This window comes from Lampris incognitus, chromosome 2 (assembly GCF_029633865.1).
Source record: "Lampris incognitus isolate fLamInc1 chromosome 2, fLamInc1.hap2, whole genome shotgun sequence".
NCBI lineage: Eukaryota > Metazoa > Chordata > Actinopteri > Lampriformes > Lampridae > Lampris > Lampris incognitus.
The window spans coordinates 87,889,531-88,010,270 of record NC_079212.1 but is presented as its reverse complement, the minus strand read 5'-3'; the positions used below and the strand labels follow the sequence as shown (position 1 = coordinate 88,010,270).

At 47.2% G+C, this 120,740-nt stretch overlaps 5 protein-coding genes across 7 annotated transcripts; 2 read left to right on the top strand and 3 right to left on the bottom strand.

Moving 5' to 3' along the window:
- Nucleotides 1-7,082: 7,082 nt before the first annotated feature.
- Nucleotides 7,083-72,377, bottom strand: LOC130133775 (receptor tyrosine-protein kinase erbB-3-like). 2 transcript variants are annotated; one of them, XM_056302101.1, is made up of 17 exons: nt 72,154-72,377; nt 71,926-72,026; nt 55,437-55,594; nt 42,851-43,037; nt 28,489-28,614; nt 28,230-28,295; nt 28,011-28,129; nt 27,764-27,905; nt 21,985-22,098; nt 19,920-20,037; nt 19,677-19,750; nt 17,509-17,599; nt 17,340-17,357; nt 10,709-10,929; nt 8,772-8,904; nt 8,582-8,675; nt 7,083-7,602 (listed from the first exon to the last, which is right to left on the bottom strand). In XM_056302101.1, exons 2-17 carry the CDS (start codon nt 72,011-72,013, stop codon nt 7,570-7,572), a joined length of 1,782 nt encoding a protein of 593 aa, XP_056158076.1. In that variant the 5' UTR covers nt 72,014-72,026; nt 72,154-72,377; the 3' UTR covers nt 7,083-7,569. The 2 variants fall into 2 exon arrangements, with proteins under 2 accessions (XP_056158076.1, XP_056158077.1); XM_056302102.1 differs by lacking the exon at nt 17,340-17,357.
- Nucleotides 72,378-89,454: 17,077 nt separating this feature from the next.
- Nucleotides 89,455-94,414, bottom strand: arf3b (ADP-ribosylation factor 3b). Of its 2 annotated transcripts, XM_056302071.1 has the most exons (4): nt 94,267-94,414; nt 91,997-92,107; nt 91,752-91,876; nt 89,455-89,879 (listed from the first exon to the last, which is right to left on the bottom strand). In XM_056302071.1, exons 1-4 carry the CDS (start codon nt 94,412-94,414, stop codon nt 89,718-89,720), a joined length of 546 nt encoding a protein of 181 aa, XP_056158046.1. In that variant the 3' UTR covers nt 89,455-89,717. The 2 variants fall into 2 exon arrangements, with proteins under 2 accessions (XP_056158046.1, XP_056158050.1); XM_056302075.1 differs by lacking the exon at nt 91,997-92,107.
- A 13,714-nt stretch (nt 94,415-108,128) lies between these two features.
- Nucleotides 108,129-110,575, top strand: fkbp11 (FKBP prolyl isomerase 11). Its single transcript, XM_056274632.1, has 6 exons — nt 108,129-108,482; nt 108,624-108,686; nt 109,305-109,392; nt 109,537-109,570; nt 110,155-110,225; nt 110,328-110,575. Exons 1-6 carry the CDS (start codon nt 108,384-108,386, stop codon nt 110,534-110,536), a joined length of 564 nt encoding a protein of 187 aa, XP_056130607.1. The 5' UTR covers nt 108,129-108,383; the 3' UTR covers nt 110,537-110,575.
- Nucleotides 110,576-110,611: 36 nt separating this feature from the next.
- Nucleotides 110,612-116,587, bottom strand: ccdc65 (coiled-coil domain containing 65). Its single transcript, XM_056273448.1, has 9 exons — nt 116,215-116,587; nt 115,099-115,304; nt 114,582-114,749; nt 114,228-114,397; nt 113,989-114,127; nt 113,531-113,728; nt 111,407-111,619; nt 111,154-111,309; nt 110,612-111,053 (listed from the first exon to the last, which is right to left on the bottom strand). The coding sequence occupies exons 2-9, from the start codon at nt 115,243-115,245 to the stop codon at nt 110,760-110,762; spliced, it is 1,485 nt and encodes a 494-aa protein (XP_056129423.1). The 5' UTR covers nt 115,246-115,304; nt 116,215-116,587; the 3' UTR covers nt 110,612-110,759.
- A 142-nt stretch (nt 116,588-116,729) lies between these two features.
- On the top strand, nt 116,730-117,971 carry LOC130107055 (40S ribosomal protein S26). Its single transcript, XM_056273450.1, has 4 exons — nt 116,730-116,852; nt 117,296-117,473; nt 117,593-117,723; nt 117,879-117,971. Exons 1-4 carry the CDS (start codon nt 116,850-116,852, stop codon nt 117,912-117,914), a joined length of 348 nt encoding a protein of 115 aa, XP_056129425.1. The 5' UTR covers nt 116,730-116,849; the 3' UTR covers nt 117,915-117,971.
- The last annotated feature ends 2,769 nt before the right edge of the window (nt 117,972-120,740 follow it).

The following is a 120,740-nucleotide window of genomic DNA, read 5'->3' as shown; positions in this document are numbered from 1 at the left end:
CAATGCATACGGTAGGTGTCGTTTCTGCAGGAAATGCACTGCAAACAAACTAAATATAGACGCCACCACCAAGGCGGTCATTATGACCGTTTTTGGATTTTCAAGGTTTAATAACTTTGTGGGGGGGATACATACCTGCCGCTCCCTGAATTCTCCTAAAATTGCATATATTTGCATTAAAAATTAGTTTTAGATCAATCGCACTAAAATATTATTAGAACTACCTAAAACGACCATAGACCGTCTCGTAATTTGTGCGTCATCGTGCGCGTCATGTCAGTATTGATGACGCGTGTTGGTCGCGTCATTTCCTTCGTGAAGTTCGTTGCTCTGTCCTAGGAACACACTAGCGCCCTCCAGTGGAGAGAAATAGTCTAAACTTGATGTGTGATTATGTCCAGCATGTCTGGTTGCAGACGCCGTTGCAGACGCACCATGACTACCACCGAGGCGCTGCAGCGTCTACAGGCGCTGGACAGCGGCCATTTTAGATTGTTTGAAAAATATTATTAAAGTTGTTAAAATGTTAATTTTGGTGTCAGTTAGTTTCATAACAGACATACTAACATATGTAATGCATTAATTTCTCAACTGGGTATTTATCTTGACAGAATATAGAGTTTAAAAACCGCGGCGGTCAAAATGACCGCCCATGGTCGTTCTAGTAGGTTTTAGTTCCGGTCGTTCTTTGGGACTGTTTTGATATTTACTTTCAGCTTTTTTTTTTAAAATGTCACGTGTTATAGGCCTTGTTACGTTTGTCAGATTAGCAATATGTGTTTTCTGTTTTGTAATATTTTCACTTTTTCAATTTTGCTATTCAAGTTCCACCATGTCTCTCTGAAGTTTAAATTGTTTAAAAATAGTATTATGGTTGTTAAAATGTTAACTTTAGTGTCGGTCGTTTCTTAACAGACAGACTAACATATGTAATGCATTAATATCTCAACTGGGTATTTATCTCGAAGGAATATAGAGTTTAAAAACCGGCCGTCATTTTGACCGCCCATGGTCGTTTTAGGTAGGCTTGAAATCCCGGTCGTTCTAGTGTTAAGTACAGCATTACATGCTGACATGAGTCCTTACAGCAATAACAACAAAAGTATCGTTTCAAAAGTACACATACAAAGCAAAATCCCTATCAAGAAATACTTTGATCTGACCAAGAGTTGTGTTTGACCCTTTCCTTACAGTGATCTCAGTCAGAAAGTCATATTCCCTGGCTCCGTCTAAGCCCAGTTAATGGAAAAAATGTTAAGTCTGTGCGCACAAACAGTCCAACAAAGAGTTGAAACTGCAAATATTGTGGGAGAAGATCATCGATATGATCTTCTCCCACAATATCTTCAGGAGTCATGAGGTCTTCCACAAGACCTCATGACTCCTGAAGATGGGCTTCTGCAGATGAGACCTCAGGGCTCCCCTCCGTTATGGTGTGAAGACATCCAAAGAGCATCAGTGTGGAAACCTGAGGGCAGGATTCATAAACTCATTTGTAGTCATGATTTTCAAATGATCATGCCTCATAAAATGTCCCTTTTATTGTTTTAATTTCTCAAGATAAACAGGCCATGGGTTCATTTTGTTTTCTATGACATTGATGAGCGGGTATTGAAAAGTCTCCTCCCTGTTTGCTTTGTGCCTCACACGTGTTACAGTCAGATGCTGTTCATGTTGATCCAGGGATGTGAGGCTGTTCCACCACTGGACTCATTTGAAGTAAGTGGAGAAAAGGAGAAAAGTACCAGGCTTGTGTCTAAAATGTGTTGTGCTGAAGATGTCACGCATGCTCGGTAATAAGCAAATAAACATGTCACACTAAATGTGGAGAACGAGAGAGTTGGAGCAAGACAGAGAGGAAGAGAACGAGAACGAGGAGGGACAAAGCTGGTTTTCTTGAACCTAAACTGTCTTTCTGTTTCTTGTCCCCATGATGGGTTGTCATTTGAGCTTTCTGCAAACACCGTCTGTCTGTGAGAGTGGGTGAGCCAGCCAACTGTTCTCTGGAAACTGGCTCTACCTGCAGCCCCAGTCTCTCTCTCTCTCTCTCTCTCTCTCTCTCTCTCTCTCTCTCTCTGGCTCTCTCTTGCATTCTCTCTCTGGCTCTCTCCGTCTGTCTCTCTTGATTTGATTTGAGGAGATCACAAAATCTTTCAGCTTAAAGGGAAAACATGTCGGTTGTTGATGACGGAGTATATCTTGGTCTGTTGTTCAGTCAGAACCATTTAAACCCTACGGGCTGGATTCCAGAGAAACATGGTTAATATTTCACCACTGCTGGTTCGACCAGGAAGTAATAGTCAAAATATTTCTTCACTGTTGTCTTCACAGTGAAATCACCTGCTGCACAGACTATTTGAAAGGAAACATGAACGTGTATCTGACTTCAGATAATACTCCCTTAAGTGCATCACTGCATTTGTCTAACATACAGAACATGCATTGTGTTAGACTGCCAGCATTTTGTCCATGAAAACAATCTTACCTTTTATTACATCCCATGTTTGGATTCTGTATCAAATGTCTCTTTAAAACTGAAATTTGACCTCCACTCTGAAAAATAATAAAAGCCCAAGACCAGGTGGATTTACTAATGAGTTTTACAAAACCTTTAAAGACATGTTATCTCCCTTGTTATTAAAAGGGTACCATCATGCATTTGAGTTTAAAGTTATGGCCCCCTCCTGGAGAGAAGCAAACCAAGTGGTAATACATAACGAGGGTTAAGACCCTACCGAATGCCAATCCTATAGGCCAACGTCACCATTGAATGGAGACTTACACATTTTAGCAGCAATTTTGGCTAGACGGGTCAGTAAAATTATCGCTCAAATTATCCATCCTGATCAGACTGGTTTCATTACTGGAAGACACTATGGAGATAATATCAGAAGATTACTTAGCATAATGTCCCATCGAAAGGATGAGAAAAAAGAAGTGATAATCATATCATTAGAAGCCCAAAAGGCCTTTGATCGTGTGTCATGGTAATACTTATTTCAAACACTAAAACGGTTTAAATTCGGCGCTAATTTCATAAACTGGATACGAACACTTTACTCAGGTCCACAGGCTGCTGTCAACGTTAATGGGTATAGATCAGAGAGATTTATATAAGAACGCAGATGTAGACAGGGCTGCTCCCTTTCACCCCTCCCGTTTGCCATTAGCACTGAACCGTTAGCACAGCTCATTAGAGACGATAACAACATAAAAGGAATTGAAATAAATAAAGAAGAGCATAAATCATCCCTTTATGTCCCTTTATGCAGACGATGTGCTACTATATTTAACAGAACCAACAACAACAATACCACACCTAAGGAAACTTATTTCACCATATGGATATTACTCAGGATACAAAATCACTGTGGGAAAAACAGAAGTAGCGGCAGAACACCACAACGTATAAAACTCCAGAGTGGGTTTAAAGGTAAAACATGGTATTAAGTATCTCGGTATATGCATCCCAATTCTGTACAAAACCTTTATGATGCCAATTACAAGAAAATAACTCGATGTGTTAGTAATGATTTAGACAGATGGTCTGTACTCCCTCGGGCCCTACTTGTCGGTATTGAAAGCATACGTATGAATGTTTTGCCCGGGCTGCTTTATTTATTTCAGATGTTACCTATTGAAGTCCCGCAATCTACTTTTGATAATCTGGATAAATTGATTTCTCAGTTCATATGGCAAAGAAAGCGTCCAAGAATTAGGCTTAAAACATTACGGCTATCTAAGCCAGATGGGGGCCTTAAACTTCCTAACTTAAGATATTGCTTTTGGGCTGCACGGATGGAGCCCTTGCTAATGTGGATGCAGGATAGTACATATACATGCTGCATGGCTTAAAAGCGTGTGTTCAGAGCCTCTGCACGTTCTACCATTTTTTGGATGCCCCTATAAAAGAAACGGGACAAAGAACTGCAATTACGTTACACATATGGGGGGGAAATTACAATCAGCATATGGACTACCCAAAACCATCTTGCCACTAACAAGCATTGGATATATGAAGACCGTTATGCCTAACAATTTAGATACAGGGTTTAAAAAATGGCCAGAACATGGCTTCATTAAACTGCATCAGATATTGAACAAGGGCAATCTTAAGACATTTGAACAGATAAAAAAAATGAATTCAATCTCCCTACAGCAGACTTCTTCAGATATCTGCAATGAAGACGCTTCCTTACTACACACAAAGAATGGGGGGAAACTCCTACAGGGGATGGAGGGAGGAGAATAATCTGCGAACTATATCAAAATCAGAATTAAACATCGGTAAACACGGGATACCTGGGAGGAGATATGCACAGACACAAACCTAGTGACCAATTCAAACACATGGAGGGAATTTAAATGGAAAGTCGTCGCTAGATATGTTCGAAGGCCGGAGACGGTGTCAAGGGTGGGCCCAACACACACCGGTTCATGTTGGAGAAACTGCGGAGCACAAACTGGAAACCATACTCACATATTGTGGTTACGCCCTAAGTTACATGTCTTGTGGAGAGAGGTGTCTGATGCTCTTAAAGAAGTGTTCCAGCAGAATATCCCACAAGATCCTATGGTGCCGCTACTGGCACTAATACCTGATGGTCTAGAGCAGTGTTTCTCAACCCAGTCCTCAAGGACCCCCCTATCCTGCAGATTTTCATTGTAACCCTGCATAGGTAGCCCTGCTTGTACTTATTCAACCAGTCATCTCATAGCACTTAATTATGCAAGGTGTGCAAACTCAGACATTCATTGCTGATTGGTTGAATAACTACAAACAGGTACCTATTCAGGATTGCAAAGAAAATCTGCAGGATAGGGGTTCCTTGAGGACTGGGTTGAGAAACACTGGTCTAGAGGGGAGGTCTAAGAAATAACTCCTAGGAATACTACTTACAGCAGACCTGAAGTGTATTACCATTAAATGGATGAAACCAGGACCCCCACCCTCCCAACACCATATAACTTATGGATACAAAACGTGTGGGACGTCAACCATATGGAGCAAATAACATATTTATATTTTTATTATACATATTTATTCTTTGTTCTTGTTGTGTTGAATGAAGCATCTTTGTGTGGTTTACTAGATAGACGTCACGGTCACTGGTGGGAGAGGACTGAGTTTGCATTTAAATCACACAGTTCACTGTTGAAATGCTACAATAGAAAAAGGGGGTAGGACTAGAAAAGTTTGTATTTTTAACTTGTGCCTACTCCTTTTCCAACCGCCGAGATTTAAAACAAATGTTTGATGATATTGCTTGCTTGTTTTTATGTTTTCTCTCTTTTGTTTTTTTTATTATACTTTTTTTTTTAAATTTAACGTTTGAAATAAACAAAAACAAAACAAACAATGAATGCTCCAAAAATGTATATTCACTGGGCGGTGGGGCCCTGTCATGGCTCCACTAATACAGGGAGGTTTATTCTCTTTTCTTTTTTATTCTCTTCTCTCACTGTCCACTTTCTTCTCTTGTTTCTCTGGTTTATAACATATCCCTTGTTTATGTGGCTATTACTTTATTATTATTATTATTATTAATAATGATGATAATAAGCTTTATTTGTACACCACCTTTCATACATAAAATGCAGCTCAAAGTGCTTTACATTAAAACAAGGGAAACAATAAAACTCAACCACAATACTGATAAAAATAAGTTAAAAGTAATAAAACACAGACCTAGGCAAAAAACACGTGGCCAGAAATAAAGCCACAGTACCAGATGAAAAATAAAAGAAATATAAAGTGGAATTAATTAAAAGCAAGAGCATAAAAATGGGTCTTGAGCTGATTCTTAAAACTATCTGTGGACACTGCTTCTCTTATGTGTTGTGTTGGGGGGGGGGGGGGTCTATTCCAAGCGGTCGGTGCATCAAAACAAAACACTTTTCTAGATCATTCTGGGGACAGTGAGCAGTCCAGCACCAGAGGACCTGAGAGACCGGCTCGGGGACATCATCAGATAAGCGGTCAGACAGGTATGAGGGTGCAAGTTAAAGAACTCCTCCTCGGTGTTACAGGAAGCCAGTGTAAAGACGCTAATACTGGGGTCATGTGGTCTCTCATCCTGGTTTTTGGTACGGCCCTTGCTCCAGCGTTCTGTACTAGTTGCAGCCTATCGATGCTTGTTGTGGGTGAACCCATACGAGGAGCGCTGCAGTGGTCTAGACGCGAAGAGAGAAGCGCATGCGTCACCTTCTTGGTGTCTTCCGGGGAGAGGCAGGGCCTGACTCTAGCAACATTCTTCAGGGGAACTTTACTTCGGAGCGGATCTTTTTCGTCGTTTGTCTACTTAATATTTAAAAGTCAGTGCGAAGAAGGTATAGATACAGCTGGAAAAGCGTCGACGTATGAGAACATATTGTAATACTGTTTAAAACTAAATAAAAATTAAGTTAAAAATAAAACTGGAATTCTCATTAAAAAACCAACTAGTCATCAGTGAGGAAAGCTGGCAGTGTGTTGTTTTGCTCCTGACTAAGTCACTTCCAGGAAGTACTCCTCCGTAGGGTGTCTGGGCTCAGCCTTAGAGATAGGGTGAGGAGCTCTGACATCCGGAGGGAGCTCGGAGCAGAGCCGCTGCTCCTTCGCGTCGAAAGGAGCCAGTTGAGGTGGTTCGAGCATCTGATTAGGATGCCTCCTGGGCACCTTTCCTTTGGAGGTTTACCGGGCACGGCCAACTGGGAGGAGAGCCCGGGGTAGACCCAGAACTCGCTGGAGGGACTACATGTCCAATCTGGCCTAGGAATGCCTTGGGATCCCCCAGGAGGAGCTGGAGGGAGTTGCTGGGAGAGGGATGTCTGGAGTGCCCTACTTAGCTTGCTGCCACCGCGACCCGACCCCGGAGAAGCAGCTGATGATGAGACGAGATGAGATGAAGAACTCATTTCAAACACAGTGCATGTTCAGCTGGTGTAGCACAACACCCACACCTATACATACTGGCTGCAACAGAGTGACCTCTTCAGGTGGCAGCTTGCTACAACAAGAAGGACTGTGAATGTCGGGTTAAACTGACTCCAGGAACTGTATTCACACAAAACCAGTAAGCCAGATGATACAGAAAGTCAGGTTTATTTTAATACGACAGGATTGTCTCTCGTTATATCACATACAGGCGTGCCCACGCATCCAGCATTGAAACGTGGCCTCCACCACGTTACACCTACTTGTAACAATATGGCATGGATCATTAAGAAGTATATATACTTTACCCATTGATTATAACTGCTTCACAGACACGGCCGACGTCAAAGTGTTTAACCCCAAAACACAGAACAAGCTTACAAACAAATATCCAGGAAACTACGAGGGGAGTTAAGAGTAAATGTATGAACAAGTCCTTCGCACATCCATGCAGGACTGGTTTTGGCATCGTATGCAAAACCGTAAAGGAGATCTACTGTGTGTAGTACATATAGTCTGTATGGTTTGTAGTACATGTTGTAGTACACAGTACGTGTGGTCAATTTAAGACAGTAAAGAAATATGTTGAGAGTAAATATTTTACAAAATGGGGTCTTCCGTGTTCCTTTGTGAAGCAGGAGGTGGTAGGCTTCTCAGGACGCTCGAACCGCACACTCGTCTGCTCCCTGTAGAGAAAGAAATGCAGTGTTATGTGGCTTATTTTGGTTTGTCCTTTGCTTGTGGAGTCACATACAGGCCTCTACTGCCTCGGGATTGAACTCCCCGGAGCTTTCTGTGTCGTTTCTCTCGTACTGTTTCCCAATTGTCCTAATGAACAACAGCTAAACGTGAATCAACTCAACACCCCTTGTAAAGAATCCTCTCCAGCATAGTGCCACGACATGAGAGCAGCTGACTTCCAGCTCCTAACATTAGTGTCACAGAGCCAGGTTGTGTGCAGATGTTTCTAGAATTTGACATGTTTTGTGCTTCATTCTTCTTGGCAGAACAAGCACTAAATGTGGTGAACAGAGTAAGACATCTGGGTCTCATCATTAGCAATCATCTATGTGATGATGATGACGATGATGACGTGCAGCGCCAATGTCATAAACTGTATGCATAAGCCAACATGCTGGCACGCAAATGTCATACGTGTACAGATGATGGTAAAACTGCTCTTTTGAGGGGGCCTACTGTACTCCACTCTATACTGCCCACTTGTGGTGAGACTATGGCAAAGCAACAATGAAAAAGCTGCTGCAGGCAGCATATAATGATGCATTCAGAATCTTGCTCAAGCTTCCAAGATGGACAAGTGCAAGTCCTATGTTTGTGACTAGTAATGTTCCCACTTTTAACGCTGTGTTGAGGAATTTTATGCACAAATTTGTGTGCCGATTAACTGATTCCAAGAATGTAATTATAATGCTCTTAACTGAGCCTACACAAAGTGACACATGGTACTGCTCTTGTTTCTGGAAACACTGGAACAAATGTCTGTATAGGTTTTAATCATTGTGGACTTGTGAACTGCTGTTAGCTGTATTTTGTGTTCTTGTCCTGTGTTGTATTTTTCTTTTTAATAAGGACCTACCTATGTGTCTGAATAAAGTAAGATCTGATTGACTGTGTCAGCCAGCCAAAGGCTGGAGAGGAGCATACCGGGCCAGTACAGGTTGGCTTCCCCTCCTGAACCTCACACTCCGCATGGCAGGGCATACACTCGCTTCTCACAGTAGCAAACTCACGTCTTTCCCTGCACACACAAAAAGAGAACAACATGTTTACCGTGAAACACAGCGAGACAGCAAACATACTCCACCTCGACCATCGTGACTTTGTGAAAACTGACCCCGTGAGGAACTTGCACTGTGGGACACAGGTTCCTCCCCTACTGTAATTCTTGCAGGACAGACATTGGTTTGGCCCAGGACCCCAACATCCATCAGAGGAGCACTGGGGGTCACATACATGGCCCCCTGCAACTGCAATACACACATTACAAAGTTAACACCAACATAAGAGGAGCCAGTAAATGTCTTGATGCATGCTCAGTAATCCAGGTAAGAATCAGTCCATCTGGACACAGCACTCATCAACAGCTACGTTTCATCACTCATCTAAGTGACCTATTCAGTCTAAAGGCCGTGACACACCAGGCCGATGGTCGGCCAGTGTCGGGCTGTTGGTGAGCCTCTGTGGCCCTAGTTTTTGTGGAGTGTCCCGCACTGTTGCCACTAGCCGGACCTGTCGGCAGCTTTTCAGCCGATTCAGCATGTTGAATTGGCGGCGGAGCCCGTCAGTGAGTGCACGAGAAGAGAAACGGAAGTTACGAAAGCAAGTAAACAATGAAGAGGCCACACACATAGTAGGCTCTTCTCATTTTTTTGTCTTCATCTCACCGGAACATTTCAAGAATTTTTCCTCTCACGCAGTTGCAGAACATACATGTTAGCTGGCCGTAGTCTTTGCCGTGTGTTCAAGTGCTACTTTTTGGCCCAGACAGGTGATGTGAGGCGACACGACAGTCATCCTTCGTCGCCGCTAGTTCTCTGATGTCGGTTTGGTGTGTCTGGGCCCTAAACTGACTGCAGGTATCCCCACCCTTATAAACAATAGTTGCATAATGACCGTAACCAACGATCAGTTTCATATGCAAATATAGGCGTGACCATTAACTAGAGTTTCAATGGTCATGTGTACTATTCACAGAGGATTTGGAAATGTTTGCATTCACAGCAGTGTAAGATGGTGACATTTTAATGCTGTGACTTGTACATCAGGGAAACTAAAGAGATGCTGGCCAAGAGGATGGCACAACACAGGAGAGCTAATACATCAGACCAGGACTCTACAGTCTACACCAACGTTTCCTAACCCAGTCCTCAAGGACCCCCTATCCTGCAGATTTTCATAGTAACCCTGCATAGATAGCCCTGCTTGTACTTACTCAACCGTTCATCTCAGAGCACTTAATTATGCAAGGTGTGCAACATCTGACATAATTCATTGCTGATTGGTTGAATAACTACAAACAGGTACCTATTCAGGGTTGCAAAGAAAATCTGCGGGACAGGGGTTCCTTGAGGACTGGGTTGGGAAACACTGCCCTACACCATCTACAGGCCAGTGGCCACTCTTTCATGGATGAGGATGTGCACATCCTTGATAGGGAGGAAGGCTGGTTTGAAGAGGGGACGACCATCCCTGAACTGAGGGGGGCAGTCTAAGAGTACATCTGTCACCATCTTACAATGCTGTGATTGCAACTATTCCCCAATCCTCTGTGAATGTACACATGGCCGTTGTAACTCTAGTTAATGGTCACAACAATTTGCATATGAAACTGATCATTGGTTTCGGTCATTATGCCACTGTATTGTTTATAAGGGTGGAGATACCTGCAGTCAGTTGAGACTGAAGAGGTCACTTATGCCCCTTTTCCACTAAATGGTACCGACTCAACTCAACCTGATTTTTTTAATTTTCCATACTGGAAAATACAGGCATTTTGGTAACTGTTACCACTTTTCTGGTACCACCTTTGTCCAGGTTCCAAAAAAACTGGAGCGGATACCAAAATCAATACAGACAAGCTACACTGAGGGGGTATGGTAACAGAAAACGACACTCTGCGAGTTGAGCTGGTACCATGTAGTGGGAAAGGGGCGATATATGAGTGCTGAAACGGTTCTGTCAATAAACGTTGTGTCCAGATAAACTGACTCAACTTTCTTTGAGAAACCAGTTAAGGATGCCAGTCTAAACACCCCTCGGTCTGTCTCTCACCACATCGGTTCAGTGAACGGTTGTCCTTGACGTCGATGTGCTTCTGACGCCGCTGGGGGCGGGAGCCGCTGCTGCCCAAGAGTCGTGTCCAGTCGACGGTGTTATGGTAGCACAGCATCTTGTTCCCCGTGATGTAGACGCCGCCGTCATTGATCCTCCGCAGCGAGCTAAGTCCCAGAGAGGTCAGAGAGGGAATCTTCATCACCAGAAGAGAGTAGCCCCTAAAAGTGGTCAGAATGAGGGAGTTTAATCAGTAAGGAAATGCCCGTGATGAATCAGTGTCCATAGTTACGATTTTGCTCAAAGTACAACAGACCAACCCAATTACAGGCATAAATACCTCTTCAATTATCAATCAATTTTCATAAATAAATGCAAGAGCATCACCTCCTCATGAACCTCTAAACAATAACATTTCATAACGTTCGTATGAAGTTGTTGTACCTCCCCACCCTGTCTGCTTGTTGTCCTGTACTCGTTTCCCTCACAGGCAGTTTGCGGGCAGAGCTGCGAGGCTCATGAGACTGATGAGGTGGCAACGCTGGCTTTTGCCCGTATAAAACCTTCAGAGAAGGCTCGCTTTCCCTTCCTCCACAGGCTCCACACTTTGTTTGTTTTCTAGGCTTGGTTTGTTATTTTGTATCTTTTCCAACACCCTAATACGATATTCAGCGTACAGCCACACAAACGCACACTACTGATTTCCCACATGACCACACTTCATGATTGTTATGTACATTATTTATAACTACAGTAAAAGCTTTAACTGGCGTTTGGATCTTGCTTGGCCTCACCTTCTTGTCGCCTACTTGAACCATTTGTGAAACATTGTACTTAAGATGAGGAATTTTCAATTCCTCATCTTAAGATTTAAAAGAAAAAAGGCTGACGTGCAGAACTGTATCAACTACAGAGCTATAAAGTTGATCAGCCACAGCATGAAGGTGTGGGAAAGAGCAATAGAAGCTAGGTTAAGAGGAGAGGTGACGATTAGTGAGCAGCAGTATGGTTTTATGCCATGAAAGAGCACCACAGATGTGAAGGTTGCTTTGAGAATGTTGATGGAGAAGTATAGAGGTCAGAAGGAGTTGCATTGTGTCTTTGTACAAACCCCAATTCCAATGAAGTTGGGACGTTGTGTAAAACGTAAATAAAAACAGAATACAATGATTTGCAAATCCTTTTCCACCTACACTACCGTTCAAAAGTTTGGGATCACCCAAACAATTTTGTGTTTTCCATGAAAAGTCACACTTATTCACCACCATATGTTGTGAAATGAATAGAAAATAGAGTCAAGACATTGACAAGGTTAGAAATAATGATTTGTATTTGAAATAAGATTTTTTTTACATCAAACTTTGCTTTCGTCAAAGAATCCTCCATTTGCAGCAATTACAGCATTGCAGACCTTTGGCATTCTAGCTGTTAATTTGTTGAGGTAATCTGGAGAAATTGCACCCCACGCTTCCAGAAGCAGCTCCCACAAGTTGGATTGGTTGGATGGGCACTTCTTTGAGCAGATTGAGTTTCTGGAGCATCACATTTGTGGGGTCAATTAAACGCTCAAAATGGCCAGAAAAAGAGAACTTTCATCTGAAACTCGACAGTCTATTCTTGTTCTTAGAAATGAAGGCTATTCCATGCGAGAAATTGCTAAGAAATTGAAAATTTCCTACACCGGTGTGTACTACTCCCTTCAGAGGACAGCACAAACAGGCTCTAACCAGAGTAGAAAAAGAAGTGGGAGGCCGCGTTGCACAACTGAGCAAGAAGAAAAGTACATTAGAGTCTCTAGTTTGAGAAACAGACGCCTCACAGGTCCCCAACTGGCATCTTCATTAAATAGTACCTGTTAGAGCCTGTTTGTGCTGTCCTCTGAAGGGAGTAGTACACACCGGTGTAGGAAATCTTCAATTTCTTAGCAATTTCTCGCATGGAATAGCCTTCATTTCTAAGAACAAGAATAGACTGTCGAGTTTCAGATGAAAGTTCTCTTTTTCTGGCCATTTTGAGCGTTTAATTGACCCCACAAATGTGATGCTCCAGAAACTCAATCTGCTCAAAGAAGTGCCCATCCAACCAATCCAACTTGTGGGAGCTGCTTCTGGAAGCGTGGGGTGCAATTTCTCCAGATTACCTCAACAAATTAACAGCTAGAATGCCAAAGGTCTGCAATGCTGTAATTGCTGCAAATGGAGGATTCTTTGACGAAAGCAAAGTTTGATGTAAAAAAAATCTTATTTCAAATACAAATCATTATTTCTAACCTTGTCAATGTCTTGACTCTATTTTCTATTCATTTCACAACATATGGTGGTGAATAAGTGTGACTTTTCATGGAAAACACGAAATTGTTTGGGTGATCCCAAACTTTTGAACGGTAGTGTATATTCAATTGAATACACTACAAAAACAAGATATTTAATGTTCAAACTGATAAACTTTATTATTTTTTTGCAAATATTCACTCATTTTGAATTTGATGCCTGCAACATGTTCCAAAAAAGCTGGGACAAGGTTATGTTCACCACTGTGTCACACCACCTTTCCTTTTAACAACACTCAATAAGCGTTTGGGAACTGAGGACACTAATTGTTGAAGCTTTGTAGGTGGAATTCTTTCCCATTCTTGCTTGATGTACGGCTTCAGTTGCTCAACACTCCGGGGTCTCCGTTGTCGTATTTTGTGCTTCATAATGCGCCACACATTTTCAATGGGAGACAGGTCTGGGCTGCAGGCAGGCCAGTCTAGTACCAGCACTCTTTTACTACGAAGCCCCGCTGGTGTAACACGTGCAGAATGTGGCTTGGCATTGTCTTGCTGAAATAAGCAGGGACATCCCTGAAAAAGACATCGCTTGGATGACAGCATATGTTGCTCCAAAACCTGTATGTACCTTTCAGCATTAATGGTGCCTTCACAGATGTGCAAGTTACCCATGATGCCATGGGCACTAACACACCCCCATACCATCACAGATGCTGGCTTTTGGACTTTGCGCTGATAACAATCTGGATGGTCCTTTTCCTCTTTAGCCCGGAGGACACGACGTCCATGATTTCCAAAAACAATTTGAAATGTGGACTCGTCAGACCACAGCACACTTGTCCACTTTGCGTCAGTCCATCTCAGATGAGGTCGGGCCAGAGAAGCCGGCGGCGTTTCTGGGTGGTGTTGATATATGGCTTTGGCTTTGCATGGGAGAGTTTTAACTTGCACTTGCAGATGTAGCGACGAACTGTGTTAACTGACGATGGTTTTCCCAAGTGTTCCTGAGCCCATGTGGTAATATCCTTTACACAATGATGTCGGTTTTTAATGCAGTGCCACCTGAGGGGTCGAAGGTCATGGGCATTTAATGTTGGTTTTCAGTCTTGCCGCTTACGTGCAGAGATTTCTCCGGATTCTCTGAATCTATTGATGATATTATGGACTGTAGATGAGGAAATCCCTAAATTCCTTGCGAGAAACGTTGTTCTTAAACTGTTGGACTGTTTGCTCACGCAGTTGTTCACAAAGTGGGGAACCTCACCCCATCCTTGCTTGTGAACGACTGAGCCTTTCGGGGATGCTCCTTTTATATCCAATCATGACACTCACCTGTTTCCAGTTAACCTGTTCACCTGTGGAATGTTCCAAACAGGTGTTTTTTGAGCATTCCTCAACTTTCCCAGTCTTTTGTTGCCCCTGTCCCAGCTTCTTTTGAACATGGTGCAGGCATCAAATTCAAAATGAGTGAATATTTGCAAAAAAACAATAAAGTGTATCAGTTTGAACATTAAATATCTTGTGTTTGTAGTATATTGACTTGAATATAGGTCGAAAAGGATTTGCAAATCATTGTATTCTGTTTTTATTCACGTTTTACACAACGTCCCAACTTCATTGGAATTGGGGTTTCTAGATTTAGAGAAAGCATATGACAGGGTGCCGAGAGAGGAGGTGTGGTATTGTATGAGGAAGTCGGGAGTTGCAGAGAAGTATGTAGGAGTGGTGCAGGATATGTATGAGGGAAGTCTGACAGTGGTGAGATGTGCAGTAGGAGTGACAGATGAGTTCAAGGTGAAGGTGGGATTACATCAAGGATCGGCTCTGAGCCCTTTCTTGTTTGCAATGGTGATGGACAGGTTGACGGACGAGATCAGGCAGGAGTCTCTGTGGACTATGATGTTCGCGGATGACATCGTGATCTGTAGCGAGAGTAGGATGCAGGTTGAGGAGAGCCTGGAGAGGTGGAGGTATGCACTGGAGAGAAGAGGATTGAAAGTCAGTAGGAGCAAGATGGAATACCTATGCATGAATGAGAGGGAGGACAGTGGAATGGTGAGGATGCAAGGAGTGGAGGTGACGAAGGCAAATGAGTTTAAATACTTGGGGGTCTCATCTCATCTTCAGCCGCTTCTCCGGGGTCGGGTCACGATGGCAGCAAGCTAAGTAGGGCACTCCAGACGTCCCTCTCCCCAGCAACGCCCTCCAGCTCCTCCTGTGGGATCCCAAGGTGTTCCCAGGCCAGATTGGACATGTAGTCCCTCCAGCGCATTCTGGGTCTACCCCGGGATCTCCTTCCAGTTGGCCGTGCCCGGTAAACCTCCAAAGGAAGGTGCCCAGGAAGCATCCTAATCAGATGCCCAAACCATCTCAACTGGCTCTGTTCGATGCGAAGGCGCATCGGCTCTACTCCAAGTTCCCTCCGGATGTCCGAGCTCCTCACCCTATCTCTAAGGCTGAGCCCAGACACCCTGCGGAGGAAACTAATTTCAACCACTTGTATCCGCGATCTCACCCTTTCGGTCACTACCAAAGCTCATGCCCATAGGTGAGGATTGGAATGAAGATTGAATGGTAAATTGAGAGCTTTGCCTTCTGGCTCAGCTCCTTCTTTGCCACAACGATCCGGTACAACGTCCGCAATACTGTGGATGCTGCACCAATCCGCCTGTCAATCTCCCGCTCCATCCTACCCTCACTCGTGAACAAGACCCTGAGATACTTAAATTCCTTCACTTGAGGCAACAACTCATCCCCAACCCGGAGGGAGCAAGCCACCATTTTCCGGTAGAGAACCATGGCCTCAGACTTGGAGGTGCTGACTCTCATCTCAGCCATTTCACACTCAGCTGCAAACCGCCCCAGTTCACGCTGGAGGTTGCATTCTGATGAAGCCAACAAAACCACATAATATGCAAAGAGCAGAGGTGCAATTCTGAGGTTCCCAAAACGGACACACTCCTCACCTTGGCTTCACCTTGAGATTCTGTCCATGAATATCATAAACAGAATCGGAGACAAAGGACAACCTTGGCGGAGTCCGACACCCACTGAAAGCGTGTTTGACTTTGTGCCGAGAATGCGGACACAGCTCTCACTTTGGTTATACAAGGACCGGATGGCTTGTAGCAACTGCCTCGGTACCCTATACTCCCGCAGTATCTCCCACAGAGTGCCCTGGGGTACACAGTTGTAAGCCTTCTCCAAGTCCACAAAACACATGTAGACTGGCTGGTCAAACTCCCATGCCCCCCTCAGCACTTCCGCAAGGGTAAAGAGTTGGGCCGTTGTTCCACGGCCAGGACGGAATCTGCATTGTTCCTCCTGGAGCCGAGGTTTGACAATTGGTTGGAGCCTCCTTTCGTGCACCCTAGAGTACTTTCCCAGGGAGGCTGAGCAATGTGATGCCCCGATAACTGGAGCACACCCTCCGGTCCCCTTTTATGAATATGGGAACCACCACTCCAGTCTGCTACTCCACAGGTACTGTCCCCAACCTCCACGCAACACTGAAGTGGGTCAGTGGGGGTCAACTGTCCAAAGTGCTTGGGGGTCAACTGTCCAAAGTAACGGGGTGTGCAGAAGAGAGGTGAAGAAGAGAGTGCAGGCAGGGTGGAGTGGGTGGAGAAGAGTGTCAGGAGCAATTTGTGACAGAAGGGTACCAGCAAGAGTTAAAGGGAAGGTTTACAAGATGGTTGTGAGACCAGCTATGTTATATGGTTTGGAGACAGTGGCACTGACGAAAAGACAGGAGGTGGAGCTGGAGGTGGCAGAGTTGAAGATGATAAGATTTTCATTGGGAGTGACAAAGAAGGACAGGATTAGGAGCGAGTACATTAGAGGGACAGCGCAGGTTGGACGGTTTGGAGACAGCAAGAGAGGTGAGATTGAGATGGTTTGGACATGTGTGGAGGAGAGATACTGGGTATATTGGGAGAAGGATGCTGAATATGGAACTGCAAGGGAACAGGAAAAGAGGAAGGCCAAAGAGGAGGTTTATGTGTGTGGTGAGGGAGGACATGCAGGTGGCTGGTGTGACAGAGGAAGATGCAGAGGACAGGAAGAGATGGAAATGGATGATCTGCTGCAGCGACCCCTAACGGGAGGAGCCGAAAGTAGTAGTAGTAGTACTTAAGGTGAGGAATTGTGTTAGATGTGTGCTCTGCATTATATAAAGTCAGTCAATTTTATTTGTATAGCCCAATGTCACAAATTACAAATTTGCCTCAAGGAGCTTTACAGCAACACAACATCTTGTCTTGAGACCCTCGCATCGGATAAGGAACAACTAAAGCAGAAATGTGAAACGTTGCTGCACAGAGAGAAGCAAAGACAGGTAAATTAAATGTTTTACTCTACCTTTTAGAGCTCATGCTTCTGAATAGGGTAAAAATGAAAAGAAAAAATGAGGGCATTTGACAAAGGCATGAGGGGGATGATGAGATGTAAAACAGTAAGAACAATGACAAATAGACATGCACTGGAAAAAGAAACGAGAACAAGCAAAAACATTGAAAAAGGTAGTCACCTGTAAGGTGTTCTGCCCTGAATTATCTGGAGGTTGGAGAAGACCGACAGATCAGGCATGTCTGAAGGCCACGACTGGATACTGAGAATATCTGCAACCACATTCATCATATTTCAACTACAGTAACCATGTATAAGAAATGTGGCTAAGCGACTTATAGCTTTCTTGTTCAACAACAAACTTTTTGAGCTATTTCGATCTGCATTTAACTCTGGTCATTCTACTATAATTGCATTTATGAAAGTGGTAAATGAGCTGCTGGCAAGGGATTCAGATTCCAAATCTATCGGTCTTTCGGTCGTGATGTCACACGCCGCCATCTTTCAAGTAATGTTAATCATTGTTGTTAGCTGATAGCACAGATTTTTCTTACTAACTCTATTAGTACGTCAACTATTTTTTCAAATTAACGTTACGATCACAGATTTTCTCTGGTGAGATTTTAAGTTATATGTGTGTGTATATATATATATATATTTTAAGGTAAATTTTAGGTTAGATTGGATATATAGCTATATACTAGATTAGATACTGCACGCAGGCGAGATGGTTGGGTGTTCCTGTTGTGTGAAGAATTGCCACAGCAAATCCCACGATCACTCCGGTAAAAAACCAGAGAATGGGTTGTTTTTTTTCTTTCCCTTCTTGGAAGAGAAACGAAGGAAAAAACACAGAGGACTTAACCAAGAGGCGCAGGATGGCCTACGTTGCAGCAGTGAGACGCAAATAAATCATGTTCTTTAAACATCTCAGTGAGGTAAGGGTAAAGGTAAATGTAACGCTAATATATGGCTAAGTCAATGGCTAAAGTGCTAGCTAATTTGTAAACAATGCCTCTGATCCTTGGTAGATGGCGCCTGGCATCACGTTGCCCTTGGAAACAGCCCAAGTCCAAAAGACTGATTGTTACTCGATCTTTGTGGAGCCTTTGACACCACTCTTCATGGCATACTCTTAGGCTCAATTCTGGGTCCTTCTTTGTATATCTCACCTATCTCTCTTCCTCAGCTATGGAATCAATGTCCACTGCTATGCAGATGACACTTATTTGTACGTACCTGTAAAGTAAGACATTACACCCACTTTAGAAGCAAGCAGTTAAACACTAGATGTCATCTAACTTTTTTTTTTTTCAATTTTCCCCCTTTTCTCTCCCCAATTGTACTTGGCCAATTACCCCATCCTCTGAGCCATCCCAGTCGCTGCTCCACCCCCTCTGCCGATCCGGGGAGGGCTGCAGACTACCACATGCCTTCTCAGATACATGTGGAGCTGCCAGCCGCTTCTTTTCACCTGACAGTGAGGAGTTTCACTAGGGGGACGTACCGCATGGGAGGATCACGCTATTCTCCCCAGTTCCCCCTCCCCCCCAAACAGGCGCCCCGACCGACCATAGGAGGCGCTAGTACAGTCACCAGGACATATACCCACATCCGACATCACACCCACGGACACGGCCAATTGTGTCTGTAGGGACGCCCGACCAAGCTGGAGGTAACACGGGGATTCGAACTGGCAATCCCCGTGTTGGTAGGCAATGGACTAGACCCCTATGCTACCTGGACGCCTCTCTAACGTCTTACTTCTTGACTGAGGAAAAAAAAAACCTAGATCGCCAGGGGAACGTAGCGCGTGGGAGGATCATGCTGTTCCCCTCCCTTCCGAACAGGCGCCCCGACTGACCAGAGGAGGCGCTAGTGCAGCGACCACAACACATACCCACATCTGGCTTCCCACCCGCAGAAACGGCCAATTGTGTCTGTTGGGTCGCCCAACCACGCCGGAGGTAACACTGGGATTCGAACCAGCGATCCCCGTGTTGGCAGGTAACGGAACAGACCACCATGCCACCCGGACGCCTCATGCTCTCCGATCCTAAAGTGAGGGCAGGCCTCCTCTGAGATAAAAGAAGTCAGCAGGTTGCAGAGGTTTTTCTCCGGAATAGTCTCCCTGCTGACATCACACAGACTGGTTCTGTAAACTCACCTTTCCTCAAGCAGCTGTCACTGATTATCTAATTGGCCTCATTTGATCCTTATTCTATCCTGACAAGTTCAAGTGAATGCTGCACAATGCATTATGTCTTTCATTCTGGAGGATGATATAGAACAAACCAAAAGTTTAAGAGACAACACACAGTTTCTAAATTCCCACAGACAAACACACACCTGTAATCTCCCGCACGGTTTTGAAGACTTGTAGTTTCTCCGGGTCCAGGGCCGGGATGTTTGTGTAAGCGTCACTTTGCACAGAAAAATAATGAAAGTAAGTATTAGTGGAAGAAGAACATTGAAAACACAGATGAACTGTGAGACACAAAAAAGCAAAGAAAAAAAACCCCCATAAACTTTGTTCGAGGAAAACCACTGGAGTAGTGGATTGTAGTCTTGACTCATCGCGGTCTTGCTCACCCTTTGATCCCGGTCACCAGGAAGTGAAGGCTGCCCTGGATCTTTGTGCAGTTGATAAAACTGTCGATGTTCAGGGCATCTACAGTCTGTCTGTCGGGAGATCCTGTTCCATGGCAAGCTGGGAGGAGGAGGAGGAGAAGAAGAAGACGAGAGAGAGGCTGAGGTACAGGAGAAGAACAATGAAGATGGGTGAAGCAGTTTCAATTTATGGTGAGTTGGGGGCAGCAGTGCCCCTGGCCAAATGGTAGCAAAGTCGCCCCCCCCCCCAATTTCTAGCATGTCAAGAAAATCATTGCAGAGGACAATCTAATTCAACTTCAGAGCCAGTGAGAGCCAACAAGGTACGGTGTCCTCCACCTCCATCTCCATTCCCCACTGGTGTACTTTCCTAGACATGTCAGGAGACCAGTTGTCAGGAATCAGGAACACTTTATTTATGTCATTTCCCCCAGCCCACAGCAGTGCAACACAAAGACAAAAACACATCCAAAACCTACAAGAATACACATATCTAAACTAACACACATTCCCAAACTAAACAAAAAAATCACTGTCCAAGGAAACGAACGCCAGTCAGGATGACTGTCGGAATCGCCGGTCTGCATGGGCTAGCAACTAGCATAGCCCGCTCCGCTTCCATGTCCTGTTAGACCGCCCTCAGCCATCAAACGAAGACAGACGCAGACGTGGAAAAAGACACTGCATTGACGGTACTGGGTGAGGCTGCCGCAAATGTGAATTCGCACCGCCATCTTCCCACACCAGCACTGGGTGAGGCCGCTGCAAAAACAAATTCGCGCAGCCCTCTTCCCACACCCGAAGCAGAAATGTTGGTCAAGCGATGAAGCAATTTTACCATTTCATGTATTATACAAGTTCATATATACTATTTTATAAGTTTCTATGACAACTGCTATTAAAACTATTTACTATTACTAGTTATTATTTCAATATTCACAGTTTTAATCTACAGTTTACAACTGTTCATTGATTACTACACGGCAAATCCTAAAAGTTAAGCTTACTTAAAAAAGAAAAGATTAGGAAACTGATTACACTTGGGAAAGGTAAGTAAATGAACTTAGTTGTGTCAAGTTCATTTCACATAAAATCATTTCACATAACTTGACACAAATAATTTTATTTACTTACTTTTCTCAAGTGTCACTGGTTTCCTACATTTTATTAAGTAAACTTAACTTTTAGAATTTACAATGTACTCAAAGTTATTCTCTTTTGAAAATATTTATTAAATTCTTCTTTGATAGTTACAGCTCATACACAAATTAAGTAAAATAAGGAAAAAAAGACGAGTTTTTTTTTCTGGGTGCTGGCTGATACCCCACGGGGGGGCGTGGTGCCCTTCACACAGCATGTATTCTGTGTGTAGAAAGCGGTGGGGCTGGTTGGGGGACTATCAGGTTATATCCTGGGGGTATATCATCATTGCATGAATAAATAGATCAACATTAACTGAAATGGTAATGGGAGAGCAGAAGAAGAGAGTACAGGCAGGGTGGAGTGGGTGGAGAAGAGTGTCAGGAGTGATTTGTGACAGAAGAGTACCAGCAAGAGTTGAAGGGAAGGTTTACAAGATGGCAGTGAGACCAGCTATGTTATATGGTTTGGAGACAGTGGCACTGATGGAAGACAGGAGGTGGAGCTAGAGGGGGCAGAGGTGAAGATGATAAGATTTTCATTAGGAGTGATGAAGGACAGGATTAGGAATGAGTATATTAGAGGGACAGCTCAGGTTGGACGGTTTGGAGACAAAGCAAGAGAGACAAAATTGAGATGGTTTGGACATGTGTGGAGGAGAGACGCTGGGTATATGGGGGGAAGGATCCTGAATATGGAGCTGTCAGGGAAGAGGAGAAGAGAAAGGCCAAAGAGGAGGTTCATGGATGTGGTGAGGGAGGACATGCAGGTGGCTGGTGTGACAGAGGAAGATGCAGAGGACAGGAAGAGATGGAAACGGATGATCCGTTGTGGTGCCCCCTAACGGCAGCAGCCGAAAGTAATAGTAGTAGTAACTAAAATGGTAAGTGAACTCTGTATCAAGTACCTTTTGGACACAGGCCTCCACACGGCTCACATCTTTTCACTCCTTTTTTCTCCACTTCCATCTTATCAGCGGGGCAGGTGCTCACACATGAGTTGCCATCCACAAAAAAGTTTGCTGTGAAACGTTGACAGAGCAGAAGAAATGGAAAAAAAAGAGACGAGACATAGTGCTATGTAAAGGTATAGCTCTGAATGGATTAAGTTATTACTAAATTATAATTTGATAATAAACTTAATTGGACTGGCACTTTTAAAAACCCTTCAACAAACTGCTTTAACTGTCAGACGGACAGACACTATACTCAAAGACACAATAAAATAAGTAAGATGAGGTGCATCAAGAAACAACTTTAAACAGCAAAACCCCAAAAGACAAAGTAGGTTTGAAAGCAAGTGTATAAAGAATGAATTTTAAGAGGTGAGATACACCCATCAGCCAAAACATGAAAACCCCCTGCATAATGTTGTTTAGGTCCCCCCCCCCCCCCTCGTGCCGCCAAAATGGCACTGACCCGCTGAGGCATGGACTCTACAAGACCCTTGGAGGTGTCCTGCGGCATCAGTCACCAAAACATGAGCAGCATATCCTTTTGAGCCATGTAAATTGGGAGGTGGGGCCGCCATGGATCGGACTTTTCGGCACGGCACATCCCACAGCTGATTGATCGGATTGAGATCTGGAGAATCTGGAGGCCAAGGCGACACCTTGAACACTTCATCATGTTCCTCAAACCATCCCCCAACAATGCGTACAGTGTGGCGGGGCGCCACACTGCTGAAAGAGGCCACTGCCTGGTCTGCAACGATGTTGAGGTAGGTTGCACGTGTCAGGTTGACGTCCACATGAATGACCGGACCCGGGGTTTCCCAGCAGAACATTGCCCAGAGCATCACACTCATTCCACCAGCTTGCCTTCTTCTTACAATGCATCCTGGTGCCATCACTTACCCAGGTGAACGACACACACGCACCTGGCCAGCCACATGATGCTAAAGAAAAGGGGATTCATCAGACCAGGCTACCTTCTTCTATTGCTCCATGGTCCAGTTCTGATGCTCATGTGCCCATTGTAGGCGTGCAGCCCCATACGCAGCAAACTGCAATGCACTATGTGTTGTGACACCTGTCTATCATAGCCAGCATCTACTTCTACAGCAATTTGACCTACAGTAGCTCTTCTGTGGGATGTAACAATATGATCACTGTTATTCACTTCACCAGTCAGTGGTTTTAATGTTTGGGCTGATCGGTGTAAGCTTGGCTTTAAGTCACAAAACTCCTCCTACAGTTAATCTCAACGACATCCTCATCTATTAAGTTAAAGAATGATAATTATATGGAAAAATATAGAATGCCTTGACATATGAATGCTGTGTTGTTAAAACACAAACATTGATATATAGGCTTCACAGCAACGCTACGTGAGGTGGGACTGTGTAAAGGTGGGTTTGTGTGTAATTGATGACACCAGTCAAGTTTTCTATTTAGTTCCAACTAATGATGAACATATGAACAAAACCACTGATTCCTGAAAAGATTAAAAAAACAAAAGCAAAAACAAAGATGCTTTCCATCTTGACACAATGCTTACTGAAAAATGCAAAAAACATCACAACTCCCTCCATTATGCAACTAATTAACCTATCTATACAATAGAGTCCATTCCCCAAGTCATGGAAACCAGTGAATCGGTGACTGTTACTCCTGTTTGCAAATCTGCCCACCGTTCTGAAGCCAGTAATTATAGACTATACATTGGCCAACTGAAAACACATCCCATCGCTAGCAATTTTTCTTTACATCGTATGCAATTTAGCTTCAGAGCAAGTCACTTCACCTTACGTAAATCAAGGCACTTGATTTACGTAAGGTGAAGTGAAGGTGAGGTGTAAGGTGAAGTGAAGGTGAAGTGAAGGCACTTGATACAGTCAACCACAATGCTCTCATTTCAAAACTGTCCAAGTTTGACTTCTCCTCTGAAGCACTGTCATGGATGGCCTCGGTCCCATCAAACAGGGTACTGATTGTTAAATAAAATAAATTAATTTCTAGTGGTTTGCAGTGCACAATGGGTGTGCCACAAGGATCAGTCTTGGGCCTATTATATTTTTATACATATAAATGATCTTCCACATCAGTGTCAAGGAGTGGATATACAGATGTACACTGATGACAGTATTTTGTATGGATATGCTAAAATAGCAGAGCAAGTTGCGACAATGCTTACTTTGGCCTTGACTGAAGTCACACAGTGGCTTGAGCAATTGTATCTTAGCCTGAACATAAGCAAAATTTTTGGGATGCTTGGGGTTTTGTTTTTATTAAACCTCAAAACAACCACTTTACACTGACATTTAAATTCAGGGAGAAAAGATTGACATGGTCTCTGAATATGAATATATCTGCATCACCTTGAATGCCAACCTCAGTTCTAACAAACAAAGAATGACAACAGTCAATTTTAGGCAAATTAGAAACTTACTTCCAAGTTATTCATGCATGCTGATTCTCTACTGTTTGTCTTGCGCCACAATGTTGGGTCAAGCTGGAGAGACGGCCATTAAACCCGAGCATTCCCCACATAAAAATGTATTAAAAATTCTGGATAATGCCCATTCAATATGATTATTGTGATATACTCCAAAAACGCAATCTTCTGAGTTTTGGGAACTTCAGATTCTGTCTTGAACATGCTCAATAATCCAGGTAAGAAAATCAAAGAAGGTTGAATCAGTTCATCTGGACACGTTTATTGACAGATACGTTTCATCACTCAACTGACATCTTCAGTCTACACTGACTGCAGGTATCCCCATCCCTTATTGTACTGTTTGTGGTGGGGGGAAGGGTGGGAATACGCAGTCAGTTTAGACTGAAGATGTCACTTAGTTGAGTGATGAAACCTATCTGTCAATAAATGTATCCAGATGAACTGATCAACCTTCTTTGAACTTCAGATTCTATTCATATTTCTCGTTTTCAAAATTTAACACAATTTAGCCCCTCCTCCACGACGTGAATTTATCATTCTACAAGCACAAAGCAGCAATAAATCCTCTTGAACTTCTTCCAGAGGCAGTCCTCTTTCTCTAGTAAGGCCAATAAACAATGGAGCACGCTTCCTATTGATATTAAGAGTTATAGTTCCTATAGCAGTTTTAAATTTAAATTAAAATCTGGCCTACAGCTAACCAAATATGAAAACACTGTTTCGAAGAATGTTCTTAAGTTAGCCAACCGGTTGAAATGCATGCACTTTTCATTGGGTTCTAAATTTTGCAACTTTGCACACTTCACCGTTGAATGTTTATATATAACATATAGACAAGATCCACCAATTGAAGAAAGAGCTTCGGACTCTGGCAAGGCAGTTCAAGGTAGCAACCGAGGAGGAGAAACCACCACTATCTGAGCTCTGTTACATTGTCAGGAAGATACTCATGACCCTGCTTAAAGAATGGCACATGAGACGGAGGACAAAGAGCGCCAGCAAGCGTACTGGTGTTTATAGCCAATCCATTTGGATTCACAACGTAGCTGTTAGGGCAGAAGCGCAACGGTCATCTTGTCCGCTCTAAAGAAGAGGTAGACCACTTCCTGCACAACACTCTGAGTGACCCTGATAGACAGCACGAGCTAGGACCTCTCAGAGCTCTTTTGTACATACCATTGCCCACGGTTGAGTTCAACACCAGAGAACCCACCTGGAAGGAAGTCCAGGGGGTGGTTTACTGCAGCCAGGGCCAGCTTTGGCTGGGACCCAGTAGAGCACCCTCTAGGGTATACAAGCGCTGCCCAGAGCTCCTCAGTATCCTCTGGAAGATTCTGGAATGATTTGTTCCAGGGTAGTGGTGGACCAGTGGAGGCAGGCAGAGGGAATTTGGATACCAAAGCAAGAACTCAAACAATCTGAAGCAGTTCAAATCCATCTCGCTCCTCAGTGTGGAGGGGAAGATTTTGTTCAGTGTCCTATCCAGAAGGATGACAGAATTCCTCTGTAAGAATGCTTACATTGATACTTGGGTACAGAAAGGTGGCATTCCTGGAGTTCCAGGGTGTCTAGAACAGACTGGAGTTGTCACCCAGTTGATCAGGGAGGCACACAAATGGAAAGGTGACCTAGTTGTGCTTCGGCTTGACCTTGCCAATGCATACGGCTCAATAACCCACAAGCTGACCAAGACTACTCTGGACTGACACTATGTACCCAGTAAGATCAAAGACCTCATCCTGAACTACTACAGGAACTTCAGGTTCAGAGTCACTTCTGGGAACACAACATCTGACTGGCAACAGCTTGAAAAGGGGATTATAACTGGGTGTACCATCTCAATTAACGCTTCACCCTTGCCATGAATCACAGGATTCAGGAACAATTTATTGTCATTTCTTTCATGTACTTTCGTACACAAAAGAAATAACAAAACAAAACAAAAAACAAAACAGTTAACAACACATCCACTCAGTGCAACACTGTCCAAAAATTTCACCATCCAGAGAACGAACGCCAGCCAGGATGACCGTCAGAACTGCCGGTCTGCATGAGCTAGCAGTTAGCCTAGCCTGCCCTCAGTGTTTCCCCCTCAGGCACACCTCCAGGCAGGGCTGTGGTCCCTGGGCCCATCTGATGCGGCAGACCAGGCTCCCCCAGCCGATCCAACGCCCAGCTCTCCCAGCCAGACACCTTCGACACACCTCCCCACACTCCACACGACAACACTAAAACATAGTCAACGCTAGGTGAGGCTGCTGCCAGACTGCCCTCAGTGTTTCCTCTCAGACAGGGCCGTGGACTAGCAGTTAGCTTCCTACCAATGGCTAGAAATGTCTGGACTGAAGGACAGCAGAGGCTCTGATCATAGCAGCACAAGAACAGGCACTCAGGACCAGATCAGTTTGGCAGGGGTCTACCACACCAGACAAGACCCAAGATGCAGGCTGTGCAAAAATGGCTCTGAGACAATCCAGCACTTAGCATCAGGGTGTAAAATGATAGCTGGGAAAGCGTATACTGAAAGGCATAACAAAGTCCTAGGATAGTGTACAGGAATATCTGTACTGAATATAGACTGGAAGTCCCCAAGTCCAAATGGGAGACAGTGCCAAAAGTGGTTGAGAATGGAAGAACAAAGATCCTGTGGGACTTCAAGTTCCAAACTGACAAGCAGGTGCTGGCAAACCAACCAGACATTGTGGTGGTCGACAAGGAACAGAAGACAGTAGTGATTGATGAACAGTAGTGATTGATGTAGCAATCCTGAGCGACGGCAACATCAGGAAAAAAGAGCATGAGAAGAAGAGAAATACCAAGGGCTGAGGGAAGAACTAGATCGGATGTGGAAGGTGAAATCCACAGTAGTCCCAGTGGTAATAGGAGCACTAGGGCTGTGACCCCAAACTGGGAGAGTGGCTCCAGCAGATCCCAGGAACATCTGAGGTCTCTGTCCAGAAGAGTGCAGTCCTAGGAACAGCTAAGATACCACGCAGAACCCTCCTAGGCCTCTGGTAGAGGACCTGAACTTGAGGAAGAAACACACCACCCGAAAAAGGGTAAGAGGGAAATATATACTTTAGTGATATATGTATTATATTTTTGCATACTGTTTTATACTATATTTGTGAAAATCATGTATGTATTTTTACGAGTACCCGGTCAAGGATCTGCAGATGAAAATGATAAACAACACATGAAATGGAAACATTTATGTTTAATATTGTTCATGGTCCCTTACAAATAAACAAAATAAATAAATAGAAAGCTGCTTGTACAGGGACTCACTGGGGCACTGGGCCACACAGATGGATCCATACTGGTATTTGGCACTAGGGTTGGGTTCCAGTTTGAATGTGTGCTTGTTGTCGATCAGAGTCTGTGGACACTGGGACACACATGAGCCTGAGTTGTTGAAGTTGCTGCAAACCTGCGCAGAGTCACACCCATTCCATAAACCAAACAGCTCATAGTCAAAGACTTTTCTTCAAACTGTGCATCGTGCTTATGTTCATGACTTCAGCTGTAAACTCACAAAGCAGTCTGTGTCTAGTGGTCCATTGCAGCCTCCTGCACACTCTTTATGACAACACTCACTGGGGCTTTGTCCAAAACAGCGGCCATTACACTGGGCGGCACACACACTCTTGGTCACTGAGAGAGACAGAGAGAGAGAGACGGGGGGGGTCAATACTGTGTTGACTGACTGATCCGAGTTTTGTTCATTCGGAGGAGAGATGTTTATTGGACTTACAGATCTGACATGCGTCATCCCCAGGACCCCAACATGGAACATCACCACATTTTTCATCACAGGACTCTGAGATCATTAAAAAAAAAGAAAAAAAAAGATAATTATCAAATGCATTATCAAATACATTTAAATATTTAATGAAATAAATGAACAAACCAAAGCAAATTTGTGTGTACATGCAATCATAGCCAGTTGGTGGATACAGATTTTATTCAGAGGCTCATTCCTGTGAAGCCTCTTCTCATCCTTTCTTACTCACTTTGAGGCCCATTGTTGTTGATGATGATCTCAGATGTTTGGTCCTTCATTATGTCCAACCAGTTGACCTGAGGAGCAAAGCTCAGGAACTTATTTTGTATAATCTGGACCCCTCCCTCCAATATCTCTGTAAATGGCACAAACACAGCACACCGACACTTAGGGAGGTTAATAGTAATTACCAAGACAAGCCACAACAGGCCTGTGTGTCACAATATGAAACTGTCATGTTGTGTTTACTATATGCGTATATAACGCAATAGTTGTGGAGCTCAGGTTACACTGACAGTTACAAATGGTGCACACGAGACATCCTGGGTTCTTCTCATTCTGACGTCTTAACACAACAGACGTGACGGGAAGGTGTGGCTGAAGTACTAACAGTTAACAAATGCAAAATCCAACCCCCATCCCACCACTCCTGTTCAGTCCAACCCAACACCCGTTTACATACATATTCCATCTGCTTGCATTACAGTCTATGCAGTCTAAAATGTATTTTTCTTCTCCCACTGGCAGTTCTTAAGTTTGACTGTCGCTAAAATCAGGGACAATTAATTTGTCATTTCATCTTATGTGCTATGAACACAAAAGAAACAAAATCCCACAGCCCACGGCAATGCAACACAAAGGACACAAACATCCAAAAACGACACCACCAGAAACATCCAAAAACAAACCAAAACACACTCACACACACACACACACACACACACACACACACACACACACACACACACACACACACACACAGCCAACACAGTCCACCCAGTGCAACACTGTCCAAAAACTCCACCGTCCAGAGAACCAACGCCAGCCAGGATGACTGTCGGAACTTCCGGTCTGCATGGGCTAGCAGTTAGCCTAGCCTGCCCTCAGTGTTTCCCCCTCAGGCAAAGCTCCAGGCAGGGCCGAGGTCCCTGGGCCCATCTGATGCGGCAAACCAGGCTCCCCCAGCCGACCCAACGCCAGCGCTCCAGCCAGACACCCTCAACACCCCCCCCCCCCGCCGCACTCCATACGACGACACAAACTCAGACGCAGACAAACACACCGCACAGTCCACGCTAGGCGAGGCCGCCACCAGACCGCCTCGGTGTTTCCTCTCGGGCAGGGCCGTGGGCTAGCAGTTAGCTTAGCCTACCCCGCTTCCGCGTCCTGTCAGACCGCCCTCGGTGTTCCTCTTCGGGCCCACAGGACGCAGCAGACCGAGCTCTCTTAGGGCCTGGATATGCTCCAGAGCGGACGCGTACGTGGAGTAGTACTTCCGTTTGTACTACTTACTGGAGTCCGCTTGGAGTACGCGTTTCGCACATGCGCGGAAGATCGGCGTTACGTATTTCCGGGCAAAATGGCGACGCACATGCAGGAAGTAGAAGAGCTGCTTTGTTTGTTGTATTTCGCACAATTGCACCCAATTCCCCCTCGGGGATGAATGGAGTATTCTGATTCTGAATTGGAGGAAAAAAAAAGAAAAGAAAAAAGCGGAAAGCAAGAAAATGGTCGCTAAATCACAACAGGACCAAGGAAGGGGAGTTCAGCACGCGTGTGCAGGGCATGCGCTTCTTCCCTTGCTTGCCTTCACGAATCTGTCTCTCAAATACTTCCATTTCTGTCGGTACACACCTCCTTTCCCCAAAGTCTTGGCAATTTTCTTCCATGAATTTGCGCCCATCTGGTTATCTTTTTAGTGTTTTATTGGCGAATTATAAAGATGAGGGTAACGACGGACCTCTTCACACAACCTCTCGGCGTCCATTTTTGTTCACCAGCGCATGCGCAGTTGCGCCCTTGTCAGCGCGGACCGGCGTTATTATGAAAGACACTTTCCTGGGCCACTGCCATTTGGAAGCAGCAAGGACTAGTATGTTCCAGCTATGTCCTGTTTTCATCAGCGATGCAGAGGGGGAGGGTCTTCGATCATCCGGTAGATGGGCATGAAGCAGCTCCTCTGCCTGTGCCAATGCAGTCTAAGTATTGCAGATTACGTCATTATTTTGTGCACCCTCACAGAGGAGAGTCGCTGGAACTCATTCACCCATTTCCCTGTCAGATAGCTCAAATCTGACAAAACAGACGTGTTCCTTGCCCCCCAAAAACCTCACATGTTTCATTTCATGTTCACACCTTTCAATAACAGCGCAATAAAGCTCTACGCAGCCCCACATAATTGCACTTTGTGATTAAATACAAAATTGTATTCCCCCCCCCCCCCCGCCAATCTCCCAGGTGGGCAAGAATAATGTTCTAACGTTTGGATTTTGAAATACATTATCTGCTCAATATTTTAAGGAACTAAAAACGAAATGTTTGTTCACTGATAAGATATGATATGATCTTGGTGAATGGAAAAAAGAAAACCCTGTCAGGTTATTTGTTCCCCAAGGGTGTGCTGAATTGTGCAAGTGTTATGCAGTATTTTGAAAAAGAACTCTACACTCATTCACCTTTCACCTATCTAAAGCTTTAAAGATGGGCATGGGCAACTTTTAAATGGCATAGCTCTTTAAAGATGGACATGTAAAAACAGCTTTGGTTTAAATGAAAAAAGACAGTATGGATGGGCATGCATCATATGGTAGGCTGTGTAGTTCCAAATCAACATTGCATGGTAACAAGCACCACACAAGTGCCACATATATCACCATAAGCATGGTGTAATTGGTAAATTAATATCCACGATTAAAAGGGGTGATTGTGAACTAATTAGCTGGATCTTTAGACACTCATTGATTTGGCCATAAAACTCAATAATCACCTTCATGACAGACACAGGGAATTCCACTCTGAGCAGCACTTCCTTTGAGCCTAAAGCTGCTACACTTGAGCCATCACCAGAGCGGTGCTGATACCCAAGTCAACCCGAATGTTTACTAGAGCCTCTGAGGTGCTCTCCTGCTCCTTCTAAGGAGCCTATGCGAGTAGGGGGAATACTTTCTCAGATGGAATGTTAAAGCAGAATACAGAATTCCTGCATCAACTCTGCTAAATCTGGCCATTACAGAAACCCCTGTCCTTTGCTGCTGGGAAAAGCCAGGGAGCCAAGAAGTCCTGACAGGCCATCCCCCTGTACTCCCAGCCTGTTTCCCATGTTATGTTGCCTTTTTTATGTAGATTTTATTACAGATTTTTCATGACAAACAAACACACAAGAAAGACGGTATGACACTAAAATGAAGTGGCTATTGCACAGACAAGACAAACCAGTGAAAGGAGAGAGGGGGACGCTACTGTTGCCACAGATCACAATGTCCAGGGTTTGCCAGTGGCATCCACATACAATGAAACTGTGGCAGTGGACTTGCACGAACTAGAGCCAGGGGTATGGTATCTTCACATAATTGACCACTTGACACGTTTTAGCGTGGGTAGCATTGTAACAGCAACAACAAAACCCAGCCACTGAGGATGCTAACCCAGCCACTGAGGATGCACAAGCCAGTGCATCCTTAGTGCCGGTCCCAAGCCCAGACAAATGGGGAGGGTTGCGTCAGGAAGGGCATCCGGCGTAAAATCTTTGCCAAATCAAATATGCGGATCATAAATAAGACTTACATACCGGATTGGTCGAGGCCCGGGTTACCAACGACCGCCACCGGTACTGTTAACCAGCAGGGTGTCGGTGGAGACTATGCTACTGTTGGGCGAAGGAGAAGGAGAGGGGGTAAGCATGTCCAGAGGCAGCTAGAGAGGAGGAAGGGTAGGCATGTGGAGGTGAGAGTTGGAACTTTGAATGTTGGCACTATGACTGGTAAAGGGAGAGAGCTGGCTGACATGATGGAAAGAAGAAAGGTAGGCATACTGTGTGTGCAAGAGACCAGGTGGAAGGGGAGTAAGGCCAGGAACATCAGAGGAGGGTTCAAACTCTTCTACCATGGTGCAAATGGGAGGAGTAATGGGGTAGGGGTAATTCTGAAGGAAGAGTATGTCAAGAGCGTGCTAGAGGTGAAGAGAGTGTCAGACAGAGTGATGAGTATGAAGCTGGAAATTGAAGGTTTATTGCTGAATGTTATCAGCGCATATGCCCCGCAAGTTGGGTGTGAGATGGATGAAAAAGAAGAATTCTGGAGTGAGTTGGACGACATGGTGGAGAGGGTACCCAAGGAGGAGAGAGTGGTGATTGGAGCGGACTTCAATGGACATGTTGGTGAAGGGAACAGAGGTGATGAGGGGGTGATGGGAAGGTATGGAGTCAAGAAGAGAAATGTGGAAGGACAGATGGTGGTGGATTTTGCGAAAAGGATGGAAATGGCTGTGGTTAATACATATTTCAAGAAGAGGGAGGAACACAGGGTGACGTACAAGAGTGGAGGAAAGTGCACACAGGTGGACTATATCTTATGTAGAAGGCGCCATCTAAAAGGGATTGGAGACTGCAAGGTGGTGACAGGGGAGAACGTACCTAGGCAGCATCGGATGGTGGTCTGTAGGATGACTTTGGAGACCAAGAAGAGGAAGCGAGTGAAGACACAGCCGAAGATCAAATGGTGGAAGTTGAAGAAGGAAGACTGTTGTGTGGAGTTCAGGCAGGAGTTAAGACAAGCACTGGGTGGTAGTGAAGAGTTGCCAGATGGCTGGAAAACCACTGCAGAAATAGTGAGGGAGACAGCTAGGAAGGTACTTGGTGTGTCATCAGGACAGAGGAAGGAAGACAAGGAGACTTGGTGGTGGAATGAGGAAGTACAGCAAATTATACAGAGGAAAAGGTTGGCAAAGAAGAAGTGGGATAGTAAGAGAGATGAAGAAAGTAGACAGGAGTACAAGGAGATGCAGCGTAAAGCAAAGAGAGAGGTGGCAAAGGCAAAGGAAAAGGCATATGGTGAGTTGTATGACAGATTAGACACTAAGGAAGGAGAAAAGGACTTGTACCGATTGGCTAGACAGAGGGACCAAGCTGCAAAGGATGTGCAGCAAGTTAGGGCGATCAAGGATAGAGATGGAAATGTGCTGACAAGCGAGGAGAGTGTGTTAAGAAGGTGGAAGGAATACTTTGAGGGGCTGATGAATGAAGAAAATGAGAGAGAGAGAAGGTTGGATGATGTAGGGATAGTGAATCAGGAAGTTCAGCGGATTAGCAAGGAGGAAGTGAGGGCAGCTATGAAGAGGATGAAGATTGGAAAGGCAGTTGGTCCTGATGACATACCTGTGGAGGCATGGAGATGTTTAGGAGAGATGGCAGTGGAGTTTTTAACTAGATTGTTTAACACAATCCTGGAAAGTGAGAGGATGCCTGAGGAGTGGAGAAGAAGCATACTGGTACCGATTTTCAAGAACAAGGGCGATGTGCAGAACTGTAACAACTACAGAGGTATAAAGTTGATCAGCCACAGCATGAAGATTTGGGAAAGAGTAATAGAAGCTAGGTTAAGAGGAGAGGTGACGATCAGCGAGCAGCAGTATGGTTTCATGCCACGAAAGAGCACCACAGATGCGATGTTTGCTTTGAGAATGTTGATTGAGAAGTATAGAGAAGGCCAGAAAGAGTTGCATTGTGTCTTTGTAGATTTAGAGAAAGCTTATGACAGGGTGCCGAGAGAGGAGGTGTGGTATTGTATGAGGAAGTCGGGAGTTGCAGAGAAGTATGTAGGAGTGGTGCAGGATACGTATGAGGGCAGTGTGACAGGGGTGAGGTGTGCGGTTGGAATGACAGATGGGTTCAAGGTGGAGGTGGGATTACATCAAGGATCGGCTCTTAGCCCTTTCTTGTTTGCAATGGTGATGGACAGGTTGACGGACAAGATCAGGCAGGAGTCTCCATGGACGATGATGTTCGCGGATGACATTGTGATCTGTAGTGAGAGTAGGGTGCAGGTTGAGGAGAGCCTGGAGAGGTGGAGGTATGCACTGGAGAGAAGAGGAATGAAAGTCAGTAGGAGCAAGACGGAATACCTATGCGTGAATGAGAGAGAGGACAGTGGAATGGTCAGGATGCAAGGAGTGGAGGTGACAAAGGCATTTGAGTTTAAATACTTGGGGTCAAGTACGCCAATGCTATTTATACCCTATATTTGTTGGTCAACTGTCCAAAGTAACGGGGAGTGCAGTAGAGAGGTGAAAAAGAGAGTGCAGGCAGGTTGGAGTGGGTGGAGAAGTGTGTCAGGAGTGATTTGCGACAGAAGGGTATCAGCAAGAGTTAAAGGGAAAGTTTACAAGATGGTTGTGAGACCAGCTATGTTATATGGTTTGGAGACAGTGGCACTGACGAAAAGACAGGAGGCGGAGCTGGAGGTGGCAGAGTTGAAGATGCTAAGATTTTCACTGGGAGTAACGAAGAAGGACAGGATTAGGAACGATTATATTAGAGGGACCGCTCAGGTTGGACGGTTTGGAGACAAAGCAAGAGAGGCAAGATTGAGATGGCTTGGACATGTGTGGAGGAGAGATGCTGAGTATATTGGGAGAAGGAAGCTGAATATGGAGCTGCCAGGGAAGAGGAGAAGAGGAAGGCCAAAGAGGAGGTTTATGGATGTGGTGAGGGAAGACATGCAGGTGGCTGGTGTGACAGAGGAAGACGCAGAAGACAGGAAGAAATGGAAACGGATGATCCGCTGTGGCGACCCCTAACGGGAGCAGCCGAAAGTAGTAGTAGTAGCATTGTAACAACAAAGAAACCCAGTGAGATGGTAAAGCATTTCATCCATTCCTGGATAAGTGTTCATTGTCCTCCACAAAGACTGTTTAGCGACAATGGAGTGAGTTCAATAATGAGGAGATGAGAGACATGGCAGAGAACTTTAACATCGAAGTAAAAACCACAGCTGTCTACAGTCCATGGAGCAATGGCCTTTTAGAAAGACACAATAGGACCCTCACTGAGATCTTGTTAAAGGCAAAGAAAGACATAGGATGTGACTGGAAGACAGCTCTGGATTGGGCTCTATTGGCAAAGAACTCCATGCACAATTTGCACAGGTACAGTCCATACCAGTTGGTGTTGGTACCTTCCCTCGGTACCAGCAGACAAGCTCTTGAGGGTACTACTAGGCAAATCAACAACACTGCACTGCTCGGGAAGTTGAAGCTCTGATGCTTTCAGTTTGGGCTGCTACCCCGACTCATGTGGCCAATAACCATGTACGAAGTCTCACTATCTCATGCCAATCGCTTGGAGAGGCTAGTGAACTCGCAGGTGATGAAGTGGCTTGGACTGCCAAAGTGCCTCAGCAGTGTTGGACTCTACGGCAATGGAGCCCTCACACTGCCAATTTGCAGCCTGGTTGAGGAATTCAAATGTGCAAAAGTGAGGCTGGACATGTCCCTCACAGAATCCCGAGACCTGGTAGTGAGAGGAGTTGCTCCAACCCTAGCAACAGGGAAGAAATAGACCCCGGCTGCAGCTGTACTGGAGGCGAAATCTGCCCTCCGCCACCGAGACGTAGTAGGCCATGTTCAACAAGGCAGAGGCGGCCTTGGCCTGGGAATAAAAACACCTACGTGGCAAAAGGCGACTACTACTGAACGGCGAACTATGGTGGTTGAGGAGGTCCGCCGACAGGAAGAAGCAGCCAGATGTGCTAAAGCCGTAGCACAAGCCAAACAGGGGCGCTGGATGAGGTGGGAGGGTGTTGAAAAGAGGAGACTCACATGTAGTGAGCTCTGGAGCATGGAATCAAACAGGCTGAGTTTCATCATCAAGGCCACATATGATGTTCTGCCCTTTCCCATAAATCTAAATCTCTGCTTTGGAGAGAATCCATTTTGCTCCCTGTGTACAGCCCCAGCAACCCTCAAGCACATCTTGGTTGGCTGCAAGACCAGCCTCACCCAAGGCAGATACACCTGGTGACACAATCAGGTGCTCAGGTGCTTGGCAGCTGAACTCGATTGCAAGAGGGTTTCCATCAATGCCCAACCCCTCAACAACCAGGAAGGGCCCCGGCGGTTTCCAGCTTTCGTTCGGGAGGGGGATAAACTGAAGGCCTATCCTTCACTTCCCAACTTAGGCTCACTTAACTCAGCCAGGGATTGGGAAATGCGAGTGGACTTAGGCCAGAAGCTCATCTTCCCGACAGGGATCGCAACAACCACCTTGCGACCAGACCTCGTCCTCTGGTCCAATTCTAACCAGCTCGCTTACATCATTGAGCTGACAGTCCCCTGGGAGGATGCAGTCGATGAAGCGTACGACCGTAAGAAGCCGCGGTACGCCAACCTAGCAGCCAAAGCAGAGGACAGAGGCTGGAAGGTGAAGGTGCGCCCTGTGGAGGTGGGTTGTAGGGGCTTTGTTGCCAGCTCCACAGCAAAACTCCTGAGGGAACTAGGAGTCAGGGGGGAGGCCCACAGGAGAGTGATCAAAGAGCTAGCCAACACTGCTGAGAGGATGAGCCACTGGATCTGGATCAAAAGGAGAGACGCCGTCTGGGCTGCCAGGGTGAACAGCTAACCACAGCTCACACACACCCAGGACCGATCAACCTGTGGTGGGCCTGCCTCAGCGGAGGGTGTCTTGTGATAAAAGGCCGAAACACCCTGTGATGCTGAGGTACACAACTGATGATGTGTCCTGGTGGTGGCAATGTCACCTTGGCAGACATCTCCAGTTTAATCTCCACTGAATCTGTTGCAGTGCAAACACTATGGATTTTAACAACCAGTCCTTTTTTTTAATCTATGAGTATATGGGTAGATCAACACATTTCATCATTACATGCAGCAAGGAAAGCTTTCACAGAAGCAGAATGCTCTGACAGGATTCGAAGAGCATCATTAAACTAGAACGACCAAGGCCGTCATTTTGACGGTTTTGGATTTTCAAGATTTAATAACTTTGTGGGGGGGGGGGGATACAGACTTGCCACTCTGTGAATGCACCTAAAATCGAATATATATTTGCATTAAAATGAGTTTTAGATCAACTGCACACAAAAAGTTATGATGAGATCTACCTAAAACGACCATGAGCGGTCAAAATGCGCGTCATGTCAGTATTGATGATGTGTGTTGGTCGCGTCATTTCCTTCGTGAAGTTCGTTGCTCTGTCCTCGAAACACACTAGCGCCCTCCAGTGCAGAGAAATAGTCTAAACTTGATGTGTGATTATGTCCAACATGTCTGGTTACAGACGCCGTTACAGACGCACCATGACTACCACCGAGGCGCTACAGTTTTGACAGGCGTTGGACAGCCGCCATTTCAAATTGTCTAAAAATAGTATTAAAGTTGTTAAAATTATAATTTTGGTGTACGTCGTTTTTTAACAGACATAATAGCATATGCAATGCATTAATATGTCAACTGGGTATTTATCGAGACAGGATATAGAGTTTAAAAACTGGCCGTCATTTTGACCGCCCATGGTCGTTCTAATAGTTTTTAAGTTCCGGTCGTTGTTTGGGTGTTTCAATATTTATTTTCAGTTTTCTCTCTCTTTTTTTTTTTACATTTCACATTTTATAGGCCTTGTTACGTTTGTTAGATTAGCAATGTGTGTTTTCCGTTTTGTTTTTCAGGTAATATTTTCACTTTTTCAATCTTGCTATTCAAGTTTGACCATGGACGGCACGGTGGCGCAGTGGTTAGTTTGCATGTTCTCCCCGTGTCTGTGTGGGTTTCCTCCGGGGGCTCCAGTTTCCTCCCACAGTCCAAAGACTTGTATGACAGGTGACTCAGCCATACTGAATTGTCCCTAGGTATGAATGTGATGTGGGTGTGTGTGTGTGTGTGTGATGGCCTGGCGGCCTGTCCAGGGTGTCTCCCCACCTACTGCCCAATGACTGTTGGGATAGGCTCCAGCATCGCTGCGACCCTGAGAACAGGATAAGCGGTTTGGAAAATGGATGGATGGAAGTTCGACCATGTCTCTCTGAAGTTTGAATTGTTTAAAAATAGTATTAAAGTTGTTAAAATGTTAACTTTGGTGTCAGTCGTTTCCTAACAGACATACTAACATATGTAATACATTAATATCTAATTTATAGAGTTTAAAAACCGGCCGACATTTTGACGGCCCATGGTCGTTTTAGGTAGGAGTGAAATGCCGGTCAGACGAGTGAAAGTTGTCGTTAATTTCAAAGCTAACATTGGTTAATACGCAAACATCATGGTCCACGGAGACTCCTGCATGATCTCATCCGTCAACCTGTCCATCACCATTGCAAACAAGAAAGGGCTCAGAGCCGATCCGTGATGTAATCCCACCTCCACCTTGAACCCATCGGTCAGTCCAGCCGCACACCTCACCACTGTCACCTGTCACACTGCCCTTTGTAGTAGAAAAATAGAGAACCACTTGTTCCTATTTAGACGTCATGTACTGTTTTGCCTACAACTTATGTTTTGCCTATAACTGACCCTTCCAAAGACGTCAGCGCGTCCTTATATCTCTGCAGATAGGTAAGGGCGAAACTGGCTCATATTGGTTAGGGCGGCTTAGACAACACGTACCCTTGTATCTCTATAAAAACATTGCACTCCTGTTCGGGGCTCTCTCTCCCTTCTTCCTACCAGTCTGGGGTGAGCCCGTTTGCAAAGGCTTAACTAAACGTACTCAGAAAGACAAGACTGACTCAGGATTTTATTTTCCTTTTATTGCAAAGTTTGCCACCACACCTCATACATATCCTGCACCACTCCTACATACTTCTCTGCAACTCCCGACTTCCTCATACAATACCACACCTCCTCTCTCGGCACCCTGTCATATGCTTTCTCTAAATCCACAAAGACGCAATATAACTCCTTCTGGCCTTCTCTACACTTCTCCATCAACATTCTCAAAGCAAACATCGCATCTGTAGTGCTCTCTCGTGGCATGAGACCATACTGCTGCTCGCTAATCGTCACCTCTCCTCTTAACCTAGCTTCTATTACTCTTTCCTATACCTTCATGCTGTGGCTGATCAACTTTATACCTCTGTCGTCACCTTCTGTTCCACTGCCCAAAAATAGCATCCAGCTTTGCAGGGAGGAATAAATAGTTGTTACAAATAGACCCCAGTAGGGAGAAATTTGAAATTTAAAATGCTGACAGAACTGTGTCCAAATTTTAAGCCTGGGTGTGACAATGGGGCTAGAGGTATATTGGGAGGGGGATGATGGCAAGGGGGCACAAACCGAGAGCTCGAAGGGAAGATGAACAGAAGTTAGCCTCCATACGGCACCAGTCCATGTCTGGATAATGTAGCCAAAATAATTTTTTTTTGGATGTTTGCTGCCCAATAAAGTTTTGAAGAGTTAAGCCCCCCTTTGACCTAGTATTTCTCTGAAGCAGAAATTGTGTGGAATGCGGCTCCTCCATATAAAGGTTGAGATCAAGCTGTCAATTGAGAGGAAAAAAGATTTGGGCAGAAAAAGAGGCAAACACCTAAAAAGATTAAAAAACAAAGTCTGTGTAAAACATTAATTTTCACACATTAAACTCTGCTAGTTAAAGATAAAGGAATAACCTTCCATCTCTGAAGGTCCGATCTAACTTTTTCCACTAGCGTTGTAAAATTTTCTTTAGGTAGAGATTTAAAGGAACGAGTGATTTTTATAACCAGGTATTTAAAACTAGTTTTAAAAAAATGAAAAAGAAATTCATCTTGGTTGATTATTAATGCAGCGTTGTTAACTGGAAAACACTCACTCTTTCTAAGATTTAATTTATATCCTTAGAATGCACCAAAGTTTTTCAATACACCTAATATTGCTGGTACACAGGCAACAGGGTCAGTGACATAATAATAGGTCATCTGCATCTAAGGACAAACGATGTTCAATACCCCAACGACAAATGCCCTTAATCGATGGGGATGCTTTCAGAGCTATGGAGACGGGTTCAATGGCTATAGCAAATGAAAGAGGCGATATGGGGCAGCCCTGACTAGCTCCCCATGAGAGGGGGAAGTATGGAGAACGTAGATTATTGGTACAGATGCAAGCCTGTGGAGAGGAGTGGAGAAGGCGGACCATTGAGGTGTTTTTGTTCATATCTTTATCCACCGAGATTAATTCTATTGTGATTTAAAGTTACAATAACAAAAGTTGCAAAATCCCCATCAGTCAAATTTTGCCCTTTTTCAGTACCAATTCCAAACCCAACCCTACGTAATAGGCTACACTAGCATAGGATAGTCTCTCATCTCATCTCATCATCAGCCACTTCTCCGGGGTCGGGTCGCGGTGGCAGCAAGCTAAGTAGGGCACTCCAGACGTCCCTCTCCCCAGCAATGCCCTCCAGCTACTCCTGGGGGATCCCAAGGCGTTCCCAGGCCAGATTGGACATGTAGTCCCTCCAGCGAGTTCTGGGTGTACCCCGGGGTCTCCTCCCAGTTGGTCCACCTGGACCAGTTTGCGATGCTGGAAATCGGCACGCCCCGGTCCCTGCCTTTGCCTGCTGCCCGGTCTGCATTGCACCCTACCCCAATGCTCATCTTCCTGGCTTAATACGCCAGGTGGCCAAACTTTAAATAACAGCATACAGCTCACCAGAGGAAATATAAAACACTTACATAGGATCAGTCCAGATCAAATGAATAGCCAGTTACAGAGCTTATTGATTGGCGCTCAGCCTGTTTGATCAGTTCAGGTCGATTCTATGTTCCTCGAGTAGAATTCCTCAGCTTTTGCTGGAGTGTCAAAACTGATTGTTTTGCCCTCAAATACCACACGGAGAACAGCTGGATGTTGCATAGTGAACTTGACGCCTTTCTTATAAAGGGACGCCTTCACGCTATTGAACGCAGCCCGCGTCTTCGTCGGGTTAGCACTTAAATAGTTAAAGAAAAATATGTTCTTGCCCTGGTAGAGCACCTGACCCTTCTCTCCCACCCAGCGCGTTGCTCGAATCTACATAATTCGTTTAACCAATTCAACCAATTAAACAATCAATTACAGGTTGACAAGTTTTAACCACTGCAACTAATTAGACCAGCGGTGTCCAACCCTGCTCCTGGAGTTAAAACCGGCAGGAGGGTAGCTCTCCAGGAGCAGGGTTGGACACCACTGAATTAGACCATTCCTGAAATTATTAATGATATTTGAACTAAAGAGCTTGACTTGACAAAGTTCTTGTTCAGTCAACAAGCAGGAAATAAACTAAACTTTCTTCCTTGTTTGTGACACCTTGAAATGCTGATTTGCTTGCCCATAATTAAAATTCGACAATCGGGGTTGATTCTGTCAAAATGAGGAGTGGTATTGGAATTACCCATCAACACTTGTAAAATTTGATAAATGACAGAAAATTCCCAGTTAACGTAAAACATAGTTTTTGACTCGTTTCTGCATTGCTTCTGACTCCTGCATCCAGGTGGATCTGGGAGAGGTCAAAGCTGATGCCAACTGACCTCAACCCATGTTGTAAAGCAGGTCCAACAATTCCTGGGGTTTTCCAACTTCAGGCAAATTGAGGTTCCAGAAAAGGAGGCTGCTCCAGCGTCCATCCTGCCACATCACTTCATGGGGAACTGAGAGAGGGTATGAGAGCTCTGTAGGATGAGTCAGACTCGGGAATTGGTCCCAGAGTGAAGTTCTTCATTCCTCAGGCTGTCCATTCCAGAGTGTTCCAGTGTGGACACTTTCCACATGATGGGACACCCTGGAGTTTTCTGCATGCTCATGTTACTCTGTTGAAGATTCTCATAGCTCTCCATAGAGAACAACATCCAAGGCTTTCATTCTGCCTGCTCCGTATGTCAGCTACCTACCGATCTATTACATCCTCTGCCCATTGCCTTATATCCGTGGTCTCACTTGGACATGGATGTCGTCATGGATCTTCCAAAATCCAAGAGCAACATTTTTATCATGTTGGTGGTTGGTGTCTCTTCCCGGGGACATTGTCTTGGACTATTGCCCCCACTTCACCTTGCAGTTTTGGTAGGCATTCTGCAACTTCCTGGGGGCTTTAGCAAACTTGTCTTTGCGTTTCCACCATCAGTCTAACAGCCAGACTTAACTGATCTACCAGGAATTGGAGACCATGCTCCATTGCCTGGTTTCACTCAATCCTGCAACCTGGACTGATCACCTAGTTTGGGCTGAATATATAGACAACATGTTAACCTTCTCCACAGATTTGTCTCCCTTTCAGTGCCAGGTGGGGTATCAACTACTGTTGTTCTTGGACCACAAGGTGGAGGTAGGGTCCCAGTGGCAGAAAACTTCATCAGATGCTGCCACAAGACATGGAGCTTGGTCGTGAGGAATCTGCACCATACCCACATCATCAGGGATTCTGGGCTTAACCAGCGATGTCCTGTTCTTGCTGGATACCTTGATCTTTGCCTGTCTTTTGACCTTGACTTCAATAAAGCCAGTTAAACCGTACTTTTGCCTCATTTTACTTTCTGCACTTAGGTACACCACTTGACTATGTAACCTCCTTTATGACAGTCATGAATAATCATGTTTGAACATTTGTGTGTGTTGTGTGTAAGTACCTGTAAGGCATGGTAGACCTAGCTCCTGTAGTCCATGCCGCCCATTCTTCTGATAATTGAGGAGTACAGCCAAGGCAAAGCGGCCATCATACAATGTTGTACCTCTGATAACACGCAGGTGGTCCAGTGGCAGACGGCTGAACTGGTTGATGGCAATCAGGATGTAGCCTGTCACCTCTCTGATAGACTGTAACAATAAGATAATTCATGAAATTCAGAAAGGAAGAAAACACAAAAAGTTATAAAGTACAGGAACCATAAACACACAGGTGTTCAGAATACATTGTAAATCTAAACATTAATGAGTTGAATTTGTTTTACCCATTGGTTGTCAATATCACAATCTGGGAATAAACGGTGTTGTGATTGTGGTGTTTATTCGCGTGTTTGCATTGCAATGTGTAGTTGAGGGTTTTTTGCATGGGAGTGCAAGGGAGCTCAATGTGTACACAATACAGTGACATCACTGACTTGAAACGGTGATAAGAAGCTCGGTATAGTTCTCTGCGTGCCACAAAGAAGTCTGTAGACTCAAATGGGAGGTTTCTTCTGGCAGTTTTGTGCTATGAAATTTGTTGGCAGATATTTTCTGACCGATCTCTTGCTATTCCTGCAGTGACCAGCTATTGGTAATGTTGTTGTCTGTCTGACTAATCAGCTTGGTGAGCTACACTGGTTCTATCCAAGTTTTGTGAGCTTTGCCCTGATTGTTCAGTCATCATCTTTTATATGCTGCATGAGTCTCTGTCTCTGAGTGTCACAGACAGACAGACAGACAGACAGACAGACAGATAGATAGATAGATAGATAGATAGATAGATAGATAGATAGATAGATAGATAGATAGATAGATAGATGATAGATAGATAGATAGATAGATAGATAGATAGATAGATAGATAGATAGATAGATAGATAGATAGATAGATAGATAGATAGATAGATAGATAGATAGATAGATAGATAGATAGATAGATAGATAGATAGATAGATAGATAGATAGATAGATAGATAGATAGATAGATAGATAGATAGATAGATAGATAGATAGATAGGTATACTTTAGTGATGCTGAGGGAAATTAAAACGTCATTGCAGCTCACATAATCCAAAAACACCCAACATAAAAAATAAACACAATAGCAAGAACATATAAAGCAAAAACTATAGAGAATATACAAAATATAATGAACTAAACTAAGATTAAGTACTTGGTGCTTATAAGAAAATATAGAATACAGAGATGTATATTTAAATATAGAATCAGGTTGGATTACGAGCATTGGTAGAAAGATAAAATCTAGCAGATGTACATTAAGAAAAAGATGCAGCAGCGTGTTGACATGTTCAGTTATTACACAACGAACAGTTATTCACAGTTATTGTATATTACACATAATAGACCCCTTTACAGCCTACGTCATCAAAAGTATGCGCGCGCATTTAGGCAACGGAAGTGAAACGCTACCCCCAAGTCTCCCACTCATTCACAGATTCAGACGAGGAAGAGGAGATTACAAAGTTTATTCAGAAGTAGAACCAGCATCAAAATGTGTGTTTGGCTGTACAAATCGCTACTCTACCAACAGCGGACTGAAATTTTACCCAATCCCGACGGGATCACAGCCATTTCAGAGCCAGCGGAGGTGCCTGTGGCTGAATGCCAGCAAACGTATTGATGAAAACTGGACTGAGGACACGATGCAAAATGCTGGCGTTTGCAGTGGCCATTTTATATCAGGTAAGTTATCTATCTACTCTGTGGTTTCACTGGAATGCCTGGTTTAGATGCAGACTAATAGCTAAAGTAACCGATAAGCAGCGTTAGCTGATATTATTTGGCTAATGTGGTGTGTCTGGCTATTTACAGGTGAGGCGTCACTGGACTCACAGAATCCTGATTTTGGGCCCTCTGTGTTTAAGTACACAAAACAAAGTCAGAACCCCGAGGCAAAGGTGGAAAGGTAAGAATAATTAGGCCTAACACTTCCTAATCATTTTAGAATGACTTTTTCCCTCTTTCATTTCATGCTATTCAGTGCACTTTGGAGCTTGCAGCTGCTGGCTTTGAGAAAATGGGTCTGTATATTTACCGTCTTAAGGTTAAAGTGAAGATAGGGATGTCTAAGATAGGATTTTTCTCCAGTTGGCATTAAGCAAATCATAACCTAATATCTAATCGTAACCAAACAGTTAAGATAGGATCTGCAAGTTAGGAATTTCCTGTAATATGGCCTCTGATCAGTATTTCTGTTCATTAATTTAGCTTTTTTATGTTAAGGTACCATAGGAAAAGGAGACGAGATGAAAGGGTTTACACTCCACCCAATCAGCCTGCTCCTTCTGAAACTCCAGGACTAGTCAGCAGCATGGATCACTGTCCTGGTGAGGATATATTTTTGTTCTGCAATCAACCAATTTGTTGTGAGCTTGTGCCGGCATATCCCAACTGTTGGCTTTTCTATTAAAGCTAAAGAGGACATCCCAGTCCCAAGGACAGAATATGATGATCTGACCCTGAGGTACCCTAAGCTTCAGAAGGACTATGTCAACCTGCAGCAGGAGTGTGAAAAACTACTGGCTGAAAACGAAAAGCTTAAAGAGGAGCTGCAAAACTCTACGTTTTCCTACGCCACTATTAAGTTCAACATGGGACAACTGATTTTTTTCACAGGACTTACCTCCATTACCTTTGACTGGCTGTGTGCAAAAATAACAGACAGTGTACAAAGAATTAGCCAAACTCTTTCTCTACAGGATCATCTGTTGGTTGTGCTAATGAAATTAAGGCTGGGCCTAACTAATACTGATTTAGCCTATAGATTTAAGGTATCAAAAACCACCTTATCAAATATTTGTCGGAGCTGGATACCTGCTATGGCCATAGTCCTCAAGCCGGTCATTAAATGGCCAAGTAAGGGAGCTATACTAAAGAACATACCTAAAATCTTCAAGCGAAACTTTAAGAGATGCCGGTGCATAATAGATTGCACAGAGGTTTTCATTGCTAGACCCAGTAATCTGACTGCCAGGGCCCAGACATGGTCAAATTATAAACACACCAACACCATTAAATATTTGATTGGCATCACTCCAGCTGGAGCAATTTCATTTCTGTCTCCCGGTTGGGGTGGGCGGGTTTCTGACAAGCAGATAACAAAGGAATCAGAGTTTTTGGAACTTCTGGAACATAACGATGAGATTCTGGCAGATAGGGGATTTCTAATCCAAGATGAACTTGCAGTTTATGGTGCCACCCTTCGTACACCTCATTTCACAAAAGGAAAAAAGCAACTGTCTGCACAGGAGGTGGACTCATCGAGACAACTGTCTCGTGTAAGGATACATGTGGAAGGAGTAATTGGACGATGGAAGAACTTTAAGATTTTGCAAACAGTAATTCCAGTGTCACAGATTAACATTCTCGATGATGTTGTGATAGTGTGTGGTGCTCTCAAAAACCTCTGCAAAAGTGTTGTTCCCAAAAAATCTAAAAAATGAGTGAATTCTATCATTCATATGTTGCCATTTCACAAACAGCACTGTGACTTGTCAGAACATGTAACATTGTTTTTGTTTTCCTCTCAAAATAATTTAGAACTGCAACTATTAATTGAGAGCTGTTATTAAATATACATTTTGACAAGACCTTGAGCTGAGTCATTTATAAGAAAAACTGTGCAAATTGTGAGTTTCTCCTTCATTGTTCAGTCATCATCTTCTGTATTTGAATGAGCCTCTGTCTCGGAGTATCTTGTGCGCTACAGTTTCAGCAAAAGAACTTCGACCTCCAAACTCTGTCGTGTCTATATTTTAATCTCTGCGCGTGTGTCTCCACCTCTACCCCGTGTCAATTTTCTGTGCATCCATATCCTTGTCCAAAATACTTACAAACTCTTTTCACTACATGGCCAAAAGTATGTGGTCACCCAAACATCACACCCATAAGTGCTTGTTGAACAGCTCATCCCAAACCCATGGGCGTTAATATGGAGTTGGTTTCCCCCTTGCTGCTATAACAGCCTCCACTCTTCTGGAGGACTTGCCACTAGATTTTGGAACATCGATTTTTGGATCATAGGTTTCGCTCCCATTCAGCCACCAGAGCATTAGTTAGGATGGGCACTGATGTTGGGGAGAAGGCCTGGCTTACAGTCGATGTTCCAATTCCTCCCAAAGCTGTTAGATGGGGTGTAGGTCAGGGCTCTGGGCAGGCTACTTAGGTTTTCCCTCACCAAACTCAGCAAATCATGTCTTTATTGACCTTGCTTTGTGCACAAGCACATTGTCGTGCTGAAACAGGAAAGGGCCTCCCCAAAACAATCTTAATGCTGTAGCATTACGATTAAAAAAAAAAGAAGCAAGTTTTCACACCCCTCACCCTCTCCAGCCACAATACACAACCAACTGCACTCCCTGCCAGCCCGTCTCTCCTCCCTACCGAACCCCCACTCGCACTCAGGATCTGTGTTGACGACATGCGCCAGCTCTTCCAGAGACAGAAGACTGGGAAGGCACCGGGCCCGGATGGCATGTCACCCTCCTGTCTTAAAGTCTGTGCTGACCAGCTGGCCCCCATTTTCACACTGATCTTCAACAGATCAATGGAGCTGTGTGTAGTCCCCTCCTGCTTCAAGAGCTCCACTATTATCCTGGTCTCCAAGAAACCCCACATCACAGGATTAAATGACTACAGGCCCATTGCCCTAATGTCTGTAGCCATGAAATCCTTTGAGAGACTGATGTTGGCCCACCTGAAGGAAATCACAGGCCCCCTGCTCGACCCCCTGCAGTTTGCCCACCGAGCAAACAGGTCAGTGGAGGATGTAGTCAACATGGGATTGCACTACATCATCCAACTCCTCGACTCCCCAGGGACACACAGGGGTTCTGTTTATGGATTTCAGTTCAGTGTTCAACACCATCGTCCCAGATATCCTCCACTCCAAACTCACCAGGCTCACTGTACCAGCCCCAATCTGCCAGTGGATTAAACTCTTTCTGCGGGCTGTCATTCAAATGATCGCCTAACACTGTCAAATAATCACACAGTTTTGTAGATACTGTACTGTACATTGTACGTATACTGGTACACTCTCTCATATCCATCTACCTCAGGCATGTATGTAAGTAACCTGCTAACGTCTACTTCAGCATCTCTGATATAGTATTCTCTGCACCATTGCACTATAACATCTTATTTCGTCTGTATAAGTCAGTCCTTGTGTATGTATCTGAAGATTGTCGTGTTGCAGTGTTGTTATTCTATGTTAAGTACACTGAGAGAGACATGAAACCGGAGTCAAATTCCATGTATGTGCAAACCTGCATGGCCAATAAACATGACTATGATTTCCCTTCACTGGAACAATAGGGCCTAGCCCAAATCATGCAAAACAACTCCAGGACATTATTCCTCCACTACCAAACTATACAGTTTGCACTTTACAGTCGGCACTATGCAACTATACATTGGGGCAACTATCCTGGCATCAGCCAAACCAAGACTCGTCCGTCAGACTGCCAGATAGTGATGCATGATTCACGCCAGAGAACACGTTTCCACTCCGAGTCCAATGGCGCTGTGCTTTACACCACTCCAGCTGACGCTTGGCATTGCGCATGGTGATCCTAGGCTTGTATGTGGCTGCTTGGCCACGGAAACCCATTTCATGAAGCTCCTGGTGAACAGTTCTTGTGCTGCCGTTGCTTCCAGAGGCAGTTTGGAACTCAGTAGGGAGTGCTGAACTGAGGACAAGTGATTTTTACGTGCGACACACTTCAGCACATGGTGATCCCATTCTGTGAGCTTTTGTGTACTACCACTTCATGTCTGAGCTGCTTTTGCTCCTAGACTTTTGCACTCCCCAATTACAGACTTTGAGTTGACCAGATCAGCTCTAGCAGGGCATAAATTTGATCAACTGACTTGTTGGAAAGGTGGCATCCTATGACAACACCACGGTGAAAGTCACTGAACTCTCAGTGCATCCCATTCTACAGCCAATGTTTGTCTATGGAGATTGTTGGTTACGTATCGTAACCCCAGATTCTATGAGTATAGATATAGCTCTCTAAGAGCTGTCGCTATTGGGCTTATCCCCTGAAGATTTTCTTTCACACCCTTGTACTCTATATGGGCCTCTCTCAGGTCTCCATTCATGCTATATCACACCTGCGTGACCTCAGCTCTGCTCCCAATAAGCCAGCTTTTTCTTCAGCTGATGTTGGTGGAGGCAGTGGGGCCTGAAGCTTAGAGGGCTGTGCCTATACTCATAGAATTAGGGGTTATGATACATAACCAACGTTCTCTTTCGTAGAGAATTCGCCCTCTAAGAGCTGTCGCTGTTGGGATAAGGGTGAAGCTGGATGCGGTCAATACCCCACTGGACCATCAGTCCACATGCACTAACACACCAGTACGCAAGCACCGTAAGCACAAAGTGCACAACACGCATAAAATAATATCAGCTGTGCTATGGCCCTCTCCTGCTCCTAACCCTGTCTGAATGGTCAGGGTGAAAGAATTACAATCCCCTCACATAACACACCTGCTGCAGTGAGTGAGCAGGGACGATAATTACGCATTGTAAAAAGTCCCGAATGCGAGCAGACCGTGAATTCATCCATCCATTATCCGAACCACTTATCCTGCTCTCAGGGTCGCGGGGACGCTGAAGCCTATCCCAACAGTCATTGGGCGGTAGGCGGGGAGACACCCTGGACAGGCCGCCAGTCCATCACAGGGCCAGAGCAGGAATGAGGGGGCAAAATAACTCCCTGAGCCCCAGTGGTGTGTGTAGAGGAATATATCACATGGGGCACGGGTGCGCACAGCAAGCACACGTACACACAAACTCACAAACAATGAACTTGTGTCACGAGGGCAGGCACGGCGGTTGTTACACACTGTGGTGGGCCAAAGAACCCATACAAATAAGTTAGCAGAGAGCCTAAGCACATAACAGCCTGTGGCGCATGTATCGCCTCTCTAGAGTGATGACAGTGTGCGTAACGTGCTCAGAGCTGACAGTGTGTCATTGGTCACCAAGCACGTTCAGCACTGAACGAGTTGGAGAACACTCAGACGTATCGTGCAGATAGAACTGAATAAAAGGACATGGCGAAGCCTATGATTCCGCTGTGCATATGTCTTCCACCGCCATTCTTCTGAGGGGAGCTGTGGAGGAGGACAAAGCTGTCATAGAGTGGCCACGAATACCAGGCAGGGGGGTCCTCCCCCACAGAGACATATGCCTGTGTGATAGCTTCACACAGCCAGTGAGCCAAACACTGATTTGTCAGCGGCTTTCCCTGAGAATGCTCTCTGTAATGCACAAACAGCTGCTGTGTCTGTCTGAGGCCTACTGTGCATGCCACATAATGGGACAATGCACACCACACAGAGGCGATGTGATGTTTCTTCCCTCTCCTTTCTGTGAGAAGGAGGGGTAAAAAACCTTCCACGGAAACAACTCTTGATCTAAAACAGCTGGTTATGACTTTGGGCATGAACGCAGGATTTGGCCTCGGAATGACTGAACCCATGTCATCTCTCACAGCCAAGGCTAAACCACACACCACCACCACTGTGTGGGATTCAGCCTCCACTTGTTTTGAGAGGGGCCGCCACGTGACATCAGAGCCGCGGTTCAGTTCTCTTTGCCCGGTACATAAACCACCCTGATGGAGCACAGATTCATGTGAGACCACAGCAGGAGGCTTCTGGCCATTTCTAGCAGTCGAGCTGAGCAAACACCGCCCTGGTGGCTGTCTTGTTGTCTGTCCTCACAACCACATGTTTGTCTTTCAACTGTGGGGCAAAATGTTTCAGCACTTTCAACACTGTGGACAGCTCCAGACAGTTTATGTGGAGAGATGGAGGCTCTGGCCACTTTCCTCCCACAACGTGAGACTGACACATTCCTCCCCATCTGAAGAGAGATGCATCAGTGTACACAGGGGTGTAGCACAAAATTCTGGGCCCTATACATAAGCAGTCTCTGTGGGCCCCTTTCCTCTTTTGTCTCTCACGCATCACTTTTTTTTAGTTCTAGCATACTGTATATTATGTGTTTCATGTTAAGCTAGGTAATATTCATAGATATAATTTCCTATGAAACTTTAGCTATGATGCTGATAAACGTAGGATGCAGCGTGTGTTACAGTACTAGCTAGCTAGCTAACTCCTACTGTGTTCAGGTAGAAGGAGTTAAGAGTTAGCTAGCTAGCTGCTACCTAGCTGTGGTAGTAGGAGTTAGCTAGCCCACCTTTCTTTTAAAAGCTCCTAGCTCACCTTTCTTTTGGAAGAAATTATTCAACAGTTGTTTTCCCTCATTTTGTCTTCTCTCCCTTTCCTTTGTGTCTTTTCTTTTCTGGAACCCAAATTTTGCTTTCTTTGGGAAAGACACGACTCTGTGCTTGTGCTTGTATCAGCAGTCACTCGCAACAGGACTAGATGAGCTGCATTGACAGATGCTCGTGAGGGGCGGACTAAACCATTTTGCACCTTTTGTAAGGGGTGAGAGGGGCCTCAGAGAGGGGTGAGAGGGGCCTCAGAGAGTCTCCACTATTTCCTTTGAGTCCCTCAACCGATGGCCAATTTTAACTGAAGTCATGACACTAATTAGTTAGGAATAAAAATGTGCAAACCAAAACAAATTCTTGATTCCAGGCTTCCCGAGCGCACCCCCCCCCCTTCTGGGCCCTGGTGTAGGTCCTTCCCCTTTTTCCCTCCACTACGACGCCACTGAGTGTACACCAATATGTATTAAGTAGCTCTCTTAAGGGGAATCCCTGCTGACAAAACAAAAGGGATTTCCCAATATATCAGGTCTACCTGCAGGGAGGGAGGGGCAGTCACCACGCATCTCCTGTGACGCATCGGGTCGATGTGGAGATGGCCAAACCATCTCTGGACTTTCCTCATGTAAAGAAGACGCAGAGGAACCACTACATGACTGACTGACATCATATCCAGCAGGTGCATCACAGACAGCGCCGTCGCCACTTTTGCGAGGCACGACACGTGACAGGAGAGAGCTGAGCGCTTCCAGCCTGGCTGGGGACAGTTTCACTTTCATTTTGGATGAATCCAGATCCACCCCCAGGTAAATTATTGACTGGAAAAGGAAGGGGAGAGCTCTTTTGCCAGTTTATGGCAAAACCCAGCAATGACGGGTGTTTTACAAGCTCCACTGTGTGAAGCGCAGCACTCTCTCTGGAGGAAGCCATCACAATCAGACCGTCCAGATAGAATAAAACCCTGATTCCTCTCCTGCATAACGGCTCCGAGGCTGTTTCCACGCATTTGGAGAAGGTACGTGGTGCCAGAGAATAACCGAAAAGTAAACGACTGTACTGAAACTGCACTCCTTTAAAAGAGAAGCACAGGCATTTAGGGGAGTCCAGGTAGCATAGCAGTCTCTTCTGTTGCCTAACCAACACGGGGATCTCGGTTCGAATCCCCGTGTTGCCACTGGCTTGGTCGGGCGTCCCTACAGACACAATCGGCCGTGTCTGCAGGTGGGAAGCCGGATGTGGGTGTGTGTCCCGGTCGCTGCATTAGCGCCTCCTCTGTTCGGTCGGGGCTCCTGTTCGAGCGGGAGGGGGAACTGGGAGGAATAGCGTGATCCTCCCACAACATCCTCAATGTTACCAAGATACATCATAGGGCAGGTATTTGGGATTTCATATCCCAAAATATTCTTGATACCTACGTTTACATTCTCCCAATATAACCCTGTCTTTGTGCCATTTCTAGAAACTATGCGAGTGGTCAGCCTCCATGCTCACACACAGCCTCCGACACTGCACTGTTGTTGTGCAGCAAGTTGCCTGCTTTTTATTTTAGGTGTTATGAAAAAGCGAGTTAAATTATTCCAACAGAATTCCCTCCATATTTGTGAGTTTGTAGATTACATTGTGTCTCTCTTTATTTTGTCTTGCTTGTCACCTTGCGGACCTAAAATGGCCCCAACAGCTGAACCAGAACAGAAACAGCAAAAAATATGAGGGCGTCCCCTGGTAGCTATTCCAATTAGTTCACCTTATACCAGCAGAAACAACGAAAATATGAGCTCGCCTTCTGGTGGCTACTCTAAAAAGTTCACCTTACACCAGCAGAAACAGCGAAAAATATGAGCGCGCCCTCTGGTGGCTACTCTAATTTTTTCCCCTTACACCGGCAGAAACAGTGAAAAATATGAAAGAGCCCTCTGGTGGCTACTCCAAATCGTTATGGAGCCAGCTGCCAGGTCAGGCAGGGTGTATGTCATGTCTGACCCTGTCTGGAGAAGGCCGCGGCTCAGACAGTATTCAATGAATCAGTCCCTGAATGACAGAGGCATCTTGTTTAGCAGCCGGTCGATGTGGGATCCACATCTCAACTCGTACCCGTTTGGCCCTTCAAGTGTCCCAAGCATGCCCACCAGAGACTGGGTGGAATTTCCTGTGCCTGGGGAGGATGGGCACATGAAAATAAGCATCCTTTAGGTTGATGGATGTGAACCAATTGCCGAGGCGCACACACTCCAGCACATATTTTATGGTGAGCATGTGAAGTGGTCTCTTTCTTCATTATTTATTTGTTGAAGAGGGACAGATTGAGAATTGGTCTCATTCTGCCCGTTTTCTTAGGCACTATGAAGTAGCGGGAGGAATAGCCCTCATTTTCCTCGCGTGGTGGGACTCTGGAAATAGCTCCTTTTCCCAGGAGCTCCAACAAATCTGTCATCGGAGCAGCTGTCTGATGACATGACCGTCTCCAGCACCCTGTTGTATATAAACTTAGCACAAAAAGTAAAGAAATGTGTGTTTGGTAGATTATTTCTTTGTTGTAACAATGCTTCTTGGCAATAAATCTTATGTCAGGCAGCTGGTTGTCAGCACCTGGGGTACCAGAAGCTCAAAACAAGAGTCAATAGCAGCAGCAAAATAAGCTGTTTGGCATTGGTAGAGAAGATTTGGCAAATTTTTCATGGGCCCAACCCACATACTCAGCTCTGCCGCTCATCCCACAAATGCATGTTCCTTACAAATGTGGCCCCATTTAAAAGGGAAATAAAGAGGCTTTCCAACGGTATAAGATTTATTGCCAAGAAGCATTGTTACAACAAAAAAATACTCTACCAAACACACATTTCCTTACTTTTTGTACTAAGTATATATATATATATATATATATATATATATATATATATATATATATATATATATATATATATATATATATATATATATATACATATACACAACATCTCCCCCCATCCATCCCTGTCTGGCATGGGACCTGCAAGGCCTCCGACCGCAAATCCCTACAGGGGGTAGTGAAGACTGCTGGACAGATCATAGGACCCGCTCTGCCACCCATCCAGGCCATCTATGATGCACGGTGCACCCGGAAGGCTCTCAGCATCATGAAGGACCCCACCCACCCTTCCCACATCCACTTCACCCTCCTACCCTCTGGCAGGAGGTACCGGAGCATCCTTGCTGCCTCCACCAGACTATGCAACAGCTTCATTCCTCAGGCTGTGAGGTTCCTCAACAACCTGAACACTGAGACCTTCCACAAGATGACTTTTTGACCTTCTCACTCACTGTCCGTGTCAGGTGTGCTTCTGATGTTTAGGTCTGTGAAGTAGTTCTTGTTTTTAATGCACTTTTTGTTTTAGATATTTATTGTGTGTTATTTGTTTTTATGTGGCACTGAGGTCCATATGAAACGCAATTTCGTTCCCTTGTATGTATGAGACATGCAAATGAGGCAATGACAATAAAAGCAGTCTAAGTCTAAACACACGTTCCCTGCATCTCGCCATTGCTGCCACTGCTTGCGCGAAGGCTCAACGGGTGCATCTTTTTTTTTTGGAAGTCATATCTTCTTTCGTCACTGTGGACTGCATCAGAAACTGAAGAAAAAGAGGGAGCAGAGCTCAGGTCATGCAGGTGTTGAATGCGAACCCGAGAGAGGCCCGTGCAGAGCACGAGGGTGCTAAAGAAAATCTTCATGACTGCGCATTCACACCCCGGATAGCATCCGGATGTGGGCCACTTCAGGCAATGATGCAGCACTGATGGCCTTCTTCTGGCCCTCACAAAATGGATGTGACCCTGAAGTGGCCCGTGTGGTAAATGGTGAATATGGCCCAAATATCACAAAAAAAATATGGGACACCTTTGGCAAATATGTGGCACATGCGGCATTGCTATGGCTTGGTTCTGGCCCAGATCTGGCAAACAGGAGCGGACCGCCCAAGTGCCATCATTCCACACGGTATGTGGGCCGGATGAAAGTGTCGGTGTGGGACGGGTCCGGGCCACAGCAATTTTGTTATCCGGGACAGGGATACATCCAATAGCGACAGCTCTTACAGGGCAAAGCCTATACAAATGCATGGTTGTATGCTTGATTTTATGCACTTGTTAGCAATGGATTTGGCTGAAATAGCCGAACCCACTAATTAGAAGGGGTGTCCGCGTTTTTTTGGCCAAACAGAATACATGTGTTGTTTCAGACAAATTAACTACTGGTATTTACGTTGAATTCCAGTCTATTACCACAGTATTTCCTATGTTGTCCTTACCTTTAGGAATGAGAAGTCTCTCCAGTGCTCCATCATGGTGATCTCAAGATTGCCCATTACAATCTCGCAGCCATCGTACATCTCCTTCATCAACTTGTACTGCATTTCTGAACTTCCTGACACGCTCAGAGCGTTCCAGGTGCCAGAACACACCACCACTAGGGAAGAGGAAGATGTTCTCATTAATAACTGCTTACAAAACGTATAAATAACTAAGTATAATCTAAATATACACTACCGTTCAAAAGTTTGGGATCACATTGAAATGTCCATATTTTTGAAGGAAAAGCACTGTACTTTTCAATGAAGATAACTTTAAACTAGTCTTAACTTTAAAGAAATACACTCTATACATTGCTAATGTGGTAAATGACTATTCTAGCTGCAAATGTCTGGTTTTTGGTGCAATATCTACATAGGTGTATAGAGGCCCATTTCAAGCAACTATCACTCCAGTGTTCTAATGGTACAATGTGTTTGCTCATTGGCTCAGAAGGCTAATTGATGATTAGAAAACCCTTGTGCAATCATGTTCACACATCTGAAAACAGTTTAGCTCGATACAGAAGCTACAAAACTGACCTTCCTTTGAGCAGATTGAGTTTCTGGAGCATCACATTTGTGGGGTCAATTAAACGCTCAAAATGGCTAGAAAAAGAGAACTTTCATCTGAAACTCGACAGTCTATTCTTGTTCTTAGAAATGAAGGCTATTCCATGCGAGAAATTGCTAAGAAATTGAAGATTTCCTACACCGGTGTGTACTACTCCCTTCAGAGGACAGCACAAACAGGCTCTAACCAGAGTAGAAAAAGAAGTGGGAGGCCGCGTTGCACAACTGAGCAAGAAGATAAGTACATTAGAGTCTCTAGTTTGAGAAACAGACGCCTCACAGATCCCCAACTGGCATCTTCATTAAATAGTACCCGCAAAACACCAGTGTCAACATCTACAGTGAAGAGGCGGCTGCGGGATTCTGGGCTTCAGGGCAGAGTGGCAAAGAAAAAGCCATATCTGAGACTGACCAATAAAAGAAAAAGATTAAGATGGGCAAAAGAACACAGACATTGGACAGAGGAAGACTGGAAAAAAGTGTTGTGGACGGATGAATCCAAGTTTGAGGTGTTTGGATCACAAAGAAGAACGTTTGTGAGACGCAGAACAAATGAAAAGATGCTGGAAGAATGCCTGACGCCATCTGTTAAGCATGGTGGAGGTAATGTGATGGTCTGGGGTTGCTTTGGTGCTGGTAAGGTGGGAGATTTGTACAGGGTAAAAGGGATTCTGAATAAGGAAGGCTATTACTCCATTTTGCAACGCCATGCCATACCCAGTGGACAGCGCTTGATTGGAGCCAATTTCATCCTACAACAGGACAATGACCCTAAACACACCTCCAAATTGTGCAAGAACTATTTAGAGCAGAAGCAGGCAGCTGGTATTCTATCGGTAATGGAGTGGCCAGCGCAGTCACCAGATCTGAACCCCATTGAGCTGTTGTGGGAGCAGCTTGACCGTATGGTACGCAAGAAGTGCCCATCCAACCAATCCAACTTGTGGGAGCTGCTTGTGGAAGCGTGGGGTGCAATTTCTCCAGATTACCTCAACAAATTAACAGCTAGAATGCCAAAGGTCTGCAATGCTGTAATTGCTGCAAATGGAGGATTCTTTGACGAAAGCAAAGTTTGATGTAAAAAAAATCTTATTTCAAATACAAATCATTATTTCTAACCTTGTCAATGTCTTGACTCTATTTTCTATTCATTTCCCAACATATGGTGGTGAATAAGTGTGACTTTTCATGGAAAACACAAAATTGTTTGGGTGATCCCAAACTTTTGAACGGTAGTGTATATATATATATATATTCTCTGCCATTTAAATACACACACACACACACACATACACACACACACACACACACACACACACACACACACACACACACACACACACACACACACACAGACACACACACACACACACACACACACACAGTGTTGAGGACGTGGACCAGCTCTTCCAGAGACAGAAGACCAAGAGGGCATCAGGTCCAGATGGCGTGTCACCCTCCTGTCTTAAAGTCTTTTCTGAGCAGCTGGCCCCCTTTTTCACACTGATCTTCAACAGATCACTGGAGCTGTGTGAAGTCCCCTCCTGCTTCAAGAGCTCCACTATCATCCTGGTCCCCAAGAAAGCCTGAAATCCTTCGAGAGACTGGTGTTGGCCCACCTGAAGGAAATCACAGGCCTCCTGCTCGACCCACTGCAGTTTGCCTACTGAGCAAACAGGTCAGTGGAGATGCAGTCAACATTGGATTGCACTACATCTTCCAACACCTCGACTCCCCAGGGACACACATAAGGGTCCTGCTTTGTGGACTTCAGCTCAGTGTACAACACCATTGTGCCAGATATCCTCCACTCCAAACTCACCCGGCTCACTGTACCAGCCCCCAGCTACCAGTGAATTAAAAACTTCTTGACAGACAGGAGGCAACTGGGGAGGCTGACAAAAATCACATCCAGCATCCAGACAATCAGCACTGGCATCCCCCAGGGATGTGTGCTCTCCCCTCTACTCTTCTTCCTCTACACAAATAACTGTAGTGAGCAGGTTTTGATATATAATGAGCGCGCATGCACGAGTGTTGAGACTTGAAGAGATGCCTAGTAAGAGGTCAACGTTATGCCTTGGTCTCCGGTCCATTCATTACTAATATAAGTACTGTAAAGTACAAGACATGGTGTCAGAAGTTGCCGTCCTCGCCTCTGAGATAAATACAATCACCCGACGCAAGTGACCGGAATGATCCGTGCAGTTTAACTACGTGAGAAAATAACTTTTGAATTGGCCGAGTGAGCTAGCAGAGCTAACGCTAACGTGGAGCTGTGTTAACACAACGTTTGAGAGGAGCATTGGGAAGGTAAAACAGAATGGATTCTCTGTTTTCAGTAAGTCCGCCTGAAGCATTTGACTTCGGAGACTTTGGTAGTTAGCCTAATTGGATCCGACGTTTTGAAAGATTCCTCATAGCGGCAGCAGGACTAAATGCAAAGAGTCAAGAGTATCAAGTTAACTCGCTGGTTTACACTATGGGAGACATGGCGGAGGACGTTCTGAACACGTCAGCACTGACGGAGGAGGACAAGAAAAAGTAGGACCAAGTAAAGCAAGCGTTCGATAAACATTTCATATGCAAGCATAATGTGATCTAGGAAAGAGCTAAATTCAACAAACGTAGCCAGGAGCCTGGTGAGATGGTTGAAGCGTTATTACTGCTGTGCATAAACTGGCTGAGCATTGTCAGTATGGACTTCTCCAAGACGAGATGATCAGAGACCGCCTTGTCGTAGGTATCAGAGACCATGGACTTGCAGAGAAGTTACAGCTAGATTCTGAGTTGACTCTCGTGAAAGCTGTCACAAAAATCCGCCAGAGTGAGGAAATGAAAAAGCAACAGCCTGCATTGAGACAGAGTAGCACAGATGACACAGATGCAAACATGGATGCAGTTAGATTCAAGTTCAAACAGAAATACTCTCTACATGGAAAAAGTGGTAAGTGGTTTTAAACCAAAGGAAAGAGTGCAAAATAATGCAAATACTAAATGTGGCAGATGTGGGAAGACACATGAAAATTCATTCAATGCATGTCCCGTGCGCACTGCTGAGTGCAAGAAGTGTAAGAAAAGGGGGCATTTTGCTGCTGTTTGTAAAACAATAATGAGAGTGGAAGAAATTAAGGAAAATGACTTGGATGAAAGCGTAGAGACATTGTTCCTGGGCACAGTGAATTGTGCAAAATCCAACACATTCTGGCAGAAATTGGTCGCAGTGAATGGTCAGCAGATGACGTTCAAGTTGGACACGGGCGCTGCAGTGACAGCTATCCCGGCACATTTGTATTCACGAAAGCGACATGGAAAGCTGCTACTGACAACCAAAAGACTGTGTGGACCAAGTAACTCTCCCATAGAGGTGAAGAGATATGTTGCTGCAGATATTAGTCACAGTGGAATTGTAGCGAAGCAGCAAGTGCATGTTGTGCCAGGGTTAGTGACTCCTTTGCTTGGCTTACCAGCGATACAAGACCTCTGCCTGCTCAGCCCTGTGCAAGCTATCACAGCAGCTGAGGTAAGCTACAAAGGACAATATCCCAGTTTTCACAGGCTTAGGTAAGCTAGAGGGAGAATACAAAATTAAATTAAAAGAAAATACCACTCCCTTTGCCCTCGCTGTGCCACGCCGTGTGCCATTGCCCTTAAGAGGAAAAGTTCAAGAAGAGTTAAAAAGGATGGAGGAAATGGGCGTTATGACTCCCATAGAGGAAGCTACAGAGTGGTGCTCAGGAATGGTCGTAGTACCAAAACCTAATGGAAAAATTAGAATATGTGTCGACCTAACCCACCTGCACGAAAATGTGTGCAGGGAGCGACATATTCTTCCAGCTGTTGATGAGACGCTAGCTTAGCTAGCTGGAGCTAGGATTTTTTCCAAACTGGATGCCACTGCCGGTTTTATGGCAGGTGCCTTTGCACAAAGATTCAGCCCCACTCACCACCTTCATCATACCATTTGGCCGTTATTGTTTTAATCGGCTTCCCTTTGGAATATCATCCATGCCAGAACACTTTCAGAAGCGTTTAACGCAGATGCTTGATGGCCTAGAAGGAACTTTGTGTCATGCGGATGACATCCTGGTGTTCGGTGCCATGCCCAAAGAGCATGATGAAAGGGTGCATCAAGTGTTGCAAAGACTGCAGCAGTGGGGCCTAACTCTGAATGCCAATTTCAGTTCGCAGTGAAGCAGGTCAAATTTCTCGGACACGTTGTCAGTTCAGAGGGCATGCAAGCAGATCCTGAGAAGATTAGGGCAATTAGAGAGATGCCACCACCCGAGGATGTGGCTGACGTAAAACACTTCATGGAGATGGTCAACTATGTGGGGAAATTCTCTCCCAACATTGCAGAGCTCACTGGGCCAATCAGAGAACTGAAAGCAGAAAACATGTGGATGTGGGGAGCAGCGCAGCAGTGTGCCTTTAAAAAGGTGAAAAACGAGCTCAGCTCATCTACTGTCCTTGCCCAGTACAGTCCAGAGAAACCAACCAGGGTGTCAGCAGACACATTGTCTTACAGATTAGGAGAGGTCTTATCTCAGCTTCAAGAACCTGGAGACTGGAGGCCAGTGGCTTTCATATCTCGCAGCATGACTGAAACAGAGCACAGATATGCCCAAATTGAAAAGGAGGCCCTTGCTGTCACCTGGGCTTGCAAAAGATTTCAGACCTACCTCCTGGGCCAACACTTTGTGATGCCAACCGACCACAAACCGTTAATCAGTCTTCTCAGATCAAGGCCACTGGATGACGTCCCACCTCGTATAATGCGCTTCAGATTGAGACTTCTGCGTTTTTCCTACTCAGTCGAACATGTACCAGGGAAAAATCTTATTGCAGCTGACGCTCTATCAAGAGCTCCACTCCAGCGTACTAAAACAGAGGAAGACCTTGCGCTTCAGAACGACATCACAGCTCAAATCAATGAGGTCATTCAGCAACTCCCGGCCTCACCTGAGAAGTTGCTACAAATAAGAAGAGCACAAGAAGAAGATCCAGTGTGTAAGCAGCTATCCTCCCTGATCCGCACAGGATGGGAAAGAAGCAGTTCTGCGCCACAGTTAAAGCCTTTCTGGCAATACAGAAACGACCTGTTGATGGCGGATGGCCTGTTGATGAAAGGAAAGAAATTACTGATTCCAGCAAGCATGCAACAGGACATCTTGGACAAAATTCACCAGGGTCACCAGGGAATGGTGAAATGCATGGCCAGGGCCCATGAAGCAGTGTGGTGGCCTGGGCTGATAAAACAGATCAGAGAAAAGGTACGTCAGTGTGAAATTTGTGCTAAAGAGAGTCAAAATGCCACAGAACCTCTGATGACCACACCCTTGCCATCACGCCAATGGGTACGGCTAGCAGCTGACTTATTTGAGTGGAAGAAGGGTCAGTATTTAGTAGTCATTGATTATTATTCAAGATACATTGAGGTTGCCAATTTAACAAGCACTTCAGCAACAGCTGTGATTGTGAAAATAAAAGTCATCTTTAGCCGCCACGGGGTGCCGGATACACTCGTCACAGACAACGGACCGCAGTTTGCTGCTGCAGAGTTCGCAGAATTTGCTAAAGATTACAACTTTCAACATGTTACCAGTAGCCCCCATTACCCGCAAAGCAATGGGGAAGCTGAACGTGCAGTAAAGACTGGGAAATCCTTGTTGCAGAAGAGTGAGGACCCTCACAAAGCGCTTATGGCGTACAGAGCAGCTCCTCTTGCCCATGGAGTATCACCGGCACTGCTCCTGATGGAGCACAACATCCAAACACCCCTTCCGGTGTGTCCACGCACTCTCAAACCAGCATGGCCAGACTTGAGAGCTTTTGAGTTGAAAGACCAGGAGCTTAAAAGACAACAGGCTGAAGGACACAACAGACGACATAGAGCACGGGAGACACCACCACTCCAACCAGGTCAGAGAGTTTGGATACGGAATGTTCCAAACACAGGAGTCGTCTCTGGATCAGCAGGGACACCACGTTCATACGTGATCCAAACCTCAACAGGCAGTCTCTGAAGAAACCGTTCTCATTTGAGAGTAGTGCCTTCACCGTCTGGAAGCCAGCCGGACTCTGGACTACACACCAGAGTTGGCAGGGCAGTCAAGCCTGTTAAAAGACTGAATTTGTAGTTTAGTGTTGTGAGTATACGCGGAGCAGAATAACCTCCATACCACAACAGAGAGGATCAGGTAGTCTACCCTACCTCTCAGTTAGGTTATATGTACTTGTCTTGATATGTTCATAGGTCCAAAAAAAAGAAGAAAAATTAGATGTGAAATGTATGTCTAGATATGAGATGTGAAATGTGTGTCTAGATATGAGATGTGAAATGTGAAGTTCATTTAACCAGTTTACATATGCTCACGTTTACAGAGATGTTTAAGGTGCCAGCTGTTCCCCTGCCTTGTTGGTCAAATCAGCATTAGGCTTTATTAAGGTATGATTTAAAATTTCTGTAAAGATCCTGAAAGTATCAGTTTAAAAGGAGGAGATGTAGGGTCCGCGGTGGTGTAGCGGTCTAAGCATCGACTTTGTGTCGATGCAGTTGCCCACTGGGGACCGGGGTTCGCGCCCCGGTCTCGTCAGATCCGACTATGGCCGGACTCGATGAAGCAGCAATCATTGGCAAATGCTGTCTTCGGGAGGGGGGCGGAGTCGGCTTGTGTTCGTCACGTGAATGCGTCTCTGTGTGTGTCGGAAGAAACAGTGGTTCGGCTTGGAGTCGCCTAGTCACGAAAGTGGGGGAGGCGGTCTCCTTCGAGACTGCCGGCCGGAGAGATGCAGTTGGCGAATGCATGCAGTACGAGGGTGGGTGTTTGAATTAAAATAGGGACCGATTGGCCACTAAATTGGGAGAAAAAAGGGAAAAATCAGAAATAAATGTAAAAAAAAGGAGGAGATGTAGTGAGCAGGTTTTGATATGTAATGAGCGCGCATGCGCGAGTGTTGAGACTTGACGAGATGCCGAGTAAAAGGTCAACGCTATCCCTTGGTCTCCGGTCCATTCATTACTAATATAAGTACTATAAAGTACAAGACAATAACTACACCTCAGGAGACCTGTCTGTTAAACTCCTGACGTTTGCGGATGTCACAACCGTCACTGTCCTAATCCAGGATGGTGACGAGTCTGCATATTGACGGAAGGTTGATCAGCTGGCCCTCTGGTGTGGCCATAACAACCTGGAGCTGAACACGCTCAAAACTGTGAACCTGACAGTGGACTTCAGGAGGAGCCCCCCCCCCACACTGCCCCCCTCACTATACTCAACAGCACGGTGTCTGTGGTGAAAACCTACAGATTTCTGGGTTCCACTATTTCCCAGGACCTCAGTTGGGCATCCAACATGGACACAATCATCAAAAAGGCCCAGAAGAGGATGTACTTTCTCCACCAGCTCAAGAAGTCAAACCTGCCTCAGGAACTGCTGATTCAGTTCTACACTGCAATAATCCAGTCTGTCCTCTGCACATCCATCACTGTCTGGTTTGGATCGGCCACCAAACAGGACAGGGACAGACTACAACGGACAGTTAAGTCTGCAGAGAAAATCACTGATGCCAACCTGCCCTCCATTCAGGACTTATACACCTCCAGACTCAGGAAACGGGCAGGCAATATCACTACAGACCCATCACATCCTGGTCACAACCTGTTACAACTCCTCCCCTCTGGTAGGCGCTACAGAGCACTGTACCCCAAAACAACCAGATATAAAAACAGTTTCTTTCCGCGGGCTATCATTCACTTAACATTGTCAAATAAATCCAACCACTTTGTATATACTGTACTGTACATGTTGTATACACTGCACTGTACATGTTGTATATACCGTACTGTACATGTTGTATATACTGTACTGTACATTGTACACATACTGGTATGCTCTGTCATGTACCTCTACCTCAGGTATGTATGTAAGTAAGCTGCTCACATCTGTTTCACCTTCTCTGATATATTCTCTGCACCAGTGCACTTAATCGGCTCATATTTCACCTGCATATACTGTATATGCATCTGAAGATTGCTGTATTGTTGTGTTGTTACTCCGTGTTAAGCACAACGGGAAAGCCATGAAACCACAGTCAAATTCCATTTATGTGCAAACCTACATGGCCAAGAAACGTGATTCTGATATATCTATCAGTTCATCCATCCATTATCTTAACCGCTTATCCTGCTCTCAGGGTCGCGGGGATGCTGGAGCCTAGCCCAGCAGTCATTGGGCGGCAGACGGGGAGACACCCTGGACAGGCCGCCAGACCATCACAGGGCCGACACACACACATACACATACACACACATTCATTCCTAGGGACAATTTAGTACGGCCAATTCACCTGACCTACATGTGTTTGGACTGTGGGAGGAAAGCGGAGCCCCCGGAGGAAACCACACAGACACGGGGAGAACATGCAAACTCCACACAGAGGACGACCCGGGATGACCCCCAAGGTTGGACTACCCCGGGGCTCGAACCCAGGACCTTCTGGCTGTGAGGCGACTGTGCTAACCACTGCGCCACCGTGCCTATATTTGTGTGTGTGTGTGTGTGTGTGTGTGTGTGTGTGTGTGTGTGTGTGTGTGTGTGTGTGTGTGTGTGTGTGTGTGTGTGTGTGTGTGTGTACATACACACACACACATGTATATTGAATTTATTGTCATTAAAAACAATGTGCAGGCACATGTGTAAAAATGAAATAAGGGCTGCTGCTTCGCCAAACAGTCCAACACAAACATAGAAAACTTAGTATAAGATATATACAGATGAAGACTAAAAGCTAAAGACAAAGTAAAAAAAGAGCCCCAGTATAGACATATGTACAGACATTCAGTGGGCAGCCAGGTTCAGGTGGGCAACAACTTGGGGAAAGTGCAGGGGGGAGTACAGTCCATGGTTGGGGTGGGTGGGGTCTCTGCTGATGCTGAGACCCCTTCGAAGGCAGCGTTTGTGATACATGTCTTTTATGGCTGGGAGCTGGGTACCGGTGATATGCTGGGCCGCCTTGACGACCCGCTGCAGAACTTTCTGGTCTACTGAGGTGCAGCTGCCGTACCACACTGAGATGCAGATGGTCAGGATGCTCTCTATGGTGCAGTGGTAGAAATTGGTGAGAATTTGGGGGGATAGACGTGCGCTCCTCAAGAAATGTAGGCATTGCTAGGCCTCAAGGAAAGGTCCTCGCTGATGTGGACTCCAAGGGAATTTAAAGCTGGGGACATGCTCCACTTCCACCCCATTGATGTGTATGGGGGAGTGGCTGTAGCTTCTAGACCTCCTGAAGTCCACAATCAGTTCCTTCATCTTCTGCACATTAAGGACTCGATTGTTGGTGGTACACCATGATGTGAGGTGCTGAATCTCGTCCCTGTAAGCTGTCTCGTCATTGTTGGCAATACGGCCAATGACTGTGGTGTCATCTACTACAGACTTAACTATAACATTTGAAGGGTGAGTTAGCAGGCAGTCGTGGGTAAAGAGGGAGAAAAGGAGGGGGCTCAGAACACAGCCTTGAGGGGCACCTGTGCTGAGGGTCAGCACAGGCAGAGCTGTAATCTATAAACAGCATCTGGATGTATGTGTTGTTAGTTCAAGGTGGGTCAGAGCAACGTGCAGGGCAGTGGCAATGGCATGCTCAGTAGACCTTTTGGGGACGGTAAGCGAACTGATGTGGGTTGAATGTGTGTGTGTGGGGGGGGGGATATTTTTGATATGAGCCAGAACCAGTCTCTCAAAGCACTTCATGGCAATGGGGGTGAGCGACGAGAGATGACAACGGAAAAATAGCACATGTGTAGCTTCAGAAACAATCGTGGGATGGGAGGTCGTGAGCGAGCGTCTGGTGGCCGGGCCTTGGCCCGTGGGGCCCGGTCGGTCCCAGCCCGAAAAAGCAACATGGAGCCACCACCCCATGGAATCACCACCCATGGGGATGAGCATTGGGATAGGGTACACTGCAGGCCGGGTGGCAGGCAAAGGCGGGGACTGAGGCGTGCCAACTTCCGGCATCGCAGACTGGTTCTCGGGACATGGAATGTCACCTCTCTGGCAGGGAAGGAGCCTGAGCTGGTGCGGGAGGTGGAGCAGTACTAACTAGATATAGTTGAGCTCACCTCCACACAGCATGGGCTCTGGTACCAAATTTCTGGAGAGGGGCTGGACTCTTTACTTTTCCAGAGTTGACCAAGGTGACAGGCACCGGGCGGGTGTAGCGATACTCACAGTTTCCCGGTTGAGCGCTGCCGTGTTGAATTTATCCCTGGAGAATGACAGGGTCACCTCTATACGACTGTGAGTTGCTGGGGGGAAGACTCTGACTGTTGTGTTTGCTTAGGCACCGAATAGCAGTTTGGACTTTCCGGCGTTCTTGGAGTCTCTGGGTGATGTCCTGGATAGGGTTCCAGCTGGGGATTCTATTGTTCTGCTGGGGGACTTCAACGCTCACGTGGGCAATGATGAAGAAACCTGGAAGGGTGTGATTGGGAGAAACGGCCTACCCGATCAGAACCCGAGCAGTGCCTTGTTGTTGGAATTCTGTGTCATGGATTGGCCATAACAAACGCCATGTTCGAACCCAAGGTAGTTCATAAGTGTATTTGGTACCAGAAAACCTTAGGCCGAAGATCGACGATAGACTTTGTGGTGATATCATCAGATCTGCGGCCGTATGTTCTGGACACTCGAGTGAAGAGAGGAGCAGAGCTGTCAACTGATCACCACCTGGTGGTGAGTTGGAACAGATGGTGGGGAATCAGAATCAGAATACTTTATTTAACCCCGAGGGGAAATTGAGTTCTATTACAGACACTCACGCTCTAATAACTAAAAACTAACAAGATACAACATAAGAAAATAGAAACAGAAACAAACAGAAATAAAAGATAAATAAGAAATAGAGGTAAGCACAAAATATATCAACAAGCATGGTGCACATAACACCCTATCTATACTGCACTACCGCAGCACACAACAAGCAGCACAAACAAAACTCGACAGGGCCAATCCAATTACCATTAAGTCAGAGTGTCTGACTGTCCGAGTCTGAGGGAGGAGTTGCAAAGTTTGATGGCCACAGGCAGGAATGACCTCCTGTGGCGCTTTGTGGTGCTTTTCGGCAGAATGAGTCTATTACTAAAAGTACTCCTGTGCCCAACCAGCATGTCATGGAGTGGGTGGCAGACATTGTCCATGATGGCACATAATTTCAACAGCATCCTCCTCTCAGAAACCGCCGCCAGATAATCCAGTTCCACCCCCACAACGTCATCGGCCTTGCGGATCAGTTTATTGAGCCTGTTTGTATCCGCTACCCTCAACCTGCTGCCCCAACACACAACAGCAAACAGGAGAGCACTGGCCACCACAGACTCCTATCACATCCTGAGCATTGTCTGGCAGATGTTGAAGGACCTCAGCCTCCTCAAAAAGTAGAAACGGCTCTGTCCCTTCTTGTAGAGGGCATCAGTATTCTTAGCCCAGTCCAGTTTATTGTCTCTATACAGCCCCAGGTACTTGTAGTATTCCACAGTGTCCACACTGACCCCCTGGATGGAGACAGGCGTCACTGGTGTTGCCGGACAGACCTGGCAAACCCAAACGGGTAGTGAGGGTGAACTGGGAACATCTGGCAGAGGCCTCTGTCCGTGAGGTCTTCAACTCCCACCTCCAGAAGAAGTTCTCGTGTATCTTGAGGGAGGCTGGGGACATGGAGTCTGAGTGGGCCATGTTCAAAACCTCTGTTGTAGAGGTGGCAGGTGGGAGCTGTGGTCATAAGTTCATCGGTCCCTGTCGAGATGGCAACCTAAGAACCTGCTGGTGGACACTGGCGGTGAGGGAAGCCGTCAGGCTGAAGAAGGAGGCCTTTCAGGCTTGGTTGGCCCAGGGGTCTCCTGAAGCAGCAGACAGGTAACAGGATGCCAGAAGGGCTGCGGCTGTGGCTGCGGCGGTCACGGAAGCAAAAACTCAAGTGTGGGATGAGTTTGGCGAGGCTATGGAGGAGGACTTTGGGTTGGCCTCAAGGAAGTTCTGGCAAACCATCCGGCGAGTCAGGAAGGGGACGCAGGGCTTGACTCAGGCTGTGTTCCGTCGGGGAGGGGAACTGCTGACCCGGACTGAGGATGTTGTCTGGCAGTGGAAAGAACACTTTCAGGAGCTCATGAACCTGACTAACACGTCCTCAATGGAAGAGGTAGAGTCTGAAGACTCAGGGGAAGCCCCACTCATATCCTTGGCAGAGATCTTTGAGGTAGTTAAGAAGCTCCTCGTTGGCAAGGCGCCGGGTGTGGATGAGATTCACCTTGAGATGCTGAAGGCTCTGGACATTGTTGGGCTGTCTTGGCTGACATGCCTCTTCAGTGTCGCGTGGAGGTCGGGGACAGTATCTGTGGAGTGGCAGACTGGGATGATGGTTCCCAAATTTAAAAAGGGGGACTGGAGGGTGTGCTCCAATTATCGGGGCATCACACTGCTCAGCTTTCCTTGGAAAGTCTACTCAAGAGTGCTGGAAAGGAGGCTTCGACCGATTGTCGAACCTCGGATACAGGAGGAGCAATGCAGATCCCGTCCTAGCCATGGAACAACGGACCAACTCTTTACCCTTGCAGAAGTGCTGAGGGAGGGATGGAAGTTTGACCAGCCAGTCTACATGTGTTTTGTGGACTTGGAGAAGACTTATGCCCGTTTACCCAGGGCACTCTGTGAGAGGTACTGCAGGAGTATGGGGTACTGGGGAAGTTGCTACAAGCCATCCGGTCCTTGTATAACCAAAGTGAGAGCTGGGTCCGCATTCTCGGCACAAAGTCAAACACATTTTTGGTGGGTGTCGGACTCTGCCAAGGTTGTCCCTTGTCTCCGATTCTGTTTGTGATATTCATGGACAGGATCTCAAGGCACACCCAAGGTGAGGAGTATGTCCATTTTGGGAATCTCAGAATTCCATCTCTGCTCTTAGCAGATGATGTGGTTTTGTTGGCTTCGTCAAAACACGACCTCCAGCACGCACTGGGGCAGTTTTCAGCTGAGTGTGAAATGGCCAGGATGAGAGTCAGCAGCTCCAAGTCTGAGGCCATGGTTCTCTACCGGAAAATGGTGAATTGCTCCCTCCGGGTTGGGGATGAGTTGTTGCTTCAAGTGAAGGAGTTCAAGTATCTAGGGGTCTTGTTCACAAGTGAGGGTATAGGATGGAGCGGGAGATTGACAGGCAGATTGGTGCAGCATCAGCAATAATGCGGACGTTGTACCAGACCGTTGTGGTGAAGAGGGAGCTGAGCCAGAAGGCAAAGCTCTCAATTTACCAGTCAAACTTCATTCCAACCCTCAACTATGGTCATGAACTTTGGTTAGTGACCGAAAGGGTGAAATCGCGGATACAAGCGGCTGAAATTAGTTTTCTGTGTAGGGTGTCTGGGCTCAGCCTTAGGGATACGGTGAGGAGCTCGGACATCCGGAGGCAGCTCGGAGTAGAGCCACTGCTCCTTCGCATCGAGCCACTTGAGGTGGTTCAGGCATCTGATTAGGATGCTTCCTGGAAGCCTTCCTTTGGAGGTTTTCCGGGCACATCCAACTGAGAAGACAGCCAGAACTCGCTGGAGGGACTACATGTCCAGTCTGGCCTGGGAACGCCTTGGGATCCACCAGGAGGAGCTGGACGGCGTTGCTGGGGAGAGGGACATCTGGAGTGCCCCTTGCTTGCATCTATGTCTTAATATTCCGCTCCTCATTTGTTGAGTTTTACCAACACCATTGATGGTTTCCGGGGGAAAAACGCTATATATATATCTATATATCTATTTATCTATATATATATATATATATATCTATATATAGATAGATAGATAGATAGATAGATAGATAGATAGATAGATAGATAGATAGATAGATAGATAGATAGATAGATAGATATAGATATATATATAGATATATGTGTGTGTGTGTATATGTATATATACACTACCGTTCAAAAGTTTGGGATCACCCAAACAATTTCGTGTTTTCCATGAAAAGTCACACTTATTCACCACCATATGTTGTGAAATGAATAGAAAATAGAGTCAAGACATTGACAAGGTTAGAAATAATGATTTGTATTTGAAATAAGATTTTTTTTACATCAAACTTTGCTTTCGTCAAAGAATCCTCCATTTGCAGCAATTACAGCATTGCAGACCTTTGGCATTCTAGCTGTTAATTTGTTGAGGTAATCTGGAGAAATTGCACCCCACGCTTCCAGAAGCAGCTCCCACAAGTTGGATTGGTTGGATGGGCACTTCTTTGAGCAGATTGAGTTTCTGGAGCATCACATTTGTGGGGTCAATTAAACGCTCAAAATGGCCAGAAAAAGAGAACTTTCATCTGAAACTCGACAGTCTATTCTTGTTCTTAGAAATGAAGGCTATTCCATGCGAGAAATTGCTAAGAAATTGAAGATTTCCTACACCGGTGTGTACTACTCCCTTCAGAGGACAGCACAAACAGGCTCTAACAGGTACTATTTAATGAAGATGCCAGTTGGGGACCTGTGAGGCGTCTGTTTCTCAAACTAGAGACTCTAATGTACTTATCTTCTTGCTCAGTTGTGCAACGCGGCCTCCCACTTCTTTTTCTACTCTGGTTAGAGCCTGTTTGTGCTGTCCTCTGAAGGGAGTAGTACACACCGGTGTAGGAAAGCTTCAATTTCTTAGCAATTTCTCACATGGAATAGCCTTCATTTCTAAGAACAAGAATAGACTGTCGAGTTTCAGATGAAAGTTCTCTTTTTCTGGCCATTTTGAGCGTTTAATTGACCCCACAAATGTGATGCTCCAGAAACTCAATCTGCTCAAAGAAGTGCCCATCCAACCAATCCAACTTGTGGGAGCTGCTTCTGGAAGCGTGGGTTGCAATTTCTCCAGATTACCTCAACAAATTAACAGCTAGAATGCCAAAGGTCTGCAATGCTGTAATTGCTGCAAATGGAGGATTCTTTGACGAAAGCAAAGTTTGATGTAAAAAAAATCTTATTTCAAATACAAATCATTATTTCTAACCTTGTCAATGTCTTGACTCTATTTTCTATTCATTTCACAACATATGGTGGTGAATAAGTGTGACTTTTCATGGAAAACACGAAATTGTTTGGGTGATCCCAAACTTTTGAACGGTAGTGTATATATATATATGTAGTATATGTAGTATTCATTTTAGTTAAAGAAATTCTAGGAAGAGCAGCTGACATACCCCTTCATGACGATATGAAGTAAGATTACATCACACTGTTTATGACGGAACAGCAACAACCTGCCAAAGTTCACCAGGTTATTCTGTACTTTAAATCCCACATGTCTCTCTGGAATGACATGACACACAAGTGAGTCACTGCATCACCAGTAGAGATTTATTTCGCTGATTTCTCCCTATATTTTTTCACTGTGCAAAAAATAATGTAATTCATATGTAAGCAATGCAATGCTTCCTTCTTTTTAAGCCCTTAGCTTAGTTATCAGAAGATGGTGAAATGTATATCTACCCCACCACAAAAGTGATCGTCAGACAATTGAAACAAACATAGAAAGCAAACACAAATCTTGGCAAGGTGCAGTTGAGCAAACAAGTTCTTCTTGTGCAGAACTGGTTTTCTCTCGTGTTAGTGACTGTACTGAGTCAGGTAAGATAAGTGATATCTTGCATAAAGACTCCCTCTAAGTAAGTTTAATATCAGCTGTCACAGTGAGTCATCCTACATGGACGCAAATCTGGACAGATAACAGAAAGTACCGGCTTCTTGTTATTCTGTTTTTGTACAAGGGGTTGAATAATATTGATAGTTTTGGCTGTGAGGGATATAGTACTACAACAGAGCACAGGCTGTGTCCTCAGTGTGGATTTACCTTCTTGGGTCTGAGCAGACGAGGGCTGGATGAAGCACAGCAGCACAGCGCACAGTAGCAGCACCTCCTGGAGGGGACTCATCCTCATTCAAACCGCCAGGCTAGGGATGAATTAAACCAACATCACACCAGAACAGAAAAGCCCCCTACCTCACATCCAGAAACCCTTTAGTCGTCCTTTTGTCTGACAAAGTCAATTAAATCCATTAAATTGTTGTTAATCCTTACACTTTTATCTGACATATGACACGAGAGCTTATGGAAGTGTCCTCTTGTCTTCTGAATGCCTCTTCTCCTGTTTAACTTCAGACTGGCGCCAATTTTAAGAGTAAATCCACATGATAAGGAAAAGTCAGAAGCTTTGTCACCGCTCGACATACAAGTGAACAAACACACTCTCCTATCAGTCCACTGGGATCGGTGCGTAAAATCACTGCTGGTCACTGATTGGAGTGCTGAGCCAATCACAAGCAGCAGCGTCTGTTTTTCAGCTCGCTGTGCTCACATAGCCTGCAGCTCTCTGCTCTGCTGCACTGCAGGAAGCTCCGCCACCACACACAAAAGCACACACGCTCGTCACAATCTAGGGACATTTTCTGCTGTCCTGATGATGACACGGTGCACCAGGTGAAACAATCCTAGGTACAGCTTCTGCAAGAAATGCACTGCAAACAAACTAAATATAGATGCCACCACTTGTTAAGTACAACATTACATGCTGACATGAGTCCTTACAACAATAACAACAAAAGTATTGTTTCAAAAGTACACATACAAAGCAAAATCCCTATCAAGAAATAAGTTGATCTGACCAAAAGTTGTGTTTGACCCTTTCCTTACAGTGATCTCAGTCAGAAAGTCATATTCCCTGGCTCCGTCTAAGCCCAGTTAGTGGACAAAATGTTAAGTCTGTGCGTACAAACAGTCCAACAAAGAGTTGAAACTGCAAATATTGTGGGAGAAGATCATATCAATTAGCTTCTGCAGCTGAGACCTCAGGACTCCCCTCCATTTTGATGTGACTACTACCGCTGAAGAGATCCAAAGAGCATCAGTGTGTAAACCTAAGGGCAGGATTCAGAAGCTCATTTGTGTTCTTGCATGATTTTCAAATGATCATGCCTCATAAAATGTACTCTTTATTGTTTTAATTTCTCAAGATAAACAGGCTATGGGTTCATCTTGTTTTCTATGACATTGATGAGCTGGTATTGAAAAGTCTCCTCCCTGTTTGCTTTGTGCCTCACACTTGTTAGTCAGATGCTGTTCATGTTGATCCAGGGATGTGAGGTTGTTCCACCACTGGACTCATTAGAAGTAAGTGGAGAAAAGGAGAAAAGTACCAGGCTTATGTCTAAAATGTGTTGTGCTGAAGTGCTGAAGATGTCACGCATGCTCGGTAATAAGCAAATAAACATGTTACACTAAATGTGGAGAACGAGAAAGTTGGAGCAGGACAGAGAGGAAGAGTGCAAGAGAGAGAGAACGAGAAGGGACAAAGCTGGTTTTCTTGAACCTAATCTGTCTTTCTGTTTCTGGTCCCCATGATGGGTTGTCATTTGAGCTTTCTGCAAACACCGTCTGTCTGCAAGAGTGGGTGAGCCAGCCAACTGTTCTCTGGAAACTGGCTCTACCTGCAGCCCCAGTCTCTCCCTCTCTCTCGCTCACACGTGCTCTCTCTTTCTCTCTCTCTCTCTCACGCACTCTTTCTCTCTCTTGCTCTTCTCTCCGTCTCTCAAGTTCAAATAGCTTTATTAGCATGAACAAAAAATGTGTTGTTGCTAAAGCTCTTGCTCTCTCTTGCTGTCTCACTCTCTCTCTTTCTCTCTTGTCTCGCTCTGCCAGTCTCTTCTCTCTCACCTTCTGTCTCTCTCTCTTTCTCTTGTCTCTCTTTCTCCCTGTCTCTCTCTGTCTGTCTGTCTCTTGTCTGTCTGTCTGTCTGTCTGTCTCTCTCTATCTGTCTCTTGTCTGTCTGTCTGTCTGTCTGTCTCTCTGATTTGATATGAGGAGATCAGAAAATCTTTCAGCTTAAAAGGAAAACATGTCAGTTGTTGATGATCGAGTACATCTTGGTCTGTTGTTCGCTCAGAACCATTTAAACCCTATGGGCTGGATTCCAGAGAAACATGGTTAATATTTCACCACTGCTGGTTCGACCAGGAAGTAATAGTCAAAGTATTTCGTCACTGTTGTCTTCACAGTGAACTCACCCTGTTGAACAGACCATTTGAAAAGAAATATGAACGTGTATCTGACTTCAGAAAATACTCCCTTAAGTGCATCACTGCATTTGTCTAACATACAGAACATGCATTGTGTTAGACTGCCAGCATTTTGTCCATGAAAACAATCTTACCTTTTATAATGTCCCATCTTTGGATTCTGTATCAAATGTCTCTTTAAAACTGAAATTTTCATTTAAAAACCAACAACTATTCATCAGTGAGGAAAGCTGGCAGTGTGCTGTTTTACTCCTTAAATCATTTTCAGAAAATACTCATTTCAAACAAAGTGGATGTTCAGCTGGTGTAGCAGAACATCTGCTCACACAGGACACTGGCTGTGAATACATTGGCTGCAATAGAGTGACCTCTTCAGGTGGTAAAAAGGACTGTGACTGTCGGGTTAAACTGACTCCAGGAACTGTATTCACACAAAACCAGTAAGACAGATGATACAGGAAGTCAGGTTTATTTTAATACGACAGGATCTTCTCTCGTCACATCACATACAGGTGTGCCCATGCATCCAGCATTGAAACCTGGCCTCCACCACTTTACACCAACTTGTAGCATCCATCCATCCATTATCCGAACCACTTATCCTGCTCTCAGGGTCGCGGGGATGCTGGAGCCTATCCCAGCAGTCACTGGGTGGCAGGCGGGGAGACACCCTGGACAGGCCGCCAGTCCATCACAGGGCCCACACACACATACACACACACACACACCTTCATACCTAGGGACAATTTAGTACGGCCGATTCACCAGACCTACATGTCTTTGGACTGTGGGAGGAAACCGGACCACCCGGAGGAAACCCATGCAGACACGGGGAGAACATGCAAACTCCACACAGAGGACAACCCGCGAAGACCTCCAAGGTTGGACTACCCCGGGACTCAAACCCAGGACCTTCTTGTTGTGAGGCGACCACGCTAACCACTACGCCACCATGCTGCCCTACTTATAACAATACCACATAAATCCTTAAGAAGTATATATCAGGATCAAGAATCAGGAACAATTTATTGTCACTTCTTTCATGTACTTGTGTACACAAAAGAAACAAAAGTCAACTTCCCCCAGCCCACAGCAATGCGACACAAAAGACAAAAACACACATCCCAAATTTTCCAAAAACAACACCACCAAAAACAGAGAGAACAAAGCCAAAAACAAAAAACTAAAATCCACAAACAGTTAACACAGTCCACTCAGTGCAACACAGTCCAAAAATTCTACTGTCCAGGAGAACGAACGCCAGCCAGGATGACTGTCGGAACTACCGGTCTGCATGGGGATAGCAGTTAGCTTAGCTTGCCCCGCTTCCGCGTCCTGTCAGAACACGCTTAGTGTTTCCTCCAAGGGCACAGCTCCAGCAGGGCCGTGGTCCCTCGGCCCACCTGCCAATACCAAGTTCCCCCAGCCGATCCAACGCCAGCTCTCCCAGCCAGACACCTTTGACACACCTCCCCACACTCCACACGATGACACTAAAACACAGTCAGCACTAGGTGAAGCCGCCACCAGACCACCCTCGGTGTTATTGGAACTGCTGGTCTGCATGGGCTAGCAGTTAGCTCAGCGTGCCCCACTTCCGCATCCTGTCAGACTGGCCTCAGTGTTACCTCTTTGGGTGCAGCTCCAATCAAGGCCATGGTCTCTGGGCCCACAGGACGCAGAAGACAAATCTCCCCCAGCCAATACAGCACCAGCTCTCCCAGCCATCAAAAAAAGACAAACTTAGACACAGACGTGGACAAAGACACTGCATGGACGGTACTGGGTGAGGCAAGTTTGCGCTGCCATCTTCCCACACTGGTACTGGGTGAGGCCGCTGCAAACATGAATTCGCGCCGCCACCTTCCGTCATTCAGGCAATGCACCTGAGTATACACATTCCTGTCTGAACTGTTTTGGAAGTACACGTAGTACACGTAAAACCGTTCGGTGTTGACAGTAGGAGGCAGTGGGGCACTTTGCTTCTTCCATAGACCCTCTGCATGCAGACTCTCGTTGCTTCCTAATTTTGCTGAGAGGAGCTGCAGTGAACAGAAGCGCCTGTCGCCTGTCTCATTCTTTTTTCCTGTTTGTACAGGAGTCTTATCTATTTATGGGCTCTCAGTCTGAGACCTTTAACAGATTTGTGGGGGCTTGTCCGGGATTGGCAGCACCTGTGGTTATGGAACGTCGTTGAGCCAGTGATCCCTGAACATGTGGGCCAGTGTGCAACACAACATCAGAGCAAGGAGCCTCAAGAATCCGGGGTGTTTGACTGCTCCCAGAGCAAGTGACTTCTGGGGCTGAGGGCATCTGGTGAGTGTCCACAGTGACAAACAATGAGAGGAGAAGCTGGTTTGGACTATAAAAAGGGACTCTTTCATCTTTCTGCTGATGAGCTATTCCAGCTTGCAACTGACAGCCCACGGACACCTGACCAGAACCCAGATAAGTTGAACAAACAGGACGAAGAGGGCTGTATTGATTATGTGTGTTCATACATGAACAGTAAAGTTCTGCTGGAGTTAGAAGATGAGGGTATGTCGCAGTTACTTTGTCGAAAAGATAGGATTGTTGAGATGATTAACAACTGTAATGAGGGTGGGGCAGATGTTACTGAGTCTGATGCTAATTTTTCGTTACCCTTACCACCGAATGTTGTTCACATTAACACTCATGCTGCAGGTACACACACTGAAACTGCAGCGACAGATTTGGCTGCTCATACTAATGTGCTTGAATCACAGCTAAATAAGCTGATCTTTAGTTATGATGAGTTGTGCCAAAAGCTTAAACAGGGTAGTGCTTCACTCACTCCACACATGACGGACACTCAACTCACTGACTATGACTGTAACCAGTCTCACAGTCCTCATGTCATGCAGTCCCCTTGTTCAAATGCTGACCAACATTCCACTAACACTATTGAAAGCATGATACTAGCTGTCAAAGACCTTCCCTTCCTCTAGAAGAATTCAAAATCCACGGTGGACAAATAGGGGATAGTGCATCTGATATTAGTTAAAGTAATATCAGTAAACAGATTGATCAAGGATTGAAAGAAAAACATACTGACGGGGAAATCACCAGAGCAGTGTTTTGTACCATAAAGCCCGGCAACTTCAAGGACAAGCTCACCAGCAAGGATGAAATAACAAGCGTAGCGCAGAAGAGCTTCCTACAAACACACTTAGGGGAGAAAAGTAGAACTGAACTCTTTCAGGAACTGATGAACGCCAGACAGCATGAGCATGAAGCGCTGCAGCAGTTTCTTAACAGAGTGATTGGGCTCAAATAAAAAGTGATATGCACGTCCAGGCAGACGGATTCAGATATTAAACGAGGCACGAATGACACAGAATATATTCCTTCGCACAGTCCATCAGGGCTTGAGTGAAATGCATGATGATATCAGGCGGGAGTTGAGGCCACTCCTCTCAGACCCTACAGTTACTGATGAGGCACTTCTAAGAGAAGTTACCAAAACAACAAGTGAGGAGAGTGAGAGAAAACGACGCTTGGAGCACAGCACTCACCCAAAAATAGCTCACACACAGAGTAGTGAAGTTAACACTACTGAGGTGAACAGAGAAAAGTGTAATGCTGACACCAATGCTAAAGACGAGCTAATTCCTCAGCTGAGCGCTCAAGTACAGGCACTAACTCAGGCTATAAGGTCCCTACAGTCAAATGTTACAGCAGCAGCAGCGAAACCATCAACATCTGACCCTCAACCCCAGTATACCTGCCAATGTCCCGATAAACAGAGCAGACAGTTAAGAAAACACTTGAACACTTTGCCTTTGTGCAGCAGATCTCTGATACAGACCGTTTTTGCAGAGCGATTCGGGATGAACTTGGCTAGGAAATTTACCACACCCGTGGCTCGCAGTACTCCCTTCTTGTCTGTAGGTAGGGGCATGTCCAGAATGGCCTGTACTTTGGAGCGATCTGGTTCCATCCCTTCTCCAGACAGCTGAGACCTAAGAAACTTATCTCTGTTGCCCCGAACTGACATTTGTTTTTGTTCAGTTTCAGACCACTCAACTGGATTCTCTCTAGGAGGTTCAACAGTCTCTCGTGTTGTTGCAGTGTAGAGCCAACCAGAACTAAGTCATCAATGTAAACCCGGGTGCCTTCTAGACCCTCAATGGCCGTTTCCATTGCTCTGTGATAGATTTCGGCAGCTGATTTGATTCCAAGTGGAAATCTACCAAACGGTGTATTGAACATGCAGTACTTGCTGCTCTTATCATCCAATTTCAGTTGCCAGAAACCATGAGATGCATCTAGTTTATTGAAGAATTTGGCCCCTGGCTTTCACCCATAATTTCTTCCCATTTCAGTATCTGGTAGTGCTGTCTTTTAATGTTCTCATTAAGGTCTTTGGGGTCTAGGTACACCCTTAACTCACCATTGGGTTTATTTACACATATCATGGAGTTCACCCAGTCTGTCAGTTGTTTGATATGTTGTATGACTCCCAGTTTCACCATCTGGTTGAGTTCTTTCTTTAAGCTGGCTCAAAGTGGTGCTGGCACTCTCTGTGGGGCGTGCATGACTGGCTTGGCATCATTTTTCAGCTCTATTCTGGCCTGTGAAGATATCAGGAAACTTTTGCACAATGTCAGTTACTGTGTTGCTGTGAGCCTTAGATTTGGTATAGACCCCCTCTTGACCAGCTCAATGTCCTCACATGCTTTGTCCCCTAGCAGTGACTCATGATCATTAGGAACAACCACGAACATCAGGTTTTGTTGCTTCCCTTTCAGCCTGCACACCCCTTTGGTTTCTATTCGCTGTCCGTTGTATGTCTTCAGTGGGACTGTCCGTTTATGTATTTGTGGCTTTTCTTTAAATGCTTTAATGTCTTTTACATTAATCAGGTTGGCTTTTGCCCCTGTGTCTAATTTAAAGAATACTCTTGTCCCATTAACTTAAAGAGGTGCCGTCCATTTGTCTTTTCCCACTGCACTGATTTGATGTCCAGTGTCTATAGAGCTCCGGACGTCACGTGACTAGTTTTGTTTACACGGCCATTTTGGCAGGGAGAAAAGCGCGTGCCCTGGGCAAAAATGAATGGCGCCTGCGTCGATTTCAAGCCGTCAGAGTTCACTGCGCATTTTAATTCCAAAGACATTGGACGCTATATTGCTAAACTTGACAGATTAAACATCACTGACCCTTATAACGCACCCGGGGTGCTTTTCACGAGTATTGAAACAGCCGGAACGGGCAGCGTTCCAGACCCGCAGTACCCAGACATGTACAACCACCTGATCAACCTTCCCTCGTCCTGGTCTGGGGAGTCTCTGAAAGCCTACAGAAGCCTGGAGGAGGGGTACAAATGGACGAAATCTGGATTCGTGACAAATATTCAGCTTTGGAGTCTACCGACTAAAAATGGCTTTCTCGTCACTGGAAGGGTGAGAGTCCCTTCATGTTAGTTAAAGTTAGCATGAGCAGTGGGCAGTGTAATGTCATCGTGTCATAACGTGTATGTAGCGTTAGCTAGTCTGTATCTTCCATTTACCAAGACTTAACTACATGATCACTGTGTGAATGAATTTCGAAAGGCACCGCCTCATACATTAAACTATACCTTTATGATAAACCTTTATGATAAACAGCAGCGACTGTAAAACGCTTTGTTCACTGTAGTTAAATTTCACGGTTTCAAAAAAGCTTAGTTCTTTCATCTTGGCCTTTGTTAGCCCCGCAAAATCCACGCCATAATGCATAGGTCGAACTTGCCTTTTAGTATAATAAAATTGTCAGAAACCGTAATAAAAGCCTGTGAAATAAATACTATATTAACGCTAGGAAGTGTTGTATGCTGTACCTGATATGAAGTGGTCACTACACAAGCGGACTCCGTTGCTTGTGGAGTCCCATTGCTCACTTTTCTTCTGGTCGCTTCTAGCACGTTTTATGGCCATTTATGTGGTCTTTCGGGATCTTTAGGAATCCGATAAAATGCTCTCCCTTTCACTTGTCCGCGACTGTTCTGGCAGCTATCCACCATATTCACTGTATAAATACAGCAGGCGAAGAGACTTGCTGCTAGCTAGCAGTCGTTTGCCCAGCAATAGGCCCGCTTTCCTGCCAAAATGGCGGTGTTTTGATCTCGACTATTGCGTGAGCTCTATACTCTTAGTTGGCTGCACACTTTTTTCAGTCACAGGAAACCACGTTCACTAAAATGAATCACTCAGTGAATCACTGTCCTCACCAGTTTCATCCACTGCATGCACCTTGCGTTCTCTCCTTTCTCTTGAAAAAAAAATTTTGCATAGTGGTTTTGTCCCTTACACCTGGAGCACGTTTTACCAAATGCTGGGCATTGCCTGGGTTTGTGGCGATCTCCACAACGTTTGCAGCTAAATGTGTCACTTTGCTTGCTTCGAGCGCCTCGATATTTTCCGCGCCCATTTTCCTTGAATGACACGGCGTCTACATCCGCACTTGGCAGAGCCAAAGCTAGACCCTTAGCGGCAAGCGGTAATTTACAGGTACAAGCCTTTAGCTCAAGGTCTGTCAGAAAGCCATCAAAAGTCTCTCCTTTGCGTTGCATCCGCGATCTCAGCACTTCCCTCTGGTAAGTCTCACTCGTTTCTGACAGGCAGCGTTCGTCGAATTCCTGGATGACTTCGCCCGGCTTGTTTTTGTCTCCCTCGTTTGCAGACGCGAATGTGTGGCGCACCTCCGGCGCATCAGCTCCAGCGGTGGTGAGCAGCATGGCGGCCTTTCGCTCAACCGCTGCTTAAATCCCTCCAGTTCGCGTCTACATTTCCAGTGTACGTTTAAGTCCCCCGGTGGTTTTATCGCATCCGTTTTCCGTCTGGTTCACTCCTGGTACCGTGTAATGTTCTGTTGTGTGATAAATCGAGCTGAACAGTAATTCTTGTCTGTGCATTTAATCGCTTCTTTTCTGCTCCATGGCTGTCACGTGTTCTGATCCTAGAACGTTCCGCGCAAGAACCTTAACCCCCGACGATAAACAAGATATACCAATACTGCCACCTACTGGCCCGGTGGGCACATATCATTACAATGACATTCTCACAAGTGCTTTTAACATTACACCTCGATGCGAATTAGTAGTAAAACGGCATCTTCGTATTTGCACGTCCAAAGATATTAAGTGCAACAACAACAAAAAAGGCGGGGAGAGTGTATTTTGGAAACAACGGGCCTTCGGAACAGTGGGGTTTTTGTTTTCAGGATAACGGGCTGTCGGACAAATGGGCTTTCTGTCTTATGGGACATTTTTCAGACTATTGGGGTTCCGTAATAAAGCGCCGTTGGCACAATGGGCAGTCCCCAAAATGTCCCTCACGACTAAGGCTGCATTCCAAGTCCTTTTTCGCTTAGGGAGGTTCCTATCCGAGTGAAATGACCCGGAAGTATATAAGTGGCAGCCATGATCATCAGCGGTCACTCGGGGTCGAGTATGACCGTCCGCCCTCTGGGTCCTCAGGTGAGTGTAGAGGCCGATGGAGCCACATAATGGGAGGATGCCTGTGCGCGACAGCTTTTTACGTGGAGTGGCTGATGCACCTGCAGCCACCACACGGTTCTTGGCAGGGGGTGGCCAGAGTCCAATGGCATGGAGAACCAAGACGATTGGAGACCACCCTCTGTTGCAGCCTTCATCCACCTTCATTGCCGTTGTGACCTGGAGACATCTTCTGCCAGTCCGCCCTTGAGGTCTTTGTTGGATCGCGCTTCGTCTGGAACCTCCCCCTTGACCTGTCCGCCTTGGGTGACCCAGGAGCCAGGCTCCGGACGGCATAGCTCTTGGGGTCATTGGCCCAAGCAAACTTCTCCACCACGACAAGGTGGCGATGCAGGAGAAGCAGCAGCCATAATAAGTTCTGATTGACTTAAATGCTATGGAAAGGTGCTTCAAAGCTTCCTTTCTTATCTCCTTTAGCATAGGGTACGCTAATGCCGTCCCACAATTCCTTGCAGCAGCAACATTTAAAGTGACGCACTATTCGGCCGTGCACAAAAACAAACCATCGACATGAGCGAGAAGTGACGCAGCTCATTGTGTACCGTTGCTTATTAAGCATTTTCCATTTCATGCCATAACTTGCTAGTATGCTTATATGTTTTAAACTTTAAACAATGTGTTAAACTCATAGGGGAACTATAAACGTTACGCTGCTGTTGTAAAATGATCAAAGTGAAGTTAACATTGTAGCATAAGCTATGCTCAGTTTGCACAGTTTGCATTAGTTATTACTTTCATGGTTGTGTGGGTGGTCTGGGCCATCAAGGCCCACCGTTTCCCCATGCCCTGATTAGTTCTCCCCATGCCCTGATTAGTTCCCTGATTAGTTCTCCTCATGCCCTGATTAGTTCTCCTCATGCCCTGATTAGTGCTCCTCATCTGCGCCCCATTTACCTGAGTACCCATGATTGCCCCTGCTTTACTCACCTGTTCCCCTTTCCCTGATTGGCTTTTCTGTTCCTGCCCTGCTCACCTGCGCCCAATCTCCCTGATTGGCTCCCCAATGTTATATAGTCCCTCTAGTTGGCGCTTTGTCGGATCGTCTCACACACGCACACGTGTATGTGTGTGTATATATATATACACGTGTGTGTGTGTTGACTCTTGGTTGCCGGATGCTTCATCCCTTGTCCTGAGTATTCATTGCTGTCTGTAAGTCTGTTTGTTTGATTAAAGCGTTGTTATCGCCCAGCCTGTGTCCGCTGTCTGCATTTGGGCACTTCTCTTCCTGCTCCCGGCGTGACCATTACTTCGTTTAGAGCGTGGTTGTATCGGTCTTTCGGCCGTGATGTCACACGCCGCCATCTTCCGGGTAACGTTAATCATCGTTGTTAGCTGTTGGCACCGATTTTTCTTACCAACTCTATTAGTACGTCAAATATTTTTTCAAATTAATGTTAAGATCACAGACTTTCTCTGGTAAGATTTTAGATTAGGTGTGTGTGTGTATGTAACCGGTTATTTTCTTGCCCGGTGCGGTAGTCGATACGGGGTGTACTGCACCACAAGGCGACATCACTAACCGCTCGGCTAAAGGGTCAGACTCGTTAGCTAGGGGCTAACGTGTCTTATTAGTAGTTTACATGTGTGTGTGTGTGTATATATATATATATATATAAATAAAAACTAACATTTTAGGTTAGATTGGATATATAGCTGTAAACTACTAATAAGACACGTTAGTCCTTAGCTAACGGGTCTGACCCTTTAGCCGAGCGGTTAGTGATGTCGCCTTGTGGTACAGTACACCCCGTATCGAATCCCGCACCGGGCAAGAAAATAACCGGTTACATTGGTGGCAGAGGTGGGATCCGGAAGTTTGCAGATCCTCAGAAGTCTCTTCGGAACGCGGGAAGAACAAAGCGCGAGGGCGCGCTTCCGGGGAGGGTGACGACTGTAAACTACTAATAAGACACGTTAGCCCCTACCTAACGGGTCTGACCCTTTAGCCGAGCGGTTAGTGATGTCGCCTTGTGGTGCAGTACACCCCGTATCGAATCCCGCACCGGGCAAGAAAATAACCGGTTACATAGTTATATATTAGATGAGATAGTGTTGGGTGTTCCTGTTGTATGAAGAATTGCCACAGCAAATCCCACGATCGCTCCGGCATTAAACTGGAGAACGGGTTACGCTTTGTTCTTTCCCTTCTTGGAAGAGAAACGAAGGAAAGAACACAGAGGACTTAACCAAGAGGCGCAGGATGGCCTGGGTTGCAGCAGCGAGACGCAAATCGATCACATTCTTTAAACATCTCAGTCAGGTAAGGGTGAAGGTAAAGGTAACGCTAACACATGGCTAAGTCAATGGCTAAAGTGCTAGCTAACTCGTACACAATGCCTCTGATCCTTGGAAGATGACGCCCGGCGTCGCGTTGCCCTTGGAAACGGCCCAAGTCCGAAAGACCGATTGCCAGCCTTTAGGAATATCTTCAGTTTTACTTTAGTAACCCATGCTGAAACCCGCGCCTTAATAAAGAACAGCTAGCAGTCCGTTGTTTTGCTCCTCAAATCACTTTCAGAAAATACTCATTTCAAACAAAGCGGATGTTCAGCGGGCGTAGCAGAACGTCTGTTAACACAGTTGCAACAGAGCGACCTCTTCAGGTGGCAGCTTGCTACAAGGGGGACTGTGACTGTCGGGTTACACCGAGTCCAGGACCTGTATTCACACAAAACCAGTAAGCCAGACGATACAGAAAGTCAGGTTTATTGTAATACGACAGGATTTTCTCTCGTTACGTCACATACAGGCGTCCGGCATTGACACGTGGCCTCCACCACGTTACACATACTGGCCACAATGCGGCGTGGATCATTAAGAAGTATATATACTTTCCCCATTGATTAGAACTGCTTCACAGACACGGTCGACGTCAAAATGTTTAACCCCAAAACACAGAAAACCTACTACCGAATGTGAATCCAGTGTAAAACAAAAGATATACCTAGACAAACCTTCTGCCTGCTCACCTGGAAGCGTGGAGTAAAACATGACCTTACCCGGGATCAAAACCCAACATGGTCATTCTGTAAATCGATACACATGATTCCTTTTACATGACGTCAGGCCGCAAAACCCAAATTATAATCTTGACCTTGTCGTGGAAGAAACAAGAGATGGTGAATGTGAACTCTTTACTGATTGGTAACCTGGAGCAGGTCGTGTACCTTTTGAGTAACAGCGCCCACGTGGCACAAAGGAGCCCCTGTACTGACAGAGACCGGTGGATTCTGCTGGTACCGGTGGCGAGAGGAGGGTCTCGGCTGCTGTCGTTAAGGGGCTGCTTGATATGCCGACGGCCCTTTGTAAAACGTACATAAGAAACGACTCGCTGCCGCTGCTTGCTTTCTGAAATAATTAGACGGAGAGAAGACCAGGAGGAGGAGGGAGGTGCATAATCAATGTGATAGCCGTGGACGATAGTCACGGTAATAACACTAATACACAGCCATCAGCCCAAAGCCATGTGGTGCTACTCGGTTAAGGAACCCGGAACATTTATTTGTGGTGTAATTTCATGCACCTGCACACATGACATGAGACGAAATGTCGTTTCCCCAGCCCACAGCAGGGCAACACAAAGACAACACACATCCAGACTACAAGAACACTCACATCCAGACTACAAGAACATACACATCCAAACTACAAGAACACACATATCCAGACTACAAAACACACACATCCAAACTGCAAGAACACTCACATCCAGACTGCAAGAGCACACATATCCAGACTACAAGAACCCACACATCCAAACTGCAAGAACACACACATCCAGACTACAAGAACCCACACATCCAAACTGCAAGAACACACACATCCAGACTACAAGAACACACACATCCAGACTGGAAGAACACACACATCCAAACTACAAGAACACACACATCCAAACTACAAGAACACTCACATCCAGACTACAAGAACACACATATCCAAACTACAAGAACATACACATCCAGACTACAAGAACACACATATCCAGACTACAAGAACACACATATCCAGACTGCAAGAACACACACATCCAGACTACAAGAACACACACATCCAAACTACAAGAACATACACATCCAAACTACAAGAACACACACACCCAGACTACAAGAACACACACATCCAAACTACAAGAACACACACACCCAGACTACAAGAACACACACACCCAGACTACAAGAACACACACATCCAGACTACAAGAACACACACACCCAGACTACAAGAACACACACATCCAGACTACAAGAACACACACATCCAAACTACAAGAACACACACATCCAGACTACAAGAACACACACATCCAGACTACACGAACACTCACATCCAGACTACACGAACACACACATCCAGACTACAAGAACACACACATCCAGACTACAAGAATACACACACCCAGACTACAAGAACATACACACCCAGACTACAAGAATACACACACCCAGACTACAAGAACACACACATCCAGACTACAAGAACACACACATCCAAACTACAAGAACATACACATCCAGACTACAAGAACACACACATCCAAACTACAAGAACATACACATCCAGACTACAAGAACACACACATCCAGACTACAAGAACACACACATCCAAACTACAAGAACATACACACCCAGACTACAAGAACACACACATCCAGACTACAAGAACACACACATCCAGACTGGAAGAACACACACATCCAGACTACAAGAACACACACATCCAAACTACAAGAACACTCACATCCAGACTACAAGAACACACACATCCAAACTACAAGAACATACACATCCAGACTACAAGAACACACATATCCAGACTACAAGAACACACACATCCAGACTGCAAGAACACACATATCCAGACTGCAAGAACACACACATCCAGACTACAAGAACACTCACATCCAGACTACAAGAACACACACATCCAAACTACAAGAACATACACGTCCAGACTACAAGAACACACACATCCAAACTACAAGAACATACACACCCAGACTACAAGAACACACACACCCAGACTACAAGAACACACACATCCAGACTACAAGAACACACACACCCAGACTACAAGAACATACACATCCAGACTACAAGAACACACACATCCAAACTACAAGAACACACACATCCAGACTACACGAACACTCACATCCAGACTACACGAACACACACATCCAGACTACAAGAACACACACATCCAGACTACAAGAATACACACACCCAGACTACAAGAACATACACACCCAGACTACAAGAATACACACACCCAGACTACAAGAACACACACATCCAGACTACAAGAACACACACATCCAAACTACAAGAACATACACATCCAGACTACAAGAACACACACATCCAGACTACAAGAACACACACATCCAAACTACAAGAACATACACACCCAGACTACAAGAACACACACACCCAGACTACAAGAATACACACACCCAGACTACTAGAACATACACATCCAAACTACAAGAACACACACATCCAGACTACAAGAACACACGTTTCCGAAATACAAAAAAAGAAAAATCCCTGTCCAAGACAGCGGACACCAGGATGACCGTCGGAACCGCCGGTCTGCATGGGCTAGCGGTTAGCTTAGCCTGCCCCGCTTCTGCGTCCTGTCAGACTGCCCTTGGTAACCAGGAGGTCACCGAGGTTACAAGTCCGACACAGAAAGAAGGAAAGCAACACGAAGGGATGTGATTCCTCACATGTGCACTCTGAAATGACCCACAAGCAAACCTATGGACGCACGGCTGTGCGTGTCGTGTCTTCCGGACCCCGTGAAGACACGTGCTGCTCTGAGCACGTGTCTTCAGCTAAACGCAACGAACCGGTTTGCTACATTTGTATCCAGAGACATACAGCGCCGGAGCACTACTGGGGCAGTTAGAGGAAACTACTGGGGCGGTTAGAGGAAACTACTGGGGCAGCTAGAGAAAACCACTGGGGCAGCTAGAGAAAACCACTGGGGCAGTTAGAGAAAACCACTGGGGCAGTTAGAGGAAACCACTGGGGCAGTTAGAGGAAACTACTGGGGCAGATAGAGAAAACTACTGGGGCAGTTAGAGGAAACTACTGGGGCAGCTAGAGAAAACTACTGGGGCAGTTAGAGAAAACTACTGGGGCAGATAGAGAAAACTACTGGGGCAGTTAGAGAAAACTACTGGGGCAGTTGGAGAAAACTACTGGGGCAGTTAGAGGAAACTACTGGGGCAGTTACGGGAAACTACTGGGGCAGTTAGGGGAAACTACTGGGGCAGTTAGGGGAAACTACTGGGGCAGTTACGGGAAACTACTTGGGCAGTTACGGGAAACTACTGGGGCAGTTACGGGAAACTACTGGGGCAGTTAGAGGAAGCTACTGGGGCAGTTACAGGAAACTACTGGGGCAGTTAGAGGAAACTACTGGGGCAGTTAGAGGAAACTACTGGGGCAGTTAGAGGAAACTACTGGGGCAGTTAGAGGAAACTACTGGGGCAGTTAGAGGAAACTACTGGGGCAGATAGAGAAAACTACTGGGGCAGTTAGAGAAAACTACTGGGGCAGTTAGAGGAAACTACTGGGGCAGTTAGAGGAAACTACTGGGGCAGCTAGAGAAAACTACTGGGGCAGTTAGAGAAAACTACTGGGGCAGTTAGAGAAAACTACTGGGGCAGTTAGAGGAAACTACTGGGGCAGATAGAGAAAACTACTGGGGCAGTTAGAGAAAACTACTGGGGCAGTTAGAGGAAACTACTGGGGCAGTTAGAGGAAACTACTGGGGCAGTTAGAGGAAACTACTGGGGCAGTTACAGGAAACTACTGGGGCAGTTAGGGGAAACTACTGGGGCAGTTACAGGAAACTACTGGGGCAGTTACAGGAAACTACTGGGGCAGTTAGAGAAAACTACTGGGGCAGTTAGAGGAAACTACTGGGGCAGTTACAGGAAACTACTGGGGCAGTTACAGGAAACTACTGGGGCAGTTAGAGAAAACTACTGGGGCAGTTAGAGGAAACTACTGGGGCAGTTAGAGGAAACTACTGGGGCAGTTAGAGGAAACCTGTGAGACCTGCTGGCGGTATACACGACACACGCAGTGGCGACATATTGTGAGGAGAACGTGTTGAACGTAACACGTTGTCTCATGCGCAGCCCCACTGCGCAGAGCAACAAACACCCAGCATGCTGTGCAACAACAGAGCTGCAAGACACAAGGCTGCAGGAGGACACATGACACGGAGGACACATGTCACAAAGGACCAGCAGGTATCCCCAATGTCTCTTGTTTTTTTGCTGTGGAGGGGGGGGGGTTATTAATGTTACAGCTGAGCCTGCCTCTCTCTCTCTCTCTCTCTCTCTCTCTCTCTCTCTCTCTCTCTCTCTCTCTCTCTCTCTCTCTCTCTCTCTCTCTCTCTCTCTCTCTCTCTCTCTCTCTCTCACACACACACACACACACACACACACAGCATCGCCGCTGCCTGTAAAATAAAGACTGACACATGACAATAAATAAGATTTAAAGTAAAATGAATCTACCGTCTTTGATTGTTCAGTTACCCCATAGGAAAGGAGGGGGGGCAAAAACAAAACAGGAAAGGAGTGCAGCTGAGCAGCTGTAAACACCAGTGGCGGCTGAAAACAAACAGTCGGCAAGGAGCCATATTTGACAAACTGCCGAGTCGGCAGAGTCCCAGCCGACTCGTGGCAGCGCCGAGTGACTGACACATGTTGCGCCTACTCACAAGAGGTGGACACAGGAGAAGCAAGTGTGGGCCGTGTTGCTTGTCGTACTTGTTCGTTTGTGTATGAGTGAGTGGTTAAAGATGGAGCGCGTGAGAATCGGCTTTCAACAAGCACTGAAGAATGATCCAGGACCTCGACAGACCGAAAACAACGAAATAAAATGTCCATTCCCCGATAATCTTGCCTTGCACCTAGCGACCACAACCCTGTTCATCCCTCGCACTTAGCCCGCACCCAGTACCTCCCCCCCAGAAAGAACATCCCCGGCGATGGGCCCGGCTCGCTCTTCGTGCCCTCGTCTTACTTCTTGTTCTTGAGCTGGTTGGCCAGCCAGTCTAGGCCCTCATAGAGGCCATCACCGCTGGTGGCACACGTGGCCTGGATATACCAGCTACGGTGACGCAGGGAGTGCAGCCCCAGCTTGTCCGTAATCTCGGCGGCGTTCATGGCGTTCGGCAAGTCCTGTCAGAGAGGCCAGAGTCAACGTTTAGAAACGACTTGTAAACAGGCAAGGAACGTGAGGCATCAGGCTGGTACATGCAGGTACCCTTATACACTTTAAGGCTTGTTAGGTGGGGTTTTTTGGCCACAAACAATCTGAAAGTTTAGTGGAAATGAGTTGTTGAGGTAGTGCCAGGTAACAGTGGTGGCTGGTGAAACAGTTTGTGGATGAGGCAACACTTTCTCACGCTAAATGCATATTTGATTTAGGTGTGTCAAAGAACCAGTATGTACAGTATTATTGACAACTGTTAGTGGTGGCTCTGTCTGGCTGCCTGTCTGTCTGTCTGCCTGCCTGCCTGCCTGTCCATCTGTCTGTCCATCCATCTGTCTGTCTGTCTGTCTGTTTGTCCATCTGTCTGTCTGTCTGCCTGCCTGTTTGCCTGCCTGTCTGTCTGCTTGCCTGTCTATCTGTCTGTTTGTCCATCTGCCTGCCTGTCTGTCTGTCCGTCCGCCCGTCTGTCTGTCCATCTGCCTGTCTGTCTGTCTGCCTGTCTGTCTGTCTACGCTGACAGGTGTTCTGGCATACCTTATCAGACAGATCCATTATTAATGTTATTAGTTGCAGCTATGTTTATCCTGCTATGCTAACATCACAGAGTACCAAGAGCAGCCCGTCATGTTTTTAGCCTTTACATGGATTTCAACCAGTAGATGTCAGCAAACTCACTGAAATGGTCTAGGGTGTAGTTACTCTGTAATGACGTCCACTAAACAGCAAAATTTCAATCCCTGTGACTGTCCATGCTGAGTTTGTCCCCGCTGCTATAAACAACAAAAGGACAGAGAAGATGGACAGAGCCTTCTTCCTGCTGCTGCAGCCAGGCAGCCAAGCCTTTCTGCTGCACCTGCTCTGAGAGACAGTCCAGGTATCTGTCTCACCTCCTTCACTAGCCTGCTGCCTGATTGTAATGACTGCTTTATCCAGCCTGGGTTTTTCACTCTATACTCTCCATTCAACAGGAACGTCCACAAGGGTTTGGACGGTACCAGCTGACAGTGATCCTGAAATTCTGGATGTCATTGATTTTTTTTTTCAAAACAAAGGTTTGTGTAAGGTATGCAAGCAAAGCTCCTTGTCCATCCCCAGAGCAGAGCTGAGCTACCCAGTTCCCTCTTCACACCTGCTGCTGGCTGGTCAGCTGCAGGTCATATAGAGCAGTGTTTCTCAACCCAGTCCTCAAGGACCCCCCTATCCTGCAGATTTTCATTGTAACCCTGCATAGGTAGCCCTGCTTGTACTTACTCGACCAATCATCTCGCAGCACTCAATTATGCAAGGTGTGCAACATCTGACAAAATTCATTGCTGATTGGTTGAATAACTACAAACAGGTACCTATTCAGGGTTGCAAAGAAAATATGCAGGATAGGGGGTCCTTGAGGACTGGGTTGAGAAACACTGATATAGAGGGTCGAGCTCTCCCCATTAAGCGCCCATTTACACTGAATTCTCCACTGCGGATAGGTCTAATTCCTGCTGCTAAGCTCACCGATTAATTCACCCATTGGTATAACTGAGAGAAAGAAAAAGTATGCTCATACAGCAGCTAAGGATGGTTTTCAAACAATCCTGTTCACATACACAACAAATGGAGGCACAGCAACGCCTGATGGGAGAGTATTGTGAAATTTTGTGACGTTTCCAAAGAAGGAGAAGAAATAAAAACGTTAATTTATCTCGGCTAAGGTGGCGCCCCAGCACCCTTTAATGGCCAACCACCACTGGCGTGCAAGTATGTGAAAGTGTGCATATGTGTATTTGCATGTGTAGGTGTATGTGTGTATGTAGTATGTATTTAGAGCCACATAAGCAGCAGAGTGTCTTTCTTGCCTGTTTATTGGCAAACACAAGGAGCACAGCATCTCTCAGTTCATCCTCTGCCAGCATCCTCATCAGCTCCTCTCTTGCCTCATTCACACGCTCCCTGTCATTACTGTCCACCACAAAGATCAGACCTGGAGAAGAGAGAGAGACAGAGGGCTCATGGGTGAAAGGGCTGGGTTTGCATGAGAAAAGGAGGAGAATTCATTCTAGATGAGCTTCATGGTGTTCGTGTTTTAGCCGGGCCCGCTCACCCTGTGTGTTCTGGAAGTAGTGTCTCCAGAGGGGGCGGATCTTGTCTTGCCCGCCCACATCCCACACGGTGAAGCTGATGTTCTTGTACTCCACCGTCTCCACATTAAACCCTGCGGGGAGCAGGAAACTCACAGTTCATGTCTGCATTCAAAATAAATGGAATCGACTCTGTGCATAACTGTAGTCCACTGACTTCCGGTTTCCACCGCATCGGTCATACCAGTTTCCTGTTTGTTGGCGTGTGCTATTGACAATGGCACATTTTTCGCGATGCCTGCAAGATTTACCATGGATAAATGTCAACGACCCCAGACAGCATCCGGATGTGGGCCACTTAAGGCAGTGATGCGGCACTGATGGCCTTCTTCTGGCCCTGACAAAATGGATGTGAACCTGAAGTGGCCCACATGTATAACAGCAAATACGGCCCGAATATGCCAAATGAAATGAGGTCCTTTTCTGGCAAAGATGCGGTGCTCTGGGCAACATGTGATCTGGATGTGACCCTGAAGTGGCCCGTGTGGTAAATGGTGAATGTGGCCCAAATATCACAAAACAAATATGGGCCACCTTTGGTAAATATGTGGCACATGTGGTATTGCTATGGCTCGGTTCTGGCCCAGATCTGGCAAACAGGAGCGGACCGCCCAAGTGCCATCATTCCACGCAGTATGTGGGCCGGATGGAAGTGTTGGTGTGGGACGGGTCCGGGCCACAGCAATTTTGCTGTTTGGGACATGCACAGAATGGGGCAGCGTCCGAGTGATGTCACAGCATCGCTGTCGCTATGGACGCGTCACAGAAAGTCAGACATGCGGAGCACGTTAGACAGTACAGCATGGCTGTGTTTACAACACCAACTCATGTATATGCTGCCATATATCCGATAATACTAAATGACGCAAAAAACGTAGAAAATTACAACAATCTGCTTACTTCTAATGCAGTCTAGTGCATCCGATGACTGACTTCCGTTTGCTGCGAAGCTTCCGCTTCCCCTCGGGAAGGGCTAAAAATAGCTCATGGACGCTGCCCCATTGTCGACAAACTTTCACCATCAAGTTACGACCACAATTATGAGGATGAGCGGGCGAATCGCACATAACTTTATATGAACAACTTGAAACTTTCCGCCCGTGTGCTGGGAGGTGCAGGTGAAAGTTTGCTGGTAGGTGCAGGTGGAAGTCTGCTGGGAGGTGCAGGTGGAAGTCTGCTGGGAGGTGCAGGTGGAAGTTTGCTGGTAGGTGGAAGTTTGCTGGTAGGTGGAAGTCTGCTGGGAGGTGCAGGTGAAAGTTTGCTGGTAGGTGCAGGTGGAAGTCTGCTGGGAGGTGCAGGTGGAAGTTTGCTGGTAGGTGGAAGTTTGCTGGTAGGTGGAAGTCTGCTGGGAGGTGCAGGTGAAAGTTTGCTGGTAGGTGCAGGTGGAAGTCTGCTGGGAGGTGCAGGTGGAAGTTTGCTGGTAGGTGGAAGTTTGCTGGTAGGTGGAAGTCTGCTGGGAGGTGCAGGTGAAAGTTTGCTGGTAGGTGCAGGTGGAAGTTTGCTGGGAGGTGCAGGTGGAAGTCTGCTGGGAGGTGCAGGTGGAAGTTTGCTGGTAGGTGGAAGTTTGCTGGGAGGTGCAGGTGGAAGTTTCTGGTAGGTGCAGGTGGAAGTTTGCTGGGAGGTGCAGGTGGAAGTTTGCTGGGAGGTGGAAGTTTACAGGTAGGTGCAGGTGAAAGTTTGCTGGTAGGTGCAGCTGGAAGTCTGCTGGTAGGTGGAAGTTTGCTGGTAGGTGCAGATGAAAGTTTGCTGGTAGGTGCAGGTGGAAGTTTGCTGGTAGGTGCAGATGAAAGTTTGCTGGTAGGTGCAGGTGGAAGTCTGCTGGTAGGTGCAGGTGGAAGTTTGCTGGTAGGTGGAAGTTTGCTGGGAGGTGCAGATGAAAGTTTGCTAGTAGGTGCAGGTGGAGGTCTGCTGGTAGGTGCAGGTGGAAGTTTGCTGGTAGGTGGAAGTTTGCTGGTAGGTGCAGGTGGAAGTTTGCTGGTAGGTGAAAGTTTGTTGGTAGGTGCAGGTGGAAGTGTGTGGACAGTTGTGTGCATGTGGTTGACATTTATCCATGGTAAATCTTGCAGACATCGCCAAAAATATGCCGTTGTCAATAGCACACGCCAACAAACAGGAAACTGGTATGACCGCTGCAGCAGAAACCGGAAGTCAGTGGACTACAGGTAGGCACAGAGTCGGTGCCCCCGGGATTCACGTAAACGCGAATGAAACGTTGCCTTGTCTGTGCACATACCAATCGTGGGGATGGTGGTGACTATTTCCCCCAGTTTGAGCTTGTAGAGGATCGTAGTCTTTCCAGCTGCGTCCAACCCCACCATTAAAATCCTCATCTCCTTCTTTCCAATAAGACTTTTCAGCAAATTCCCGAAAATGTTACCCATGATTCAGCTGGGGTTGCTCAGCTTTGGCGTAATTGGTTCCGGTAAGAAAGTTGAATGTTAATCAGCGGGGGGGGGGGCGTGATTGTGTGTCTGTTTGTGGGTGCTGGGGGATGGCTGAATCTGCAAGAGGGCTGGAAGAAAACAGAAAAAAAATGGTATCACACATGCTGCACATTAAATAAGTACTCATTACTGCAACATTAAGTAAGTACACATTACTGCAACATTAAATAAGTACACATTACTGCAACATTAAGTACACATTACTGCAACATTAAATAAGTACTCATTACTGCAACATTAAATAAGTACTCATTACTGCAACATTAAATAAGTACACATTACTGCAACATTAAATAAGTACTCATTACTGCAACATTAAATAAGTACACATTACTGCAACGTTTGAATACAGACAAGAATTCACAGGCCAACAACGTCATAATGCAGCAGCTCGCTGTCGGGGCTTTTATTAAGTTGAGATATTGGGATATCTACAGCTTATCCTTTCTTCATCCCCCCTTATCACTACCCAGTCCATCATATAAAATACCCCACCCAGATAGCAACATTGCTGTGGCCCGGACACCGACACTTTCTCCGGCCCACATACTGTGTGGAATGATTGCACTTGGGGGTCCGCTCCTGTTTGCCAGATCTGGGCCAGAACCAAGCCATAGCAATGCCGCATGTGCCACATATTAGCCAAAGGTGGCCCATATTTGTTTTGTGATATTTGGGCCATATTCACCATTTACCACACGGGCCACTTCAGGGCCACATCCAGATTACATGTTGCCCAGAGCACCGTATCTTTGCCAGAAAAGGCCCACATGTGGTTTGGCATATTTGGGCCATATCTGCTATTATACATGTGGGCCACTTCAGGCTCACATCCAGTTTGTCAGGGCCAGAAGAAGGCCATCAGTGCCACATCACTGCCTGAAGTGGCCCACATCCGGATGCTATCTGGATATCTCTAACTCCTACAGATACTCCAAGTCAAGTGTAACAAACTGGGCAACCCCCCCCCCCGCCCCAACAAACACACACTCACACACAGTCATTATCATGCAGAGGGTGGAGGAGATACCCGCTGGTGCCATGACTCCGGGCTGTAGCACAATCTGTTCAACCCTTTTCTTTTCTTTTTTTCCCTTCAAATGTCATCCTAGCCGAGCATCCTACCCTCGTGGCCCATGCGGGCCTGGCCTCCATTAGCAGCACCTATCTGGATCAAATGCAGCGGCTCCCCATCACGCCGCCACTGGCCTGAAATACTTACACATCTGTGCAGGAGATCAGGGAGGAGAGTCACCTCACTAGCTCTGGTCTGGCATGCTTCTAGCCAGGAGCTTCTCGTTTAGGTCTTCTGATTTCACACATGCAAGGCTCGAAAAACTACAACTGGACCAATGAAGGACAGAAACACTTCTTTGGAAACACGTGAAACCAAAGAAGGTCCCCGCCAATCAAATGCAATGATAACTGCATCTTTATCACGAGCTGATGTGCAGCGTGGTGAGAACAAGAAGCGCTGCTCGTACCCTGGCTGGCTCAGTGCTGTGGCGTCAGGGCGCTGCCGGCCGTGAGGGCACACCGGAAACAGCTCTGTGTGGTCACCGTTCAGTGCCGTGACGTCAGGGCGGTGCCGGCCGTGAGGGCACACCGGCAGCAGCTCTGTGTGGTCACCGTTCAGTGTTGTGACGTCAGGGCGCTGCCGGCCGTGAGGGCACACCGGAAGCAGCTCTGTGTGATCACCGTTCAGTGCTGTGACGTCAGGGTGCTGCCGGCCGTGAGGGCACACCGGAAGCAGCTCTGTGTGATCACCGTTCAGTGCCGTGACGTCAGGGCGGTGGCGACAGTGAAGGCACGCCGGAAGCGGCTCTGTGTGGTCACCGTTCAGTGCTGTGACGTCAGGATGCTGCCGGCGGTGAGGGCACGCCGGAAACAGCTCTGTGTGGTCAATCGAAGCGAGTAGAGAACACGGTAGCGCCCCCGGCTGGCTCCGACCGCACCGTACCCATCTGACGCCCTATCCATGGTGCTGAACGTGTTCGCCTCGCCGGTACAGCGCCCCCCCCCCCCCCACACACACACACACCATATGTAATCAGTTTATTTTAAACACGGGTCTTTAAAACCGGGATTAAAGGAAGGGCCCTCCATGAAGCAATTCAACATGCTAATTAGGCTCTGGCTAAGTCGCACCACTGCTGAGCCACGAGTAGCCTGACACGCTACCCATCCTAAACGCCCCCCCCTCTCATATTCCCCGGGTCTCAAATGCGGTAAAGTGGGGCTCAGTCCGGCGAAGCGTCCGTCGCGGAACTGATGAGACAGCGCGAGCGTTGCATGTCAGGATGAGCCACCCCATTCGTCCGGTCATCGCTCGAGCTGCCCTTCCTCGCGGCGCGCTGCCCGAGCTTTCGTTGCTACGAACCAACCAGAAACGCGCCCCACGCCACAACAACGGAAGCGCCGCGTTCTGCCTTCTGCCAGGAGAACCGACATTGGGCCGGGCCGGCGGTGCCAGCATCCCCACTTACCTCAGCTGGGAGAAGTCGCGCACAAAGTCTCGGCATATTCTGCGGAAAACCACGCAGGCGGTCCGGGAGATCTCGCGATAGTACGGAGTCAAGCCTGCCGCGGCTGCAACGGATTTAAAGGAAGCGAATGCGTAGTTTTATATACTACCGTAGTACACAAACTACCTGCGACTTACCCATTTGGAAGTGGCCTATATGTATCCTTTTTTTCACGACATTCACATCCTGATAAAATGTTATAGAGGTTTCAAAGATAGTTTTCACTGTCTTAACAAGAGCAAAATAATAATAGTAATGATGACGATGATGATGATGATAATAATAATAACAATGATAATGATAATAATGATAATAATAACAACAATGTGTTTGTGTTGAGAAAGTGCAGCCAAGATTTCAAAGCTTCCTTGTCCAAAATTGGATTTCAGTTATATTATAACAATAAGGGTTTGATAGTTTCCATACTAGTAAAAAGTGTTATACTTAACTTTTCTTTTTTGTTTCCTTGATCATTCTTGATCACATAGCAAGTGGGGGGATCATTCCCCTAATAGTGGTTCTTCACAATCCCACCCAGATCCCATTGTGTCCTGTGGTTAGATGAAGAGTGGAATACAGGGGCTCATTGTCTCAATGCCAAGGAACATAGTATAAGACAGCAGCCTAGTGTAACGACCACGGACGACTAGACCCGCTAGCCCTCGGACCCTCTAGTCCAGTGGTTCTCAACCTTTTTGGGGTCCTGGACCCCCTGCGTATTTTTGATCTACCCTGAGGACCCCTCCACCTGATCTTGGGGGAGGGGGGTTGCAATTTGATAGAAACAGTAGAAACTGCATTTTGAATTGCATTATAGCATTTATTCACTCTTTGGGGCAAAAATAAGAGCTTTCAGTTGTAACTTAGATATAGTTAACAAAACAGAATTCTTATACAGTAACTTTCAGATATATGTAACAAAACAGAATATGTATTCAGTAACTTTCAGATAGATGTAACAACAGAATTTTTATGCAGTAACTTTTAACAATGCAAACGGGAGCGAGATCTCTTATTAAAATACAATAAATTACACTTGTGAAACAGATGCAATTAGAGAAAAAAGTCCTGTTACCCTTTATAGTTTAGGTAGATAAAGGTCTCAGTCACATTTGAGTAAAATAATCCTATTTCTATAAATGTCATAGGATCTTTTTTTTTAAAGATTTTTTATTTTCACGGACCCCTTGCAATTACACCACGGACCACTAGGGGTCCGCGGACCCCCGGTTGAGAAACACTGCGCTAGTCGACTGGTTAGCGCAGGCGCCCAGTGACCTGGGTTCGCATCCCGGCTGTGGCGGTTCCCGGCTGCCCCCCTGAATTGCTACATTCCAGTGTAGCGCATTCAGGGGGGCAGCCGGGATGCGAACCCGGATCTCCACTTGTCTCTGACCGGCCAAATAGGTGTAACTTTAACACTACGCTCTGCCATTGAGAGGCTCCTGGTAGTCCCACCACAGCAGGGCCCTGAGTCTCTAGATAGACTCCTCCTCTCTGAAGATCCACTGTGGATCTTTGAGAAAAGACTAAAGACCCAGCTGTTTAACAAACACCTATGCTCTTGATGGAGTGGGGGGGGGGTCTGCTGTTATGCAGCCTGTACACCGCCTTCCTGTTCACACCTACGTGCTTACCTGGCTTCATGTTGCGCTCTCCTGCCTCCATCCTTGCTCGTGTTCGGCTCTCAGATGTACGTCACTCTGGATAGAAGCGTCTGCTGAATGAAACTGTAATTTTAAAATTACCAACAATCTGTTAACAGCTCTGAGTGCTTCCTCTTTGTTCTTTTCCCGAACGATGAGGTCTTTGATGGGCTCGCTCAGCCCCCTCCTGTACGCGCTCTTGAGCGCAGTGTCATCCCACCCACTGTCTGCCGCGAGTATCCTCACCTCCAAGGTATAATCTGCCACCGACATGGCTCCCTGCTGGATGGAATGGAGGCGGCTGGCAGCGTCCTGCTCGTCAGCTGGGTGGTCGAACACTAGACGGAACTCACGGCGGAAGGCACCATAGTCCGAGGCGAGCCGCTCGGTATGGCCAACCGCCGCTATGGCCCAGCTGAGGGCTTTGCCGGTGAGGAGGGAGATAACAAGGGCTACCTTGGTCTCTCCTGTCCTATACCTGGCTGGCTGGTGTTTGAACAGGAGCTCACACTGACCAAGGAAACCCCTGCACAGCTCGAACTCCCCACCGAAGGCCTTGGGGCAGGGAAGGTTAGGCTCGAACCGGGGGTCCAGTAGGGGTTGACTCGGAGGAGGGGGAACGTCGGGACCAGGAACGGGGAATCCGGAGGCCGGGCTGGGGGCAGGGACCGGGGCCAGAGCAGGGTGGTCGCTGATCTTGGACACTGCCACAGTCAGAGCAGCGATGTGCGCGGAGAGTGAAGCAAGGGTGCTCGCCGAGGTATGCGAGTTTGCCTGGAGCCCGCTGATTTCTCCAGTAATCCGGGAGAAGGCAGCGCTAAACTCAGAATGGAGTTGGGTGAGTTGAGTGCTGTGGTCCTTTATCACTACGTCGAGAGCTATAGTGTTCTGGGGCTTAGCTCCCTGAGCGACCGCCTGCCCCTCGGGTTTGCTTTGGCTCATGCTGGCTTCGACGTTCTGTTATGTTTCACGAATGAAGACCAGAGAACAGTGTAGCGAAACCCAAAAGGACAGACAGACAACAGAGCACCGGGATAACCCGAAGGGCGATTTAATGCAGGGAAGAAAAACAAACAGCACTGCCACAGGGGATAATAACAGGTGAGTCTCAGGTGGGCGTTGTTGAGATGATGTGCGCCTGGCTACCAAAGTCCGAATCCGTAGAGCAACGGGTTGTCCATCCAGGAAGTCAAGTCCGAATAGGAGGGGTCCAGGTAGAGAGACACGGAGGGAGATCGCTGGAGAGGTCCGGGGGGAAAACGTGAAGGTCGCTGGGGGCGAGGGAGACGCGGGGAGCCGTGGAAGTCGCGGAAGGAGAGTCCTGGGAGGAAAAAAGAGAGACACGAATATAGACACTGGGAATAAACGGAATAGCAAGAGGGCAAGGAACGCTGGAGGGCTTGTCAGAGCTTTACGGCAGGGTTCAGTACGTCGAAGCACGGAGAGACGTTCTGGCAGGCTTCTTGTAGAGGGTTGCCTGATTACCGCAGGTGTGCCTGATGGATGATGGCAAATACCTGGTGCAGCGCAGCGCTCGTCTCCTCAGAGCGCGAGCCGAACGCTCGGATGTTTCCGGCACGTCAGAGCTGGGGGAGTGGCTTGAACGTGCCGGGGAGGCAGCTCGGGGCGGTGTAACCACAACAATAACGTCTACTTCATACAATGAATATGAAGTTCACTGGAAAATCTCAGTTTTTTCTTTTGGAAATTGGGAAGTCTCAAAGGCACTTTATGGCGATATTGACTCGGGTATGTGTCCTGGTCACTGCACTAGCGCCTCCTCTGGTCGGTCGGGGCGCCTGTTCGGGGGGGGGGGGACCGGGGAGAATAACGTGATCCTCCCACGTGCTACGTCTCCCTGGCGAAATTCCTTACTGTCAGGTGAAAAGAAGCTGCTGGTGACTCCACGTGTATGGGAGGAGGCATGTGGTAGTCTGCAGCCCTCCCCGGATCAGCAGAGGGGGTGGAGTAGCGACCGGGACGGCTCGGAAGAGAGGCGTAATTGGCCAAGTACAACTGACCTTTCGCAAAGTCCCGCCCCCCTTAGTTGCTGTTGCTACGTCCGTCAAGCTTTCCAGAACCTGTAGCCGGAGAACCCCAAAACATGAAGGAAGAAACAGAGCATTCCCAGAGGAAACAAGTGATGAATTTTGGAGTAACTCATCCTTGATAACGTCCCGTGGGAGGCAGGAGGGGTTGCAGTATGCAGGAGGGACACATTCAGAATATTAACAGTACAACTGACTTGCGTGGACTCCGGGCTGCCGGGTGCGACTGTAATGGAGGGTAAAGCTTACCGGTCGCAATCAAAGAATGAGAAACCCCATCGACTAACTCTGAAACATTGTGGCCCAGTTGTGCTCTTGCCCTGCAGGGTAAGTTAATATTTCAGTTGTTATTGGTGTAGAGCCGAAGGAACGGAGAAGACCGTAGGTTCACACTTTAGCCGTGTAGGCAACTTTCTTTAATCCACGGTAAATCAGAGAGACAACCAAACCACAGCTCGACTGAGCGGAGGTGGCAAGAATAACCAGAAAACTGGCTGGACAACCATAACTTAACCCTGCGTTAACCTGCCAGGGCAACCATGACTTAACCCTTAGTTCCTGGGTGGAATTCTGTCCCCAATACGTGTCCACCACATGAGCCCCCCCAGAATTCGCCCTAGTAATCGAAGTCAGGCAGGCGCGGGGGGACGACAGGCCGGCCGCGGCGGCTCCGGATAACAGGGGCCGGAGTGTCTCTGGGAGGCATTGACGCGGGCCTGTGGAGGTCGGCCTGAGGAGCAGAAGAGGCAGCTCGGGCCTCCACGGGGGGAGGAGGCGGAGCCGGGGGACGACCGCGACGAGGAGGTTGGGCTAACTCCAACGGCTGCGTCAAGTCCAGGTGTGCGGGTTTAACTCGGTCCACTGAAACATGCTCGGCCGTGCCCCCAAAATCCACCACCAGGTGCTTAGTTCCCCGTTCCAGGACGCGGAAGATGCCGTCATAAGGGGGTTGCAGAGGGGGGCGGTGTGCGTCGTGACGGATGAACACGTAGCCCGCTGACTGCAGACCTGGGGGCACCTGGGACACCGGGGCGCCGTGTTGGGCGGTAGGGACGGGTGTGAAAGCTCTGACCCCGTCCAGCAAGGAGGCTCGTTGGTCCACAGCTGACCAGGGACGCGTTGCATTGGGCATGAAATCGCCTGGGACTCGCAGCGGCGTGCCGTACACCAGCTCCGCAGAGGAGGCTTGTAGGTCTTCCTTCGGGGCGGTCCGCAGGCCCAGCATGACCCATGGGAGCTTGTCGACCCAGTTGCAGTCCTTGAGAGTAGCCCGAAGCGCAGCCTTCATGGACCGGTGGAAGCGCTCACATAGGCCGTTCGCCTGAGGGTGGTAGGCGGTAGTGCGATGAAGCTTGACGCCCAGAGCCTCACCCACAGCATTCCATAGCTCTGAGGTAAACTGTGGCCCGCGGTCAGATGAAAGGTCGGAAGGCGTACCGAAACGTGAGACCCACGACCCAATAAAAGCCCGGGCCACATCAGCAGACGTCGTGGATGCCAGGGGAACAGCTTCAGGCCAGCGCGTAGTCCTGTCCACCACAGTGAAGAGGTAGGTGAACCCATGGGAGGGGGGTAGGGGACCAACCAGGTCGACGTGGACATGGTCAAATCGTCTCTCCGGCACTGCGAAGCGTTCCAGGGGCGCCTTAATGTGGCGGTGTATCTTAGCCCACTGACAGGCAACACACGAGTCGGCCCACGCTTTCACGTCTCTCTTAAGTCCCTCCCACACAAACTTAGCAGAGGTCAGGCGCACGGATGGCTTACCGCCTGGATGAGAGAGGCCGTGCACAGCTTCAAATACGGGGCGTCTCCAGCTGTGCGGGACGATGGGCCTGGGCTGTCCTGTGGAGACGTCACACAGGAGGGTGACACCTGTGTCGCTGAAAGGAACGTCCTGCAGGCGGAGCCCCGTGTCGGAGGCCCGGAGACGGAGGATGCTCGGGTCTGTGGCCTGGTCAGCAGCCATCTGTGCATAGTCCAGGCCTAGGTGGACCGCTCCAATCACTGCCCTAGAGAGGCAGTCAGCTACCTGGTTAGACTTACCAGCGACGTGCTGGATGTCGGTAGTGAATTCCGAAATGTAGGAGAGTTGTCGCTGCTGGCGAGCGGACCATGGCTCGGCCGTCTTGGACATGGCAAACGTGAGGGGCTTGTGGTCCACATACGCAGTAAACTCGCGGCCCTCTAGCAGGAAACGGAAATGCCGGACGGCGAGCCAGAGACCGAGGAGTTCCCTGTCAAAAGTACTATACTTGCGCTCTCGGGGTGTAAGCTGGCGACTGAAAAAGGCCAAAGGCTGCCAAGCCCCCCCCACCCACTGTTCGTGAACCGCACCAACAGCATAGTCCGATGCATCTGTGGTTATGGAAATTGGCGCTGTAGGTGAAGGATGCGCTAGCAGGGTAGCCTGGGAGAGCGCAGCTTTAGTCTCGGTGAACGCACGGTCCCGCTCTGCTGTCCAGTCGACCGCCTGGTTGGGGGACATGCCTTTCAGCGCCTCGTACAGTGGCCGGATGATAAAGGCGGCTCGGGGAATGAAGCGGTGGTAGAATGTCACCATCCCGATGAACTCCCTGAGCGCACGAGCTGTTTGGGGGCGCGGAAAGGCCGCCACCGCTTCCACCTTTGAGGGCAGGGGGACTGCCCCGTCCCCAGTGATGCGGTGCCCGAGGAAATCAATGGCTGTCAGCCCGAACCGGCACTTCGCCGGGTTGACGATCAGCCCATGCTGGCTGAGGCGTGTGAAGAGGGCATGAAGATGGGACAGGTGTTCTTCCTCGGAGGCGCTGGCGATGAGTATGTCGTCCAAATAGACGAAGATGAAAGGAAGGCCACGGAGCACTGAATCCATCAGCCGCTGAAAGGACTGGGCCGCGTTTTTGAGTCCAAATGGCATTCGTAGGAATTCAAATAGGCCGAATGGGGTAGTCACCGCTGTCTTGGGGATGTCTGAGGGGTGCACGGGAACTTGATGATAACCACGGACCAGGTCGGCTTTTGAGAAGACGCATTTGCCAGACAGGTTTGCAGAAAAGTCCTGGATATGCGGGACAGGATAGCGGTCGGGCGTGGTGGCGTCATTTAGTCGGCGGTAGTCCCCGCATGGGCGCCAACCTCCATCAGGCTTAGCGACGATGTGGAGTGGGGACGCCCACGGGCTGTCAGAGCGGCGGATGATCCCCATGCGTTCCAGGTGCTCGAACTCAGACTTGGCAATGGCGAGTTTGGCGGGGTCGAGACGCCTGGCTCTGGCGTAGACCGGGGGCCCCTTCGTAGCAATGTGATGCTCCACCCCATGCTTAGCGGTGGGTGCAGAGAAGGTAGGCTGGGTGAGGTCAGGGAACTCAGCGAGGAGGCGGTTGAACTTGTCTGCCTCTGAGAGAGAGTTGGCTAGACCTGCATAGGCCGCTTCCCTCCGTGTACATGTGAAGGAGGAGAAGGTTAAGGTATCGACCAGACGGCTGTTCTGAATGTCCACTAGCAAACCGTAAGTGCACAAAAAATCAGCTCCGAGGAGGGGAAGCGTTACATTGGCCATGACGAACTCCCACGTGAAACGTTGTCCACCAAAACACAGTTCTACAGACCGCACGCCGTAGGTGTGGATAGGGCTGCCGTCAGCCGTCGCCAACTGGGGGCCCCGCTCCCCGCCCATGATGTCGACGTCAGTAGCAGGGAGCACGCTTCTCTGTGCGCCCGTGTCACAAAGAAATCGCCGACCGGAGATGGTGTCGAGGATGAAGAGTAGCCTGCTCGTATCGCCAACACTCATGGCCACTACTGAGTGTTGGCCCTCTCGTTTCCCGTCGGCCTGTAGTTGCAGGGGGAACGGCACCGTTTAGCTTTCGCACCAAATCGAGCGTGGTACATACAGAGTCCAGAGGGCTTGTAGCGGTCTGATGCTGTGGCGCCACCGTCGGGCCACGCCCGCGATGTCGGCGGGGGGCCAGTGAAGGTAGGAGCCAGCACCCCGGCATGGGAGGAACGTTGTGTAGCGACGAAGAATCGATCAGCCTCCTTTGCCAGCTCACGGGGATCAGTGATGGTGGAGTTAGCGAGCGCAGTCTGGACGTGGGGCGGCATGTTGCGCAGAAACAGCTCCATAAACAGGAAACATGGCTTTTCTTGACCCAGTAGGTTTAACATCCTGCTCATTAGCTCCGATGGTTTGCCATCTCCCAAGCCCTGAATTGCGAAGAGGCGACGCGCTCTCTCCGTTGTTGACAGTTCAAAAGTTTCAAGGAGGAGATGTTTAAGTGCGGCGTATTTACCATCGGCCGGTGGGTTGGTTATGAAACCGCTTATCCTGGAAGCCGTAGCGCCCCCCAGCGCTGCCACTACGTAGTAGTACCTGGTCTCGTCTGCTGTTATGTCTCTGAGCGCGAACTGTGCCTCAGCCTGCGCGAACCATGTAGCCGCGGAAGACTCCCAAAACTCCGGCAGTTTAATTGCAACGGCGTTCGTAGCCATAATGTGTGTGGTTTCAGAAAACTTATCCGAAAACCGACGTCGGGGTCACCAGTGTAGAGCCGAAGGAACGGAGAAGACCGTAGGTTCACACTTTAGCCGTGTAGGCAACTTTCTTTAATCCACGGTAAATCAGAGAGACAACCAAACCACAGCTCGACTGAGCGGAGGTGGCAAGAATAACCAGAAAACTGGCTGGACAACCATAACTTAACCCTGCGTTAACCTGCCAGGGCAACCATGACTTAACCCTTAGTTCCTGGGTTGAATTCTGTCCCCAATACGTGTCCACCACATTGGTATATTTTAATAATCCATTGTCAGCATCACCGTATTATAGTGTTGATTTTGGCCAAGGTTCCCCATGGTGTTCTTTTATCCAGGCTTTGTCGGGGGTTCTGTATGGGCTCCTGGGGGTCGGAGGGCGGTCAGGGACATGCCCCGGGGCCGGGGGAACCGCCCCATGATTATTTTTTTTAACCTTCAGACCAAAACCGGGATTTTCAACAAAATAAGGAAAACGAGATGCCGCCGCGGGCGGGATGACTTTTCCGAACGGCCGGTACCCACCTGGAGCTCACAGAGGGGGTGAAACGTTTAAAATAGGCCGGATATGGCGAGGTCAGACCGGCCAGAGACGCTCCCAGCCGACCCTCCCCGCGGGTCTTCATGGTCTGAAGTGAAAGGTGGAACCTGGCTAACCCGTGGCTATGTTAGCGGGCTAGCTATCATTAGCTATCATTAAATGAGGTATCTCTGGCCACAGACTGAGCTGGATACGTCATCAGGTACTTTAATAAAGTTATTTTGTTAGTCAGTAACACGTTGTTGATATGTTTATAATGGTAGCAATCGCTGTGTGGGTAAAAGTAACAGGAATAATACGTTAGCTATATTAGCTATCAATAAAAGCTAGTAGCAACCTCCCTCACATAGAAACCGTTGCTAAGGTAGGATTGGACAAGCACCGTTCTGGGGCGGTACTTTGCGAAAGGTCAATTTGGGAGAAAAGGGAGGGGGGCTTTGTTTCTGAGGACATTTTAGCCGGTCCTCGCTACTTTAAGGGTTTATTTTAGGGTTAGGACTTTGGCTGTGGTCAAATTTAGGGGCAAGACTGAGTGGTTTGGACATGTGTGGAGGAGAGATGCTGGGTATACTGGGAGAAGGATGCTGAATATGGAGCTGCCAGGGAAGAGGAGAAGAGGAAGGCCAAAGAGGAGGTTTATGGATGTGGTGAGGGAGGACATGCAGGTGGCTGGTGTGACAGAGGGAGATGCAGAGGACAGGAAGAGATGGAAACGGGTGATCCGCTGTGGCGCCCCCTAACGGCAGCAGCCGAAAGTAGTAGTAGTAGTAGTAGTAGACTTTGGGCTGGGGTCAAACTGAACTCACACTCGGAGGGGTTGTTCCGTTTTAAAGAAACAACCAATCGCTGTTGTGGTGGGCGGGGCTACAGGTGGCCGCTGCTCTAAAATAGCGTTGGGCGGCAGAATCTTCATGAGGAACCTGAACTCACGAAGTAGCATGGTGATCTGGAGAGGTGAGCAGTGGAAAAGTGTCCTCTCAAATTCCATCACACAAAAAAAGCTGACCTTTGTTAACTTTGCAGTTGTAATTATGAAGCCAAAGAGGAACAAGCATAATGTATTTACCATAGGGCTTTAGATCTGGAAGAATGAGCTGGGCCTGTTATAATTAATGATGTGCAACGCCCTTGCTAACTCCTTACAGTACAAACAAGGGGCCATGGCTGGGGGGAAACAACAGGCTTTAGTCGGTAAACAGACAAGGGCACAGCAAATCTTTCACATTGCTTGAAGAGCGCGTGGTCACCTGCAACGGTTTCCAGGGGCGCTTGGGGACTGTTGAAATCTGTAACACGAGGGACCCCGGGGAACTGTGAGATTCATCTGACCAGATTTGGTAGGAACCAGTCAGAGAAGGATATCCGTCCATCCATTATCCAAACCGCTTATCCTGCTCTCAGGGATGCTGGAGCCTATCCCAGCAGTCATTGGGCGACAAGCGGGGAGACACCCTGGACAGGCCATCACACACACACGCACGCACACGCACACACACACACACACGCACGCACGCACATTCACACCTAGGGACAATTTAGTACGGCCGATTCACCTGACCTACATGTCTTTGGACTGTGGGAAGAAACCGGAGCCCCCGGAGGAAACCCACACAGACACGGGGAGAACATGCAAACTCCACACAGAGGACGACCCGGGACCACCCCCAAGGTTGGACTACCCCGGAGCTCGAACCAGCACCTTCTTGCTGTGAGGGAACCGCGCCATTGCGCCACCGTGCCGCCAGAGAACGATACGAGTTTCTCAACTGCATTAGGCCAGACTCGGGTACGGGTTAAGGATGCGCCAGGAGCACACTGGCGCTGGGCATGTGTGGTGCTGATGGGTAAAGTTAGGGCATGATGGGTAAAGTCAGGGCATGATGGGTAAAGTTAGGGCAGGGGCCAGAGAACGATGGTCAGTGTAGTCAGTGAGAGTTCTCACAAGTATAGATGTACCATAATGAATGTGTGTGCGTTTGTGCGTGTGTGCGTGCGTGTGTATGCAGCCTATTCTACAGAGAGGTTAGCCTAAAATATTGTTGCTCAGACAGTGACAGCCTTAAACAACGTTGTCTTCCATAACTTGCTTAGCATACATCAGAACTGGCTTTATAAATTGTAATTTCCCCGGGGGGGGCGGCGGAGGGCGGAGGGGGGGCGGGCAAACTATCTTACAGCCAACATGTGGCGCTCAACTCTTCAAATAGCGTTTGTAGCGAAATGTGGCGAATCTGTGCGCCGTCGCGCACAACACTGCCCCCATGCGTCAGGGAACAGTAGCTGCTGCGCTTCCGTTTTCGTGTGTGTGGTTGTGGTTGTGCGTGTGTGCGCGTGCTTGCCTGAACGCGCGCGCGCGTTTTTTTTTTTTCCGCCACCCGCCGCCGAGCGGAATGTGACCGGGCGGCCGCTTCACAGACGTCCAGGTGCTGGGACCACGTCCGCGACCCTGCCTGCCTGCCGTTATCTCTTAACTTCCACCAACACATCAGCACTACCTGGCCGACGGCCATATTAACGCGCTCGACTGGAGCTCTGCCACATTTCCCTCCTCGGCTCGGCGCTGCAGCGGCGTGGAGACTGGACGTGAACCGGGATCGTAGTGGCTCTGCTGTCAGAAGTGAAGTCTTCACAATGAAGACCGGGGTTATCCTGCTCCTGCTCGCCGCTCTCACTTGCGTTGCGGCGCAAAACGAGCAAAACGAAGTTGAGGATCTGCAAGTGGAGACGCTGGTAAGCGGGTTAAAACGTGCACGGCAGCCTTTGCTGGTGGTGTGATATACACCACAACGCCATCTGCCAAAAAACCAACACCGCTTTCTCTCGCCGGCTGGGATGCTACCGTGCAACTTACAACTGGTTTTATCTCCCAAGGTTCAGCCCGAAACTTGCTCCCTGCTTTCCCAGATGGGAGACACCCTGCAAATCCACTACACGGTAAGTGCGAAGAGGAGACCACGGGGAGTGTGTGTTGTGGCGTGGCTCGTCCCCGTGTTCAGCTTTGGTTTATTGCACGTCTGTAAGGGATCGGACTATGTTGCGTCCGGACCTGCACCCTGGACGACACCTCGCCGGGAACCGTGCGCAGTGATGACGAACGCACTCCGCTGTCTATGTGGCACAGGCTGCAGGCACCATGTGGACGTTTCTGTATTCTGACCGGGTTTTTTTTTTAAATTTGGATCTCGAAACTTAACTCCCAGTGACGTCATCGGTCGCTTAGACGAAAGGTTACTTTTGAAATTCCGACGGATCGGGGGTTTTTCCTTGGTTTATATCGTTCTTCCTTACTGGGGGGGGGGGGGGGACCGTGCGTTCATATGCCAGACGTCCCGTTTTGCACCGGGATGGGGAGGTGCAACACGTCAGCAATCCAGCCTAGTCGGTGGGGCAGTAGTTTAAACAGTTTGTGCGTGGACGGGCTTTCGGGTGTTTCTCTATAACTGTCATAGTGTGCGTCAAATCACGTTATAAGATTAAGTTTCGACGTTACACAGTTTTCATTTCAGTGTATTTCAACTTTTAGTTTTGTTTCGGTTTGTTTTTTTATCACAGGGTAAACTTATGGATGGCAAGGTGATAGACTCGTCACTCTCCCGGGATCCACTTGTTGTTGAGCTGGGGAAGAAGACGGTCATTCCCGGTACAATTACATATAACGTGTTGCTCTACCAGCAATAATTTGATCAGATTACATTTGCAGACAGACGTGTGTGTAAATAACGCCCCCCCGTGGTGTCTGTGCTTACTTTGCTCGCTAACGTTCACCTCATGGTATCCTTATCAGGTCTGGAGCAAAGCTTGCTGGGTGTCTGTGAAGGGTAAGTGAAAAGTACGGGTCTGAGCAGCAGGTTCACTTGATAAGATACACGTGATAGGGCGTCCGGGTAGCGTGGCGGTCTATTCCGTCGCCTACATCGCCGGTTCGAATCCCCCGTGTTACCTCCGGCTTGGTCGGGCGTCCCTACAGACACTATTGGCCGTGTCTGCGGGTGGGAAGCCGGATGTGGGTATGTGTCCTGGTCGCTGCACTAGCGCCTCCTCTGGTCGGTCGGGGCGCCAGTTCTGGGGGGGGGTAGCGTGATCCTCCCACGCGCTCCCCCTGGTGAAACTCCTCACTGTCAGGTGAAAAGAAGCGGCTGGCGACTCCACATGTATGGGAGGAGGCACGTGGTAGTCTGCAGCCCTCCCCGGGTCGGCAGAGGGGGTGGAGCGAGCAGCGACCGGGACGACTCAGAAGAGTGGGGTAACTGGCCAAATACAGCTGGGGAGAAAAAGGGGGACATTTAAAAAAAAGAGAGACACATAATAATGATTCCCTTGCAAACTTTCTCGTGACACTGCTGCTGGAAGGAATTCCTTCCCCAACTTCTTGTGACTCTTTTTGTTTGTCTTGGTCACGTAGACAGAAAATCAAGGCCAGCATTCCATCACACCTTGCTTATGGAAAAAGAGGATACCCTCCCACAATTCCAGGTACTAAACACACCCTCTCTCGCTCCCTCTCTCTCTCTCTCTCTCGCCGTCCCTCCCATACTCCCTCACACATGGCTTGACCGAGGCGTTGTCCTGTCCTAGGTGACGCCGCCCTGGAGTTTGAGGTGGAGGTCGTTTCTCTGACGCAGCAAACTCCCTGGCAGAAACTGGTGAATGACGTGTTTCCGTTAGTGTGCCTGGTCCTGGTGCCCACCATGCTAGCCCTAGTGGGCTACTATCTCTACAAAAAGGCCAACGCCCAGCATCCCAGCAAGAAGAAAGCGAAGGATAAGAAGAGCAAGAAGAAATAAGCACGGGGCGCCACATTATTTAAATAAAACTGACAAAAAGGTTTTGTTCTTGGTGTAATGTCTTTTTTTTTGCTTGTTGAGTCAGTGTCAAGAACGCACGCGACTTAAAATTAGCATGGGGACCTAGATGTAGAGTGGATTTGAAAGCAGCATCCATGATAATACAGAACACACTAAACTTGTTCCTTCACGACCATGCAGGAAGTGACGTAACCGAGCAGCATTACAGGGTGTGCTGCACAACGTGCGCCGCTTCAACGACAGTGTGCTGTCTGTTCTGTCGGTCCCTAGCTGCTTGCGCGGCAACGGGTGGCTTGGACACCAGGAGGATGGCAGAACTGTTCAGACGGACGTCTTCGCTGACGGACATGCTGTCCAGGTACTGGCGCAAAAGAACCCGAAGCCGGTTGTTCTCTCGTGTCAGCTCCTCTTCCTCTTTCTTCAGACAAAGCTGCTCCAGCAGGACCTTATTGTAGCGCTGCCAGAAGCGCCCTGGTCCGGCGTGGTCCAGCATTGCCTAAGAGCAGAGCCACAAGCAGTATTTTATGGGACACTGCTGCGAGTACTACAGTTGTAGTACACGCTTGCGACACATACGGCGTAGTAGAGTTACTCACTGCCTTTGCAAGCTCCTCGGACGGCGGCTCCATTGCATCCAGTCTTTCCTGCCGTTTTTCCTCCACAGTCAGAGAAGAAGAGTAGAAAGGCAGCAGCTTCTCACGCTCGGTCTCTAGCTTGCTGCACATCTCAGTCAGGCGCAAAAGCTTCTCCCCCTGGATGGCACCACAATGGACACAAGTGAGAGCGCTCGTCGACAGGCAATGCTGGCGAACACAACAGATGACAAATGACTCTTATAAGCTTAAGCACCTTAGCAATGACGCCCTGAAGTTTGGTGGCTGCAGCGTTGCTCTGAACGGTGAGGTTGGCAAGCTGGCTCCTCTCGGCCGCACGGTCCCGACTCAGCTGGTCCTTGAGCCGCTGAACCTGCAGCGATACCTCGTCTCTGGTGCTCTGCAGCCCTGGCACTGTCACCTCGCTTTCTTTCTGATTCAGCTTCACTCGCATGGTGGATATGACGTCCTGAGAAAGGAGACCACCTTAGCGTTAGCCTAGAACAAGTATGTCTCATTCAAATCTGCATCTTTCCTGAGACTTGTCCTGATGTTATAGGGATAATGTGTCAAAGCCCTGCAGCGAAGTGCTGCAAGCACAAAGACATGTATGCCAGTCATCCTTGGATGTGACGTCAAAAGGTTTCATTCGACCTCATTACAATTTAATTATAGGTTTGACTGCATTTGAGCCCCAGTATCGGGTATCTGAGAGCACAGAATCACCAGAAACATGATTACTACAACATGATACTATTATAATGATCATTAGCGGGCGTCCGGGTGGCGTGGTGGTCTATTCCGTTGCCTACCAACATGGGGATCGCCGGTTCGAATCCCTGCGTTACCTCCGGCTTGGTTGGGCATCTACAGACACAATTGGCCGTGTCTGCAGGTGGGAAGGCAGATGTGGGTATGTGTCCTGGTAGCTGCACTAGCGCCTCCTCTGGTCAGTCGGGGCACCTGTTCGGGGGAGAGGGGGGAATAGTGTGATCCTCCCACGCGAAACTCCTCACTGTCGGGTGGAAAGAAGCGGCTGGCGACTCCACATGTATAGGAGGAGGCATGTGGTAGTCTGCAGACCTCCCCGGATCGGCAGAGGGGCTGGAGCAGTGATTGGGACAGGTCAGAAGAGTGGGGTAATTGGCCGGATACAATTGGGCCCCCCCCCCCCAAAAAAGAATGATCATTAGCCCTGTGATGGTCTGGCAGTCTGTCCAGGGTGTCCCCCTGCCTGCCACCCAGTGACTGCTGGGACAGGCTCCAGCATCCCCGTGACCCTGAGAGCAGGATAAGCGGTTTGGATAATGGATGGATATTATTCATTGATTATTATCTCTGCTACTGTTGTTCTGCAGAGAACTGTAAGGTGCAGCCTCAGGGGCTCAGTGTTAACAGAAAAAAGGAGAAGCTGGGCTTATGAAGAATGTCCGCATGTAAAAACATATTGACTGATGAAAAATCCAATAAACTCCCAAGGGGCTTCAATTTAGGACTACCTAATCCAGCGAACAAGCAGTTGGACTCTAAAGGGCTTCCTCGTGAGACCTCAGAGATGACAGAGGCATTATAAAAGACAATATGAAGGGGTTAGTGGGCTCACTATGGTATTAAAACTGTTTTGGCAACAAAGGTTGGCTCCCTAACAAGAGCAAGCTATGTTCAGGTTATTGATCCAATATTTAAAAAGTACCTCCTGAAACTCAGCTATTACCTCAGGGAAATGCCATCAGTGCCGCTAGAAAACCCCCGGGTTCAGGTGAACTGATAAAAAGTAAAGTTTTTTGCAGGACAAGGGTGTTCAGAGACCAAGTGGACTCCTCTGCTTCCCCTAATGACCATCCGTCCATCCAAGCTGCTTAGCCCAATCGAGGTCGTGGGGATGCTGGAGCCTATCCCAGCAGTCACTGGGCGGCAGGCGGGGAGACACCCTGGACAGGCTGCCAGTCCATCACAGGGCCCACACACACACACACACCTAGGGACAATTTAGTACGACCGAGTCACCTGACCTACATGTCTTTGGACTGTGAGAGGAAACCGGAGCCCCTGGAGGAAACCCACGTAGACATGGGGAGAACATGCAAACTCCACACAGAGGACGACCCTGGATGACCTCCAAGGTTGGACAACCCCGGGATTCAAACCCAGGGGTAGTCCAACCTGTCAGGCAACCACGCTAACCACTGCGCCACCATGCCGCCCGTTGCTGTTTAGCCCACAGCTAGACAGCAATAACTGATAGCCGCCTTTGTAAATCTTATTAGTGGTGATTGCGACTGTTTTGTTAACGCATCAGAATAATGCAGGGAGAAGCACACAGCCTGCAGTCCCGGCTGTAGGACAAGTGTTTAAAAACCATTCCACGCTCTGCGCTGACCTGCATCTTCTGCAGCCTCTTCATCTTTGCTTCAATCTCTGTGGTGTTGTTTTGGTCTCGGCAGCGAAGTGCCTCAAAAGCAATGCAATGATCTTTAGTGGCCTCGCCGTAGCTCTGCTGGGCCTCCTGGACCTGACGCCACAGGCTCTCAACCCTGCCCTCCAGCTGGACCCGCAGGGCATGCCGCTCCTCGATGCTCTGAAGAGACACCGTTTGCAAGGGGATGAACAGACAAAACTACAGATTAGGAAGGAGACTTCTCATGTTTTGTTCCTCTAAAAGACTGGCGGCAGTGGAATAAGAGCCAACCCTGGGCGGGAAGGCCTGAGAGCCATGAAACACTTGAGGGCTACCTCGTGCTGTGAGGGTCTAACTCAGTATATGTGTGAGGTCTGTTGACAGGTTTCTGATTATTGAGCCATACTGATTGACACGCAGCTTCTCTTTTTATGAGATACCCGATGTTTGATGTCATCCCGAATGCTCTGGTATCCCTGTAAGGCCTCACTCTCGATCAGACTGTACTCATGCTCCATGGAGAGAATCACCTGATCCAAGTATTTGCATTCTTGCCGATGCAACGACAAGATCTGCTCTCTGAAAGACACGTATAAAGTAGATGGCAGATCGATACTGATCATCTTGATTAACGTTGCACCTCAGGAGGGGGTAAACAAGAGTGTACATACACACAGACCTCTCAGAGTTGAACTCGGAGCTCAGCTCTGCCAAAATACTCTTCCACTGGTGCTCCAGAGACGCCAGTCTGGCCTTCTGCAGAGCCAGCAGTCTGTCCACACACCAAAGATGAGAGCGTATCGCATCGGCAGACTGCCACTCCACCTCATTCAGGTCACTCACCAAACACTGTAATGATGGAATAAGATATTAATACCACACACACACACACACACACACACACACACACACACACACACACACACACACACACACACACACACACACACACACACACGCTGACTTCAAAACTCTCTCTGTAAACCCAGTATGCATTTGGGAACCCCTTGGGGTTTGGAGCACGTCACTTCACCTTGATGACATTGTCCTTGCGATCAAGCACCCTCTCAAAGGTCCGGCTGAGCACATCGATCTCCTGACGGAGATGAGCCGCTCGGTCTTGGCGGAGAACTGCTCGCCATTGCTGGGTCACTTTGAGTAGGTTGACAGCACTGTTCTTCTCCTCCTTCTCTAACTTATCCTGATTTCAAAGGAAGAGACAGGGTACGGGATCGTAAAGAAATGAGCAAAACAGTACAACATGTAGGCCAGGGGTGGGCAACATGGTCCAGAAAGGGCCGGTGTGGGTGCAGGTCTTTGTTCCAACCAAGCAGTTACACACCTGATTCTATTAGTCAACGAATAGTCTTTCCTAAGGACCTTGATTTGTAGACTCAGGTGTGTAACTGCTTGGTTGGGACAAAGACCTGCACCCACACCAGCCCTTTCTGGATCCTGTTGCCCACCCCTGGTGTAGGCTGTAAAATGAGCATTTTCTGTAACATCAGGGTACGTTCATCTAACATTCATATAAGCTAGCTCCAACTTACTTTAAGGAATTGAGTGAGCATTTCTTCTTTCCTTCTAGCCCTCTCTTCCTCAGCCTGGGCTCTCTGTTGCATATAGAGGAGCTTCTCCTCTTCAGTCATTCTGGCCATCTTATCTCCTCCACCTTTTTTACCTGCCTTCTTTGGCATGATTCCACCTTCTTCCACCTTCTTCTACTGTTTTGTGGGATTTCTGTCACTTTGTCCAACTGGGAGATGCACATTTAAATAAGAAGCAGCATGGAAACTTATTATTATTATCCAAGTTGTTTACACCCATCCATCCATTACCCCAACCGCTCATCCTGCTCTCAGGGTCGAGGGGATGCCGGAGCCTATCCCAGCAGTCATTGGGCGGCATGCGGGGAGACGCCCTGGACAGGCCGCCAGGCCATCACACACACACACACATTTACACCTAGGGGCAATTCAGTACGGCCGAGTCACCTGACCTACATGTCTGGACTGTGGGAGGAAACCGAAGGCCCCGGAAGAAACCCACACAGACACGGGGAGAACATGCAAACTCCACACAGAGGACGACCCGGGACGACCCACCAAGGTTGGACTACCCCGGGGCTCGAACCCAGGGCCTTCTTGCTGTGAGGCGACCGCACTAGCTGCGACACCATGCCGCCATGTTGTTTACAGTTAACTGTTATATGCTAAACCAAATACAACTTGTGTTTGTCAGATAAGCCCAGTGAAGCCATTCTCTTGATCCAACTTGTATTTTGCGTGTAACTCGGGCTACCGGATCGGATTTTGACCTTAGCTGCAGAGTTATTTTTTGGGATTTAGCACAATAGTGCTGTAACCGGTTATTTTTTTTGCCCGGTGCGGGATTCGATACGGGGTGTACTGCACCACAAGGCGACATCACTAACCGCTCGGCTAAAGGGTCAGACCCGTTAGCTAGGGGCTAACGTGTCTTATTAGTAGTTTACAGCGCTAACCTAAATGTTATATTAATGCACACAGATGAACTGCTGAAAGGACATTTACTGAGGAGTAAGTACACTGAGGTAAAAACTAGTTTCATGATCAGTAATCCAGACTGGTTGTAATGTTAGCCTCGAACAAGAGGCTAAAATAACAGCCAGCGGTTTTCTGTCCTACCTGTGTGAGCGAACGTCCTGGAAGTGGATTCCTCTCCGGGGTTTGTGTACGGTCTCCTAGCAACAGCCGGAGGTTCGCTTCGTCGGTATCCCAGCAACAACTGCGGCTCCCATTTTAAGGCTTGCGGGCCGTCGGCATAACGACGCGTTTCATGATTTCCGGTGATGTAATTAGGAACGCTCCCTGGAGCTGCCGAAAGTTATCCGAGCCCACAACAGTTTAAACGACTCCGACGTCTGACCCAAATACCCCGGCTACGGGAGTTGAGCGGGGGAAAAAAAGGGTGTGGGTCGGCTTGTTTTGATGCCCCGCGTCACCCGGCTCAACGCCGCTTCCGACACAGGCGACGGAAAACATGCTTAACACCGTCGCGTCGGATGATGAGTATCCCTAAAACACGCGTCGCCCCGGTGTCCCTCCGCAGCAAAAACGTCGCCGAAATTTCATTAAAAATTAATTTGATTAAAAACAATAAACGGAGCTCAGCGCTGAACAAGTTGCTAAAAGGGAAGAATCGGAGACTGTTTTTGTTTTATTTTTTATTTAAAAAAAAATTTTTTTTAACGCGGCGAGCGGCGGTAGTACGTCTCGCGGTACAGCCCCCTTCCGGTCCTCTTTCCAGCTTCCCGTGCGACATGGTGAGTACGCTGTCGCGGTCCTCGTGTTGTTAAAACCGAATTAATTGCTCCTTGGGTCGCACAGGCGTGTAAAAAACCACTTCTTTATACGTGTATTGACTCTATGGGCAAAATGGAGACGGGGAATCTGTAAAGCAGTGCCGTATTCAGCGAAATAGCCGGCAGTCTGGGAAAGTTAGCCAAGTTAGCTGGCTAGCTAGCTAACCCCCGCCGTACGTGCGGCTGGGTGCACAGCGATGGGGCTCAAACGTGCTTTCTCAGCCCGCCGGGCTCCTGCTCGCGGACCCCGCGCACATTAATCAATACTAAATATTGATATACGGCCATAAAGGAGTAACTTTGAAGCGATCGCTGCGTAATCGTGTCGAGTTTGCCTGTCCTGGTTTCTCGAGGTTCTCCGGTGAACTTGTGAGTCTGGCTTAACTGGTTGCCCCCTTTCGCAGACCAAGAAGAGAAGGAACAACGGCCGTGCCAAGAAGGGCCGCGGCCATGTGCAGCCCATCCGCTGCACCAACTGCGCCCGCTGCGTGCCCAAGGATAAGGCCATCAAGAAGTTCGTCATCAGGAACATCGTGGAGGCCGCAGCCGTCAGGGACATTTCGGAGGCCAGCGTCTTCGACTGTGAGTTCCGGCTACTGAAGGCCGTCGCCGGTCGCCGCACCGTAGCAGTTTGGTCTCCTCGCACGTTTAGTTTGCGTTGAACTGGCCGTCTCCTTACCTGCCCTTTGCTTGCTCCGCAGCCTACGCTTTGCCCAAGCTCTACGTGAAGCTGCACTACTGTGTGAGCTGCGCCATCCACAGCAAGGTGGTCAGAAACCGCTCCTGCGAGGCCAGAAAAGATCGCACCCCTCCACCCCGATTCAGGCCCAGTGTAAGTACCCTAAACAAGAGTTGTCGTAACGTGCTTTAATCGTACATTTCTGGTCATTGTGTATTTGATTACGGTTGCCTGCCCCCCTCCTCCTCCCCCCCATGATAAACTGCCGTATGTACCGAGTCTGAAGTACATCTTGTTTCTCGTTCTAGGGTGGTGCGCCCAGAGCTCCTCCGAAGCCCATGTGAAGCGGATTTTGAAAGTGCTGTTCCACAACAAATGAATTAAAGTTCTTTAGAAAAAGACGTGCGGTGTGTACAAGCTCTGTGATTCTCAGTGACGTCATATCCTGCCATTTTAGGGAAGACCGGCCTGTCAAGTATTTTATGTGGAATAGATTTTCCTTCAGTACAGTTCAAAACCTACAGTAGCATCAGATTGGGTTACCCGAATGGCATAATTATATTATGGTACATGTAAAAAGGCTCTAAATGTACTAAAGCATTGTGAGTATTTACAGGGATGGTAAGGTTAAAGCAAATAAAGTCTAGAACCTAGGATAGATCAACATGGATTTAAACACCCATCACAAACTAGAGCACATCGGTGCCAAAATATTTTCCATGGTTTTGAGTCAGAAAATCTTTTATTTGGTTGTTCTAAAAGGGGAAATGGGTCTGGATTCAAGAGTGGCAGATGGCTTGGCTTGCACTGAACCTGAAAGCAAATGATTGCTACCCGGCGAAGCACGCCAAAACATGCCTGCCAGCCTGTAAAGAGGAGGGTGTTAAACAGCTGGCAAGTGTTCTCGAATTGGTTCAAAACTGACAGTCTTGATGGTTACGACAGCAGATTGTTCGAGTGCTAACAGATTCAGAGGTGTAGATGAAAACGGTCAGGGTGAAGAAGTGACAGAACGTTGAATCAGCTCTTCTGGACACAACGTTTATTGAGAATCTCCCAATAAACGTGTCTGAATGAACTGATTTCACTGAATGATTTTCTGCCTGGATTGTTGATTCGTAAAGGGGTAAGAATTGTTCCAGAGCTTGGGAATTTCATATACTACAGTTCTAGCAACAGGTTTTATTCCTGATTTTAAACTTATTTTCAGTGGACCATGTCCAGGCATGGCGTACGGAGGCTTGTGTAACTGATGCAGGTTTTGGGTCTACTTCCTGGCTGGGTTTAGCCTGGAAGGGAGGCAACAGGGTCAGCCTTCTGCACGGCATTATTACTGTGTTACATGATGAACAGCTCAGCAAAACCTATAAGAGTCGTAGTTGAAATGTCACCACTTCAGTTTGTTTAAAGTAAAATCTTAACACAACACTGAAGACAAAAGGCAGAAAAGCAAAGTTGGCCTAGCAGGAGAACGCACACATAGTAGGGCTCATGAAGCGGTGACCTAAATCAGAATCCACACACAGGAAGTTGTGTCTCAAAGCATTTTTTTAACTAATGCAACAGTTTTGGTGAGGAGTGGTTTGCAGTCACAATGTCGGTGCGTGACTACACAGCAGATGCAGAACTTTTCAGCTCGACGCTTTCAGCAGCCTTCTCTTGCATGTTACATTCTGTTTTTACTTTGGCAACACATTGCTGTTGATAAGGTGTAGTTTTTTAACGTGGTGGTGAACCTTGTCAGGTAACGTCAGTTCAAGCCCAGCTCGCTGGGGTCAACATGCTTCTGTGTTGACGGGGTCTACATGGAGCGCCGTGCCGCCATGTGTCCGGTTCTCAAATCTCTCGTGCTGTTGGAGACTGTGCTGATGCTCCACCCTGACAGCGGCGGGTAGGGTGTAGTGTCACTTGTGAAATGCTGTTCTGGACTCTGAAGAGGTGTTTTAGTGAGGTACACACTTTTATCACCTTTTCTTCTGAAGGGGCGGCCCCGGGCCTCCTCTAAGCATCCGCAGGCAGTTTTACACAGACAGGTTTTAGGGAAATCACACTTCTTTTTACCTTCTAACAAGATTCTACTGCAGTAGGGGTAAGGATGGATGAAGTACTGCAGTAGGGGTAAGGACGGGTGAAGTACTGTAGCAGGGGTAAGGACGGGTGAAGTACTGCAGTAGGGGTAAGGACGGGTGAAGTACTGCAGTAGGGGTAAGGACGGGTGAAGTACTGCAGTAGGGGTAAGGACGGGTGAAGTACTGTAGCAGGGGTAAGGACGGGTGAAGTACTGCAGTAGGGGTAAGGACGGGTGAAGTACTGCAGTAGGGGTAAGGACGGATGAAGTACCACAGTAGGGGTAAGGATGGGTGATGTACTTCAGTAGGGGTAAGGACGGATGAAGTACTGCAGTAGGGGTAAGGAGGGATGGAGTACTGCAGTAAGGGTAAGGACAGATGAAGTACTTCAGTAGGGGTAAGGACGGATGAAGTACTGCAGTAGGGGTAAGGATGGATGAAGTACTTCAGTGGGGGTAAGGACGGATGAAGTACTTCAGTAGGGGTAAGGACGGATGAAGTACTGCAGTAGGGTTAAGGACGGGTGAAGTACTGCAGTAGGGGTAAGGACGGGTGAAGTACTGTAGCAGGGGTAAGGACAGGTGAAGTACTGCAGTAGGGGTAAGGACGGGTGAAGTACTGCAGTAGGGGTAAGGATGGACGAAGCATGGACCCCATAGCTCTCAGACACTACTCAAGGTGGCGCTTTACATTAAACGCAGGTCATACGTGTTGGGCAGTGGTGGGGTGTAACAGTGCATTTATTTATTCAGGCACTGTACTTCAGTACAATTTACAGATACTTGTACTTTGTGTATTTCCAGTTCATGCTACTTAATACTTCTACTCCACTACATGTCAGAGGGTGTTATTGTACTTTTCACTCCACTACATTTGAAAGCTGTAGCTACTAGTTACTTTGCATATGTAGTTTATTAATATGAATGATAAACCAGCTAATGAGCTATGTCAGTGTATATATACTAGGTTACACTACCCAGCAGTAGATGAAGTAATTCAAATTAGCTCCACCGCCACCAGCTGCAACACCAAAGTGATGAACACATGAATAATGATAGTCCAGCAGCAGGATATATACTATATGATGATGAGATGGGCTGT

Coding starts and splice junctions, on each gene's coding strand:
- LOC130133775 (XM_056302101.1), bottom strand. CDS start 72,013: ATGAGGATGAGTCCCCTCCAGGAGGTGCTGCTACTGTGCGCTGTGCTG. Junction 28,296..28,488: donor CAACAACAATGGGCCTCAAA/GTGAGTAAGAAA, acceptor TAATGATCTCAG/AGTCCTGTGATGAAAAATGT. Junction 27,906..28,010: donor CACTAGACACAGACTGCTTT/GTGAGTTTACAG, acceptor GACTCTGCGCAG/GTTTGCAGCAACTTCAACAA.
- arf3b (XM_056302071.1), bottom strand. CDS start 94,414: ATGGGTAACATTTTCGGGAATTTGCTGAAAAGTCTTATTGGAAAGAAG. Junction 91,877..91,996: donor CTACTTCCAGAACACACAGG/GTGAGCGGGCCC, acceptor TCTCTTCTCCAG/GTCTGATCTTTGTGGTGGAC. Junction 89,880..91,751: donor TTGTGTTTGCCAATAAACAG/GCAAGAAAGACA, acceptor CCTCTCTGACAG/GACTTGCCGAACGCCATGAA.
- fkbp11 (XM_056274632.1), top strand. CDS start 108,384: ATGAAGACCGGGGTTATCCTGCTCCTGCTCGCCGCTCTCACTTGCGTT. Junction 108,483..108,623: donor ATCTGCAAGTGGAGACGCTG/GTAAGCGGGTTA, acceptor TTATCTCCCAAG/GTTCAGCCCGAAACTTGCTC. Junction 109,571..110,154: donor TTGCTGGGTGTCTGTGAAGG/GTAAGTGAAAAG, acceptor TTGGTCACGTAG/ACAGAAAATCAAGGCCAGCA.
- ccdc65 (XM_056273448.1), bottom strand. CDS start 115,245: ATGCCAAAGAAGGCAGGTAAAAAAGGTGGAGGAGATAAGATGGCCAGA. Junction 114,398..114,581: donor GCAAGGACAATGTCATCAAG/GTGAAGTGACGT, acceptor CCATCATTACAG/TGTTTGGTGAGTGACCTGAA. Junction 114,128..114,227: donor TCCGAGTTCAACTCTGAGAG/GTCTGTGTGTAT, acceptor CGTGTCTTTCAG/AGAGCAGATCTTGTCGTTGC.
- LOC130107055 (XM_056273450.1), top strand. Junction 117,474..117,592: donor GGAGGCCAGCGTCTTCGACT/GTGAGTTCCGGC, acceptor CTTGCTCCGCAG/CCTACGCTTTGCCCAAGCTC. Junction 117,724..117,878: donor CACCCCGATTCAGGCCCAGT/GTAAGTACCCTA, acceptor TTCTCGTTCTAG/GGTGGTGCGCCCAGAGCTCC.